This window comes from Phyllobates terribilis, unplaced genomic scaffold, assembly GCF_046119375.1.
Source record: "Phyllobates terribilis strain yellow unplaced genomic scaffold, ASM4611937v1 Scaffold_12__6_contigs__length_324123572, whole genome shotgun sequence".
In the NCBI taxonomy this organism is placed as follows: Eukaryota; Metazoa; Chordata; class Amphibia; order Anura; family Dendrobatidae; genus Phyllobates; species Phyllobates terribilis.
Genome location: NW_027362772.1, coordinates 66,473,897 through 66,618,075, shown reverse-complemented (window position 1 = coordinate 66,618,075; position 144,179 = coordinate 66,473,897). Strand labels below are relative to the sequence as shown.

At 45.5% G+C, this 144,179-nt stretch overlaps 1 protein-coding gene across 2 annotated transcripts; it reads right to left on the bottom strand.

Annotated features, from left to right (window-relative positions):
* Positions 1 to 38,496: 38,496 nt before the first annotated feature.
* On the bottom strand, positions 38,497 to 101,195 carry LOC141172082 (cell adhesion molecule CEACAM1-like). 2 transcript variants are annotated; one of them, XM_073655918.1, is made up of 13 exons: positions 101,023 to 101,190; positions 100,522 to 100,833; positions 86,931 to 87,212; positions 62,481 to 62,762; positions 61,363 to 61,656; positions 59,583 to 59,819; positions 58,222 to 58,554; positions 57,426 to 57,536; positions 51,573 to 51,597; positions 49,117 to 49,142; positions 46,954 to 47,001; positions 44,657 to 44,700; positions 38,497 to 43,370 (listed from the first exon to the last, which is right to left on the bottom strand). In XM_073655918.1, the coding sequence occupies exons 1-13, from the start codon at positions 101,063 to 101,065 to the stop codon at positions 43,254 to 43,256; spliced, it is 2,154 nt and encodes a 717-aa protein (XP_073512019.1). In that variant the 5' UTR covers positions 101,066 to 101,190; the 3' UTR covers positions 38,497 to 43,253. The 2 variants fall into 2 exon arrangements, 1 of the variants encoding a protein (XP_073512019.1); XR_012252411.1 differs by lacking the exons at positions 38,497 to 43,370; positions 51,573 to 51,597 and having other exon boundaries at positions 101,023 to 101,195.
* Positions 101,196 to 144,179: the final 42,984 nt, after the last annotated feature.

Here is a 144,179-nt window from a genome sequence, read left to right as displayed (position 1 = left end):
GCCAAACATGCAGGGCGGAGACCCGAGCTCCCGCCCGAGTAACCCGGAAATGCTCGGTGCTCGCAGAACATCCCGAGTAGCGTGATGCTCGGGCGAGTACCGAGCAGTGTCGAGCATGTTCGCTCAACACTAGTGATTATGAAAGGTGATGAAAATGTTCTGACGCGCCCCCGGGCCTTGGGACACCCGGAGCCGGACCCTTTTTGGTGGATGCTGGTGGTTGTAGTCTCCGTGGCGGCGACCCGGTTCCGTGGCTCAGGGCGGTTAAACCAGTGGCGGAACTATTTATGTGGTTTTGATGTTTAAATGTCCGACTACGCCACCCGTGGATTGCGGTCAGAGTGAACCGCCGCTGCAGGGCAGACCGCTGAGGCTGGTGTCGTGGGTGCAGCAGAGCGTAGCATAACTCCCCACGGGAGGAGTATAGCCTCAGGGCAGTGTATGCGGAGGATGGGGGTGATGGTGCAGGGCAGCAGCAGTAACGACACGGAGTCAGTGATGCAGTCCAGGGCCTTTACTCACAGTTCTTATTATCCAGACCACTTCTGCAGGTAACGGCTGCCCACGTCGTAGTGTGCTCACCAGGTGAGGGGCTCAGACAACTCCCAGATAACTTTGGAGCGCTTCACAGGACCCCCTTTGTGTGTCCTTTGTCTGGCCTTTCTTACCAACCCTTCTGTCCGGCTGCCTCGGGCCTCCTCTTGGTAAACTTGGCGCCAGTTTCCCTGACCCTATGTGGTGCCTTCCTAGCGGGTGTAGCGAGGGGCTGCGCCACATAAAATGTCACAGCCTCCGGTTTCTAGCTGAGGGTCGTTTCCCGCCTCCACTAGTTTCGGGGACCGGTCTCCCCCTTTGGCCTGACCCCTCCACGCAGGTGGATTCGGGCGTGCGGTGGCGACTCGCCCGTCCGCACCCCTGGGATCCCTTCATTCCTCGTTCCTGGAGCCTTCTCCGCTCCTCTTCCTTCTTTCTCCCTCTTCCAGGCCTGCGCCTCTGTTACTAGGCCCGCCTCCGGAGCAGAGCTCATGCAGAGCCCCTGCTCCCTGTCACTTCTGCTCAGACTTCTCTGCACTGAACTAAGATGGTGCCCACCTTTTATACTCCCTTCTCAATGCACCCAGGAACTGCTTCCTCCCTGCTCCTGCACTACAGGGTTCCCATTCCTCAGTGTTCCCTCCCCCCACTCCAGCCAGGGACAGGGACTGTCGTGCCCATCTCAGGGGCATATTGGTCGCCCTGCCCCACGGCAATGTGGTGTAATGCATGCAGGTGTCGGGTCCTGATCCACACTCCATCCTTACCTGAGAGTGAGATATCACACCTCTGGGTGAGGTGCAATACCTCTGTAGCAACCGAGCCCTCAGGGTGCTACAGTTCCATTTATCTTCAGCCTAGGTGATGTATTGCGATACAGGGCCGTGATTTTGGCTTTAAAAGGGTCCCCTAGACCCCTACCCCAAGCTTTTTAAGAGAATAATATATGGCGTGCCAGGAGACTCTATGGAATGCTTTCTCAGCATCCAACGAGAGTTTCTAATTACAAATTTTTAACTGCATCTAGCCCAGGAAATACTTTGTGCCTAGTAGCAGTGTCTGCTAGTCAGCGGATTATCCCGGCTGTTAAGCAAGCTACACCACCTGTAGTTTGGACACTTAATTTTTTCAAAGGAAATGCTTCGGGACCACGGGATACTCAGTGAAGAGCATCAGGAGGCACCCCAAGGCATAGGGGCTGGGACTGGCGGTACGATGCCTTGCGGTGTACAGCCGAGCGCGATCCTTATAAAAGCTTTTTAACTGCAGCAGCTTTAGTGGACGCTACTGGAGCTGGAATTACGCGGCTGCTGGCATGAGACTTGCCCTCCAATAGATCCTTGTAAAAGGATTTAAAGTGTATTCATTCAAATTAGAGAGACAATTTAAATTAAAAAGCTTAGAGCTGCCTCCACCACAGGGGGGCTCGCTCGACCCACCAGCGGACAGGCACCAGTATTGGGAGAGGGGGGCTGGCCGTCAGGGTCCACCGTGGCTCTGGCACAAACCCGGCGACACGGAGGTGGCACGGGCAGGAACGGACTGGCCGTGTCGGCTTCTCACTTTTTGGATTTTAGAAGGGCATGACATGCCTATATCTGTGTCTCCCCCTCCTTTTACTCCTCCACCTCTTTTCTTTTCGCATGACTATATGTACTTGTCACTTTTCCATGTGTTAGTTATGTCTTCTGAGCAGTTTGTCAGCTTTTGGACACCTTTGAAGGTGTTTTCTATGTGTTTCTATGTGTTTTTGTTTGCCTGCCATTGGTTTTAACGGTGTTCGAAGGTGTTCGACGAACAGTTCGACGAACAGTTCGGCGAACACACGGGTGTTCGACGAACCGAACCGAACTCGAACACTATGGGGGTGGCTCAACACTACTTATTTTACCTTTAAGGGTATGTGCACACGATGCAGAAATGAAGCAGAAAATTTCTGCATCATTTCTGCATCTCCCTGGCAGAAAAAACGCATGCAGATTGTGCATGCGTTTTTCCTGCAGAATACATGCGGATCCACATGCAGATTCACATGCGTTTCCGCATGCAGATTGACAAGCGCTTTCCAGGCGATGTTAGCATCACCTGGAAAGTGCTTGATAACTAGGTCACACTATATAAATCCATGCAAACAGCATGGATTTATACAGTGTGAACCGAGAGAGTGTATATACTTACCTCCGATGGCCCGCGCTGTCCTGCTCAATCTGTTCTCCCTCGCCGGCAACTTTGAATTGAAAGACCTGCCGACGTCAGCGTCACGTGACCCGTCACATGACTCTGACGTCACCGCAGGTCCTACAACTCACTGCAAGTGCCGGGAACCAAGCGGGAGCGCTGCGCGGGCCGACAGAAGGTACGAATACATTTATTTTTTATTTTATTCTTCTTTTTACAGCTTTTTTAATGGTACCTGGGTGTGGATGAGACTCTCCTCTCCTCCACACCCGGGTACCATCCGCACATTAGAACGCACCAATTACGCAAGTACAAATGCTGTCTTGCGGAATTGGCGCGTTCTAATGCAAGTCAATGGCGGCGAAATCGCCGCGTTTCCGCAAAATTAATTGACATGCTGCGGATTTTTGACCGCAGCGTTAACGCTGCGGAAAAATCCGCATCATGGGCACAGCACATGCGGATTTCCATTGGGGAACATTGCTTCCCTTCTACCATGCGTTTTTCATGCGTTTCTGCGGCGTTTACGCAACTGCAAAAACGCCGCGGAAACGCATGAAATACGCATCGTGTGAACACAGCCTAAAAGCGAGAGAAATTACAAAATTATAGGAGGCAGCATTGGAGGGGAAGTCACATTTGTCTCTGAATCAAGACAAATTTGTTCAATCACCAATTGGCCCCACAGTGACCTGCACCTGTGATTAAAAACAGCGCCACTCTTGTCTATGGGCTGTGTCTGGTATTACAGCTTAGTCATATTCAAGTGAGTATTGCATTACCAAACACAGTTCAAGGACAAAGGTGAAACTGGTTCTTTAAGAAATGACAATATTGATCATTTCCTCTTTAAAATTGTTTTAAAATAGGTTTAAAAAACCCCAAATCATTATTTTAAAGTTTCCCATCGCTTCAGTGCCGCAACTCACTGATGACGAGGGGGATTGACCAAATGAATACAGGATGCTTTTTATATTCCTCGCCTTAAGTATGATTTTAAAAGCTGGAAAACCCCATCAGTCTTACGCATGTTACTGTGAAGAATTCTTTCTATTTTAAATTGTGTAGGGCTATAATTAATCAGATCCACAAACTTATTTTGTTATATTTTTGTATACAATAAATGGTCACCCTGATCAAGTCCCCTTTTTATATTTTCCTAACTGGTTGGGATCTAAGGGGTAACATTTCTCCTTGCGGAGAGTAACAAGCCATGCCTGGCATGTCAGAGTCATGAGACTTCTATACACCATGCATGCTTCTCTGGGAAATTAAATATGCAAATTACCTCTTCAGAGAGGAAGAGGGCTTGAAATCTAGGACCACCTATTGGAAGTAGCAAATTGCCTCTCTGAAGAGGCAATTTGCATATTTAATTTCCCAGAGGAGCATGCATGGAGTATACAAGTCTCCTCACTCTGACATGCCAGGCCTAGCTTTTCACGCTCCACAAGGAGAAACGTTTCCCCTTAGATCCCAGTCCAGACCCTCTCACCTAGCCAAGTCAGATCTCATACTTTGCAATGATGAGGGGGACAGACCCTGAAAAACTGTATCTGCAAATTGCAATTCTGGTTTAGCTTTTATTTTAAGTCATATGTCAAGGCTTGTTAAAGGGTCAATATTGACTTTTAGGATCGCTGTTTCCAATAGGTGGCACTAGAGTTCTAGTCCTCATCCTCTCTGAAGAGGCAATTTGCATACTAGTTGTCAGCCATGTAAGCCACTCTGGTTCTGCTATAGTGTGCCATATGCAGTCTTGTAGTAGAACTAAGTTCCCATCTATTTTCTCACGTTTATTTGACTGCTGGAGGCCCCCATCACGGCCATCTTTGTGCTCTTGTGAAGCACAGTCACAAGAAATCATGATAATGCTAACGGATTGCAGTATATAGTACAAACAATAATCTAATGCAGGTTCAGGTCCCTTAGGGGGACTATAAAATAAGATCAAAATGGAAAAAAATATACAAAATAAATAAAATAAAAATCTAAAAGAATCTACCCCTTTTCCCAATTTAAAAATAAGGAAATTAAAAGAATAAAAATACGTATAAAATCACTAAATTGAAAGGGGTTTTCCATAGTGATCAGCGAGCACTAAATTGCTCGGGTACTCGTTGCTCGGGTCGAGCAAATTGGAATACTCGGGTGCTCGACCCGAGCAATGAGCCCAATGTAAGTCTATGGGAAACGCGAGCATTTTTCAGGCGGCTCCCCCTGGAGGTCTGCAGAGGGCCTAAAAATTGCCCAAATCGATGGGAACAGTGCTCAAATGACATGGGAACAGCATGGGGAAGACCCCTGGAAGCATTTCTGACTCCCAGGTCACTGCTGTCAACAACGTTGTCAGAGTATTATGCCACTTTTACGGACTCACAATAAAACATACAAAAACAAAACCAAAATGGATTTTCCTGGGAAATATATTAAGGAACATCCTTTCCAGGGTAATGACTTGTATATAAGGCAAAATAAATAACCAAAATCAAAAATACTCCTCCACACCTTGGGCTATGTTCACACGTAGTGTTTTTGATGCGTTTTTTCACTTTTGCATTGCTTTCAACCGTGACAAATGCATTCACTGGGAAATGTCATTTTAACATTTTACAACCTTATCTGGCCATGTGGTGTGTGACTCATGCATACAGTGCTGAAAAGACATGGGAACAGCATGGGGAAGACCTCTGGAAGCATCTCTGACTCCCAGGTCACTGCCTAAAAGTGTGCCCATCAAAAGTGATCCTTGGCGCATGCGAAGATGCCTCTCGCCATGCACCTATCATTGCAGACTTGCAACAATCACCGTCCACGTCCTTGTCCCAGTGCAGCATTCAGTTGTCCCTACCCCATTCCTTGGAATGCAAGCACAAGTATGCAGCCAGCCAACCACCCACCCACAGGCTGCAATACTATACTGCCAATTTTTTGACAGCTGCTTGCACTTCAAATGTGGCCTTTTAGGCTCGTGGAGGCGGAAGCTTTTCATAACCTCATGCCGGGGGCGGCCGGGTGTCCATACTCGGTCCCCAGCCGCCACTGTTTCTCCCGGTGTCGTCTCCACCTTCCACAAGCAAGGGTCCCACAACATTACCCGTGCCCTCCCCAGTGCACTTACTGGGAAGGACCACCTAACCACAACACGTGGACAGGTGAATGTGGCCAAGGACAGTACGGAGCCAGTCCACAGCTTTTTTTGTTGTATTTCACCACAGCCATATTTTTTAGCTTGGTGAAAGGACTTGAGAAACCATATCTATCCAGCTGTCATTTCTCCCAGGAAGTCCTCTAAAGCTGCTTTCACTTGAAAAGTGGCCTTTTAGGCTCGTGGAGGCGGAAGCTTTTCATAACCTCATGTCACCAGGTTCCGCCCATTGTCACACACAACCATGCCTGGCTGTATGTTCAGCGGTGAGAGCCACAGATCAGGCTGCTGTGTTACAGCTTTCAACAACTCTGCAGCGCTGGGCGGTTTGTCAATTAAGCATTAAGCATGTTATCTTCAGCACAGCCTGTTGCCGCTTGGCCAAGGCAGTGCTGCAGTGCTGTCAGCTTGTGACTGATGTGGTCATTTCGGAGATGGAGGAGGAGGTGCAGGAGCTGAACAATGTGATTACATTGAGGTTAAATTGGTGACACTGTTTTTTATACTAAAAAAAGATCCTATTGTTTTGTTTTTTTTACATTATTTTTTAAGACAAATGCATTCACCGGGAAATGTCATTTTAACATTTTACAACCTTATCTGGCAATGTCGTGTGTGACACATCATCAGACACATCTTGTTTTATTTATGATGGAGGGACTCTGAAAGTCATAAAGCCTATTTTTATATGGCCATCAGACGGCCCTTACTATTCTTAAAAGGCCAGCAGTCGGCCCTCGCTATTGTTAGAGAGCCATCAGCCGGCTATGCTTTGTTGTTCCCATTATTAACAAGTGGGTCTCCAATACTGTTATTGCGTATCCAGTGACTGCAAGGGCTGCCAAAAATTTGGACGCAACCCAATACCCCTTTGAAGAGACAAAGAGGAGGGTCTCAGTAAAAAAAAATGTTCCCATTATGAAGGAGCGGGTCTCCTATAGTGGTAATGCCCATGCTGTGACTGCAAGGGCTGCCAAAATTTTGGAAAAACGACAAATTCCCATTAGAAAGGAGAGAGTCTGCTGTACAATCATAGGGTATGCAGTGAGTCCAACGGCTGACCAATTTTAGGAAAAACCCCACTAAGAATTTAAAGACACATAGAGCAGGGCCACAGTAACGACAAATTCCCTTTAGAAAGGAGAGAGTCTGCTATACAGTTATAGGGTATGCAGTGAGTCCAACGGCTGACCAATTTTAGGAAAAAACCCACTAAGAATTTAAAGACACATAGAGCAGGGCCACAGTAACAACAAATTCCCATTAGAAAGGAGAGAGTCTGCTATACAGTTATAGGGTATGCAGTGAGTCCAACGGCTGACCAATTTTAGGAAAAACCCCACTAAGAATTTAAAGACACATAGAGCAGGGCCACAGTAACAAGTACGACATGTTCCCATTAGAAAGGAGAGGGTCTGCTATACAGTTATAGGATATGCAGTGAGTCCAAAGGCTGACCAATTTTAGGAAAAACCTCACTAAGAATTTAATGACACATAGAGCAGTGCCACAATAACGACAAATTCCCATTAGAAAGGAGAGAGTCTCCCATAGTGTTGGCCTATGCAGTGAATGCAAGGGCTGCCAAAAATTTGGAGGAACTTCAATGCCCCTTGGAAGAGACGTGGAGGAGGGCCTCATAAAAAAATGTTCCCATTAGAAAGGAGCGGGCCTCCTTTACTTGTAATGCCCATGCACTAAGTGTATGGGCTGACAAACATTTACCCTTGTGGGGTATACATGAACATACTGTATAAAATTTTTTTTTACGGGTATCATAAACACCCTTTAAAAAAATTATGTGGGTGTTGCATCACAGACCATGGTCACCCTGGTGATATGCTGGTGGAGGATGAGGAGATAGAGGAGGACAAGAGCAAATAGCCAAAATCAGGAAGCGTATACCCATGTCTGGATGTGAAAAGGTGCATGGGAATACACCTCCCAAGAAAAGACACTGGATTTGAGTTTATGTTATGCTGCTATCATTCGGTGGTGTTGAGAAGTCTGGCCCAATCCAGCCCTTGTTCATTTTTATAAAAGTCAGCCTGTCAGCATTTTCAGTTGACAGGCGGATGCGCTTATCAGTTATAATTCCACCAGCGGCACGAAAAACCCGCTCTGATAAAACGCTGGTGGCTGGGCAGGCCAGGACCTCCAAGGCATAGAGAGCCAGTTCATTCCACGTATCCAGCTTGGATACCCAATAATTATAAGGCATAGAGGAATCACGGAGGACACTGGTACGGTCGGCAAGGTACTCCCTCTGCATCTTCCAAAACTTTACACTCCTTGTGAGAGTACCCCGCGCCTCAGGGCCTGTGCGATGGGAGGGTCTGGGAAAATTCTCCCAGAACTTTGACAGTGTTTCCCTGCCTCTGCTGGATTGGACTTGTGTCTCTCTCGCCTGTACTCCTTGGTTGTCCAACGAAATGTGCCCTCTGCCGCCAGCGTTTTCAGATGGGAATTTTTTTAATAGTTCCGCAACAAGGGCCTTCTGGTACAGCCCCATTTTTGTAGACCTGTCAGCCTCAGGAATAAGAGATATAAAGTTCTCCTTGTAGCGTGGGTCTAGAAGTGTCACCAACCAGTAATGACTGTCACCCAAAATTTTGAGAATGCGAGGGTCATGGGAAAGGCAGCGTAACATAAACTTAGCAATGCTTGCCAGACTACTAACAGGCAAGATTTCCGTGTCCTCACCAAGATGATGACTGACCATGCTCTCCTCCTCCTCCTCCTCTCTGTCCTCTGGCCATCCAGCTGAACAGACGGTATGACAGCTGTGCAGGTAGTACCGTCTATAGTGCATGAAACTAGCTCCTGTTCTTCCTCCTCCTCCTCTTCCTCATTGTCACCCAATCCACATTGGGATGAGATGAGGCTTGGCTGTGTGTAATCACCCTGTATGGTTCCTTGCTCCATCTCATCGTGCGCCGCCTGCAATGCATCCTCTTTGATTGTGAGCAGAGAGCATTTCAGAAGACAGAGAAGCAGGATGGTGACACTAATTATGGCTTTATCGCTGCTCACCATCTTGGTGGAGTCCTCAAAGTTTTGGAGGATGGTACATATGCCTGACATCCATGTCCACTCCTGAGGTCTTATGTGTGGAGTCTGAACTGAATACCGACGGCCTTGTTGATGCTGGTGATGCGCCCAGGGGATGGGGATGACTCGGTACCCGGGCCTTTACCTGGTTTGGGGATGTTGCGGTGGTCGGCTCCCGGGCCTGTACCCTGGGGTCACTCTTGAAAAAGGGGATTGGAACTTGGATAAAATAAATAAACAGTTCGTGACACCACCTGTGGTACCTGGTAATGATTACCAGCGCTGCTTCAGACCTCCGGGGATGTTGGGATGGCAGCTGAGGTGTTTCTGCTCCCCACAGGTGGAGCGGACCCCCGGGGTAGGGATGGTGTGAAGGGATGCAGGAGAGGAGGGGACCCAGCCGGGTCAGAGGAAGAACAGACACGCACACAGGGGTTCGCTTCAGTACCTTTACTGATGATGGTAGTCAGGTACGGTCCAGGGTACTTGTAGGTGGTGTGCACTTCTGGACTTGCTCCCCAGTGAGCGGGTGTAAGGCCTCCTTGCCTGTACCTTCCTGTCTCACTCCCTGGAGCTTCTGACCTGCCTGGAACAGGGTCTAGTTTCCTTGATTATTCTCTCACCCGTCTGCTTGGCAGCGAGGGCTTTCCCCTGGTTACCACTATCCCTGGATGCTGGGGTCTTCATGGTACCTAGTCCTCTGAATGTGCGGTATTCACGGGTGGACCGAGGGCTATAAAATCCTCCTTGGTTTGCCGGATTCCCTACTGGGCATAGAGATCCCAATAGGCACAGGCCCGGTGCCCGGCTTGCGTCTGGGACGAACCTTCCATGGTCCCTCTGTCCCAGTTGCATCTTCTCCTTTCCTCTGCCTTCTGGCCCACTCTAGGCCCTACTGGCCAGACTAGCCCGCAGCCTGGGCCTAGCCTGGCTTTCAGCTACACAGACTTCAGCTTGTCTGGTGCTGCAGCATCGTGTCACACTCACTGCTTCCCACTGACTGACTTCCTGAACTCCACCCCCCAGTATATATATACCTGACAGGGCTCCATCTAGTGGACTTGGGTGGAGGAGTCTGCATGTATTGAGGCCACTGGGGAGAATCCGTCTGTGCCATACCCAGGAGTTCTGTGACAGCCTGCAGCCGCAGGGCGTCAAACTGGTACTCAACAACTGCCCTCTTCTGCTCACAAATCCTTCCCTACATCTGCAGTGAAGAGTTCCAATGCGTGGGGACATCACACACCAGTCTGTTAGCCGGAAGCTGCAAACGCTGCTGAAACACGGCAAGGGTGGCGGAAGCTGTAGCTGACTTTCTAAAATGGGCACACAGGCGGCGTACTTTAACAAGCAGATCCAGCAGCTCCGGGTAGGATTTGAGAAACCGCTAAACCACGAGGTTAAGCACATGGGCCAGGCATGGTATGTGTGTGAGCTCGCCTCGCCTCAGAGCCGCCACTGGGTTCCGGCCATTGTCACACACGACCATGCCTGGCTGTAGGTTCAGTGGTGTGAGCCACAGATCTGCCTGCTCTTTCAGAGCTGTCCACGACTCTTCAGCATTGTGCGGTTTGTCACCTAAGCATATTAGCTTCAGCACAGCCTGTTGCCGCTTGGCCGAGTGCTGCAGTGCTTCCAGCTTGTGACTAATGTGGTCATTTTGGAGATGGAGGCTGAAGAGGAGGAGGAGGCTGAGGAGGATGAGGTACAGGAGCTGTAGACCGTGGGGGCAACCCTGATTGACCTAGGGCCCGCAATCCTTGGCGTCGGGAGGACATGTTTCGTCCCAAGGTCCGACTGGGTCCCGGCTTCCACTTTGTTAACCCAGTGTGCCGTCAGCGAGATGTACCGTCCCTGCCCACAAACACTTGTCCACGTGTCGGTGGTTAGGTGGACTTTCCTGGTAACTGCATTGTTGAGGGCACGGCTAATGTTTTTGGACACGTGCTTGTGTAATGCGGGGACGGCACACCGGGATAAATAGTGGCGGCTGGGGACCGAGTACCGAGGGACGGCCGCCGCCATCAGGTTGCAGAATGTTTCCATCTCCACGAGCCTAAAAGGCAACATTTCAAGCGCAAGCAGTCGTGAAATATGAGAATTTAGTAGTGTGGCCTGTGGGGCATTGGCTGCATATTTGCGCTTGCGTTCCAAGGACTGGGGTATGGACAACTGAACGCTGCGCTGGGACAAGGACATGGACGTGCTTCTTGATGATGCTACATGAGAGTGCGCAACGACAGTTGCAGGGCAGGAGGCATCTTCGCATTCACCATGGACAGGGGATTGGCTTGCATGCACAACAGCGGAAGAAGCAATGGTGCCACCTGCAGACACTGTTCCTGGACCCTGGGGTTCGGCCCACAAAGTCGGGTGCTTTGCTGTCATATGCCTGATCATGCTGGTGGTGGTCAGGCTGGTCGTTTTGCCACCCCTGCTGATGCTGGCTTGGCAGGTGGTGCAAATGGCCTTTTTCGGGCTATCGGCAGAGTCTTTAAAAAACAACCAGACTCGGGAAGACCTAACAGTTGTACTGGCAACTTCCTTCGTGCAGGTGTTACAGGGAATGGTTGCCTGCCTTCTGTCTGCGGCCACCACACTGCTTCTTCCTGCCTGTTGGGGTGCTCTGCCTCCCTCCCCCTGTGTGCTGCTGTCCTCGCCCTGCATGTCCTCCTGTCAGGTTGGGTCAGTTACTATATCATCCACCACCTCATCTTCCACTTCCGAACACTGGTCCTCCTCCTGACTTTCTGGCAATTGTGTCTCATCATCGTCCACCTCTTGTGACACTTTCCCACCGTCGCCTTCGTGTGACCGTGGCTGCTCAAATATTTGGGCATTGCTACACGCGATCTCCTCTTGCCCCGCTTCAAGTGGACCGGGCGAGTGGCCCAAATCTATAAATGGAAAAGTGAACAGCTCTTCAGAGTGTCCAAGTGTGGGATCAGTTGTCTCTGGGCACTCGGCATGGTGGGAGGAAGGAGGATCAGGGTGAGGAATATGCGGTCCAGACTCACGACTACTGAGACTTGACCGTGTGGAAGACAGGGTGGTGGTGGCTAAGTGACTGGAAGCATTATCCGCTATCCAACCAACAACCTTTTGACACTGCTCTGGGTTCAATAGTGGTGTGCTGCGGTCCCCTAGAAATTGGGACAGGAAGGTCAGGCGAGAAGATGTGGGTGTTTGTTGTGGCACAATTTCAGCTTGCCCACGGCCTTGTCCTTTGCCTCTGCATGCACCATTAGCATCATGTCCAGTTCCCCGTCCCTTGCCACGTGCCTTGCCCATTTTAAATGGAGGACATTATCTTCCACACTCACTACAAATGACTGAGTTTGGAGCTAACTTATATGTGATCCGTGTGACGGAGAAAACAGAATTTTAAATTCCTGGCCTGTAGGTAAGTAGTTTGAACAGCAAACTGCTGTGAATTGCTTCACTGACACACTGAAAGAAATTTTTAATGGAGGCCAGAAATGGCAGTATTTTCTGACAACGTATATGTGATCCGTGTGACAGAGAAAATGGAGTTTTAAATACCTGGCCTGTAGGTAAGTAGTTTGAACAACAAACTGCTGTGAATTGCTTCACTGACACACTGAAAGAAATTTTTAATGGAGGCCAGAAATGGCAGTATTTTCTAACATTGTATATGTGATCCGTGTGACGGAGAAAACAGAGTTTTAAATACCTGGCCTGTAGGTAAGTAGTTTGAACAGCAAACTGCTGTGAATTGCTTCACTGACACACTGAAAGAAATTTTTAATGGAGGCCAGAAATGGCAGTATTTTCTGACAATGTATATGTGATCCGTGCGACGGAGAAAAACAGTTTTAAATAGCTGGATTTCTAGCGCTGTAATATGGAAAGGACCTGGCTGTATTCTGCAGTGCCAACAAGCAAATGGCGCAGAAAAACTGTGTTCTCTGGATTGCTTTTTAAGCAAATAATGAGGATTAAGATCCAAAAAAAAGTATTCCTGGCCCCTGAGACCTGGGCCTTTGTATAGAAATATCTAACAGCAGCAGAAGGCAGAATTGGAATGGAGCCTCTTGTGCTATGTACACTGCAGTCTGCTATATACACTGACTGCCTATATACACTGCCTGCCTGATATCTCTGCAGATGGATTAGTTAGTCCTCAAAAGGACTGTTTGTTAAGATGGATATGTGTAATGTACCGTTTTTCTCCCTACACTACCTAATACACAAGCAAATCTCTCCCTGACACAGCAGCACCTCTCCCTACACTGTCTAATTCCAGAGTGACTGTGACGAACATGGCGGCGCCAGGTCTGATCTAGACCTGATGACACTGTGCAGCCAGCCAATCACTATAATGCCACAACCAACATGGGTACGGCATTACAGTGAGTGACAGGCAATCCCTGCATGTTGATTGGCTCTCTAAAGAATGCCAAACATGCAGGGAGGGGACCCGAGCTCCCGCCGAGCAACCCCGGAAATACTCGGCGAGCGCCGAGCATCTCGATTAGTGAGATGCTCGGGTGAACACCGAGCAGTAGCGAGCATGCTCGCTCATCACTAGTTTTCCAGGACTATTTTATCTTTTTAACTATGGGACAGGTAGTTGCTGTTCTACCGGCACTGGCTTAGAGTAGTCACTGACCACTTCTGCCAGCGATTCAGCTGCTCCACATCAGCAGAGCAGCTCTTCCTCTTTCAGGCTGCTCTGTTGACGGAGTGTGACTGCTAACTAGAGATGAGCGAATCCAAATTGTAAAGTTCGGTGTTCATACAGGACACCTAGTGCCCGCTGCTGAACGCTAAACACAGACTTCTCCTGGAAGTCCGTTTTACAGTTCGGGGAGGAGAGAGAGAGATAGATAGATAGATAGATAGATAGATAGATAGATAGATAGATGATAGATAGATAGATAGATAGATAGATAGATAGATAGATAGTGAGAGACTCCAAAGTTTGGGTCCCCATTGATTTCTATGAGGTTCTGGTTCAAGTTCAGGTACAGTTCTGGTACCCGAACCGAACTTTGGATTAAAGTTTGGTCAAACCCAAACTTCCATGAGTCTGCTCATTCCTACTGCTGATGTCATCTGATTAACAGCTGGCTCCCCGCAGTTAGGCAGCAGGGAGCCAGCTGTCCATCAGCATGACATCGACAGTCACACCCCTTCAACAGAGCAGAGTGGATGAGAAGCCGCTGCTTTGCCAATATGACATCAGTGCAAGCCACTAAATCGCTGGCAAGAGCACTTTATGCCGGCAGAGATCAACGCTGGGCACATCAGCCAGGTGGTTAGCAACTACCTGCCTGTTGATTCTTATGCCCGTAAATAAAAAATATTATATAGTCCTGGATAACCCCTTTAAATTATTTAATCCATAAGGTAAAAATAATCAACATACCACAATTGTTATTTTTCTGCCACCAAACTTCCCAACCACCCTAAAAAAAATGCTACAAAAAGTGATCAAATATACAAAAATGATATCAATAAAAACAACAACTGCAAAAAAACAATAAAAAAAAAATAAAATAGCTAACGCTATAAGTCTATGGGACAAATCAAAAACAAAAAGTGACGGCTTTTGGAAGAAGGCGAGGAAAAAGCGAAAGCTTGAATAAGTTCCCTCTGCTTTTTGTCATCATTAATTCAGTGTTTCTTGACTTAGGGTTGATTGTTATCTATGTTTCGTGGAGCTCCTAGGCAGCATATCTCGATATTTGTGCTTTTCACGTCTGGCCCGTCACCGGAGAGGAAAAATGTACTTATTTCCTTATACCTGTCTTCACACACAAAACATTGTTTTACTCTGAATTCCCCTTTGCAGATACTTTTCACCCGTACAGTGTAACCTGCAAATTTATTACTTCCTCATTCCAAGTAGTTTAAATATTTTCTATCGTTAATCGCATGTAATTTCTCTTCATTCCCCTGGTTACTGAGAACAAGAGATCACCCCATAATAACTAGGAATATATCATTTCATTCCCATTTATGGGTATAAAGTTGACACCGAGCGTAGATTTGGGTGTTACCGGGGGGGTCATACATACAGATAACACAGTACTATGAGTTATAGAGAAGGAGCGCCCAGGAAAAGCGTAAGAATGAAAATGCTGCCAACTCAGATAAAGAAACTGGAACTTAAAGCAATAGCAAATATTAATTAATCCCACACATTAGTCATATTGTGTTACAAATCCCAATGCAGCAGATGATATCCAGAGCACACAGAAATGTATCATAGATATATTGTAGCCAGTATTTCTCATGAACTATCTAAAATGTTGACCGAGCTATATGCTAAAATGATGGGTTTATTTTATCTTTATGTGGTTAGACCTTTGGTTTTTTTTCAATACTAAGCTCCAAACAGGGACTTTGCAGTGATGTACAATAGTGATGAGCGAATATGTTTTGTTAACCCTTTTGCCGAGCATGCTCGAGTGAGTACCTATTATCGTCAGCGTGCTCGGGCTTTAATTTTTTGTCGCGTCGTGAACATGATTTGCGACTGTTTGACAGCTTTAATACATGTGAGGAATGCTGGAAAAACAGGCATTCCTCACATGTATTAAAGCTGTCAAACAGATGCAAATCATGTTCACGGAGCGACAAAAACTTAAAGCCTAAGCACGCTGTAAATACTCGGCGCTCGCCCGAGTATACTTGGCGAAAGGGATAATAAAGCATACTCGCTCATCGCTAATGTACAATTGGAGTTCTGATGATGACGGGGAAAAAAGACTTCCAGTTTCTACATAGATCTGTAGAAGGATTCAGAGAGTCAGTTTTTAACCATGTGATGTTATAGACCTAATGGTAAAGAGAAGAATTAGCTGGGTAGAAGGCCAAAATGAGAAATGTTAAGTACACAGTGCTATATAATATGATGATTGCATGATCATGAGGATGATCCCATAAGAACTTTGATGGGAGTGCTTCTTTAAACAAAGGTCCATCCATGAAGGTACATCGATCATACAGTTATAGCGATTTAATTTATTTTTTTGCATTTATTATACAGTTTCTTGCAATTTCCATTACTTATTACTGTAATTCCTCCACTATATACCTAAAGCATACAGGAAAACTAAAGAAATTGACCAGCAAACATGTTGGTATAAGTGCAATGTGTAGGTGCACATTCACACTGTGGCCATTTAACAGACAAAAGCCAAGATAAAAAAGCAAATGAGAAAATACCCTGTAGTAAGTAAATAAATAGTAATAGTACATGTAAATAACATTAGTTACTTAGCTGACACTATTTTGATCAAACGAGCGTAAAACCATCCCACCGCGACAAGGTGACCCAATCAGGATGTTCCCTAACTTGTGAAGTTCATCGTGCTATGTGCCAGCAAGTCTCAAAATAAATGTGGGCAGAACAGGACCAAGGATCGACTGCTTCAAAACCTATCTGTGGAAAGCTATATGGACAAAATGCACAGACCAAAAAAGGGTATGGATAAAGTGCAAAAAAAAAAAAGGAAAACCAAATAAATGAATCGTCAGACATGTTATTTGCATGTACTATTACTAGTGTTGAGCGAGCATGCTCGACACTGCTCGTTACTCGCCCGAGCATCTCACTACTCGGGATGTTCGGCGAGCACCGAGCATTTCCGGGTTACTCGGGCGGGAGTTCGGGTCTCCGCCCTGCACGTTTGGCGCTCTTTACAGAGCCAATGAACATGCAGGGATTGCCAGCCAGTCACTGTAATGCCGCAGCCATGTTGTTTGTGGGCATTACAGTGATTGGCTGGCCGCACAGTGTCACCTCGAGTATTTAAAACCGGGCGCCGCCATCTTGGACACAGTCGCCCAGGATCAGACAGTGTAGGGAGAGTGCTGCTGAGTTAGGGAGAGATATATAGTGCGAAATAGGTAGTGTGGGGTCTCTAAGCCTGCCAAATCAAACAAACAGTCCTTCTCAGGACTAATATCCATCCCAGATATCAGGCTGGCAGGCTCTATAGGAGACGCAGTGGTTATACCAGCAAACGCTGCATTACAGTCCTGTGTGCTGCTCCTGTTGGTCAAATTGCTAGACTTATCACCCCGGTCTCAGGGGCCAGGAAAAATTCTTTTTTTTTGCTCATCTAAATCATGTATTTTTTTTTTTCCTCAGTCAGACTGTACAAATACGCCTCTTATTAATCTTTTGGTATTTTTTTCCCCCTCAAAAAAAAATTGAGTGTGTCTGTGACTGTTGTTCAGACACCAATATATCTGTTTAAAAGAGTCTGGTGTAGGCCAGAGAAATAGAACTGTGATTTTGCAGTTCCACGGGTCAAATTTCTGTATTATCCTGCTTTTGGCATTTTTTGCGTAAAAAAAACAGTAATAGTGTCTCCCTGACTGGTCAGACACCAATATATCTGTTTAAAAGAGTCTGGTGTAGGCCATAGAAATAGAACTGTGGTTTTGCAGTTCCACAGATCAAATCTCTGTATTATCCTGCTTTTGGCATTTTTTGCCGTAAAAAAAAAACCTGTAATAGTGTCTCCCTGACTGGTCAGACACCAATGTATCTGTTTAAAAGAGTCTGGTGTAGGCTAGAGAAATAGAAATGTGGTTTTGCAGTTCCACGGGTCAAATCTCTGTATTATACTGCTTTTGGCATTTTTTGCCGTAAAAAAAAACAGTAATAGTGTCTCCCTGACTGGTCAGACACCAATATATCTGTTTAAAAGAGTCTGGTGTAGGCCAGAGAAATAGAACTGTGGTTTTGCAGTTCCACGAGTCAAATTTCTGTATTATCCTGTTTTTGGCATTTTTTGCGTAAAAAAAAACTGTAATAGTGTCTCCCTGACTGGTCAGACACCAATATATCTGTTTAAAAGAGTCTGGTGTAGGCCATAGAAAAAGAACTGCGGTTTTGCAGTTCCACAGATCAAATCTCTGTATTATCCTGCTTTTGGCATTTTTTGCCGTAAAAAAAAAAACTGTAATAGTGTCTCCCTGACTGGTCAGATACCAATGTATCTGTTTAAAAAAGTCTGGTGTAGGCCAGAGAAATAGAAATGTGGTTTTGCAGTTCCACAGATCAAATCTCTGTATTATCCTGATTTGGGCATTTTTTGGCGTAAAAAAAACTGTAATAGTGTCTCCCTGACTGGTCAGACACCAATATATCTGTTTAAAAGAGTCTGGTGTAGGCCAGAGAAATAGAACTGTGGTTTTGCAGTTCCACGAGTCAAATTTCTGTATTATCCTGCTTTTGGCATTTTTTGCGTAAAAAAAAACTGTAATAGTGTCTCCCTGACTGGTCAGACACCAATATATCTGTTTAAAAGAGTCTGGTGTAGGCCATAGAAATAGAACTGTGGTTTTGCAGTTCCACAGATCAAATCTCTGTATTATCCTGCTTTTGGCATTTTTTGCCGTAAAAAAAAAAATTGTAATAGTGTCTCCCTGACTGGTCAGATACCAATGTATCTGTTTAAAAGAGTCTGGTGTAGGCCAGAGAAATAGAAATGTGGTTTTGCAGTTCCACGGGTCAAATCTCTGTATTATCCTGATTTGGGCATTTTTTGCCGTAAAAAAAACTGTAATAGTGTCTCCCTGACTGGTCAGACACCAATATATCTGTTTAAAAGAGTCTGGTGTAGGCCAGAGAAATAGAACTGTGGTTTTGCAGTTCCACGAGTCAAATCTCTGTATTATCCTGCTTTTGGCATTTTTTGCCGTAAAAAAAAACAGTAATAGTGTCTCCCTGACTGGTCAGACACCAATATATCTGTTTAAAAGAGTCTGGTGTAGGCCATAGAAATAGAACTGTGGTTTTGCAGTTCCACGGATCAAATCTCTGTATTATCCTGCTTTTGGCATTTTTTGCTGTAAAAAAAAACTGTAATAGTGTCTCCCTGACTGGTCAGACACCAATGTATCTGTTTAAAAGAGTCTGGTGTAGGCTAGAGAAATAGAAATGTGGTTTTGCAGTTCCACGGGTCAAATCTCTGTATTAGGCTGTGTGCCCACGTAGCGTTTTTCAAGCGTATATGCTGCGGAATTTCCGCAGCGTAAACGCTTGAAAAACGCATGTAGATCCGCACCCCATGGTCCCCAATGGCATTCCGCAATGTCAATGCCCATGCTGCGGATTTTTCCGCAGCGTATATGCTGCAGTCAAAAATCCGCAGCATGTTCATTAATTTTGCGGAAGCGCCGCGGAATCAATGTGCGGATGGTACCCAAGTCTGGATGAGAGGAGACTCTCATCCAGACCTGGGTACCAAAGAACCTGTAAAAAAAAGAATAAAATAAAGTTTATACTTATCTTCTGATGTTTTCCCTCCGTCGCGCTGTTGTCTGAAGGACCTGCCACGTCATTGAGTCATGTGACCCACCACATGACTCAATGACGTCACCGCAGGTCCTGCACACAGCAGCGTGAGCCGCTCAAGCCTCCGGACGGGGCAGAGAATGCATCAGAAGGTGAGTATAAAGTTTATTTTTTTATTTTTTACCATTCTGAACAAGTTGTCAAGCACTTTTCCAAGTGATGCTTGGAGAAGTGCTTGATAACCCGCATGCGGAAATGCATGCAAAGACGCCTCACAAACGCTTCTACCTGGCGGGAAAACCGCATGTAATATCCGCATGCGATTTTCCCGCCAGGGAGAAGCGTAAAAAATATGCTTCAGGTCCGCAACGTGGGCACATAGCCTTATACTGCTTTTGGCATTTTTTGCCGTAAAAAAACAGTAATATTGTCTCCCTGAGTGGTCAGACAACAATATATCTGTTTAAAAGAGTCTGGTGTAGGCCAGAGAACTAGAAATGTGGTTTTCCTCTTCCACGTTTCTAATCTCCGTTTTATTACCCTTTTTCCATTGATAGTGCGAGTGTAAGCTATTTTACTTCATTTACAATTGGCAAGGCGCGTGGCAAGGGACGTGGAACTGGACGTTCTGGTGATGGTGCCTGTAGAGGACGGGGCCGTGGCCAAGGTGAAAATGTGCCACAACCAACAGCCACATGTTCTCGCTCCCACTTCTTGACCGAATTACTAGGGAAGCACACTACAACACCAGTATTGCGAACTGATCAGTGTGAACAGGTTATTATTTGGATAGCAGATAATACTTCCAGTTACCTGGGCACCACCACCTCCGGTCTGTCTTCCACACGGTCAAGTTTTAGAAGCCGTGAGTCTCGACCGCATACTCCTCCTCACTCTGATGCTCCTTCCTCCCACCATGCCCAGTGTCATCAGACAGCAACTGATCCCACACTTGGACACTCTAAAGAGCTGTTCACGGGTCCATTTCCATATTTGTGCCCCTCGCCTGCTCCGCTTGAAGTGGTGGAAGAGGAGATCCTATGTAGCGATGCCCAAATATTTGAACAGCCACGACCACAGGAAGGCGACGCTGGCAATTTGTCACAAGAGGTGGACGATGCCGAGACACAATTGCCACGTAGGGAGGAGGAGGATCGTGGTGCGCAAGTGGAAGAGGAGGATGTGGTGGATGATCTAGTAACTGACCCAATGTGGCAGGAGGACATGCAGAGCGAGGCCAGCAGAACACAGGGGGGGGAGGCAGAGTACCCCAACAGGCAGGAAGAAGCAGTGTGGTGGCCGCACACAGAAGGCGGGCAGCTGTTCCCCGTAACACCAACACGAGGGGCGTTGCCAGTACAACCGGTAGGTCTTCAAGAGTCTGAAATTTTTTAAAGACTGCTGATAACCCCAAAAAGGCCATTTGTACCACCTGCCATGCCAGCATCAGCCTGACCACCACCAGCATGATCAGGCACATGGCAGCAAAGCACCTGACTTTGTGGGGCGAACCCCAGGGTCCACGACCAGTGTCAGCGGGTGTCACCACTGCTTCTTCCACTGTTGTGCGTGTAATAGAACCCCCTGTTGTGCGTGCAAGGCAATCCCCTGTCCATACTGCATGCAAAGATGCCCCCTCCTCTCAGTCTTCACTTGTTATGGCAGTTTCTCAAGAAACAGCATCATCGTCCACGTCCCACCGCAGCGTTCAATTGTCCATATCCCAGAGGTTTGAACGAAAGCGTAAATTCGCAGCCAACGCCCCACAGGCCACAGTCCTAAATTCACACATTTCTTGACTGCTTGCATTGGAAATGCTGTCTTTTAGACTGGTGGAGACGGAATCCTTCCGCAACCTTATGGCGGTGGCTGTCCCTCGGTACTCGGTCCCCAGCCGACACTGCTTTGCCCGGTGTGCCATCCCCGCACTACACAAGCACGTGTCCCAAAACATCTGCCGTGCCCTCAACAACGCAGTTACTGGGAGAGTCCACCTGACAACGGACACGTGGACAAGTGCTTGTTCCCAGGGATGGTACATCTCCCTGACGGCACACTGGATAAACATAGTGGAAGCCGGGACCCAGTCGGACCTTGGGACGGAACACATCCTCCCCACACCGAGGATTGCGGGCCCTATGTCAGTCAGAGTTTCCCCCACAGTGTACAGCTCCTGCGCTTCATCCTCCTCCTCCTCCTCATGTTCAGCCTCCATCTCAGATATCACCACATCAGTTACAAGCTGGAAGCACTGCAGTACTGCCTCAGCCAAGCAACAACAGGCTGTGCAGAAACTCATAAGCTTAGGTGATAAACCTCACACTGCTTGTGAGTTGTGGACAGCTGTGAAAGAGCAGGCAGATCTGTGGCTGAGACCGCTGAACCTACATCCAGGCATGGTCGTGTGTGACAATGGCCGTAACCTGGTGGCGGCTGAGGCGAGGCGAGATCACACACGTACCATGCCTGGCTCATGTGCTTAACCTCGTGGTTCAGCGGTTCTTAAATCGTACCCCGAGATGCCAGATCTGCTCGTCAAAGTACGCCGCCTGTCAGCTCATTTTCGGTAGTCGGCTACAGCTTCCGCTGCCCTTGCTGTGTTGCAGCAGCGTTTCCAGCTTCCGACACACCGACTGGTGTGTGATGTCCCCACACGTTGGAACTCTACCCTCCACATGTTGCAAAGGATTTGTGAGCAGAAGAGAGCAGTTGTGGAGTACCAGCTGCAACAAGGCCATCTATATTCAGGTCAGACTCCACACATAAGACTTCAGGAGTGGACCTGGATGTCTGACATATGTACCATCCTGACAAACTTTGAGGAGTCCACCAAGATGGTGAGTGGAGATGATGCCGTCATTAGCGTCAGCATCCCACTTGTCTGTCTTTTGCAACGCTCTCTGCAGAGAATTAAAGATGAGGCATTGCAGCCAGAGTATGATGAGATGGATCAAGAAGCCGTAATGGGCGATTACACACAGCCCAGTCTCATCTCATCCCAACGTGCATTGGGGACAATGAGTGAGAGGAGGAGGAGGAGGAAGAACAGGAGCTGGTATCATGCGCTGTAGACGGTAGTACCTGTACAACTGTCATACAGTCGGTTCAGCGTGGGTGGCCTGAGGACAGGGCGGAGGAGGAGGAGAGCATGGTCAGTCGTCATCTTGGTGAGGACACGGATGTCTTGCCCGTTACCAGTCTGGCACGCATGGCTGACTTTATGTTACGCTGCCTTAACCGTGACCCTCGCGTTGTCAAAATGTTGGGTGACAGTCATTACTGGTTGGTGACACTTTTAGACCCCCGCTACAAGGAGAACTTTCACTCTCTTATTCCTGAGGTGGAGAGGTCTACAAAAATGTGGCAGTACCAGAAGGCCCTTGCTGCAGAACTGTTAAAAAAATTCCCATCTGAACACACTAGCGGCAGAGGTCACAGTTCATTGACCAACCAAGGCGTACAGGCGAGAGAGACGCAACTCCAATCCAGCAGAGGCAGGGGAACACTGTCAACATTCTGGGACAGTTTTCTGAGACCCGCCCAGCTTACAGGCCCTGAGGCGCTGGGTACTCTCACAAGGAGTGGAAAGTTTCAAAAGATGGTGAGGGAGTACCTTGCCGACCGTACCAGCGTCCTCCGTGATTCCTCTGTGCCTTTTAATTATTGGGTATCCAAGCTGTACACTTGGAATGAACTCGCTCTGTACGCCTTGGAGGTCCTGGCCTGCCCTGCCGCTAGCTTGTTATTGGAGCGTGCCACTGGGGGAATTATAACTGATAAGCGCCCTCGCCTGTCAACTAACAATGCTGACAAGCTGACCCTTATCAAAATGAACAAGGGCTGGATTGGGCCAGACTTCGCATCATCATCAAATGACAGCAGAGTAACATAAAGTCAAATCCACTGTGTTATTTCGGGAGGTGTATTCCCATGCACCGCTTCACACCCACACATGGGTAAACGCTTTCTCATTTCGGCTGTATTTTGCTCTTCTCCTTATCCTCAGCCCTTCACCACCACTATACCACCACTATGCCTTCCAAGCAAAAGCTGCCAAAAATTAGGACGGAGGAACGTGCAATGCTGGCAACATGGACCACGGCGGTCCATGTTGCCAGCATTGCACGTTCCTCCGTCCTAATTTTTGGCAGCTTTTGCTTGGAAGGCATAGGCAAAGACTATGGGAGACCCACTCCCCAATAATGGGAATAATGTTTTTAATATGCTGTACTGCATGGCTCTTGTAAGGGGCATGAAAACCGTATTGTTAAGCTACTCTGAACTCCACGTCTCTTCCAAGGGGCATTAAAACCGTCTTGTTAAGCTCCTGCTACCTCCACCACTTTTCCAAGGGGCATTGATATTTTCTTTTTACTCCACTGCGACCTCCACCATTCTTCCAAGGGGCATTAAAACCGTCTTGTTAAGCTACTGCGACCTCCACGTCTCTTCCAAGGGGCATTAAAACCGTCTTGTTAAGCTACTGCGACCTCTACCACTTTTCCAAGGGGCATTGATATTGTCTTTTTATTCCACTGCGACCTCCACCATTCTTCCAAGTGGCATTAAAACCGTCTTGTTAAGCTACTGCGACCTCCATGTCTCTTCCAAGGGGCATTAAAACCGTCTTGTTAAACTACTGCGACCTCCACGTCTCTTCCAAGGGGCATTAAAACCGTCTTGTTAAGCTACTGCGACCTCCACCACTTTTCCAAGGGGCATTAAAACTGTCTTGTTTAGCTACTGTGACCTCCACGTCTATTCCAAGGGGCATTAAAACCATCTTGTTAAGCTACTGCGACCTCCACCACTTTTCCAAGGGGCATTGATATTGTCTTTTTATTCCACTGCGACTTCCACCATTCTTCCAACGGGCTTTGCATTTCCTCCTAATTTTAGTCAGCTATTGCCTTTCAATGCATAGGCGAACACTAAGGGAGACCCACTCCCCAATAATGGGTAGAAGGTTTTTAGTATGCTGTAATACACGTCTGTTTCAAGGGGCATTGCAGTTCCTCATAATTTTTGGAAAGCCTTCCATTCACTGCTTAGGCCAATAGTGCACAGGAGACCCAGTTGCTATAAATGGAAAAAACGGTTTAGTTAAGGCCCTCTGACCTCCATGTCAATTCCAAGTACCGCTCCTTTTGGTACAGAAACATATCCTACAAGACATGTGTGGTTGACTGGCCTGATATTGATGTGAATGGTCCCTGTTCCTCCTGCCCTTTCACCTTTGCCACCACCTCATCCATCATTCATCACCTGAAGCTTTGTTTTAACGGGAGTCATAGAACTGGGATAGTAGCAGGAAAACATCCAGCAATCCTCGAAGGAGGTAGGATATGCGCCAAAACGCTGACCATCTCAGGCCTAGCCGCTACTACATACATGCACATGCATTCCAAGAAAACAAAGCAGACGCTAACGTCTGTCATCATCATCATGCTCCTCACCTTGGCACTCTCAACTCCCCTAATGGAGAAGCCAGGGCCCACCGGAGGAGTCTGGTTCTCTGGTGGGCTCGTCCAATGCTGCCCTAAAGCAGGCCAGGTTAAGAAAAGTGTGGGAGAAGTTCCCAGGAGAAATCGGGGCGGCTGGGGACCGTTTATGGACACCTGGCCGCCCCCAGGGGGCTGGGGACCGTGTGTGGACACCCGACCGCCCCCTGTCAGCTGGGGACCGAGCGTGGACACCTGGCCGCCGGGCGGCTGGGGACTGAGTATGGATACCTCGCTGCCGAAGCAGCCATGAGGTAGTGGCCAGCTTCGGCCTCCTCCAAACTAAAAGGCCCCATTTCAAGTGCAAGCTAGCAGTATGGTATTGTAGCCTGGGGGTGGGTGGGTGGCAGGTTGCACACTTACGCTTGCATTCCAAGAAAACAAAGCAGATGCTAACTTCTATCATCATCATCATGCTCCTCACCTTGGCACTCTCAACTCCCCTGATGGAGAAGCCAGGGCCCACTGGAGGAGTCTGGTTCTCTGGTGGGCTCTTTCAATGCTGCCCTAAAGCAGGCCAGGCTAAGAAAAGTGTGGGGGAAGTTCCCAGGAGAAATAGGGGCGGCTGGGGACCGTTTATTGCCACCCGGCCGCCCCCAGGCGGCTGGGGACCATGTGTGGGCACCCGGCCGCGGGGCGGCTGGGGACCGAGTATGGACACCCGGCCGCCCCCTGGTGGCTGGGGACCAAGCGTGGACACCCGTCCGCCAGGTGGCTGGGGAATGAGTATGGATACCAGGCCGCCGACGCAGCCATGACTTGGTGGCCAGATTCCGCCTCCACATGCTTAAAAGGCCCAATTTCAAGTGCAAGCAAGCAGTATGGTATTGCAGCCTGGGGGTGGGTGGGTAGCAGGCTGCATACTTGCGCTTGTATTGCAAGGAATGGGGGAGGTACAATTGAACACAGCCCTGGGACAAGGAGTTGCAAGTCTTATGCGGCAAGAATCACTTATGATGGGCACACTTTTAGGCAGTGACCTGGGTGTCAGAGATGCTTCCAGGGGTCTTCCCCATGCTGTTCCCATGTCTTTTCTGCACTGTATGCATGTGTCACACAGCACATGGGCAGATAAGGTTGTAAAATGTTAAAATTACATTTCCCGGTGAATGCATTTGTCACAGTTGAAAGCAATACAAAAGTGCAAAAACGCATAAAAAATGCTACTTGTGAACATAGCCAAAGGTGTGGAGGAGTATTTTTGTTTTTGGTTATTTATTTTACCTTATACACAAGTCTTTACCCTGGAAAGGAACTTCCTTAACATATTTCACAGCAAAACAGTTTCAGTTTAGTTTTTGAACATTATATTGTGAGCCCTTAAAAGTGGCTTAATACCTCTGACCACGTTGTTGACAGCAGTGACCTGGGGGTCAGAAATGCTTCCTGGGACGATGCCCATGCTGTCCCCATGTCTTTTGAACACTGTCACTATCGTTTTGGGCACTTTTTAGGCTTTCTACAGACTGCCGGGGGTGCCGCCGCAAAAATGCTCGGGTCTCCCATAGACTAACATTGGGCTCGTTGCTCGGGTCGAGCACCCGAGTATCACGGTGAGCTCGGCCCGAGCTTCGAGCACCCGAGCAATTTAGTGCTTGCTCAACACTAACTATTACTAATTATTTATTTACTCACTACAGGGTATTTGTTCAATTTGTTTTAGTCTAGGTTCTGGCAAAAGCATACAGCAGCATACTATGTTACTCAACGAGTATTTTCCCCTCGCCCTCCTCCTCCTTTACCTCTCTGGTTTTCATTATAAAGATAAGAGAAAAAGACATATATTCCAATTGTCCACATTCTAAAATAAAAATCTTAAATAAACAGAAACTATTGTTTTTTGGCCGATGTTATAAATGAGTCATCCTTCCTTATCTCTCGTGTGCGCTGGAAATGGAATATCTAGAGATGCCTGACAAGCTGCAATGTAGTAATATATGTTATATATTTTCATCTGTCTTTCCTCATTTAAGTGCTTCTTTCCTGACCTGGCCATACACATTAAAAATTTGGGCTAACCTTCCAATTTTTGTTGGATTGGCTGACAATTGAAAGTGTATGGGATCCTTCAAAACCTAGAGGACCAGCAAGTTTCACAAAAGGTAAAGAACAGAGGGTTAATTGTGAACTCCGTACCTTAATTAAAAAAACATTAATACAATTAAGGCCTCGGTGGCTATAGAAGGGACCTTCAGCCAAGAAATTACAAGTTTGAGCATTGATTGACAACTGGAAGACCACTTTGATCTTCTGTCTGCTCAACAGTTGTCATCTATAGACTAGGATTCATAATCTGAGCATCTAAATTGGTGCATCTACAACTCCTTACAAAGCTTAAGAGTTTTTGTGAATTCTATACCCATAATCAATGCAGTAATAGTCCTCATGGCCTCTATTAGTGGCCTCTATCGTCAAAAACTGGAAAAGTTGAAGAGTTGGTTTGGTCCCAACTTAAAAACATGTATTGTATATTCAATACTGTTTCATCATAGTCAACCCCTTTCAGATCTGGCTCATAGAATAAGGTCCCGAGTATGGAAGTCCACTCTATCACATTCATATACCCTAAAAGACTATAGGGCTGTCTTCATAAGCATGAGGTAATCAGCAAACAAAATTTAAGGCAAGCAACACATTGAAAACTATTTACAGGGCACAGATAACATGTTCTTTCCTGTATGACCTCATCTAAGTTTCTCCTTGGTGACCTTATCTTGTTCTCGAAAAGATTTGTTTCTATTTAACAAAGCCTCGTAACTTTGTGATACTCAGTTCCACCTTGAAAGTCCACATCTTTAACTTCCCTTAGGATATTTGATGTCTGAAGTGTTTCTCAGAATTAGGCATTTAAGAGTCCTTGTAACTGGAAATGAAAATCTTCACGCGCCTTAACTAAATATTGAGCTAAATAATTTATAACACGTCATACACTCTTGCTCACTGGGTTGGGCTGATTCACTAGAAAACCAGAAGATCTTCTGAAGAGCCCAAGCTATGGTATGATAACCAGGATCATGAGGTCATACATGGGCCACACCCTTAGGTTAAAAGTACAGCAGGTATGGTTTCTTGACCAAAGGCCCATTATATATTGGATGCCAACTATCAAATGCTTTTTGGGTCTTATGAATTGCCTCCAACAGAAGATGTCTTGAGAAATAACCATCAGTCTTGTTGAATTACAATTCTTAATTCTTTTATTTCCCAGAAAATGATGAACCTTCAAGATGTGCTGCCAATGATATATTTCATGCACACAGAACCATGGTATTAGTGATTGATCTATGTACGTACAATGTTCATCAACCTGTCTGTACAGGGCAGTAGACAACCACCGATTGACTTGTATATAGCTGAGCAGTGGTCATTCGGAATGGCTCATGTAAAAGCACCATTACTTTTTTCTGCCCATTGACCTATCGGCCAGTCGCAATGCAAACCTTTAATATATTTATTTTGGTTCTATCCAAAACTATTTGTCCTTGGGGTTTCCAGGCTTGGGGCTCAAATTTGCAGTCACTCTATGTCAGGATTTTCTGGTGCCGACGCTAATGTGACCTGGACAATCCCTTTCATGGTGATAAGAATTGACATGCACTGTAAAAATAAAGTCATGATGCTCTGAATTAAAGGCTTCAAGAAAACATCCTCCTTTAAAGCTGCCTATAATTATATTTTTTACGTATCAATTCTTTCATCTGTATAGATTGGTTGGGCTCTTCCTGATATTAAAGAGGTTGTCCACCACTTTTTCACTGATGACCTATCCTTAGGATAGCTCATCAAAGTCTGATTGGCCAGGGTTCGACATCAGGCACCCCCACTGAACAGCTGTTATCGGTGGCGGTGGCGACCGCCAGCCGGAAGTACTCACTTGTGGACCTGGCCGTCTTTTGGTAATGGCCGAGGCTGAGTACTGCACATCCGCCTCATATTCAAAACAATAGGACATGGTTGTGTAGTACCCTACAGCGGCCATTATCAGAAAATAGCCAGTTCCGCAAGTGACTACCTCTGGGTGGTGGCTGCCGCCGACATCGATAGCAGCTGATTGGCAGGGGTACCGAGTGTCGGATCCTGGCCTATCAGACATTGATAACCTATCCTAAGGATAGGTCATCAATGATTAAGTAGTGGACAACCTCTTTAAGTCCGAACCATGCGGATCTTATTTATTGCCTGCCCCTTTTCCTTTCACACACATGGACTAAATCAGCGAGATTGCAGTTGCATCCCCCTCCTCCCTGACTTTTATTTGCCGTCACGCTCAATGGATTTTGCTGGTAACTAAAAAAGGTTTATGAAAAATTAAACTCTGTAGGTATAGAATGTAAAAATAAGGGCCGTTGAAAGTTAAAGAAGAGGCCACATCCCTGTAATAATAATATTACATAGTTTCATGTATTTACATGTACTCCTGACCTAAGGAAAAATAAAGTTGTGGCACCATAAATCACATTCAGGTCCGTTCTTCTACAATATTTTACAAAATGGGCAAAGATTTTTTCTTTTTAATCCCAGTTTCAACTCGAAAGAAATTGAAGCAGCATTATAAAAAAAAAGCAAATAAAGGCAAAGCGAGAACGGCTCTGTTATTTTAGCTAAGTTACAAAACAAGAAATACTAGTTCCAGCCAGGACTATTGCCAGGCATCTGAGCTTGGATAACAGAACCAGCAGGAAGTCCCCAGGCAGATGGTTTATGACCCATCACAAAATATTAAAAAGGATAAAAGAACAATTAGGTAAAGCAAAAACAAATATAGGCAACTGCAACAATTCGGATCACGGTAACCAGGCGAAGAAGACCGAAACATCGCTCTATTATCTGATACATACTCCGCAGATCATCATTACAATATTGGATGATTGTTCTTTGTTGTGTCTTCCATTAAATAAAAATCTATTTGGTTTGTGCAAAAAAAAAAAAAAAAACAAAGCAAAAAGAAAAGCATACAAATAGAATAATTATGTATTTGTATAGTTTAGGAATTTCTTCGGGTGGCACCTGTGGTTCTTGTGGGCTGTCGTGTGGACAACATTCCTAACTCACTTTTCATGTTGAGTAATCCATGGAGCTCCATAAGAAAATATGACTAATATTAACACGAAAGAGAGAAAATGCCTCTTCTGTATGTATGTCCCGTCCAGATTTATGGAATGAAGATCAGCTCTTGAGCACATACTTCTGCTCAATAACCGATGTGTTTTATTATTCCACTGCCTTTTAATTCTCAGATTTCTGTTATATAAACAGTCAAACAGTATCTAAATTTCCTCATACCTATGTGAAGGTCATTGAATGACTTTATTGTTTTGCTTTTAGTTTGCCTCATGTTTTACATACACCACATGGAGACCAAAGAGAATATTTACATTTTGTAATATGTCGAGTGAGGTTATGTGTCATCTTTATACCAGGCGCTGTACAATAATCTGATATCGGAAAAAAAATTGTGTGGGTACAGGTCCATTTAGATGAGCTGACAATTAGCTAAAAACGCTGTTTCCCGATTTCCGCAACTGACCAAACCGTTTTTTGCCGGCATAAAAATCATTGTTACGGGCAGATCATCACCCATTTGAGGACAGATTGATCACAATAACCATCATGGTGCTCAGTATTCGACATGTATATAGGTAATAGGTGCTCATTAATGGGCCAAAATTGACCAATGTAAATGGGCCATCATTAGTCATGGGAGATCAGCGAAACTGTAAGAAGAGTGTCTGACCACAACAAGGTGCTCCATTCTTTCCTATACCATCCAGTAGAATTGTGATTGTATCTCTAGAGTAGACTTCAGGCTCTGCACAAATCATTGAAAAAGTGTATTTATTGACTAACTCAACCTTTTCAGTTGCATAATTCTATGTAACAGTTTTCAAAGATGGACAATCCTTTAAAACTGATCACATGTTCTTTAGTAGAGATGAGCGAACATGTTCGAAAAACGTTTGGTTTTTCAAAAATCGGCACGAACATTGCACACTCGGATTTGTGATCAGACACCAGAGTGTTTTTAATGAAAATTGGTCCAAATTGGCAAAAGTGTGGGAAATTATCGTGTTTCCACTACCGTATTTATTAGGACTTTGGCTAGGGTAGTGGTGCTGTATGATGAGCGGGGGGGACATGTTTGATGAGAGGAGCGGGTGGGAGCATTCAGAATAGAGGCACGCTGTTAATCTCTTTTTTTCTTAACTTAATGTGTGCAGATTCCGGCAAGCCAATCAGGGCACAGGAACCATCCACAACATCTAGACACAAGGGTTTATGCCATTGGATGCTAAAGTCACATGTCCTCTCCTTATAAAGAATGGACATGTTGTTTAACGCCATTTTGTCAGTGTAACAGCGCAGAGAGGCCGCTCCTGACGCTGGTCCTGGGTACTGAGAAATTTTAGATAGTTAGCTAGGCGGTTGCTTCTAAGTCAGATAGTTTAGATAGATAGGATCCTGTGTGGCTGTGAAAATGACCTTCCAGCAGATGAATCGTTTTTGCTATTAGTGTGGTCCAGACTGAGACAGCAGGCCAAATTTCAGCATAGAACTCTATTGTCCACTGCTGATTTTGTGCTGCATGCAGGGGTACACCTTCTTCTGTTACTAGCGTGATACAGCAAGCCACATCTCAGCTTGTAATTTTCTGGCGGTGAAATTCAGCTGTATCCAGAGCTCATCCACAGTAAAAAATAATCAAATTTCTTATGTTACTAACGTGATACAGCAGGCCACATCTCAGCTAGTAATTTTTGGGCGCATATATTCTACTGTAACCAGGCCTCATCCACAGTAAAAAATCTAATTTGTTCTTTTACTACCGTGATACATACAGCAGGCCAAATCTCAGCTTGTAATTTTGGGCGCATATATTCTGCGGTATACAGGGCTCCACAGTAAAAAAAAATCAATTTTTTTCTGTTACAACTGTGCTACATAAAGCAGGCCACATTTGATATTTTAATTCTTTGGTGCTGATATTGTTCTCCATACAGGGGTTCCCATGATAAAATCTAACTTTGTTGTCCTACTACCATGCTACTTAAAGCAGGCCACATTTTAGCTTTTAATTTTTTGGTGCTGATATTGTTCTCCATACAGGGGTTCACATGATAAAATCTAACTTTGTTGTCTTACTACCATGCTACTTAAAGCAGGCCACATTTCAGCTTTTAATTCTTTGGTGCTGATATTCAGCTCCATCCAGGGGTTGACATTTTAAAATCTAATTTTTTGCTGCTATTACAATGCTACATAAACCAGGCCACATCTGAGCTTGTAAATGAATTACGCTGAGATTCTGCTCTATGCCAGGCTCCACATTAGAAAATCTATTTTTTCTGGAACTATCATGCTACAGAAATCATGCCATATTTCAGGTTTTAATTATTTTGTGCTATTATTGTGCTCCAGCCAGGAGTCCACATTTTACAATCTAAATTCTTTGTGGTAATAGCGTGGTCCAGAAACCAGGCCACTTTTCATCATATAAATATTTTGTGCTAATACTCTGCTCCATCCAGGAGTCCAAATTTCAGAATCTAAATTGCTTGTGCTAATAGTGTGGTGCTGAAACCAGGCCACATTTCAGCATTGGACAGGACTTGGAGCAGCATTTCTAGCTTAAACTTTGATCAGCAACTGGTGGATGAGTGACAGGTGTAGGCCTGGTGCTCTGAGAGCTTGGCCAAATTCAGGCAACACACATGAAGGAGATCAAACATTTCCAAGAATTATGGGCCGATACCACTAAAGTGGGATAAATTTTTATTTATTTATTTTACTCACTTATATAGCACCATTAATTCCACAGCGCTTTACAAACATTATCAATTTCCCCAGAGTAGAAATAGTATAAAGGGGCTCTGACACCCCTTCCACTACAGGCAACCCACTAGATGGAGATCCAACTTGGAGTCTCCACATTTAGAAAAATTTTTAGTAACATCAGCACCACTAGCAACAACAGGCACAGAAGCCATGACAAAGGTGTCTCCAATAACGCGAGATCAATGCAGCACACTAAAAACTACACCATTGCCTAGTCTGCCCAGTCTGTGACTGGGGTGAAAAACTCTGCTGGTGCATGGACTTGTCTAAAAAATGTGTGAAATGACTCACAGAAATTGCTTCTGTCATTTACACTGCTGCTGGTGCTAATGTTTTTGCATTGACGACTCGATGTTTCAGGAGTTGGATGTCTATAACTGCGATGCACACTGTGTGCCTCACTGCTGTTTTGGGTAAAAACCACTGTCAAGATTGTCTTCAAGCATGTTTTGATACTCCAGAATGGGCACTTCCCTTTCCAGGGGGAAAGCATGTGGCAAAATTTACTCTTGTAAAGTGGTAACCCAGTAGTCAGCATTATTTTGAATCCTAACAATATGGGCAAAAATCATGTTGCAGATAGTGCAGAAAGAAGGCGATCATGGGTCGGTCTCTTCCATGAGGTCCAAGTCCATAGTTCTTTGGTGGCAGGATAACACTCAAGCATGCTCCTTCGACTACTCCCGCCAACCACGGACAATAAAGAGGGGATCATTATCCTCTTCATCTCCTAACTGTTTGGTTGCCCATCACCTCTTCCTCCTCATCCTCCTCCATTTATTCCTCGGCTCTTGCACCTTCACTAACAGTTTATCTGGTACCGTAAGCCCCCTTATCACTGCAATCCACCCTCCTATATCAACCGCCTGTTCAACGACAGTCCGGAACTTAGAGATATTGTTATCCTTCCGCATCCTCCTCTGCTTCCTCCTCTTCCCCTGAGAACAACACCTTCTCCCGCAGACTATTGAAAGTGTGTGCCAGCATCTAGATGACCAGAATAGTGATGCTGATGATGGCATCATCAGCGCTAATGTGACGCCTCTACTCAGAAAGCCCGTGTTTTACCCTGGGTGTTGGGGGACTCGGTGTTGAAGAGATGGGATGCAGCCGTGGCCTGGGCCCGACCCGTGCTCAGGGCCGTCACATTAGAAAGAGATGGTGTGGGCTATTCCGCTGAGGCCCGGTGTAATGGCGGCTAAAGTTCTCGCTGCTCCCCACAGGTGGAGCAGGGCCTCAGGGCAGACAAGCCAGGAAGAAGGGGGGTAGCAGTAGCGCGGGAGAGTACGGGCACCGCGTCACGTGGTATGGCGCTTAATGAACAGTCCAGAGGTTATAGGGGTGAACTTCCAAGGCTTTACTCACTCAGATGTATTAGCGGGAAGGCGACTCCCTGCTCCTCGCGGAGTCCTGCGGCCACCAGGGACGGGGGGTCCGGCTACCTCCAAGGAAGTCCAGTGTTCGGTAGCGACCCTACACCAGAGTATTCCTGCACTACAGACTTCACCCTTTCCCGTCTGTGCGTGTGTAGATAGGCCGGGTCTCCCTCTGAGCTCCTCTCAGGTGTAGGGCTCGGGTGGCAATTCCTTTCCATCCGAAGCCCGGCGGGATCCTCAGGGCCTAACCGGGCTTTCCCGTCCTGAACGTAGAGTACGAGGTCGGGTGTCGGGGGCTGGTACCCCTCTCGCAGCCGGAATCCCTCTGAATAGATCAGGTAGGCGAGGGCAGGTGGCATGCTCCGCTCCGTCTGCATCCTCCCCGGGACCCATTTGCTAGGGAGCCACACTCTAAAGCTCCCGGGCCTTCTTGATCCTGATCCTCGGCCGGGTTGAGACATTCCTTGTCTGCAACCTACCTCTCGTCCCAAAGATCGGGGTACGAGGGCTGTGTCCCATGCCGGTGCAGGCCCACACAGGATCTGCGCTCCCGGAGGGAAGTCACATTACACACAGTATTTTGGACAGCACAGTGACAGCCGACAGACTAGCAAAGGCTAGACCAAAAAGAACCAGCAAAAGACCAAGATCAAAGATGGCATTCTATTAAATATGAAATTTGAAGTGTCACTAACTAGTGTTCCTCCACCCACACCCACTAACTGGTTCCTACCACTTTGTGTTCCCCAGTCTCCCTGTAACCAGGGGAGCAGCACCTAGTGCATACTAGCTCCCTCTGGTGGAAATGTGGTGTTGGATGCAAAAGGCTAGGTCACTACCATCACACCGGCCTTACCTCAGAGGAGGAACACCACACTCCATTAAAGAAGTGCAGCATTCCTGTGGTGGCCGAACCCTCAGGGGCGCCACACTAACCATCTTAGTAGCCATTTCGAAAATGTGCAGAAGGGTGCAGAGGTCTTTCATCTGTGTCCCCTATGCAAGTGTGATTGCACCACGTCCATACTGCATTGGCCCCGGCTATGTTAAATGACTTACTGCGTCAGAGCTTGTCGCTGCTGCCACAACAAATGGCAGAAGTGAGCACACAGCGACCCTGGTTTTTACAGCAGCGCATCCTGGCCGGGACAGTGGCGGATAAATTGTTGTACCACCAGGTTGAGGATGTGAGCCATACAAGGCACATGTGTGAGGTTGTCCTGGTGTTCGCACCATTATCGTACATGGCCTTCCATGGCTCCAGGTTCAGTAGAGACAGCCATTGCCCAAACTCTGCCTGGATAGTTGTCCACATCTCTTGAGGTATATGACTGCAATCTCCAAGGCATATTAATTTAAACATTGCATGATTGCGGTGAGCCCTGGCTGAGCAATACGGAGGTGGGGGAGATTCTCTCTGCACTGTTGGAATGCGTGTCTCATTAAGGCACAGGTTGAGGGCGCAGGTGGAGGCCCTAGAGGAGGTGGAGGCAGAAGCACTGGTGGAAGTGTTAGATACAGAGGTTTTTCCCACAAGTCTTGTGGATTCAAAGACTTGATGTCTAGTGGTTTAGTTCTCCATCACCTGGTGTTTAGTAGTTTAATTCTCCAACCCCTGTTGTCTATTAGTTTAGTTCTCCATCTTCTGGTGTGTAGTGCTTTAGTTCTCGACCATAGCTGTTTAGTAGTTTAGTTCTCCAACCCCTGTTGTCTAGGAGTTTAGTTCTCCATCTTCTGCAAGCCTTCGGAATTCCAAGACTTGTGGAGCAGCCCATTCCCCGCCTGACCCCAGTATTGCGGTTGATGGGGCGGATGGTGGTTGGCTAGGCCCGTTAGTCTGCATTTTAGAGCAGTGAGATTCCCAGTCTAACGAATGTTGATACCGCATATGCCAGTTCATGCATGTAGTTATCAAATTATTGCAATTTTTGCCTCTACTCAGTCGTTTTTTACAAAGTTGGCAGATAACCTGAGTTGTGTCATCCTTTGGGGTCTCCAGAAAGACCCAGGCTAGGTAACCCTTGCGGCCCCTGCAATCTGCAGACTCATGACCACTGCTGGTGACTGCCATAGTTGTGGCTGTGGATGCAGAGGTTGTCGTGGTTGCATCACTCAGTGTCTATGCGGGAAGCCGCAACGTAACCTCCTCTTCTTCCTCCTCCACCTCCTCTGATGAACTACTCAGCTGCGTGCCTCTGGGTTCATACCAAGTAGAATCTACAACCTCATCATCATGTTATCTGTTCTCCCACTCCTCGCCGTGAGAGTCACCCTCCTCCTCTTCCTGACCTGACAGCACAGTACAGTCCGCGTGCACCTCAGGTATCTGAGTCTCATCAGTATCATCCAATTCATCATCTTTCCACCATCTCAATCAATTCCCCCAACTGAGCTATCCATCAAAATCAATGGCTGCCCGCTTTCCCCACTCCCGCAAGCTTGATTCTGATCTCTCTTTCAAACCTGAGTTCTAAGCCCTTGACACTTCCTGCCGACTCCAACTCCAAAATATCTCCCAGATCCACACATTCCTCAACCATGAATCTGCAAAAACACTAGTGCACACCCTCATCATCTCCCGCCTTGACTACTGCAACCTCCTGCTCTGTGGCCTCCCTTCTAACACTCTCGCACCCCTCCAATCTATACTAAACTCTGCTGGCCGACTAATCCACTTGTCACCCAGCTATTCTCCAGCTTCTCCCCTCTTTCAATCCCTGCACTAGCTCCCTATCACCAAGAGACTCCAGTTCAAAACACTAACTTTGGCATACAAAGCCATCCAAAACCTCCAAAAAGCCATCCAAAAATCTCCTCCATATATCTGTGACCTAGTCTCCCAGTACTTACCTGACCCAACCGATACTCTTCCCACAATAGCATACAAGATCTGTCCCGTGCATCTCCTCTATTCTGGAACTCTCTACCCCAACACCTCAGACTCTTGCTTACCCTGGAAACCTTCAAAAGGAACCTGAAGACCCACCTCTTCTGACAAGCATACAACCTGCAGTAACCCTCGCTCTACCATACTGCTGCACGACCAGCTGTACCGTCACCTACTGTATACTCAATCGTTCCTTGTAGATTGCTTCTGAGCCCTTGCAGGCAGGGTCCTCTCTCCTTTTGTACCAGTCGGTGACCCCTTTTCACATGTAGAGCGACAGGGAATAAATGTCGCTATAATAATATATAATAATAATAATTATACTATTTGTACTGTGGGTCAGTTGATGCCACTCTTCCTGGTGTCCGCAATTAATTTGAGCTGTTTTGGCAGCTTTTGGGCCCCTTTGATTGTGTATTGTGTGTTGTGTATGCATTTGGTTTTGCCTCCCATTGAATGCAATGGGATTTGGATATGTTCGACGAACTGTTCGACAAATTGTTCGGAGAACATAGAGAAGTTTGCCAATCTGAAACTAATCGAACCTTGAGAGGTTCACTCATCTCTATTCATGAGAACCACAATATTACAAAACCACATTTCGGCAATCCAATGCAAGTGAATTCCCTACATGCATGACCACCACAATTCCAATAGGTGTGATAAAGAGTCAATGGAAATAACCCAACCCGACATTTGGACTTAAATGTTACTTAAATGTATGTATGTTGGTCATATGTACCCAATAGCTATATTTTATAGAGGTTCATTCCTTGGATCTTGGTTTAAGATTATTGGGAAACCTGGAACTAGGATTTATATTGCTTGCAACCACCTCGGTCTTAAAAATAATGATGTTGGCGTAGGAACTGGTGAGATTCTCTGGTGACCACCTTGTAGCCTCCATGTTATTTCTTCAGTGCATGAGCACCCCATACATCAGATTCCTGAAAGCTAGCTAACCTGTCTCTTCCTATTCTTGGTTCAAGTGATCACACATATGCTACGAATGGGGAAAGGAGAGCAAGCTGCTGTCAGACACTGCTTAGGGTGGGTAGACATGTTCATAGAAATCATACGACCCCATAGCAAAGTCCAAATTGGCTTCGCATCCAGTTGGAGTGAGGCAGCATCTTGAAGCATAGGTATTTTTGACCACAAACATCAGTAGACTTGGCTTGGTATGATGCAGAGCTTCTCTTCGCTTATTTGTCAACTGAATCTGCTGACATTTCTGATCAAAAATTATGCTGGGACCCAGGAATCAAGAACAAGCTTACAGAAGTAGGCAGATGACAGGCAGGCAACTGGACCCCCCAACTCATGGCAGCTGCTTGGTCCGCCTCCATTGAAGGTACTCCAATGGTGGTGGCTGGTCTCCATCAAGAACCTAAGATTGGGGTTGTTTATTTCCAACAAACCCAATTTTAATGTCCCCCAACCTCTGCTGATAGTACAAGTCAGAACACCTTCATATACATTAGAGGATTGGCCAGATCACCAAAATTGGTAGGCTCAGCCAAAATAGATCTATTCAATAAAACCAGCTCAAGCAAAATCATAAATATCAAAGATTTGTACCAAATTTTTTCTACTAAAGACAAACTAAAATGAATGTACGTTCAAAGGGATTTTTACATTTTTTTTGTCTTTTAATATATGAATAAAAATCATAAAACAAAAAAAAGAAAGAAAAACGATCAGAGTTAAAGGGACAAGATAACAACATTTTATTGAGCAATTAAAAATTATTTACATCTCTTAATATCAAAAATATGAATTTGACGGATTATAGTACAGCACATATATTACCCATCTGTAATTACATGTCATCATCCCCCGGTAATACAAATTCTCACACGTCTAATAATAAATATATCACAAGAAAAATCTGTGACATTGCTGGCGGAAAGAAAATATGCCGAGGAGAACGGGAGAAAGAAAGCTTATGTTAGGCCCAATCTCCACATCCTGCAAAGCGAGCCTAGTAAGTGTGCACACGGAGCATAGTATGGGTACAGCAGAGCAGAATTTATCATTCCAGATAGTACACCCCCTCCGTAACTCTGCTCCATCTGTATACCCTCACATAGTAATGTTATACTGCGATGGTTTGCATTTTATGGGAACCTCCCTGAGTCAATACTTAATCGCGCCCATTGTCCTGCTCAATAAATAACTCATCCTTGTGCTCTGATATTAAGACAATCGAAACGCGTTGGAATTATTTTTGACCTCCTTTCTTATCTCTGATTAATAGGAGAATTCAGATTGCAAAGAGTCGTTTGTAGGAGTGTGGACTGATACTATTTTCTTGTCAATGAAATTGATTGCTGCGGAAAAGGGAGTCAGAAAGTAAATGGGACCATAGGTAAAAATAGATTTGGTCATTATTGCATTAATTATTGAGTAGCAGTTTTAGGGAGGGAGTTTATAGCTGTGATGATGAAGTTTTCGTTTCCAGTAAAACAAAGCTACTTAAGAATAATAGGTTAAAAACTTTTAGGCACCCTATTGGGAGAAGAACCCTAAAAGTTTTGACTAGTTATATTCTGTGTGCTCCAGTTGAATATTTCTTAAAAAATATTATTTTCTCTGTTCCTTTTTCGAACTCAATCTTAATTAAAAAAAATCCTATAATTAGACTAGACTAGACTGGTGGAATTTCCAAAGCAGGAGAATTGGGTAAGCATATGGTAGCTTGGCATATTAGGTTGGTAGGCTTGCATTTTGGCACATTTTAAAGGACACTTGGTAATAGTGCATTATGGTGAAAAACTAGACAGTTGATTTTTAATGTTCTATACAGGATCCAAATTTACAGTTTAGTTGATCTATACATAATCTAAATCTACAATCTTAGCAATAAACAAAAAGTACTACTTTGGGTTTTTCCCATTTTAAGCCTGTTTTTTTTTTGGGTTGCTTAGCATTTTCAGACACATTAAGTATGAAGGTGCACTTTAAAGGAAATGTGTCAACAGAATTTTGCCCCCCCCCAAACTACTTATATGCGCATGTTGATCTTTCAATGACAACTCCAGAGATACCTTTACATGGCTAGTCTGTTCCTATGTTATTTAGATATCAGAGTTTGAATTGATATGCAAATGAAGCTGAAGAGCTATGATAGATCTGAAGCCTCAGTCACTCCAGCTCTATTCCCAACACCACCTTCTACTGCATGACTGACAACCTCTATGCTGTGAAAAAAAAATTTGGCAGGGGGGCAGTGGTGCGCTCTCCACCGAGTAAGGAAGTCACTTGTTCTAACCTGCTCGGAGAACCTAATGGGTAGTGTTTGGTGCCGCAGTGCTGCACAGAGGTGAGTGTAGACTACATACTCACTGCTACTTCCATATGTATCCTTACCTAGTGCCACCATAAGTCACTAACTGCAAACCTCTTTGCTGTGTAACTTCAGGCAAAGGAGCCATCAGTCAAGCAAAGAGAGCAGTGCTGGGCAAGGAATAGAGCTGGAGTGACAGAGGCTTCAGATTTACAAACAGTTCTTCAGCCTCGTTTGCAGATTAATTTAAACGCTGATTTCTCGATAATAAAGGAATGCACTAGCCATGTAAAGGTATTGATGAATGTGTCTTTGAAAGAGTTACACGTGAATATAAATAGTTTGGGGTGTGAAATCCTGCTGACAGATTCCCGTTAAGGGGTGTTACATGTGAAAGTCTATGAGCTAGGACCCACATCTCATGCCCACTCAACATTCAGCACAATGGGCATCAACTCTTCAATCTATTGCAATCAGTGTGATAATTGGAACCATGGTTCTGCAATGTGGCTTCAACAAGAACCCCTTTGAAGAAATCGAAGAAGACTACACTGGGTCACTTTTTTCTAGGATCAAATCCTAGCTCAATGACCATCATCAATCCCTTTTTCTCCAGAAACCATAGGTATTCTTATTGATAGACTATGTCTAGAATTTTAGGTCATTCACAGTCAGGTGAATGCTGCATTCAGTTGGTATCTAAACACCATGGGCAAAGCAATGTGGCTTGTTGGTGCCCACATCCCCTTCCATACTCTGGCACCTGCACCAACTTCCCCTTTAGATAAGCATTTCTGTAAAGTGGGGAGAAGAACAGTAGGGAATTTAATATCTATTTCCCAGATCCAGGATGCAGAAGGATCATCATGATGGCCACCACAGCTGAATACTATAAGGGCATATCTATCTATTCTATCAATTTAGCCACCTTTCTAACTTTTAGCTAAAAAATAGTGCTCAGAGAACAAAAAGTGCTATTGTTTTCTTTCCATTCGAGTATAAAAAAACATATTAATACAAAACAAACTAAAAAGATAAGAGCCAAGGAGCCAAGACTCAAGAGTAACTTTCGTACCAGATGAAGAGAAGCTGGAAAAATGGTGTTAGAGATGAGGACATGATAAAAGAAGAATTTTACAGGCATATATTCAGATGAAAAACCAAGCCTGTGTAGGATGTACATGGTATGAAGTGTTATGTTTTCGAATTGTAATAAGAAGAAGTAACGGAGACGCCAGAGGAAACATTCTGCCATCATGAGATGTTAAAAGGCAGGACCACAGGTTGGTTGTGGTGTGTATAATCCTACATGGAAGGTGTTGGGGTTATTCTGGAGGATTTCTATATACCACCAAGGTCATCTCAGGACATGCTGACCAATATAGAGATATAAGTCTGGAGGATATTGCTGATCATGTGCCACTTATAGGAGAAGATTAGATATGAGATATGAAATAACAAGATTTATTCCATCTAGAAGAGCTCTGATAGGGCAGAGAGGACTATCTGTTGGGTGATCCTGGAGATAATAGGAGGAAATCTAGATAGCCCTATATAAATCAAAATAAAAGTGGACCTATCACTTGTTTTGTATTGTTTGTACCTGGCATCAACGCTCTTATTGTCCTGAATCCAGGGATGTTTTTTTTTGTTCTTGTGCCTCTCCGTTCCTGAGATATGGACCCCTCTTCCCTGTACATGAATGGCCATGGACGTGGTCCTCAAGAAGACTCCCAAAGAGAAGAGTTGAGGACCAACTCTTAAGTTGAGTTGGTTAAAAAAAATAGATTTATTTAAAAGGAAGAGGAGACCATATCTCAGTAACGGAGAGGAACAGGAACAAAAGAAAAACAATGCCGTATTCAGGAATAGAGCAACATTTACACCAGGTTAAAAAATTACATATTTATGGAAAGTGACAAGTCCTCTTTAAAGTGTAGGAGAGAAAAACTGCAAACATGGAATAAGATGTTTTTACTGCTGCCTGGAAGAGGTGGTTTCAGCAATAAGAATCCTTCCTGGTGTGAAAGCTAAAGGGCCAAACGGCCTTCTGGTGGAGTTATACCAGATATATGGTGAGAGCTTTCTTCCTTTATTGATGGAGGCATTAAACACCTTCTACGTGATGAATGCGCTGCTAGATTCAAAGAACAAGGTGATGTGTGGGTGGAGGTTGGGAAATATTGGGGGAAAATAACTATTAGTCCACTGTGGTCAAATGGCACAATAATAATATTTTTTGGGGAAGTTTGGGTTAATAGCGAAAATAATCTGTCCCAAAAATCTGGTTCCACCAAACATAGTGTGGTCTAAGGGTTATATTTTCTCCAAGCTAGATCCCTGGGAAATAAAATTTGCAGATATCCTCATCACAGACCTAAGTTTCTAGTGCCATTTACAGGAGGATTGTGTCTTCCATTTAGAGGCAGTAGAGACCCTGTTGTCTTCCTCTGTGAAGAGGCTTTTTACATCTGTTAAACATAATAACACAACACAATATGATGACAGATACATATGCCGATGATTTTGAGGTTATAGATAAGAAAACACTCTTTTGACTGAGCCCTGAAGGGAATGGGGTTAAAATAAGGATTTTGGCAAAATATTTTTTTACATTTTTGATTTATTTTTTTTTTACAACCCTCACATATTCTTTTTTTGAGCAAGTCTAGTTAAAAATTAGAGCCCAGCTCTTGACAATGGAGGACCACAACTTCACCCAAGTTATGGACAAGCAATATTATTGAGTCCTGCTCTATAAACCTTGAGATGAAGGTACTGCCAGCAGCTGATCGCCTCATAATTTAAATTTATAGTATGAGATTGCTTCTGACTCGTGACTTTCCATCTCCCAGCATTTTGGAAATTGTGGTTTCCCAACCACTTGGGTTGAAGACCACTATGATTCGGTAACTTATGAGAACTATTCATGGTATATGAGCTGCAAAAAAAACAAACAAATTGAGATGATTCTTGCGTATTTTGCCTTAAAATAAAAGGCATTCATCTTGACATTGAAATGATCATATAGTGAAATACATACTGGATCAAATCCAGTCGGAATCTGGGGTTTTCTTCCTGTGCGCATCAATGTCAGGTTAACTTAGAGACTCTCATCGAGTCATTGCCATACAGCAAATATGTCCATATCAATTCTCTGATCTCCATTATTAATTATCTTTTGGTTGAAGTCTTCACATCACTGTATATAGTTTCTTCCTTTTTTTCTGGCGCCGGGGCTTTGGTAGAGGAATTGTTGGGGAGTTGGAGTGACACATATTTCACTTCATCCTAAAATAATGTAGAGAAGAAAAGAATGTAAGAAAAGTAGCAGAGAAAACAAACTTCTACATTTAAAGAAGGTCTCTCAATCTGGAAGACGATTGAATCATTGATTTTCACAGACTACATCTGATCTCTGGAATTTCAGTGGACCATCTTAAAGGAATCTTCTAACAGAAAAGAACTAACCAAAGAGGACCACGTAGTTTAATGAGCTTCCTACTGAAAAAATGGGATCCTACAGCTTCTGCTCATTACACCCAATATCTGAGATATCAGGTAACTCCCAATCTGTGGGATTTCAGTGGACACTCGATCTCTGGGATTTCAATGGACCTCCAATATCTTGACTCCCCAATCTCTGGGTTGGTTTTCCAGATAACTCCCGATCTTTGAAATTTCATTTGGCACCTAATCTCTGAGATTACACTTGATCTCTGGGATTCCAGTGGACACCCGATGTCTGGGATTTCAGTGGATCCTCAATCTCTGGGATTTTCGTGGACCCCCAACCTCTGGGTTGAGTTTTCAGATAACTCCAGATCTTTGGAATTTCATTTGGCACCAGATCTCTCGGCTAACACCCAATCTCTGGGATTTCAATGGACACCTGATTTCTGTGATTACAGTGGACTACCTTGAAGGAATCTTCAAACAGAAAAGAACTGGCCAAGGACCACCTTTTATAATAAGCTTCCTAATGAAAAAAGGGGATCCTATTGCCTATGCTTATTATACTTCTGGGATGTCGGGTAACTCCCGATATCTGGGATTTCAGTGGACACTCGATCTCTGGGATTACACCTGATCTTTGGGATTTCAGTGGACACCCAATCTCTGAGATTACACCTGATTTTTGTCATTCAATGAATTACCTTGAAGGAATCTTCTAACACAGTAGAACTAATTAAAGTGGAACACCTTGTTAAATAAACTTCCTACTGAAAATAGGGCATGCTAGCTTTTGCTTATTAATACTATTACCCTTTGGCTGTGAAAACAGCTACGAGCATTTTTACTACCCCCCCAACTCTTGTGAAAAAATAAAAAAAGACATGACTCTAAAGCTCTTTCACTTCTTTGGGTCATAATACAGGAATCCAAGCCCTTTGGCACTGCCCAACAATCTAGAAAATAAAGCCTGAAGTCCAACTGGAAAACCAATGAGAAAGGAAATATATTTCTTCGAAGTTGAACATTTTTGCCGATGCAACCAGAGATTGGCTGTTTAGAGCAACTCCACTTTTTCTTTGACTAAATTTAAAAAAATAATAAAATGATGCGAGGAAATTCACCTTTTCTTCTTGAGGGGGGTTTGTTATTTCGGTCTCCGCCATAGCTGGATAAAACAAAAATAATTATGTTTTATTTTCTTATTAAAAATATAAAAGCAAACAAAATATTATCAAATAAATATACAATATAAATAGCATAAAAATGATAATTATCTGGAATAATAGTATGATGAAATAATTTCATGATATAATATATATGTATATATATTTGGATAAAACGTGTTAAGTCTTAGGCTATGTTCACACATCATGTTTTTTCATTGTTTTTTTATACAGTTTTTTATGCAAATTTTCAGCTGCCTTTTGCAGTACCAGCAAAGTCTATGAGAAAACAGAATTCTCTGTTCACACATTTTTTTTGTGCCTTACATGTTATTTTTGTAAAATAGAGCATGTCACTTCTTTCAGCATTTTTTGAGCATTTTTTCACCCATAGGAAGTAATGGGTGGTGAAAGAAATGCTGAAAAAGCGCATCATAAACGCATCAAAATTTGTATCGGCGTTTTTTCAGCGTTTTTGATGTTAAAATAGAATTGGGTTCTTTTTTTCATAGAAATTTATGTAAAATGCATAAAAAGAGATAGAAGGACTGTAAAAAAAAATGCCGAAAAAATGCACCAAAAATGCAACAAAAAAGCACCAAAACTGCAAGAAAAATCCTGAACAAATTGCCATTGAAGATCAGGTTTTGCAGCAGATTTGTGACTCTAAAAAACCCATTATGTGTGAACATAGCCATAGAGTAAAAATAAATCGTGCTCTCATCCCGGAAACGATCAACATTACTGCTTTGAACCAGCTCGTACAGAAGAGGCACAAAGTCCATGAGCAGACACATTTCCACCACCATTATTCATACTCTGCATCAGGAAGTAATAATTCTACACCTTTATGTATGTCACGCTAGGTGTTCATTATTCAGTCATGGGCTAGTGTGGACTTGTTCGGTTTTGACCCAATCCAGAGACAAATTAGAGGAGGCTCTTGCTCTTGTCCCTTTGCTCTGCAGATAGGTAGTTAGATCCCCAATTTTTTTTCTTGGAAGCTAAATGACTTATTACTAAGGATTACCTTATTCATTTGGGTCCTAAGTGCAAAGTTAAAGGGGGTTGTCCACTTTCAGGAAAGTGGGACCCAAGCTTTGTAGAATACCTAAGATAACAAACTCAGCAGGAAATGAACCTTTGTGGGTCCCGGACGGTGTTCAGGGATTAGTGTTTGGGCTCTATCCAAGCACTTAGCTAGATAAAGACTTATAGACACTTCTCAGGAGCAAAGTAGCAGAAATTTTTTTAATAAAGGCTGTCACGATTCCGCGTATATTTGTTTCTGGAAGCCGTCCAATCAGGGCCAGGGCTTCCTCCATATGTCAGCTATTCAAGTAATTACCTGGCTATTTAGCTGGCCCTTTGCCTTGAGCTTTGCACAAATGGTGTGCTCTTGCTCGGTTCTCTGTGTTCTGGTATTTGATCTTTGCTGCCAGACCTTGGACCTTGCCTTGACTATCCATTTGCCTTGCCCTTTTGTCTTGATCCACTACCTTCCCGGAATTTTGACCTTAGACTATGCCTTTGTCTTATCCCTTTATTTATGGTATCTGAACCTGGACCTTTTGACTACCCAAGCCTCATGGCTTGTACGTGAGTAATGACTATCACAAAGACTATTTAGAAAGTCATTTAAGAAAGTGGGCCCCAAACTTTGTAACGTTCCTAAACTAACAAACTCAGCCTTACTAGGTCCATCGCCATCTCCCTTCTCGTGCACCTAGACACGCACTGTTCATGTGATATCACCACTACCTCCAACATACTGAGGAGCACCAGCAGGGAGATCACGCTGGACCTAGTTAGGGTGACTATCTGCTGAGTTTGTTATAACTTTGCAAAGTTTAGGGCCCACTTTCTTAAACAGCTTTCTAAATGGTCTTTGTTAAAAAAAAAAAATTCTAGCACTTTGCTGCCGAGGAGTGTCTGCAAGTCCTTATCTAGCTGAGTGCTTTGCAAAAATGATAAAAAAATCTATCAAAACTCTGGTTCTCTCTCCTTTCTCTCAGTGCTAGATATAGCGGGAGGGAGGGGGAGGAGTTGCACACAGATCTACAGTGGAGATAGAGGAAAGTATCTAAAGTCTTATGGAGGGTAGAGATTAAAGCACATACAGAGGAGATAAGTATGGAGGTACACTTTGAATATGTGATAGGTAATATAGTACCACTATATTGACAGAAAAAAAACTCATGAGGACCATTTGAAACAGCAAAATAATTAGCGCCCCCCTCTATCATTGACCTTACCTCCGTTTGGTTTGTTGTTCTTTTGGATTTTTGCATATTCTATAGTCCCTGTAGAAATAAAACTCTTGTATGAGACCAAATAGTATAGAAACAACTTTACTCCTGCCAAGTATCAAATGAATGCAGACTGACCAAGCCTTGGTTTCCCGATAAAAAATTGTCGTGCCACGGTTCACTACATATTCTTATGAAGTTTATAGAAATACAGTCATAATTATATACAACAATTACTTTTCTGTTTTTATTCTAAGGTCATGAACATTTTCCAATTGTTGTATATTCACAGATGCCCCAGGCAGTATGTGACACCAATACATCTCCACATTACTCTGGAGACCCAGCAGTGCCACCCGATATAATAAAGAAGACCTGGTGATGGCTACTGACAGGAACCATCAGCATTTTTACTATTGTCAGGAGCCAAAAAATAACTGAACAATGGCAAGAGTATCACCTGGAGACCAGCAACATGCAAGGAACATGTTTGATGGATATGGATATTATGGATGATCACATTGGTAGTATACACTCTGAATATATGTAAAATAGGTCAGCAGACTAGTTCGTTTTTGCAAAAAACGTAGCTTTAGCCCTCGTTGTGGTCAGCAACATGAACACACTGTTCCTATACTGGATTTTGGCTAGGAGAGAGTGCAAACCAAGGGATTTTTCAATCTTCACGCTCAAATGACCCTTTGGAGGTTTAGACTTTGTCCCATTCCCGGAGTATCTCCAATAGTAGAAAAGGTACAATAGAAAAACAGAAGCATGGTGGTGGCACTAATCCAAGGCCAGGACAGTCATCAATTAAAAGGCAGAACCAGGATTCTGTCCGGGCCATATCCAAAATACAAACTTTTCACTTATCCTGAATTTTCTGGATAGTCCTGTGACCATAATTACATAAGTGACAAGGTATTGTAAAAATACACCCAAGAGGGGATGTTCACAAATGTTTCTGGGATGGGTGTGGGTGACTATACTCATGGGTGTGGTGACCAGAATAAAAAAGGGACAGGGTTGTGTAAAAACACACCCAAAAGGAGGTGTTCACAAATGTTTCTGGGGTGGGTGTGGGTCACTATACTCATGGGTGTGGTGACCAGAATAAAAAAGGGACAGGGTTGTGTAAAAACACACCCAAAAGGAGATGTTCACAAATGTTTCTGGGGCGGGTGTGGTGACCAGAATCAAAAAAGGGATTGGGTATTGTAAAAATACACCCAAGAGGGGATGTTCACAAATGTTTCTGGGATGGGTGTGGGTGACTACACTTATGGGTGTGGTGACGAGAATAAAAAAGGGACAGTGTTGCGTAAAAACACACCCAAAAGGGGGTGTTCACAAATGTTTCTGGGGTGGGTGTGGGTCACTATACTCATGGGTGTGGTGGCCAGAATCAAAAAAGGGCCAGGATTTTGTAAAAACCCACCCAAAAGGGGATATTCACAAATGTTTCTGGGGTGGGTGTGGGTTACTATATTCATGGGTATGGTGACCAAAATCAAAAAAGGACCAAGGTTTTATAAAAACATGCCCAGGATGGGGTGGTCACAAATGTTTCTGGGGTGGGTGTGGGTCACTATACTCATGGGTGTGGTGACCAGAATCAAAAAAGGGTCAGGGTTTTGTAAAAACACACCCAAAAGGGGGAGTTCTCAAATGTTTCTTGGGTGGGTGTGGGTCACTATACTCATGGGTGTGGTGACCAGAATCAAAAAAGGGATGTTTCTGGGGTGGGAGTATACTCATGGGATTCAATGGGTATTGAGTTGTCAAATAACATAATTAAACACCTAACCTATTTACCAGATGGCAACATAAGTAATCCAAAAACTACAAAGTAATATATAAACATCTAATTATAAAAGCAGAAATATCAGCATCAGCTTGTTGATGGTTTCTATATAGTACAAACACATTTTATTCTTAGTTACATAGTTGGGGGCTTTTTGTTATCTCACTATGGTAATACTACTATAAGTAACTGATATCATGTGAAGGTCGAGCACGCCGAGAGCACAGATTGATCGACATCAGCTTGCTGACAGTTTCCATATGATTTATTTTCCCATGGCTACATAGTTGGGGGCTTCTTTATATCACACTAGCTTTATAAAGAGCACATGAAGATTACACGTAGGAAGCGAAAATATACATTACCTATCTGGTTGTCAAGTTCCTTTACTCTAGAGAGAAAAGAAATGGCGATTAGTTGAGGAGCACGGCACGATGCAACCTGTGTTTACATGAGTTTGCTGAATTTGACATGCAAAGCTTTCAGTGGGAATTCCTGCTGTGCATATAGGGTTACATAGTGCGGTGTATAATGGTGAGCAGCGGTATGTTTATATTAGTTTGCATGCGTTCATTGTACGCTGTCCACTGAGCCTTTTCTGATATGTCAGGTACCCTTTATACAAGGCAATATATATATCCTTAAACTAATAGTCAACTTCTATATTATAGATATGGTGAGTATAATATTCCTTCCTACAGATGTAGCAGAGTTGTTTTTTTAATTATTCCTTTACTTCCTAAATGCAACTTTCTAATTAGTCTTCATTAAAACTTTTCTACCATTTGCTGCTGCAGAGCTGCAGAGCTTCTGTAAGTCTTTTATCTAGCTGTGTGCTAAATAAATATTCGGCAGAGCTCCCGATACCCCCTCCCTTTTCTCAGTGTAGGAGATAGCAAGTGGGAGGTGGAGGAGATTGTGCACTGATCTGTAGTGGAGAGGGGGGAAAGTATCTAAGGTCTGATGGAGGGTAGAGAAGAGAGGCTAGAGACACGGAGGAAAGTTATTTTAGAGGGGTATTTTAGATTAAGCAGATTATCACCTTTCCATTATATGTGAGTCCAACAGTTGGTACCCCAAAATGATTTCCAGAACAAGGATCCTCACTCACCCTAGCCACAAATCCAAGCCAAGAGGAGTTATATGGAACACTAGTTGTGCCTGCTCCATGTAGTCTTTGTCTCTCATGACAATAGCAAAGGGCAGCCCTTAGTGAAAGTTTATGGCACTGTTGAAGAATCCTCAATTTAGATTTTAGCTATGGTCATCAGTACCATACACTTTAAAAAAAGGGCAATGCGCGAGTACTGCAAGTGTGACTTTAAAGGGTTATTGCCAACAAAACAAGCTATTACCTATCCATATGATAAGTTATAATTTGAAGATCAGTCAGTAAGACACCCAAAAATCCCAACAACAGGGCCCTGAAGTGACAGATCGGTGCAGTAGCTGTGCATGCGCACCGCCACTCTGCTTTTCTTCTATACCGATATACTAGATTATCTCCTGCAGTGCCATAGGCAATGAATGGAGGATAGGCATCAATGTGTGGCCACCACTTAATTTTAAGGCATGTCTTGGGATCGGGTTGGTTGCCAATGATTGGACCCTCATCGATGAGCAAGCTAACACCTATCCCGTGGAAGTATGATATGATCCTATACAACCTATTGGTGCCATACAATTTGGACCCACCCAATATTACTTTGTGCATAAGTCATAACTCTCCATGCATTGAGCTCTACCAATTGTAAAAAAGTCACTGGCAGAATACTGGAGGGGAGATATGTTTCACTGAGGCTATTAGCTTCAGTGATGTGAAACATGGAATTTTTCTCCTGCATGGTAGGTGCATCAGCCATGTTTAAAGGGCGTGTTTTATGAGAACAACCATAGAGCGGGCGGGAGGTTGTTCTCCATATCTCCACCCCAGGGTGTGGTCTGGGCTTTAAATAGCCAGCCTTTTCACTCAGGTGTTGGTCAGTATCTGGAGAGGCTTGCTCCAGAAAGGAGCTTGCATGTGGTGAGCTGAACCGTGTGTATTTAACCCTGAGTGGCCGGACCCCGGCCGATGTACGGACTGTGCTGCATCTTTGTATTTTGTTTTGCCATTATGCCGAATGGGCTGTGTTTACTTTACGAACTCTAGGTTGGTTTATGACATTTTAATAAACCAACCCGAAACTTAAAGAGACAGTGTTCTGTGTCTACCTCCGTGCACAGCCGAGCAAGCCGCTTTACCACACAATATAATAATGACTCATGCCATATGACAAACTAGCTCTGCTACATCTTAGTGAGAGGCTGATACATTACAAAACCGTATTTGGTGCAAGCGTTCAGACTTAACTAAACAATAAGAAGATCAGGTTGGGTCATATAGTTAACAGCTGCGTTCAGACGCATGATTTATGCATACCCTATACAATAGTACGGGTGCTGAAAACAGAGACGCCCAACACTAGATATGCAGTACTGTACTGGTTAATAATAAAGGAGCTCCGCTGCCTTTCTATTGCTACCATTTGATGTCCGCGGACGTAGACCCAAGTCTCTACAGCTCAGTTGCCAAATTCAGCTCTGCTACATGTGCACCGTTTATTTGCAAAGGAATGGTCAAAATTGAGTGATCAGGGATTATGCTTGAAAAAAAAATAAAAAAGGAAACAGTTTATGGATTAGCAATAAAAAAAAATAAATAAAAAAATACAAGAATGATTAGAATTAGTATCTGCGTCATTTACGTCCATCTATGTAACAAATAGACTCAGCAGTTTCTTCCCATTCTAGAAACTCGTCCATTTGTACATGAAGCTCTTACCTTCCGTCCTCACCGCTCCGTTTTTCTGCAGGATACAGAAATGTGTTATATCAGCAAAAGATAATAGAAAATGAGGAAATTGCAGAATAATAGACAAGAAACAACGATTATCATTGTTGCTAGCCCCGCCACTAGATAAAGCAGCCCACCAGAGATGAAGCAGGCGGCACAATGCTAACTGATGTGATTTTTTTTATCTTTTATTGCGATTAATAAAAGCCGAATATATACTGTATCGCCTATATGATGCCATGTCACTTTGATGGCAACAGGATAACCCAGCTGTACTGCTTGCAAGCAAATGTAGCCATTACAGCGGGTAGCAAAAGTGCATAGTACAAAATACAGGTAAGAATTAAAGGCTCGGCACACTTTTGCAACTTTCTTTTCTACTAAAATTTAAAGGGTTACTCCCATCATCTTTATAAATGGATATTGTCGGATAGAGCTTGTAAAAACAAGCACTTTTGCAATTTACTGCTTTCTAAAATTTGCAGCCGTTCTTGAGATATTAACACTTTTCTTGTGTTTACAGCTCGTTGCTAGGAGACCGACCTCCACTGTGGTCTAGCTTGTAAGCACTTGCTGATGCTCTGAAGCTGGCCTGGATTAAGAGATGATGGTGCGCTCCAGCAATTCTGGACAGCTTCAAAACTGCACTTACGAGATCAATAGAAAAAAGCTCGTAAGCACTGAGCGTGTTCTGCTGTCTAACAGCGGTGGTCGGTCTCCAAAGCAACGAGATGTAAAATAACAAGAAAAAAGTGTTAATATCTCAAGAACGGATGAAAATTTTAAAAAGCAGTAAATTGCAAAAGTGTTTTTACAAGCCCTATACGAAAAATACCCATTTATGAATATGGAAATATCCCTTTAAACAATGTAAATTGGCAAATAGGCTTAAAGGGAGTCTGTTTGTTCAAAATGACTGTTCAAACTAAGCACACCCCTGGTGTAACCAAACAGTCCAGTGCACCTTCCTAACTACAGTACTTGTTTTTCATCTATCTCCGCCCTTCTCGTTTCCTATAAAACCAGAGCTGTCAATGAAGACATAGGGAGGTGGAAATAGGTGCAAAACTAGTAGGTTGGAGGATCTATTGATGAACCTCGTGGCCACACCGAGGGTGCACCGAGTGCTTTTGCTTGGTTTGAACAGTCATTTTGTGCTGACAAACTCTCTTTAAAAATCCACTGTTTTGCATCCACAGCTCCTTTGCAAAGCTATGTGTGTCTGAATGGTTACAGATAGGACAGGATTACTTAAAAACAGTATGAATAGCAGTTTATAGTTTTTAGACATGGAAGTGCATAGGTCTGCATAGGAGCTGTAAACATGAAACGGTAGGGTACTTTAATTCAAGGATATTTGCAAAGTTATGCATTTTAGATGAGGTCTTGAAAAAAATTGTTGCAAAAGAAGACATAGGCTTTAATGTTAGATATTGGCTTAGGGATCAGTGGATTATTGGAGTCAACCCCAATCAATCGAAACACACAAAGCTAGCATAGAACCACATACAAAACTTCTCAGAGTAAAAGAAACCACACGGCCAGTGGAAAGATTTGTGATATCACTGCCTAAATATGCAAAGTCCATGGGTTATTTCCAGCATACAAGAATAAAGAGAGGTAAAAATGTTATACCCAAACTGTAAACCTTTGAGAGCACTTTTTTTTAACTTAAATACATTGATTTTTTGCTAAAAATAATTTTTGCTATTGGGTTTCAATAATTTTTTTGGACACTTTGGCTTCTACAGCCTCATCTTATCACAGTACATAGTGGACTGTACAACTGATAATCTATCAGTGTCATGGTTATCTCTAGTCTCCTGAACATCCTACTCACTGATTTATGACCACATCAAGGTTCAATTCAACTTAGATGTTGTCATATATCAGCTTAGAAGATGGTTCGGGGGAAGATTCGAGTTACAGTCAGATATTAGGCAAGATGATTTGTGACCATATCAAAGTTCAACTCAACTTAGATGTCATAAATCAGCTTAGAAGATGGTTTGGGAGGAAGAAAGATAAGAGTTACAGTCTGATATTAGGCAAGATGATGTATGACAACATCAAAGCTCAACTCAACTTAGATGTTGTCATAAAGAAGCTTAGAAGATGATTCAGGGGAAGAAAGATAAGCGTTGCAGACTGATATTAGGCAAGCTGATTTATGACTACATCAAAGTTCAACTCAACTTAGATGTCAGAAATCAGCTTAAAAGATAGTTTGGGAAGGAGAAAGATAAGAGTTACAGTCTGATATTAGGCAAGATGATTTATGACCACATCCAAGTTCAACTCAACTTAGATGTCAGAAATCAGCTTAGAACATGGTTTGGGAGACAGAAATATAAGATTTACAGTCTGATATTAGGCAAGATGATTTATGACCACATAAAAGCTCAACTCAACTTAGATGTTGTCATAAAGAAGCTTGAAAGATGATTCAGGGGAAGAAAGATAAGCATTGCAGACTGATATTAGACAAGATGATTTATGACTACATCAAAGTTCAACTCAACTTAGATGTCAGAAATCAGCTTAAAAAATGGTTTGGGAGGGAGAAAGATAAGAGTTACAGTCTGATATTAGGCAAGATGATTTATGACCACATCCAAGTTCAACTCAACTTAGATATTGTCGTAAAGAAGCTTAGAAGATTATTTGGGGGAAGAAAGATAAGTGTTATAGACTGATATTAGGCAAGCTGATTTATGATCACATCAAAGTTCAACTCAACTTAGATGTTGTCATAAAGAAGCTTAGAAGATGATTGGGGGGAAGAAACGTAAACATTACAGATTGATATTAGGCAAGCTGATTTATGACCACATCAAAGTTCAACTCTACTTAGATGTCATAAATCAGCTTAGAAGATGGTTCAGGCGAACAAAGATAAGAGTTACAGACTGATAATAGGCAAGCTAACTTTCAGATTTACAGTTAACTCAACCTGTAATCTGGTATGTACTGTGATGCACAGAGGCTGGAGAAGTCACATGGGCACAAACGTTTTAATGAAGATTAATTATTAAAATTATCTTTGGCCAGAAATGTATGCATCTAAGTAAAAAAAAATGTCCCCAAAGGTATCCATATGCTTTAAGGCAATCCCAAACAAAGCTGGTAACCAAGAAAAATAGATACCAAACGTAAAGCCAAATACAATAGACTTTATAGAACAGACTTAAGAGCCACCAGTGGAACAACAGAAATGGGGTTATTTCGGCAGCAGACATTTATGAAATATCCACAGAGGATTGCATAAATGCCCTGTTTGACTCACAGCCTCTATGCAGTGTGACTTCAGGCAAAGGAGCTGTCAGTCAAGCAGAAGGAGGCGAGGAGGCGAGGAGAATAGAGCTGGAGTGACAGAGGCTTCAGACCTACCATAGCACTTCAGCCTCATTTGCATATCAATTTAAAAGCTGATTTCTCAATAACCGAGTAAGACTGGCCATATAAAGGTATTGCAAGAGTTGTCTTTGAAAGAGCTACATGCACATATAAATAGTCTGGTGGATTTAATCCTGCTAACAGATTCCCTTTAAGACATTTCATATAGATATACCAGGGTATCTCTTATTGGAGTACCACTAATTCAACATCAGAATATAATAACATAACAAATCCTATAAGACAAAAAAAATCCAGTATGTTACAATTAGAGATGAGCAAATCAATTTATTGCTAATTATTAGGAATGGGATGAACATGCCAAGATTGAACTGACGCTTTATATCAGAAAAGTGTCACATGAACTCGGCATGGCCAGGGAGGCTTCCCCAAAATGATTTGCAGCTATACATTATATGGTATATACCAAAGCCAATCAGGAGGGATAATCATAGCAGAGGCAGGGAATGCAGAAGCTGTTTTGTGGTGGATCTGGATAGTGAGAAGACGTCATAAGCAATAGAGATATAGAGAGAAAGTCATACAACACTAAAGAAACTGTATAGATAGTGTGTGAGAAAGAAAAAGGGGATAATACAAAATGAATTGATAGGGAGACATAGGAGAGTCACTGTGTCTATGAAGAAGAAGAGTCACTGTGTCTGTGAAGCAGAAGAGTCACTGTGTCTGTGAAGTAGGAGAGTCAGTGTGTCTGTGAAGTAGGAGAGTCACTGTGTCTGTGAAGAAGGAGAGTCAGTGTGTCTGTGAAGTAGGAGAGTCAGTATGTCTGTGAAGTAGGAGAGTCACTGTGTCTGTGAAGTAGGAGAGTCGCTGTGCCTGTGAAGTAGGAGAGTCACTGTGCCTGTGAAGTAGGAGAGTCAGTATGTCTGTGAAGTAGGAGAGTCACTGTGTCTGTGAAGTAGGAGAGTCGCTGTGCCTGTGAAGTAGGAGAGTCACTGTGCCTGTGAAGTAGGAGAGTCAGTATGTCTGTGAAGTAGAAGTTTCACTGTGTCTGTGAAGTAGGAGAGTCGCTGTGCCTGTGAAGTAGGAGAGTCAGTATGTCTGTGAAGTAGAAGTTTCACTGTGTCTGTGAAGTAGGAGAGTCACTGTGCATGTGAAGTAGGAGAGTCACTGTGTCTGTGAAGTAGAATAGTCACTGTGTCTGTGAAGTAGGAGAGTCACTGTTTGTGAATTAGGAGAGTCACTATGTCTGTGAATTAGAAAAGAGTCACTGTGTCTGTGAATTAGGAGAGTCACTGTGTCAGTGAATTAGGAGTCACTGTGTCTGTGAATTAGGAGAGTCACTGTGTCTGTGAATTAGGAGAGTCACTATGTCTGGTAATTAGGTGAGTCACTATGTCTGCGAATTAGGAGAGTCACTGTGTCTGTGAATTAGGAGAGTCACTGTCTCTGTGGTCAAGTCCCAGGAGTGACAAGTAGCTTGCTTCCTTGAGAGCGTGTTGTAATTCACACACACATACACATCTTCTCAGGGTGTTTGGAGGCTTTGGATTACTTTCAATTTGTGGCAAATTGAATTTCCTGATAAAATTGGGCAAATTTTGGAATTTCAAAAGATTTGCTCATCTCTATTATATACGCTGATTCTTATTGGCAACAATCAGTGCTAATATATACACCTAAAAAGCAGAAAAATGACCCAAAGCCGAAATACTTAAACATGTAGTAAACAAATGTAAAAGCTAAAAACATAAATCCATACCTATACAGTATATCTATAGCATGATTAATATACAATGAAATGGTACAAGTAATAAAGTTAATATCGATACAAAACAGGACAGAACACACAAAGTCATCTCTCTTCCCATCACATTCGGGGCTTATGCTTCCTGTACCAAGATGAATGCTGCTTTATGCCAATATTTGCCCATTACTCCCAGCACAGAAAAAAATATAAATCTTGGATTGAGCTATGCTTCCGATACCATAAATAAAAATACTATACCAATCTATACCGGACAAATGAATGCCAAAAATGGCCGTCTTATGGCAAATTTGGCTAATGAGTTTATGGGCACATCAGAATTTATGTTCAAAGTGTTCAAATGTGAAGAGAGCCATATATCCAGAAATGTAAAGTAGAGCTATGACGTTTCTTATCCAGAAACTCTCTAATTTTTCATTTTTATATATTTCCAAAAAGTCTCTTTTTTATGCAGATTTGCATAAGCACCTCCCCAGCTAAAGGTCCGGTTCATAGGACAATCAAATTTTACGAGAGATGATAGGGAAGGGAATTTTTATATTATTGCATAACTCAACGAGTGGAATTGTCCCAGTGAGATGTTGTGTACATTCTGGAGACAATTCCTGGAAAATTTAGGTTGAAGGTTTCTGCATAAAAAATCTCACACCCAGACAACTATATATATAATTACATGTAGGCGCAAGAGAGCTATACACAAAGTAACGGATGCATACTTTTCTTTACTATGAAGAACACGATGATTCCTATAATGGCCACACCAGCGAGTACTCCTATAACGATACCGGCGATCGCTCCACCATCCAGTCCACCACTGGAGCCAGCATCTGGAAAATAAGAAGCATAAGACTCAACCATGGGTCTCATTAAAAAGGAAATAAAAGCATTTTCAGGAGCTATTTTCCATTTTAAGCCAATATTGCAGGTGTATGACAACGATGATACTCCGATAAATGGACTTCCAATCTGGGACTAGGGACTGGGTAGAGTATATCCATTGAGGACTTGGCAAATTAAGTCAGAAGAGATTTGGTAGAAAAATATAAATAGGTGGACAGCTTAAAGGTATGGACAGTGGATTTATATCATATAGAAGCCAAAAGGGCTGGTATAGAAAGCCCATTTTAAAATATCCTTCTATAGAGTTTTTTGGGGAAAGAAGAGAGTCCCCCTACAAAAAGCCTTAAAGAGTGTCTGTTCCGTAGACCTAGAATTAGCTTGTATGTATTGTACATTAAATGGTTATTCTTGTCTATTGGAGGGAGTGCACAGCCACTATGTCGTCTGGCTTTCTGATTGCCAGGGGACAGTGCACTCCTAAAGATTGACAGTTCCAAACAGCAGCATGGTATAACCACTGGTCCGAATTGGACACTCTTCAATTCTTCTAGCAGTGGCAGCTTTAAATACTTCTTTACAACTGATTGCTGGGGATTTCTGGCAGCAATACTAATCAGGGGGCAGCATTTTTAGTTAAAATGTAACATTATGGATTCATAGCACATGGCTTACCTCTTTGGGACACTTTAACATTGAAAAGGAAAGTCGTGTTTCCAATAAAGTTTTCAGCGACACATTTATAATTTCCAGATTCAGCTTCTGTCAACTTATCAATGTTGAGAGTGGATGCATAGGGAGTGGAGTCCACCCTGAATTTACCACCCACCGGAATAGTAGTAGAACTATTGCCTTGGTACCAAGAAAACGTAGCTGGAAGGACCTGAGCAGATACGGCAGTGGCCCGTGACTTGACTCCAGCTAGTAGATTCACTGTTAGGTTGACTGCACCTCCGACTTCAGCTGCATTAACTGTTTCGTTCTTGTGGTCAGGAGAGCTTGGAGGCTCTGATGGAAGAAGGAGAAGAACACATAGAATATTTATCCCCCTATGCATCATTTTTCTTCTCCATGCAGAGACCAGGCAAGAATGGTTTAAATGTTGAGTTATGCACATGAGAAGCCAAAATTCACGCCATTCTGGATGGTAAAATGCTTACATGGAAAAGGAACAGTACATCAGTCAATAGAAACTTAGCTGTAGCAACCAATGCCAGGTAGCTGCTGTCAAGTCAAGTAAGATAAAGGCGGAATGCAAAAAGTCTGGCAACTGTGTACATGATGGGAAAATTGATGTATATATTTACTAACCAGACAAGATATTCAATATTTGGGCACTAGTATATATAGAAAGACGTATCTGAGCTTCAATAGGTGGGCTTACTTGGCCCCTAGATGTTGTGATGGTTAATTTGTCTCAATGGGGCCTGGATGTCTTCATTGGATGGGTCTTCATCTAAGGATGGGTGGTTGATTCAGGAATTTATTCTCATTAAACAGATTTGGAGTTGGGAATTAATTTTTCGGCTGAAGTGAGCAAACACTGACTTCTGCCTCAAGAGGTTTATTTTGCCTTTTGCGCAATACTTTATATTCCCTAATAATTCTGCCCTAATGTTGTGATAAAAATGAGCTCTCTATGCGTTGACTTCCTGGTGAGCATGTGCTTATACACAGCAGCCAATCAGAAAAGGCAGAACTGTAGAGAGGAGGGATGAAGCAGCAGGCTGGACCAATGGTGAGGCAGTGGGCGTGTCTCAGACTAAATCAAAGTACTTATAGACAGTGTAGCTAAACTGTAGTCACAGATCACAGTCCTAATAGAGCTGATTTAAAAAGCAGTCAAATAGCAAGATCCAAAGTACATGTCTGGTAGGCATTACTGACTTATATATCATTGATAAGCTCACTACTGGAAACTCACTTTAAACAACAGTTTGTGGCTAAGTCATATCTACAAATCACAGTTACTACCTAAAAACAGTGCAGCATATAGTATTATAAATACAGCTAAAGTGACTGTGCAGACTTCTTACCAAATGGTACCACGCAGCTTGAGTTTCTTCTCTGATATCCATTACAGGTGAGGCTGCTCCCGTGGATATTACTGGAAGAACTCACATTTCTGAACACTTGATTAATGCTTGTATTTTGCACATTACCAAATGTCATGGTGACATTAGCTGCCGGATTTCCTCCGGGCCAGGAACAGCCGAGCTGTACTAGCTGTCCTATGGGTTGTGCAGTACAGACAATGTTCCCATCGGGAGACCCTGGGATGTAAGAAAGTGATAGATGCAATAATCACATATTACTAATGTACGAGGTTCAAGAATGTATATATATTACTTTTATAAATATTATATGTTCTATTTTCTTTATTTCTATCTATCTATCATTTATCTATCTATTTTCTATCTTCTATAAACTGTTGTTTAATCTTCTATATTCTATTTAAAGTGAAAACCCAGTTTCCCTATAATTTTACTGTTAATATTCAATGTTCTTTGCTGACTTACAGTAAACTAAAGCCTCGGAGAATGCTTTTGAAGTAGAAGAACCTGGAGAACCCAGAGTCAAACATAAGAACGCACAATCTCCATGCAGATACTGCCCTTGCCTGGGTTATACCCTCTGGGCCCGCAGTCCTCCAGTTGTATTTACAAAAGGCGGTGGGATATTATAAAGATCTGGAGTGTGCGGATAGGTATCATGTGCACCAGGTGAGGGCAACGAATAACGTGGGAGAAGGTCAAGTTCCAACTTTATTCACTGTACTGTACTGTATGTTACTGCACTTTACTTTACTGCACGTCACTGCACTGTACTGTGCTTTCGATCACTGTCAGTCCTATTGACTAAGAATTAAATCGTAATATAAATATGGACTTTATATACAGTATTCCTCGATATAGAACCACTGAGCTCTCAATAAAACCTACAGACTCAGAAATGAGTGGTGTAATTTACAGTCATGATTATGGATATTTTACAGATCTACAAGGCTGAAATGTACTGTATATTCATTAAATTCAAAGAAAACCTGTCACTTGTCATAACTATATAATATTTTGTCTGGTATAAATGCCGCTGTTTTCCTGAATCCGGAGATGTTTTTTTTTTTTCCTGCTCCTCTCTGTTCCAGAGATATGGCCCTCTTTTCCCTGTATATAACTCTACTCTTGTTAGTCAATTGGGCGTGGTCCTAAAGAAGACGCCCACAAAGAAAGTAAGTGATGATGAATACTCCCCTTTGGATAACAAGTCTAGAATTGCATACAGGGAAGAAGAGGCCATATCTCAGGATCGGAGAGGCTCAGGAACAAAAGAAATACATCGCCGGATTCAGGAGAACAGTGGTATTTACAACAGGTTCAAGCATTACATATGTATTGTAAGTTGCAGGTAATCTTTAAAGTGGAAATACACGCAACAGAGATCCACTAGATGCTCCTGAATATTGCTAAAATGCAACATGGCAAGGCATAAACATATGGCATCATTATTTATAGTGATAGGTAGGTAGATAGATAAATAGATGGACAGATGCATAGCTGGATAGATAATAGACAGATAGATAGATAGATGATAGATAGATGATAGATAGATAGATAGATAGATAGATAGATAGAAGCGATAGATGATAGATATATAGATAGATAATAGATAGATAGATGATAGATAGATGATAGATAGATGATAGATAGATAATAGATAGATATATAGATAGATAATAGATAGATAATAGATAGATAGATAGATAGATAGATAGATAGATAGATAGATAGATAGCTAAATAGATGAATTGCTACTCACACTTGACATTGAGGTTGATTGCACTACTGGTCTCATTATTAGCTCTGTTGGTGGCTTTGCAGGTGACTGGTCCGGTGTCGATCTTGGAGACGGGGCTGATGGTGAGATTGGAGTTTGGAGGAGAATCACTCTGAGTAATGTAATATGGAGGGTTTGAAGACACTTGACTTCCATTCAGACTCCAGGAGAAGGTGATGGCCGAACCAAGAGCTGAGCAATGGAGAGACGCCGAGTCCTCTTCTGCCCATAGGACCGCTGATGTGTTACTGGTCAATGTCACTGCCGAGACCGGAGCTGTGAACAAAACCATAGATGAAGCATTAAGTAAAAAAATAAATTTCCCATTACTAACTTGTATCTTAGAAAATGTTAAGTATTTTCATCCAACATAATAATAATTTGTGTCCTGGACGTTTATATTACTGATCTATTCTTAAAGTAGATTGTCAATATTAGATTGGGTTGTGTTCATACAAATGACACCTTATACCAATCAGCGGTTTGGGAGAGCCAGCAATTCAAAGGTGGTGTTGGATGTCTGACCCCACAGAACAACCTATATCAAAACCGAAAAAACCCTATTTCATAACTGCCCTTTGTATAATGAACAGTAAGACATTATTTTTGGACTTTCAAAGGGTTATATCATGAAGACAGCCCCTTGTTATAAAGTCACAAAAGATGAATAAAAAAGTAAAATAGCCCGTGTTCTCTTAGTTCCTATGCTCTTTTTTTGTGACATTGTGTTTTCTTTTTACATTTAAATTATTGAAATGTCTGATTTATGGAAATCTTGGAAAGAAATGTTTAAATCAACTGGTTCTCCAGCAAACAAGTGTTCAATTTCCTTGCAGTGCCTCCGCAGGGGAAATGAAGCATTACAGAGATCCAATTAAAATTATTGAAGTCTCCATGTAATGCGTGGATCTGAAAGGTCCTCCAGAGCAAGAGATGGTCTTTGTAGCCACCTTCTGCTCCGCGTAATAGAAGGTGGCCCTAAACAATGCATTCTGAATTTCTTCAAATAAAGTATTTGAAAAAAAAAAGCCTGCCTCCCATTCCTTTCTGAAAAGATTACTAATAAGAATGACTACTCACAAAGATGATGTGTTACTTACAAGCCAAGATGAACTTCACGTCGCTGCTGGTTTGGCTGTTTTCTAGATTTTTAGCCGTACACACGAAGGATCCGTTGTCATTAGTGGAGACAGCACTGATAATGAGCGTGGAGTTATTATCGGTGAGGGTATATCGGCCTCCTCCAGATATCGGTGCCCCTTGTAGACTCCACGAGTAACTGACATTTGTACCACGAGCTGAACATTTTAGAGTCACTGAATCTAATCCAGGCCAGACAAGTCCTGATACATTACTGGTCACCGTGACATTAGAGACCGGAACTAAGACACAAAATACAAAGAAATGTAAAAATTTGGATTTAAAAGCTTAATACGATCACATTATAATATAGTATTTCTGTACATTCTCAGAATTTAGTCTCTTAACTCTAGGGACAAGGATATCCCCCACGTCATGTACATATTAAAGTGCTGTGTTGCCAATCGTTTAACATGTAACCCACCAACGACCAAGCAATATTGGTAAAAAATACTCCTACCAGGAACTTTATATGCCAATATAGTAGATGCCAGATGGATTTAAGTTGGTGAGAACTGTCTGGATATAGTCCTATCAAGTACAAGTTGAGTTGCATAAGCGTAATGTAATTCAATGTTGAGTTGGCTTCTCCATCGAGAGACTCCCCTTTCTTCTCCTAAGAACCTCAACTACCTCTATACCAGGGTTCCCCAACTCCAGTCCTCAAGGCCCACCAACAGGTCATGTTTTCAGGATTTCCTTAGTATTACACAGGTGATAATTGCATCACCTGCACAGGCAATAATTCCATCACCTGTGCAATACTAAGGAAATCCTGAAAACATGACCTGTTGGTGGGCCTTGAGGACTGGAGTTGGGGAACCCTGCTCTATACTGTACCTGTGATGTTCGAAATTGGAACAGCTCTTTCAAAAGGATTTTCTATAATCAAGTAATACAGTATACTCTGCAGAATCTAGATGTCTGTCATTTTTTATATACTGACAGTTTTTTTTCATCTTGTTAAATGGAAAAAATTGCACAGTGCTCCTAAAAACAAGTAACTTTCCAATGCATTTCGTATTACAAATCTTTATTCTTAAGAACAAAGGGATTTTTAATTCTATAGTTTACTACTCATTGACCAGGTTTCTGGCCACCATTGTAGTCTATCATAGTTGGCTGGTTTTCTTTTCAAAGAAGCACACAATTGTAAGCTCTTTTTGCTCTAGAGCAGGGAACCTTATCCTGTGGCTTGAAAGGCAAATGTGGCTTGCAGACTTATAATGTGGGATTGTGGCTGTCTGCCAGCTTGACTCATTAGCACCAGGTCTAGCAAACAGTATTGAAGAGAAGGTCTTCAGATATTGACTTTTCTGAGTAGACCCATACAGAAGAGCAGATCTGGATGGGCAGATAGTGGTCTTGGGGTTGGAGAGATAAATTAAGTAAGTTCTAAGCTGGACATAGAGCTCTAAGAGAGTTCTAAGCTGGAGAGTTCTAAGCTAAAGTGTTCTAAGCTAGAGAGTTCTAAGCTAGAGAGTTCTAAGCTGGAGAGTTCTAAGCTAAAGTGTTCTAAGCTAGAGAGTTCTAAGCTAGAGAGTTCTAAGCTGGAGAGTTATAAGCTAGAGAGTTCTAAGCTGGAGAGTTCTAAGCTAGAGAGTTCTAAGTTAGAGAGTAGTGTTGAGCCACCCCCGTAGTGTTCGAGTTCGGTTCGGTTCGTCGAACACCCGTGTGTTCGCCGAACTGTTCGTCGAACTGTTCGTCGAACACCTTCGAACACCGTTAAAACCAATGGCAGGCAAACAAAAACACATAGAAACACATAGAAAACACCTTCAAAGGTGTCCAAAAGCTGACAAACTGCTCAGAAGACACAACTAACACATGGAAAAGTGACAAGTACATATAGTCATGCGAAAAGAAAAGAGGTGGAGGAGTAAAAGGAGGGGGAGACACAGATATAGGCATGTCATGCCCTTCTAAAATCCAAAAAGTGAGAAGCCGACACGTTCAGTCCTCTCCTGCCCGTGCCACCTCCGCGTCGCCGGGTTTGTGCCAGAGCCGCGGTGAACCCTGACGGCCAGCCCCCCTCTCCCAATACTGGTGCCTGTCCGCTGGTGGGTCGAGCGAGCCCCCCTGTGGGGGAGGCAGCTCTAAGCTTTTTAATTTAAATTGTCTCTCTAATTTGAATGAATACACTTTAAATCCATTTACAAGGATCTATTGGAGGGCAAGTCTCATGCCAGCAGCCGCGTAATTCCAGCTCCAGTAGCGTCCACTAAAGCTGCTGCAGTTAAAAAGCTTTTATAAGGATCGAGCTCGGCTGTCCACCGCAAGGCATCCTACTGCCAGTCCCAGCCCCTATGCCTTGGGGTGCCTCCTGATGCTCTTCACTGAGTATCCCGTGGTCCCGAAGCATTTCCTTTGAAAAAATTAAGTGTCCAAACTACAGGTGGTGTAGCTTGCTTAACAGCCGGGATAATCTGCTGACTAGCAGACACTGCTACTAGGCACAAAGTATTTCCTGGGCTAGATGCAGTTAAAAATTTGTAATTAGATACTCTCGTTGGATGCTGAGAAAGCATTCCATAGAGTCTCCTGGCACGCCATATATGATTCTCTTAAAAAGCTTGGGGTAGGGGTCTAGGGGACCCTTTTATAGCCAAAATCACGGCCCTGTATCGCAATACGTCACCTAGGCTGAAGATAAATGGAACTGTAGCACCCTGAGGGCTTGGTTGCTACAGAGGTATTGCACCTCACACAGAGGTGTGATATCTCACTTTCAGGTAAGGATGTAGTGTGGATCAGGACCCGACACCTGCATGCATTACACCACATTGCCGTGTGGCAGGGCGACCAATATGCCCCTGAGATGGGCACGACAGTCCCTGTCCCTGGCTGGAGTGGGGGGAGGGAACACTGAGGAAGGGGAACCTTGTAGTGCAGGAGCAGGGAGGAAGCAGTTCCTGGGTGCATTGAGAAGGGAGTATAAAAGGTGGGCACCATCTTAGTTCAGTGCAGAGAAGTCTGAGCAGAAGTGGCAGGGAGCAGGGGCTCTGCATGAGCTCTGCTCCGGAGGCGGGCCTAGTAACAGAGGCCCAGGCCTGGAAGAGGGAGAAGGAAGGAAGAGGAGCGGAGAAGGCTCCAGGAACGAGGAACAAAGGGATCCCAGGGGTGCGGACGGGCGAGTCGCCACCGCACGCCCGAATCCACCTGCGTGGAGGGGTCAGGCTAAAGGGGGAGACCGGTCCCCGAAACTAGTGGAGGCAGGAAACGACCCTCAGCTAGAAACAGGAGGCTGTGACATTTTATGTGGCGCAGCCCCTCGCTACACCCGCTAGGAAGGCACCACATAGGGTCAGGGAAACTGGCGCCAAGTTTACCAAGAGGAGGCCCGAGGCAGCCGGACAGAACGGTTGGTAAGAAAGGCCACACAAAGGACACACAAAGGGGGTCCTGTGAAGCGCTCCAAAGTTATCTGGGAGTTGTCTGAGCCCCTCACCTGGTGAGCACAGTACGACGTGGGCAGCCGTTACCTGCAGACGTGGTCTGGATAATAAGAACTGTGAGTAAAGGCCCTGGACTGCATCACTGACTCTGTGTCGTTACTGCTGCTGCCCTGCACCATCACCCCCATCCTCCGCATACACTGCCCTGAGGCTATACTCCTCCCGTGGGGAGTTATGCTACGCTCTGCTGCACCCACAACACCAGCCTCAGCGGTCTGCCCTGGAGCGTCGGTTCACTCTGACCGCAATCCACGGGTGGCGTAGTCGGACATTTAAACATCAAAACCACATAAATAGTTCCGCCACTGGTTTGACCGCCCTGAGCCACGGAACCGGGTCGCCGCCACGGAGACTACAACCACCAGCATCCACCAAAAAGGGTCCGGCTCCGGGTGTCCCAAGGCCCAGGGGGCGCGTCAGAACATTTTCATCACCTTTCACAATCACCAATGGGACAAGGCAGGGATGTTCTCTGTCCCCTCTCTTATACATCCTAGTGACGGAGCACCCGCTCTCATCAATTCGCCATAACCCCAATATTAGGTGGATTGAGGTGGGAGGCACCGAGTACAAGTGCTCTCTATTTGCTGATGATGTCCTAGTATATATCACTCAATCACATATATCCATCCATGCTGTTATGGCTGAAATAGATCACTTTGTTACATGGTCAAATTTTAAAATCAATGCAGCGAAGTCTGAGGCCCTCGATGTCTCCCTCCCCAAATCCATATAGGATTCCATCCAGTCCAACTTTCCCTTTGCCTGGCCCTCACAGGGTATCAAATACTTAGGAATTCCTATTCATAGAGACCTCTCCCATCTATGTTATCTTAATTTTGGGCCCTTTATTGAACAACTCCATACAGACCACGGTTGGCAAGTTAGAACTGTAAGATTCACTACGTGAACCACTGGTGTTTTGTGGAAAAGCACATGTACACTGTGTTCCAAATTATTATGCAAAAAGTGTTTAGGAGTGATAAGGGAAGAATTTGTTTGTTTGTCAGTTAAACTCATTGATGGTGATGTGTGTCAGGGCTCTTTATATCACTGTAAGCAATTGCAGACACCTGTGCTAATTAGTTTGGCAGGTGTGTCCAATGAAAGGCAAGACTACTTAAGAAGGCTGTCTCACATTATTAAGCAGCCTACATTTTCTGCCAAAATGGGAAAGAAAAAGGATGTGTCGGCTGCTGAGAAGCAACAAATTGTGGAGTGTTTAGGTCAAGGCATGACTACAATCAACATTGTGCGATGATCAGGATGAAGTGTCTTGGCAATCAAGAAGTATGTAGCTGATTCACAGTACACACGTGTGCGTGCTGATAAGGGCAAATTGAGGACTCTTTCCTACAGGCAATTACGTCAGGTTGAAAGAGCAGCGGCAAAAAAGCCTTGTCATAGCAGCAGCAAGTTTTTGAAGCTGCTGGTGCCTCCAACATCCCCCGAACAACAAGATGCAGGGTCCTTCAGAGGTTTGCAGCTGTGCATACGCCATCCTGTCGACCTCCTCTATCCACTTCACACAAGCAGAAACGGCTCCAGTGGGCCAAACATTACATGAAGACTGATTTCAAAACTGTTTTGTTCACGGATGAGTGCCGTGCAGCGCTCGATGGTCCAGATGGATGGAGTGGAGGATGGCTGGTTGATGAACACCCCACGCAAACACGGCTACAGCGCCAACAAGGAGGAGGTGGAGTAATGTTTTGGGCTGGAATCATGGGGAGAGAGATTGTCGGCCCCTTTAGGATCCCTGAAGGCGCTAAAGATGAACTCCATAATGTATGTGGATTTTCTCAAACAGCACTTCCTGCCATGGTTCAAGAAGAAGAACCGTGTATTTCACAGCAAGATCATTTTTTTGCATGATAATGCACCATCTCATGCTGCACATAAAACATCTGCATCTCTGGCTGATATGGGCATAAAAGGGGACAAACTTATGGTGTGAACCCCATGCTCCCCTGACCTCTACCCCATTCAGAACCTTTGGAGCATCATTAAAAGGAGTGTCTATGATGGCGGGAGGCAGTTCACATCTAAGCAACAGCTCTGGGAGGGTATTCTGTCCTCATGCAAAACAATTGAAGCAGAAACCATCCAAAACCTGACAAATTCAATGGACGAGAGAGTTCAGAAGCTCCTTTCGAACAAGGGGTCCTATGTGAAAATGTAACATCACCTAGAATAAAGTTTTGAGTTGAAAACTGTTTGATTTCAGTTTCTAACAACCTGCTAATGCTTATAATTTCAAAAATGACCATTTTTTTGGTCTTTATTAAAATGAAAAGGTTGATCAAAAAGTTTGGGGGATCTAAGAGTGTGGCAACCCAGTAGTCATGATTACTTAGAATTCTGACAATATGAGGGTCATGCTGCAGGTAGTGCAGCAAGAAGGCACTTATGTGTCTTGCGCATCTCGGAGCCCCAAAATTATTTTCCGGGCTAGATGCAGCTAAAAATTATTATTAATTTTAAATCTGGTGAAGCTTTAGTATAGATGGCCTAATAGGATCAGTGCTGCACACTGCTACAAAGCCCAAATTATTTTCCAGTCAAGATACAGATAAACATGATTAGTAATTTTAAATCTGGTGGAGCTTATTATAGATGGCCTAATAGAATCAGTGCTGCACACTGCTACAAAGCCCAAATTATTTTCCAGCCAAGATACAGATAAACATGATTAGTAATTTGAAAGCTTAAAACGGTTGGTAGGGTGATTTTAACCAATCATCAAGCTTTTACTCTCCCCAGGATGACACAGGGGTAGAAAAGTCGTTTCGGATCCATGATTTGTTCATCTTTATGAACGTGAGTCTGTCTACATTATCAGTGGAGAGCCGCGTGCGCTTATCTGTCAGCACTAGTGTTGAGCCACCCCCGTAGTGTTCGAGTTCGGTTCGGTTCGTCGAACACCCGTGTGTTCGCCGAACTGTTCGTCGAACTGTTCGTCGAACACCTTCGAACACCGTTAAAACCAATGGCAGGCAAACAAAAACACATAGAAACACATAGAAAACACCTTCAAAGGTGTCCAAAAGCTGACAAACTGCTCAGAAGACATAACTAACACATGGAAAAGTGACAAGTACATATAGTCATGCGAAAATAAAAGAGGTGGAGGAGTAAAAGGAGGGGGAGACACAGATATAGGCATGTCATGCCCTTCTAAAATCCAAAAAGTGAGAAGCCGACACGGCCAGTCCGCTCCTGCCCGTGCCACCTCCGTGTCGCCGGGTTTGTGCCAGAGCCGCGGTGAACCCTGACGGCCAGCCCCCCTCTCCCAATACTGGTGCCTGTCCGCTGGTGGGTCGAGCGAGCCCCCCTGTGGTGGAGGCAGCTCTAAGCTTTTTAATTTAAATTGTCTCTCTAATTTGAATGAATACACTTTAAATCCATTTACAAGGATCTATTGGAGGGCAAGTCTCATGCCAGCAGCCGCGGTAATTCCAGCTCCAGTAGCGTCCACTAAAGCTGCTGCAGTTAAAAAGCTTTTATAAGGATCGAGCTCGGCTGTCCACCGCAAGGCATCCTACTGCCAGTCCCAGCCCCTATGCCTTGGGGTGCCTCCTGATGCTCTTCACTAAGTATCCCATGGTCCCGAAGCATTTCCTTTGAAAAAATTAAGTGTCTAAACTACAGGTGGTGCAGCTTGCTTAACAGCCGGGATAATCCGCTTACTAGCAGACACTGCTACTAGGCACAAAGTATTTCCTGGGCTAGATGCAGTTAAAAATTTGTAATTAGATACTCTCGTTGGATGCTGAGAAAGCATTCCATAGAGTCTCCTGGCACGCCATATATGATTCTCTTAAAAAGCTTGGGGTAGGGGTCTAGGGGACCCTTTTATAGCCAAAATCACGGCCCTGTATCGCAATACGTCACCTAGGCTGAAGATAAATGGAACTGTAGCACCCTGAGGGCTCGGTTGCTAAAGACGTATTGCACCTCACCCAGAGGTGTGATATCTCACTCTCAGGTAAGGATGGAGTGTGGATCAGGACCCGACACCTGCATGCATTACACCACATTGCCGTGGGGCAGGGCGACCAATATGCCCCTGAGATGGGCACGACAGTCCCTGTCCCTGGCTGGAGTGGGGGGAGGGAACACTGAGGAAGGGGAACCCTGTAGTGCAGGAGCAGGGAGGAAGCAGTTCCTGGGTGCATTGAGAAGGGAGTATAAAAGGTGGGCACCATCTTAGTTCAGTGCAGAGAAGTCTGAGCAGAAGTGGCAGGGAGCAGGGGCTCTGCATGAGCTCTGCTCCGGAGGCGGGCCTAGTAACAGAGGCCCAGGCCTGGAAGAGGGAGAAGGAAGGAAGAGGAGCGGAGAAGGCTCCAGGAACGAGGAATGAAGGGATCCCAGGGGTGCGGACGGGCGAGTCGCCACCGCACGCCCGAATCCACCTGCGTGGAGGGGTCAGGCCAAAGGGGGAGACCGGTCCCCGAACTAGTGGAGGCAGGAAACGACCCTCAGCTAGAAACCGGAGGCTCTGACATTTTATGTGGCGCAGCCCCTCGCTACACCCGCTAGGAAGGCACCACATAGGGTCAGGGAAACTGGCGCCAAGTTTACCAAGAGGAGGCCCGAGGCAGCCGGATAGAAGTGTTGGTAAGAAAGGCCAGACAAAGGACACACAAAGGGGGTCCTGTGAAGTGCTCCAAAGTTATCTGGGAGTTGTCTGAGCCCCTCACCTGGTGAGCACAGTATGACGTGGGCAGCCGTTACCTGCAGACGTGGTCTGGATAATAAGAACTGTGAGTAAAGGCCCTGAACTGCATCACTGACTCCGTGTCGTTACTGCTGCTGCCCTGCACCATCACCCCCATCCTCCGCATACACTGCCCTGAGGCTATACTCCTCCCGTGGGGAGTTATGCTACGCTCTGCTGCACCCACAACACCAGCCTCAGTGGTCTGCCCTGTAGCGGCGGTTCACTCTGACCGCAATCCACGGGTGGCGTAGTCAGACATTTAAACATGAAAACCACATAAATAGTTCCGCCACTGGTTTGACCGCCCTGAGCCACGGAACTGGGTCGCCGCCACGAAGACTACAACCACCAGCATCCACCAAAAAGGGTCCGGCTCCGGGTGTCCCAAGGCCCAGGGGGTGCGTCAGAACATTTTCATCACCTTTCACAATCACCAATGGGACAAGGCAGTGATGTCCTCTGTCCCCTCTCTTATACATCCTAGTGACGGAGCACCTGCTCTCATCAATTCGCCATAACCCCAATATTAGGTGGATTGAGGTGGGAGGCACCGAGTACAAGTGCTCTCTATTTGCTGATGATGTCCTAGTATATATCACTCAATCACATATATCCATCCATGCTGTTATGGCTGAAATAGATCACTTTGTTACATGGTCAAATTTTAAAATCAATGCAGCGAAGTCTGAGGCCCTCGATGTCTCCCTCCCCAAATCCATATAGGATTCCATCCAGTCCAACTTTCCCTTTGCCTGGCCCTCACAGGGTATCAAATACTTAGGAATTCCTATTCATAGAGACCTCTCCCATCTATGTTATCTTAATTTTGGGCCCTTTATTGAACAACTCCATACAGACCACGGTTGGCAAGTTAGAACTGTAAGATTCACTACGTGAACCACTGGTGTTTTGTGGAAAAGCACATGTACACTGCGTTCCAAATTATTATACAAAAAGTGTTTAGGAGTGATAAGGGAAGAATTTGTTTGTTTGTCAGTTAAACTCATTGATGGTGATGTGTGTCAGGGCTCTTTATATCACTGTAAGCAATTGCAGACACCTGTGCTAATTAGTTTGGCAGGTGTGTCCAATGAAAGGCAAGACTACTTAAGAAGGCTCTCTCACATTATTAAGCAGCCTACATTTTCTGCCAAAATGGGAAAGAAAAAGGATGTGTCGGCTGCTGAGAAGCAACAAATTGTGGAGTGTTTAGGTCAAGGCATGACTACAATCAACATTGTGCGATGATCAGGATGAAGTGTCTTGGCAATCAAGAAGTATGTAGCTGATTCACAGTACACACGTGTGCGTGCTGATAAGGGCAAATTGAGGACTCTTTCCTACAGGCAATTACGTCAGGTTGAAAGAGCAGCGGCAAAAAAGCCTTGTCATAGCAGCAGCAAGTTTTTGAAGCTGCTGGTGCCTCCAACATCCCCCGAACAACAAGATGCAGGGTCCTTCAGAGGTTTGCAGCTGTGCATACGCCATCCTGTCGACCTCCTCTATCCACTTCACACAAGCAGAAACGGCTCCAGTGGGCCAAACATTACATGAAGACTGATTTCAAAACTGTTTTGTTCACGGATGAGTGCCGTGCAGCGCTCGATGGTCCAGATGGATGGAGTGGAGGATGGCTGGTTGATGAACACCCCACGCAAACACGGCTACAGCGCCAACAAGGAGGAGGTGGAGTAATGTTTTGGGCTGGAATCATGGGGAGAGAGATTGTCGGCCCCTTTAGGATCCCTGAAGGCGCTAAAGATGAACTCCATAATGTATGTGGATTTTCTCAAACAGCACTTCCTGCCATGGTTCAAGAAGAAGAACCGTGTATTTCACAGCAAGATCATTTTTTTGCATGATAATGCACCATCTCATGCTGCACATAAAACATCTGCATCTCTGGCTGATATGGGCATAAAAGGGGACAAACTTATGGTGTGAACCCCATGCTCCCCTGACCTCTACCCCATTCAGAACCTTTGGAGCATCATTAAAAGGAGTGTCTATGATGGCGGGAGGCAGTTCACATCTAAGCAACAGCTCTGGGAGGGTATTCTGTCCTCATGCAAAACAATTGAAGCAGAAACCATCCAAAACCTGACAAATTCAATGGACGAGAGAGTTCAGAAGCTCCTTTCGAACAAGGGGTCCTATGTGAAAATGTAACATCACCTAGAATAAAGTTTTGAGTTGAAAACTGTTTGATTTCAGTTTCTAACAACCTGCTAATGCTTATAATTTCAAAAATGACCATTTTTTTGGTCTTTATTAAAATGAAAAGGTTGATCAAAAAGTTTGGGGGATCTAAGAGTGTGGCAACCCAGTAGTCATGATTACTTAGAATTCTGACAATATGAGGGTCATGCTGCAGGTAGTGCAGCAAGAAGGCACTTATGTGTCTTGCGCATCTCGGAGCCCCAAAATTATTTTCCGGGCTAGATGCAGCTAAAAATTATTATTAATTTTAAATCTGGTGAAGCTTTAGTATAGATGGCCTAATAGGATCAGTGCTGCACACTGCTACAAAGCCCAAATTATTTTCCAGTCAAGATACAGATAAACATGATTAGTAATTTTAAATCTGGTGGAGCTTATTATAGATGGCCTAATAGAATCAGTGCTGCACACTGCTACAAAGCCCAAATTATTTTCCAGCCAAGATACAGATAAACATGATTAGTAATTTGAAAGCTTAAAACGGTTGGTAGGGTGATTTTAACCAATCATCAAGCTTTTACTCTCCCCAGGATGACACAGGGGTAGAAAAGTCGTTTCGGATCCATGATTTGTTCATCTTTATGAACGTGAGTCTGTCTACATTATCAGTGGAGAGCCGCGTGCGCTTATCTGTCAGCACTAGTGTTGAGCCACCCCCGTAGTGTTCGAGTTCGGTTCGGTTCGTCGAACACCCGTGTGTTCGCCGAACTGTTCGTCGAACTGTTCGTCGAACACCTTCGAACACCGTTAAAACCAATGGCAGGCAAACAAAAACACATAGAAACACATAGAAAACACCTTCAAAGGTGTCCAAAAGCTGACAAACTGCTCAGAAGACATAACTAACACATGGAAAAGTGACAAGTACATATAGTCATGCGAAAATAAAAGAGGTGGAGGAGTAAAAGGAGGGGGAGACACAGATATAGGCATGTCATGCCCTTCTAAAATCCAAAAAGTGAGAAGCCGACACGGCCAGTCCGCTCCTGCCCGTGCCACCTCCGTGTCGCCGGGTTTGTGCCAGAGCCGCGGTGAACCCTGACGGCCAGCCCCCCTCTCCCAATACTGGTGCCTGTCCGCTGGTGGGTCGAGCGAGCCCCCCTGTGGTGGAGGCAGCTCTAAGCTTTTTAATTTAAATTGTCTCTCTAATTTGAATGAATACACTTTAAATCCATTTACAAGGATCTATTGGAGGGCAAGTCTCATGCCAGCAGCCGCGGTAATTCCAGCTCCAGTAGCGTCCACTAAAGCTGCTGCAGTTAAAAAGCTTTTATAAGGATCGAGCTCGGCTGTCCACCGCAAGGCATCCTACTGCCAGTCCCAGCCCCTATGCCTTGGGGTGCCTCCTGATGCTCTTCACTAAGTATCCCATGGTCCCGAAGCATTTCCTTTGAAAAAATTAAGTGTCTAAACTACAGGTGGTGCAGCTTGCTTAACAGCCGGGATAATCCGCTTACTAGCAGACACTGCTACTAGGCACAAAGTATTTCCTGGGCTAGATGCAGTTAAAAATTTGTAATTAGATACTCTCGTTGGATGCTGAGAAAGCATTCCATAGAGTCTCCTGGCACGCCATATATGATTCTCTTAAAAAGCTTGGGGTAGGGGTCTAGGGGACCCTTTTATAGCCAAAATCACGGCCCTGTATCGCAATACGTCACCTAGGCTGAAGATAAATGGAACTGTAGCACCCTGAGGGCTCGGTTGCTAAAGACGTATTGCACCTCACCCAGAGGTGTGATATCTCACTCTCAGGTAAGGATGGAGTGTGGATCAGGACCCGACACCTGCATGCATTACACCACATTGCCGTGGGGCAGGGCGACCAATATGCCCCTGAGATGGGCACGACAGTCCCTGTCCCTGGCTGGAGTGGGGGGAGGGAACACTGAGGAAGGGGAACCCTGTAGTGCAGGAGCAGGGAGGAAGCAGTTCCTGGGTGCATTGAGAAGGGAGTATAAAAGGTGGGCACCATCTTAGTTCAGTGCAGAGAAGTCTGAGCAGAAGTGGCAGGGAGCAGGGGCTCTGCATGAGCTCTGCTCCGGAGGCGGGCCTAGTAACAGAGGCCCAGGCCTGGAAGAGGGAGAAGGAAGGAAGAGGAGCGGAGAAGGCTCCAGGAACGAGGAATGAAGGGATCCCAGGGGTGCGGACGGGCGAGTCGCCACCGCACGCCCGAATCCACCTGCGTGGAGGGGTCAGGCCAAAGGGGGAGACCGGTCCCCGAACTAGTGGAGGCAGGAAACGACCCTCAGCTAGAAACCGGAGGCTCTGACATTTTATGTGGCGCAGCCCCTCGCTACACCCGCTAGGAAGGCACCACATAGGGTCAGGGAAACTGGCGCCAAGTTTACCAAGAGGAGGCCCGAGGCAGCCGGATAGAAGTGTTGGTAAGAAAGGCCAGACAAAGGACACACAAAGGGGGTCCTGTGAAGTGCTCCAAAGTTATCTGGGAGTTGTCTGAGCCCCTCACCTGGTGAGCACAGTATGACGTGGGCAGCCGTTACCTGCAGACGTGGTCTGGATAATAAGAACTGTGAGTAAAGGCCCTGAACTGCATCACTGACTCCGTGTCGTTACTGCTGCTGCCCTGCACCATCACCCCCATCCTCCGCATACACTGCCCTGAGGCTATACTCCTCCCGTGGGGAGTTATGCTACGCTCTGCTGCACCCACAACACCAGCCTCAGTGGTCTGCCCTGTAGCGGCGGTTCACTCTGACCGCAATCCACGGGTGGCGTAGTCAGACATTTAAACATGAAAACCACATAAATAGTTCCGCCACTGGTTTGACCGCCCTGAGCCACGGAACTGGGTCGCCGCCACGAAGACTACAACCACCAGCATCCACCAAAAAGGGTCCGGCTCCGGGTGTCCCAAGGCCCAGGGGGTGCGTCAGAACATTTTCATCACCTTTCACAATCACCAATGGGACAAGGCAGTGATGTCCTCTGTCCCCTCTCTTATACATCCTAGTGACGGAGCACCTGCTCTCATCAATTCGCCATAACCCCAATATTAGGTGGATTGAGGTGGGAGGCACCGAGTACAAGTGCTCTCTATTTGCTGATGATGTCCTAGTATATATCACTCAATCACATATATCCATCCATGCTGTTATGGCTGAAATAGATCACTTTGTTACATGGTCAAATTTTAAAATCAATGCAGCGAAGTCTGAGGCCCTCGATGTCTCCCTCCCCAAATCCATATAGGATTCCATCCAGTCCAACTTTCCCTTTGCCTGGCCCTCACAGGGTATCAAATACTTAGGAATTCCTATTCATAGAGACCTCTCCCATCTATGTTATCTTAATTTTGGGCCCTTTATTGAACAACTCCATACAGACCACGGTTGGCAAGTTAGAACTGTAAGATTCACTACGTGAACCACTGGTGTTTTGTGGAAAAGCACATGTACACTGCGTTCCAAATTATTATACAAAAAGTGTTTAGGAGTGATAAGGGAAGAATTTGTTTGTTTGTCAGTTAAACTCATTGATGGTGATGTGTGTCAGGGCTCTTTATATCACTGTAAGCAATTGCAGACACCTGTGCTAATTAGTTTGGCAGGTGTGTCCAATGAAAGGCAAGACTACTTAAGAAGGCTCTCTCACATTATTAAGCAGCCTACATTTTCTGCCAAAATGGGAAAGAAAAAGGATGTGTCGGCTGCTGAGAAGCAACAAATTGTGGAGTGTTTAGGTCAAGGCATGACTACAATCAACATTGTGCGATGATCAGGATGAAGTGTCTTGGCAATCAAGAAGTATGTAGCTGATTCACAGTACACACGTGTGCGTGCTGATAAGGGCAAATTGAGGACTCTTTCCTACAGGCAATTACGTCAGGTTGAAAGAGCAGCGGCAAAAAAGCCTTGTCATAGCAGCAGACAAGTTTTTGAAGCTGCTTGTGCCTCCAACGTCCCCCGAACAACAAGATGCAGGGTCCTTCAGAGGTTTGCAGCTGTGCATGCGCCATCCTGTCGACCTCCTCTATCCACTTCACACAAGCAGAAACGGCTCCAGTGGGCCAAACATTACATGAAGACTGATTTCAAAACTGTTTTGTTCACGGATGAGTGCCGTGCAGCGCTCGATGGTCCAGATGGATGGAGTGGAGGATGGCTGGTTGATGGACACCCCACGCAAACACGGCTACAGCGCCAACAAGGAGGAGGTGGAGTAATGTTTTGGGCTGGAATCATGGGGAGAGAGATTGTCGGCCCCTTTAGGATCCCTGAAGGCGCTAAAGATGAACTCCATAATGTATGTGGATTTTCTCAAACAGCACTTCCTGCCATGGTTCAAGAAGAAGAACCGTGTATTTCACAGCAAGATCATTTTTCTGCATGATAATGCACCATCTCATGCTGCACATAAAACATCTGCATCTCTGGCTGATATGGGCATAAAAGGGGACAAACTTATGGTGTGACCCCCATGCTCCCCTGACCTCTACCCCATTCAGAACCTTTGGAGCATCATTAAAAGGAGTGTCTATGATGGCGGGAGGCAGTTCACATCTAAGCAACAGCTCTGGGAGGGTATTCTGTCCTCATGCAAAACAATTGAAGCAGAAACCATCCAAAACCTGACAAATTCAATGGACGAGAGAGTTCAGAAGCTCCTTTCGAACAAGGGGTCCTATGTGAAAATGTAACATCACCTAGAATAAAGTTTTGAGTTGAAAACTGTTTGATTTCAGTTTCTAACAACCTGCTAATGCTTATAATTTCAAAAATGACCATTTTTTTGGTCTTTATTAAAATGAAAAGGTTGATCGAAAAGTTTGGGGGATCTAAGAGTGTGGCAACCCAGTAGTCATGATTACTTCGAATTCTGACAATATGAGGGTCATGCTGCAGGTAGTGCAGCAAGAAGGCACTTATGTGCCTTGCGCATCTCGGAGCCCCAAAATTATTTTCCGGGCTAGATGCAGCTAAAAATTATTTTTAATTTTAAATCTGGTGAAGCTTTAGTATAGATGGCCGAATAGGATCAGTGCTGCACACTGCTACAAAGCCCAAATTATTTTCCAGTCAAGATACAGATAAACATGATTAGTAATTTGAAAGCTTAAAACGGTTGGTAGGGTGATTTTAACCAATCATCAAGCTTTTACTCTCCCCAGGATGACACAGGGGTAGAAAAGTCGTTTCGGATCCATGATTTGTTCATCTTTATGAACGTGAGTCTGTCTACATTATCAGTGGAGAGCCGCGTGCGCTTATCTGTCAGCACACCACCAGCAGCGCTGAACACACGTTCAGACAGAATGCTGGCTGCGGGGCATGACAAGATCTCCAAGGCGTAAGTGGCTAGCTCCGGCCATTTATCCAGATTGGAAGCCCAAAAAGAGCAAGGGTCCAGTGACACAGTCGTGGCTTCAATGTTTACTTGGAGATACTCCTGTACCATCGTCTCTAGGCGTTGACTATGTGTCAGACTTCTTGTCTCCTGTGGCCTTGCAAAGGATGGGCTAAAAAAGTGGTGAAATGATTCCGCAAAATTGATGTTACCAGCAGATACTGTGGTTCTGTCACGGTTTGAGTGCTGAACACTTGACGGTCCCACGGTTGGCAAGTTGGAACTGTGAGATTCACTACGTGCACCACTGGTATTTTGTGGAAAAGCACATGTAAGATTCTGCAACAGTCTCTGCTGATACTCCTGCATGCGTGCATCCCTTTCTATGGCAGGAATAATTTCTGCAAATTTACTTTTGTACCGGGGATCTAACAGTGTGGCAACCCAGTAGTCAGGATTATTTCTAATTCTCACAATTCGAGGGTCATGTTGCAGGTAGTGCAGCAAGAAGGCACTCATGTGTGTTGCGCATCCAGGAGCACCAAGTCCCTGTTGTGTTGGTGGCGAGGTAACAATCATGCTTCCTTCCTCTGTCCTCTCCCCCCAACCTCGCACAACAGAAATGTGATCAAGGTCTCCCTCATCTGATGAGTCTTCCATCAGTTCGTCCTCCACTTCTTCCTGGGCTCCTGCACCTTCCTCACTAGTTTGGCTGCTACCATGCGCCCTGGTAAAACCATCTCCCCCACCCTCACATGCCTGCCGCCTTGGTGCTGCCGACCGTCTGGACCTTGCAGATGTTAGCCCTTCCGCATACAACTCCTCCTCCTCTACTTCCTCCACCTCCTCTTGTGCCACCACCTGACTCCGAATTCTGTTTAACATGTGCTCCAGCATGTAAATCACCGGAATAGTCATGCTGATAATGGCATCGTCAGCACTAAACATCTTCGTCGCCATTTCAAAACTGTGCAGAAGGGTGCATAGGTCCCTGATCTGAGACCACTCCTCCAGCGTGATTTGCCCCACCTCTGGATCTCGTTGGCCCAGGCTATACATCAGAACGTATTGCACCAGGGCTTGTCGGTGCTGCCACAGTCGCTGCAACATGTGCAGAGTTGAATTCCACCGGGTAGGCACATCGCATTTTAGCCGGTGAAGTGGCAGGCCCAACGACTTCTGTAGAGATGTAAGTCGCTGAGCTGCGGGATGCGAACGGCGGAAGTGAGCACACAGCGACCGTGCCCTCTGCAGAAGGCCATCTAGTCTGGGATAGTGGGCTAAAAATTGCTGGACAACCAGGTTCAACACGTGAGCCATACAAGGCACGTGTGTGACATTGCCCCGGCGAAGGGCCGCACCCAGGTTTGCAGCATTGTCGCACACGGCCTTCCCTGGTTTCAGGTCCAGTGGAGACAACCATTCATGAAATTGGTTCTCCAGAGCTGACCACAAATCCTCAGCTGTGTGACTCACATTTCCCAGACATTTCAATGTAAAAACCGCCTGATGACGTTGAGCCCTACTGCCAGCATAGTAAGGAGGTGTGCAGGATCCCTTCTGCGCAGTTAGAAAGCTTGTGGCATGACCAGACAGGCTTTGGGTGCAGGTGGAAGACCGAGAGGAGGTTGAGGAGGCAGAAGCAGTGGAGGAACTTTGACATAAAGAGGATTGACGCACAACTAGTGGGGACGGCAAGACTTGGACAGCAGCCCCTTGTCCTGCTGTCACCATAGTTACCCAGTGCCCAGTCAGCGACATGTAACGCCCCTGTCCATGCCTACTCGTCCAAGTGTCTGTGGTGAAATGCACCCTGTCACACACAGAGTTTCTCAAAGAAGCGGTGATGTTGTGTGCGACATGCTGGTGGAGCGCAGGCACACCTTTCTTTGAGAAGTAGTGCCGACTGGGCATCTGGTACTGGGGCACTGCGACGGACATAAGGTCTCGAAAATCCTCTGTGTCCACCAGGCGGAAAGGCAGCATTTCTGTAGCCAAAAGCTTGCAGATGGTGAAATTCAACCTCTTAGCTTTCTCATGGCTAGGAGGAAATGGTCTTTTACTTGTCCACATCTGAGGGACCGAGGGCTGGCTATTGTGCTTAGACGGGGTTGATAAGGGTGTCCCCGGCAAACTGCCGGTCTGTGAGGAAGATGCAGGCGGACATGTTAGGTTGCCTTGATCCAAAGGTGGTGCTATCGATGTCGGACAGCGCTCAACACCAGCTGGTGTTACCACCTCCAAAGAAAATGATGACCTGCCAATCACGCTGGCTGTTGCGGGTAAAGAGGTGGCAGGTCTGCGCCCCAAAACAGGTGTGACTGCTGTCCCCCCAGTCACAGAGGATGAAGAGGCCGCGGATGCACAAGATATGGCAGACGGTGGTTGGCCCGGCCGGCTAGGCCGCATTGTAGCACACTGAGCTTCCCACTGCAACTTATGCTTCATGTCCATGTGCCGGTTCATGCAAGAAGTACTCAAACTATGTATTTTTTGGCCTCTACTTAGCTTTTGCTGACAAATGTTACAGATAACACGAGTTGGGTCATCTTTATCGATCTGAAAAAATGCCCAGGCTATGCAAGGCTTAGCACCCATGCGACCTGAAGAGCCACCACGACTTGTGGTGAGAGGCAGAGTTGTGTTTGAGGATGCAGTTGTTGACGTGCTTCCAGTACTACGTCTCTGTCCAGGAAGGCGCAACCTGACCTCGTCGTCACTAGCATCTTCCTCCACCTCCTCTGCTGACCTCATCTCTTGGCTGACTGTGGGTTGACAGTAAGTGGGATCTCCAACCTCATCATCATCACCCTGTGCGTTATCACACCCGTCGTCCTCAGAGCCAACCTGTTCCTGCCCTGACAAAAAACTAAAGTTGTCGCTCCAATCAGGTATTTGAGTCTTATCATCGTCTTCCTCATTGTCTCCACCAACAGGAGTTACAGTTTGGGAATGAGGGTCTACATTATGGTCAGAACCTTCCGCGTCTGGTCCTGGATCCGACTCATAAAGATTCTGGGCATCAATGCAGATCATTTCCTCGTCTGGATTCACAGAAGCGCTGGAGTCGACCTCTGATTCCCAGGCTATAGTATGAGTAAACAGCTCTGCAGACTCAACCATCTGTTCTACCTCATACTCAGACGGGCAGCTGGAGATTTGGGAGCTGTGAGGAAGCAAGTGCGATTGGGTGACACCTTTGAGGACTGGAGTATTTGTGATGTTGAAGTTGATGTGGAGGAGAGCCCACTTAAAGGAGCACTTGATATCCGTTGAAGCACCTGCTGTTTTTGTGCCTCATCTGGAATTTGTAGCGATTGGCGTGGCCGTAAGAAAGGGATCTTATCACATTGTCCGCTAAAAGAAGTAGACATTTTAGTTTGGCTGGAAGATGGTCTTTCTTCTGCAGATGTTACTGTTGCTTTAACACCTACCCCACGGACACAACCTTTTTTCCCCTTCCCAACACGCCTATTCCCCTTTCCAATAGCAGCAGGCCTTTTTCCACTCAATTTTGGTGGTTAACAAATTCACAACTCTGGAGTTGTTTGCACAAAAAAACAATGGATGGGAACCGAGCAGAGCTGAGTGGCCAAACTGTGGTATTAGGCCAAAACTATTGGCTGGGTTAGATGCAGAAAAAAATTATATTCAATTTGCAACTTGATGGAGGTCAGTATAGATGGACTAATAGAACAAGTCCCACACACAGCTAGAAGCCCAAATATTTTTTCAGAGGTAGATGCAGAAAATTTTTTTATTCAGTTTGCAACCTGATGGAGGTCTGTATAGATGGATTAATAGAACAAGTCCCACACACAGCTACAAGCCCAATATTTTTTCAGAGGTAGATGCAGAAAAAATATATATTCAGTTTGCAACCTGATGGAGGTCAGTATAGATGGACTAATAGAGAAAGTCCCACACACTGCTAGAAGGCCAAATATTTTTTCAGAGCTAGATGCAGACAAAAAAATATTTTGAATTTGCAACCTGATGGAGGTCAGTATAGGTGGACTAATAGAACAAGTCCCACACACTGCTAGAAGGCCAAATATTTTTTCAGAGCTAGATGCAGAAAAAAATTATATTCAGTTTGCAACCTGATGGAGGTCTGTATAGATGGATTAATAGAACAAGTCCCACACACAGCTAGAAGCCCAAATATTTTTTCAGAGGTAGATGCAGATAAAAATTATTTTTAATTTGCAACCTGATGGAGGTCAGTATAGATGGACTAATAGAGAAAGTCCCACACACTGCTAGAAGGCCAAATATTTTTTCAGAGCTAGATGCAGATAAAAATTATATTCAATTTGCAACCTGATGATGGTCAGTATAGATGGACTAATAGAACAAGTCCCACACACAGCTAGAAGCCCAAATATTTTTTCAGAGGTACTGTAGATGCAGATAAAAATTATTTTTAATTTGCAACCTGATGGAGGTCAGTATAGATGGACTAATAGAGAAAGTCCCACACACTGCTAGAAGGCCACATATTTTTTCAGAGGTAGATGCAGAAAAAAATATATTCAGTTTGCAACCTGATGGAGGTCTGTATAGATGGATTAATAGAACAAGTCCCACACACAGCTAGAAGCCCAATATTTTTTCAGAGGTAGATGCAGAAAAAAATATATTCAGTTTGCAACCTGATGGAGGTCAGTATAGATGGACTAATACAACAAGTCCCACACACAGCTAGAAGCCCAATATTTTTTCAGAGCTAGATGCAGAAAAAAATTATATTCAATTTGCAACCTGATGGAGGTCAGTATAGATGGACTAATAGAATGATGCTATGCCCAAAAGATTTTACTTCACTAGGTGCAGTAAAAAAATTGGTATTCTATATACAGGTGGTATATCTTGCAACACAGATAGGCTACTCCACTGACTAACACACTCTGCAATAGGCCAAAAAGGATTAGCTTTGCTAGATTCAGCCAAATGCTGTGAAAAAAACTTGCACAGCACTGGCACAGACCTGCCTGGCAAAAGCTGATAGGAACTGATGTAACCTAGTCCTGAAAAGGACTCCAATTACAATTAGTCTTTACTCCCACAATCTATCTATTTAAGAGCACAGACCTGCCTGATAAAAGTCGTAGGAAATGCTGTAACCTAGTCCTTAAAAGGACTGCAATCACAACTATTCCCTACTCCCAAGCTATCTGTAGATTTGTGCGAAAATTGGCTTGAAATTAACAAGGTATAGCGCACACAGCAACAGCGGTGCCGTCTAACACGCAGCTGCAGCAGTGAGAAAATGGTGGCGACGGGGAAAATGGCTTGGTCTTATAGGGCAAGTACATGTGACATACACTGCCAATGACACATGCCCTTGCTTGTGTGAAAAAAAGCACTTCGCTCCGTGTGTGCGCTGCTGATAGGCTGACAGATTGCACCTCCCCACTGTAAATGCGGGAAAGAGAAAAAAAAAATGGAGGTCTTCATTGTTCCTGCAGAGATCCATCCCCTGCGCCTCCCCCCACCCCGCTGTACACTCAAACTGCGTATTAACATTAATTTTCATCATTACTGAGAAAAAATCCAGTTATGATTTTGGTGCACGAACAGTTATCGAACATAACCTCGAACAGCCGAATTTTTCTCAAATTGTTCGTGTTCGCCGAACGGCTCGAACACCGCCCAAAACAGCTCGAATTTGAGATTGGCAAACAGTTCGAGTAGAACAACGCTCATCTCTACTAGAGAGTTCTAAGCTGGAGAGTTATAAGTTAGAGAGTTCTAAGCTGGAGAGTTCTAAGTTAGGGAGTTCTAAGCTAGATATATTGCCAGATATATGGGGTGCTCGAAGCTGGATGTGATAGCATGGTGGGAGTGCTTGATTCAAGAAAACCAACTGAGGTTAAGGTGGTAATACCTACAGTCATGGCCAAAAGTATTGAGAATGAGACAAATAGTAATTTTTCCAAAGTTTACTGCTTCATTTTTTGTAATGGCAATCTGCATATACTCCTGAATGTCAAAGAGTGACCAGCTTAACAGCAATTACTGTACTTGCAAAGTCAATATTTGCCCAGAAAATGAACTTTAACCCCCAAAACACATTTCAACATCATTGCAGTCCTGCCTTAAAAGGAGCAGCTAACATCGTTTTAGTGATTGATCCATTAACACAGGTGTGGGTGTTGATGAGGACAGGGCTGGCGATCAAGCAGTCATGATTAAGTAAGAATGACATCACTGGACACTTTAAAAGGAGGCTGGTTCTTGGTATCATTGTTTCTCTTCAGTTAACCATGGTTATCTCTAAAGAAACACGTGCAGCCATCATTGCACTGCACAAAAATGGCCTAACAGGGAAGAGTATCGCAGCTACAAAGATTGCACCTCAGTCAACAATCTATCGCATCATCAAGAACTTCAAGGAGAGAGCTTCCATTGCTGTCAAAAAGGCTCCAGGGCGCCCAAGAAAGACCAGCAAGCGCCAGGACCATATCTTAAAACTGTTTCAGCTGCAGGATCGGACTACCAGCAGTGCCGAGCTTGCTCAGGAATGGCAGCAGGCTGGTGTGAGTGCTTCTGCACGCACTGTGAGGCAGAGACTCTTTGAGCAAGGGCTGGATTCAAGGAGGGCAGCAAAGAAGCCACTTCTCTCCAGAAAAAACATCAGGGACCGACTGATATTCTGCAAAAGGTACAGGGAGTGGACTGCTGAGGACTGGGGCAAAGTCATTTTCTCTGATGAATCCCCTTTTCGATTGTTTGGGACATCTGGAAAACAGCTTATTCGGAGAAGAAGAGGTGAGCGCTACCACCAGTCTTGCTCATGCCAACTGTAAAGCATCCTGAAACCATTCATGTGTGGGGTTGCTTCTCAGCCTAGGGAATCGGCTCACTCACAGTCTTGCCTAAAAACACAGCCATGAATAAAGAATGGTACCAGAATGTCCTCCAAGAGCAACTTCTCCCAACCGTCCAAGAGCAGTTTGGCGCCCAACAATGCCTTTTCCAGCATGATGGAGCACCTTGCCATAAAGCAAAGGTGATAACTAAATGGCTCATGGAACAAAACATAGAGATTTTGGGTCCATGGCCTGGAAACTCCCCAGATCTTAATCCCATTGAGAACTTGTGGTCAATCATGAAGAGACGGGTGGACAAACAAAAACCAACAAATTCTGGCAAAATGCAAGCATTGATTATACAAGAATGGACTGCTATCAGTCAGGATTTGGTCCAAAAGTTGATTGAGAGCATGCCAGGGAGAATTACAGAGGTCTTGAAGAAGAAGGGGCAACACTGCAAATATTGACTTGCTGCATTAACTCATTCTAGCTGTCAATATAACCTATTGGTACTCATAATATGATTGCAATTATATTTCTGTATGTGATATAAACATCAGACAAACACTAATAAAAACCAGAGGCCAGCAGATCATGTGAAAATATAATTTTGGTGTCATTCTCAATACTTTTGGCCATGACTGTAGATGCAAGTATACTGCCTCGGTGTGATTTTTATGGGGAATCTTTGGCTGTCACTATGCCAATAATGGGGGCTCTAGATGTCACTATTTGGGGGAATTTGGATGAAGCTTGTGACCCTTTCTCAGAGCTGAATGTGGCTGTCAAGGTAAGAAAGGTTGTGGGTCAGTGCTTTAGAGCTTGCAAGAGCTGCTTTAAAGCTAGCTGGATCACTGAATCCAACAAGTTTCAGTGCAACAGAGCTCCTACAATGCTGTAGAGGCATCACTCTGGAGGTTGTTGACTTCTTAGTTTTGATAGGGTATATTCATTGTGGAGTCCTCTCCATAATTAATGACAATAATGGTCCTGAAATCCTATTTATTGACAGAGGCACCACTATGTAATCATTCCACTGGCCCAAACTGTCTATCATCAGGATGTCAGCACCCACTGGCAAACAGAAGACCAGGAGGCAGAGGAGCAATGTGCTCCTGAACAGAGTATACAATAAACCCCTTTAATGTGTCAATTCAACTCAATTTTCAAGATCTCTACTTGTATTGAATAGGGATCTTTATTGTTTATTTCCAGTAAATATAAATTTGTCTTGGTCATGCAAAGTATATTCGGATGACTGTTCTCTAACTGTAACAAGCCCTGCTCCTGTGTGTCCATCATATGCACATGACCAGGACAGAATCAACTTTTGGAAGGGAAAATTGGTCAGTTCCTATCCAATAATTACAGTCAGGCTCGGACTGGCCCACAGGAGAACAGGAGAATTCTCTGGTGGGCCCGTATGCAAGAGTAAGCCACTTTCCCCCAACATGAGCAGTAGTTGGCCAATACATTAATTCACTACGTACAGACAAAAGCAGAATCCCATCATTCATTCAACAAACTACCAACTTTATTTTTTATATAGAAGCAGAAGTAAATTTGTGAAAGAGGGTAATAAAATATTTGTATGAAGCTAAAGAGTGGGACCCCCAAGTCAATGTTACTGGTGGGCTCTTGCCACCCCAGTTCACCACTGATTACACAACAAGCAGAACAGACATAGAAGAAAATTGAAACAGCATTCAGCAAAGTGAGGAGGACAATCAGGAAACAGTAGGTGACTGACATACTGAACATGGCAAATTAGATGAAAATCGTACTCCTTGTACATTTTATGTGAAAAATAAGGTATGGATGAAATATAGAAAATCTGAATATGCCTCCTAGAGTATAAGTTATATTTCACATTGACAATGTACTTACAATATACAGACAGACTCAGGGAGTTGCTGGTGTTGGAGCTGACAGGGTTCTGGATGGTGCAGGTGTAGGTTCCACCGTCATTATCAGCTACTGGTGTGAAGTTCAGGAATGATCCACTGCAGATCAGACGCTCAGAGCAGATAATCTTCTGACCATCACGTTGGAAAATGTAAGAAATCACAGTTTGATTCCCAGCGTCACACTGGAGGCTCATATTGGTGCCATTAACAAAAGGATTGTTGGCTGTAACACTGGAGCGGAGAACAGGAGCACTGAGTGGAGCTTTAAAAGAACAGAAAAATAAGTTAATAAAGTAAAGCACATAAATAAATAATAATAAAAAAAAAATAGTTGTGAATTTTAGTGTGTGATAAAACAATAAAAACATTACAAATCTGAAATAAAATATATACATATATCTGTTTGGTCTTTCTGGAGCTTTTTGTAGAGGTCTGATGGCATTTTACCTGAGATGGTATCACATTCTACAGATCCTCTAATATATTGTTAATGGCAGTTTGTTAGAACACTGTTAAAGAGGACGTGTCACCAGGTTAAAATGGCAGCTTTTGTTGTCTTATTTTATTCCCTCTGCGGTATGCAGCGGACCCCCATGATAAAGGCGGGGGCAGCACAGGTGCAAAATACTGATGTAACTGCCACTCACTAACCTACCAATTCATGGAGGGAGAGGCTGTGTAGTATTATACATGTGTGTAGACATGAAAAAAACCTCTAAAACAATATTTTATTCAAATTTTTTCTTAAAAAACACCAAATAACCCTTGTGATACACGAGTAAGAAGCTCCATGGTTATATCAAGAACCATCCAATATCCTTTAAGGACTATTTAGTATTGAATCAAAAAAATGGAAGCAGATAACCACAAATGAGCCAGTAAAGTCTTAGGCATGATAAATATTCATATACAATATAGACTTAAAACTGCCCTATCTCAAAAAGCCTCAACTGATACTGCCTGTCATGGAGGTTGGCACCCTAATATACGAGTTTGGTGCCCCCATTCAACGGTGGCTGTCCTTCACTTTCCCTGCTATACCCTGATAATGTGAGTTAAACAGGTAATGAGTGACTGCTCTAATACAATTTTCATACTATACTAATCGATAAATAAAGAGAATGCAACATGATGGCAGACTTATCTCATATTCTGGAATTCACCCCAACGCGTTTCCCCTTCCTGTGGGTTCATCAGGAGGCCAAATGTACAGGACTCCAGAACGTCATGTAAACAGATGCAGCTCAATGGAGGATGTGGCAGGCTATGCTGGTATATGCCCCGGCTGTGTTTAAATATCGTGCTCAATCATAGCCTCGTGAATCTCATACACCTACTTCCAATAATGTCCTCCTCACCTTATGTTGTCTCCTGTCTAAAAATTAGGACTGTGCATGCCCAGTTCCCCGGACACTAGAGGTTGCGTCGTCAGCGAGCAGAGCGTATCCCTTTCTAAACCGGAAGTGACGTTTGCGTTCCATCGATGACCCGCAAGGAAATGGAGTCGGCTAAGCTCACGCCTGTATCCCATCGTCACTTCCGGAAATATCTCACTGCTTGCGTTCCAGGGTGAGGCGCAGAAGAAAATTGCTGCGTACACACCACCCTCTGCGTTCAACCTTGAGGCGATAAGAGAGGACTCCCCCGCCTATATTTTTTCTCTTAATAACTATGATAAGAAATAACTCCCCATAATCCAATTGTGGGGAAAATAGTATACTTATCAAGTATATTCATATATATAGAAACATAAATATCAAGCCCACTAAGGACCAGGGAAGTTCTTGTCCCTAAGGGGGACCACATATATAAAGGGGGGGAGGAGAGTAGGTTTTATAGATCCACACAAGGAGATAAAATTAATCGATATGTAAATTTAATATATAGATAGTCATCCCCCAATAGGGAACCTCCAGCTTGGAGGTATAGAGAAGACATCCTTTCAGCAATGTATCCTGTAACAGGACATGGGTGGAAGCAGGCCAAACTAAGACCCGGTCAGGCACTGACATGTGGACATATAGAGAACCATACCATAGCATGTATAGGAAAGCTGCTCATTTAGCCCCTTAGGGGCCACAGATTTTAATATAAAAATCAATTTGGTTTCTTTTCTGAGGATTATCTTATTCATGTCACCCTCCTCTTGTTTTTGGTCTTATGCGTTCAATCATAGTGAATGATATTTCTTTAAGTCGTCCACCATGTGTCCCATTTATATGACGTGCGATGGGGGTGCCACGCTTATTCCTAATGTCTCCTAAATGCTCACCCACCCATACTCATAACTCTCTAGTGGTTTTACCTACATAGTCCTTTGGACAAGTACATGTCGCTTTATACACAACCCCCGATGATCTGCAGTTGCCAAAATCCCTCAAGGAGAAATGCCTGCCAGTAGTTGAGCTAGTAAAGGTTTTGCAAACATCCATCCTACCACATCTGTAATACCCACAAGGCTTTCTATCTAGCCAAGTGCCTGGTTTGGTTGGTTTCTGATACAGGCTATGTACCAGGCGGTCACCAATAGATTTACCCCTCCTATATGTAATACTTGGGACAGAGGGGATTAGGTCCTTGACGTTTGGGTCTGCTAACAAAACCCCCCAATATTTTCTAAGAATTCCAGACACACTCTCTGATAGATTATCAAAGGTGCCTATTATTCTCAAAATGTCCTTCCCCTGGGGTTTATCTTTTTTAGAATTTACAAGAAGTGTCCCTCTGCTCCTGCCCAAGGCCTCTGAATAGGATCTATCCAGGACTTGGGACAGATATCCCCTTTCATGAAACCTGTTGTACAGATCTGTGGCCTGTTCTCTAAAAATGCCGATATTACTGCAATTTCTCCTCACACGTAAGAATTGGCTTTTTGGAATGCCACGCTTTAGAGCCTCAGGATGGTGGCTATCCCACTTAAGAAGGCTATTTGTTGCGGTCGGTTTATGATATGTACATGTACTGATCGATCCATCCTTCTCCTTCTTTAATCTCAAGTCAAGAAAGGCTATATTATCAATCTGGCATTCATATGTGAAGCTAAGTCCCAGTCCGTTGATATTAATGATACCAATGAACCGTTTAAACTCAGCCTCTGTTCCCAACCAGAATACCAAAATATCATCAATATATCTGGCCCAAAGGCCGATGTGTGGATGCCACCATTTGTCATCCTCTCCAAAAATTATCGTTTCCTCCCACCAGCCCAGGAACAGATTGGCATACGTGGGGGCACATGGACTCCCCATTGCCGTGCCTCTGAGCTGGTGGAAGTACTTGTCATTAAAGAGAAAGTAGTTGTGAGTGAGGGTAAAGCGCAGCAAGTCCTCTATCAATCTATTATGGTCATTACATTCTACTGCCCTTGTTTTTAGGAAGTGTCCCACTGCCTGAATTCCTGCTTCATGACGGATGCTACTGTAGAGGGCCTCCACATCAATTGAGGCTAGATAGGTAGTCTCCTCCACAGCAACACCCTTTAGTATTATACATGCACACAGATGGAGCTTGCATAGGACACCAGTCACACAAATATGTGTGATGCATAGTATCTGGCTTACAGCCTATTGACGACCCCCATACTATTAGATCAGGCCGGCTGCCCAGCACTATATATGTGCACCCCACAAAGACAGACATCCCAATTAACCCAACCAACACTAAAGGGCCTGGCTGCATTCTGTATAAAAATGTGTAAAAAAGATGAAAAATAGTGTATAAAATAAATACATCATATGAGGTATTGGTCGATTTTTTGGCCAAAATACGCAAGCTCGCAATCTGCGTCGTCTTCACAGTTGCGAGTCCCAACACTAAAATGAAAAATGTATAACATGGGCCAAAATTTCAAAAAACATGACAGAAAAAGATAAAGCCTTACCAATACCAGGTCAGATTACCAATGCTCCCCACAAGATTTCAGACAGAGTAATGAAAAGAATTATCAGAAGAGTTGTCCAAAAGCCAAGGACTACTTGTGAAGAGAAAGATCTGGAATCAGAAGGTACAATTGTTTCAAAGAAAACTATAAGTAATGTATGCAACCTCCATGGCCTGTATGCAAGCTCACCATGCAAGATTCCAACAAAAAGTATGTTCAAGTGAGTTTAAAGTTTTCTCAACAACATTTAGACAAGCCTGAGAAATACTGGGAGAATATAGTCTGGTCAGATGAGACCAAACTTGAACTTTTTGGATGATATAATACACATCATGTTTGGAGGCCAAAGGGCACCGAATATAACCCCAAAAACGCCATATCAATGGTGAAGTTTGGAGGTGGGAACATCATGGTGTGGGGCTGTATTTCATCATACAGCACTGGCAAACTTCATATACTGTAATTGAAGGAAGAAGGAATGGACAAATGTATCTAGACATTCTTGGTAAAAATCTGCTGCCATCTACCAGGATGATGAAGATGAAATGAGGGTGGACATTTCAGCAAGGTAATGATTACAAACACACAGCCAAGGAAACTCTCAATTGGTTTCAGCAAAAGATAATAAAGCTGCTAGAATGGCTGAGCCAATCACCTGACCTGAATCCAAAAGAAAATGTATGAAAGGAACTAAAGATCAGAGTTCATAGAAGGAACCCACGGGACCTTCAGGATGTGAAGAGTTGTTTGTGTGGAAGAAAGGGTCAAAATCAGACCTGAGCAATGCCTGCGACTAGTTTCTCCATACAGGAGGCATCTCGAAGCCGCTATCACCAACAAAGGCTTTTATACAAAGTATTAAATTTCAGTAAGCGCGTTCAATATTTTTTCTCTGTGTCATTTCTCATTATTACACATGATTTATGGACATCTATGGTGATTTCTTTGCCAGTGTAGATTGGATGGGTTGTTACCGACATTTGGTGAGAATTTCATGTCAATAGTACCTTTAGAAATACATTTACTTAGAAAATTGATGATGTCACATGTTCAATACTTATTTCACCTGCTGTATCTTCCCTAAAATGCTTCCAATAACATGATATTTGGAAAGGAAATAAATATGTGTAGTGGTGGTAGGGGGAGATAATAAAATAATAATATGAGTCTCTTTATGTCTCCAAGTATAATGGAAGCAAGTACAAGATGGGGGTCACTTGGGTAATAGTGATGACAAAATAATAAGTTTTCATGTAACCTTTAACCGGTTCCCGACCGCCCACTGTAGATAAACGTCGGCGCTTGCTGGGCTCTGTGCAGCGCCGACGTTTAAAAACGGTGGGTGGTCTCGCAGCGCTCAGGACCCCCAGGGTCCTGCAAGCGCTGCGATTCCGGTGCAGAGCGTTAGCTCTGACAGGGAACATCATCGGGACCTGATTAGATCAGGTCCCAGTGATGTTAACCCTTAGCTGTCTTCTATATGCTGTGATCTATAGTGATCGCGGCATATAGGAGACAGCAGGAGGAGAGGGGGTCGTCAACTTACCTCTCCGAAGACCTCCGAGTCCTTCCAGGACCTAGGGTTGCTATGGCAGCTGGAGGTCACATGACCGCCTCCAGCTCTGCCATATATGGTGTCCTGTCTGGCTCAGCTGCAGCTGTAGCCAGACAGGAGACTCTGACTGAAACAGTCAGGGAAGATCTCATGTAATGTAATATATGTCTATTACATTACATGAGATGAGAGATCAGAAAAATAAAAATTAATGTCCCATACAGGGACTAAGAAAAAATGTGAAAAAAAGTAAAAAAAAAGTTTTTAAACTATTAATAAAAAAATCACAAAATAAATAAAAATAAATAAATAAAATATTAAACCAATAAATCCGTATATTTTTACAAAACCAAAAAAAGTACACATATTTGGTATCGCCGCGTCCGAAACAACCCGAGCTATAAAACTGTCACACTAATTAACTCCTTCTGTGCACACCGTAATAAAAATAAATAAAAAACGGAGCAAAAAAATATGCTTTTTCATCATATTGCCAAACAAAAAGTGGAAAAAAATGCGATCAAAAAACAAAATAGAAATAAAAATGGTACCACTGAAAACATCATCTTGTTACGCAAAAAAAAAGCTGCCATACAGCTCCATTAGCCGAAAAATAAAAAAGTTATAGCGCTCAGAATAAAGCAATGCAAAAAAAATATTTTTTTCTATAAAATAGTTTTATTGTGTAAAAGCGCCAAAACATAAAAAAAATACAGTAAGTGTAGTATCGCTGGAAACGTACTGACCCCAAGAATAACGCTGCCTGATCACTTTTACCACACGCAGAACGGCATAAAAAAAAAACTCAAAAAACAATTCCTGAATTGTTTGTTTTTGTTAATTTTACCTCCCAAAAAACGGAATAGAAAGCGATCAAAAAATGTCACGTCCCCAAAAATGGTACCAATAAAAATGTCAACTCGTCCCGCAAAAAACAAGCCATCACATGACTCTGTCGGCCGAAATCTGGAAAAATTATAGCTCTCAAAATATGGTGATGCAAAAACTAGATTTTGCAAAAAAAGCGTCTTTTAGTGTGTGACAGCTGTCAGTCATAAAAACCCGATATCAATCTGGTATCTCTGTAATCACACCGACCCGAAGAATAAAGTAATCTAATCAGTTATATCACACTAGGAACGGCGTAAAAAATAAATAAAACCAATTCTTCACCTGCTACTGATTTGTTTATTATGTCCCCAAAGATCCCAGTAAGGCTCTGCCCACATTTATCCTGTGCTCTGCGCTGAGCACTTACACCAGAGTTTCCGTGTAAATCTCTGAAATACATGATTCAGCCGGAACCCATGACGGAAGATTCCCTGTAATGAGACAGATATAGGCCACTGTGGACGCCGTCTAGCCTGGGATCCCACGGTGTCATTTGTTTTAGGCGTGCATAAAAGTGTGGTTGGCCACAGTTTTGTGCACTTCTGAAAAAAAGGACACCGCTAAACAGAGGCCAGACGGAGTCCAGAGTAACTCTGCTGCCTCATTACAGTGAATGGATCCCGCAGGGGTTTCATCTGAATTACATCACTTGGAAATTTAGATGGAAACCCCGATGTAAGTGCTCAGCCTAGAGCGCCGGATAAATGTTACGTAAAATGTTCCCAATAAAAGCTTCAACTCAGTCCTCAAAAAAAGCTAGTCCCCACTCAGGTCCGTCATCTGTTAAAAATATAAGGGACTTCCAAGTTACTGGTAGCAGAAAGGCTCTGGAAAAGCAAAATGACCCTTGCCCCCCAAAAGAAATTCAGAAAATTTTGTGCTCCCAAATCCAAATGCCTATTCTACAATAATTTGTTCTCCAATTGTCAAATAGCACTCCGTCCCCCCCAGATCTCACTGTATGGCTAAGCGGTACGATACAGCCACATATGGGGTATTGACACTTTTAGAAGAAATTGTGTGACACATTTCGGCACCATTTTTACCCATTGCCCTGTGTGAAAATGTAAAATCTGAGGGTAAAACATTTTTTTGTGGTAAAAATATAATTATGATTTTTTCACTGCCCAATGGTATAAATTTAAAAATTAAAAAATACTCACTACTTCCCTAGATGAATTCCTTGAGAGGTGTAGTTTACAAAATGGGGTCATTTGTGGAGGTTTCTGCTGTTTTGGCATGTCAGCGACTCTTCAAATGTGACATGGTGTCTGCTGCCTATCCCAGCCAACATAGTGCTCCTTTCTCTTCCGAACCCTGCCGTACACCAAAGCAGTGGTTTTCCCCCACATATGGGATATCGGCGTACTCAGGAGAAATTGTACAACAAATTTCATGGTGCAATTTCTCCGGTTATCCTTATGATAATGCAAAATTAGGGGATGAAAAACATTTTTTATGGGAAAAATGTGAAAATTTTATTTTCACGGCTCAATATTATAAACTTCTGTGAAGCAGCTGGGGGTGCAAGGTGCTCACCACACATCTAGATAAGTTCCCTAAGGGGTCTAGTTTCCAAAATGGTGGCACTTGTGGGGGGTTTCCGCTGTTTAGACACATTAGGGGCTCCACAAATGTGACATGGAGTCCGCTAATTATTCAAACAAATTTTACATTCAAAAAGTCAAATGGCGCTCCTTCCCTTTCAAACCCTGCCGTGCGCCCAAACAGTGGTTTTCCCTCACATATGGGGTATCGGCGTGTTCAGGAGAAATTGCACAACAAACTTCATGGTGCAATTTATCCTGTTACCCTTATGATAATACAAAATTAGAGAATGAAAAAGATTTTTTGTGGGAAAAATGTGAAAATTTTATTTTTACGGCTCAATATTATAAACTTCTGTGAAGCAGCTGGGGGTGCGAGGTGCTCACCACACATCTAGATAAGTTCCCTAAGGGGTCTAGTTTCCAAAATGGTGGCACTTGTGGGGGGTTTCCACTGTTTAGTCACATTAGGGGCTCCCCAAATGCGACATGGCGTCTGCTAATTATTCAAACAAATTTTACATTCAAAAAGTCAAATGGCGCTCCTTCCCTTTCAAACCCTGCCATGCGCCCAAACAGTAATTTGCCTCCACATATGGGGTATCAGCGTGTTCAGGAGAAATTGCACAACAAATTTCATGGTGCAATTTATCCTATTACCCTTATGATAATGCAAAATTAAGGGATGAAAAACGGTTTTGTGGGAAAAATGTGAAAATTTTATTTTTACGGCTCAATATTATAAACTTCTGTGAAGCAGCTGGGGGTGCGAGGTGCTCACCACACATCTAGATAAGTTCCCTAAGGGGTCTAGTTTCCAAAATGGTGGCACTTGTGGGGGGTTTCCACTGTTTAGTCACATTAGGGGCTCCCCAAATGCGACATGGCGTCTGCTAATTATTCAAACAAATTTTACATTCAAAAAGTCAAATGGCGCTCCTTCACTTTCAAACCCTGCCATGCGCCCAAACAGTAATTTGCCTCCACATATGGGGTATCAGCGTGTTCAGGAGAAATTGCACAACAAATTTCATGGTGCAATTTATCCTATTACCCTTATGATAATGCAAAATTAAGGGATGAAAAACGGTTTTGTGGGAAAAATGTGAAAATTTTATTTTTACAGCTCAATATTATAAACTTCTGTGAAGCACCTTGGGGTTCAAGGTGCTCACCACACATCTAGATAAGTTCCCTAAGGGGTCTAGTTTCCAAAATGGTGTCACTTGTGGGGGGTTTCCACTGTTTAGGCACATCAGGAGCTCTCCAAACGCAACATGGCGTCTGCTAATTATTCAGACAAATTTTACATTCAAAAAGTCTAATGGCGCTCCTTCCCTTCCGAACCCTGCAGTGCGCCCAAACAGTGGTTTTCCCTCACATATGGGGTATCAGCACGCTCAAGAGAAATTGCACAAAAAAATTTGGGGTCCATTTTTTCCTGTTACCCCTGTGAAAATAAAAAAAATTGGGTCTAAAGTAACATTTTTGTGAAAAAAGTTAAATGTTAATTTTTTTTTTCCACATTCCAAAAATTCCTGTGAAGCACCTGAAGGGTTAATAAAGTTCTTGAATGTGGTTTTGAGAACCTTGAGGGGTGCAGTTTTTAGAATGGTGTCACTTTTGGGTATTTTCTGTCATAAAGACCCCTCAAAGTGACTTCAAATATGATGTGGTCCCTAAAAAAATGTTTTTGTAAATTTTGTTGGAAAAATGAGAAATCGCTGGTCAACTTTTAACCCTTATAGCTCCCTAACAAAAAAAAATTTTGGTTCCAAAATTGTGCTGATGTAAAGTAGACATGTGGGAAATGTTATTTATTAACTATTTTGTGTGACATATCTCTCTGATTTAAGGGCATGAAAATTCAAAGTTTGAAAATTGCAAAATTTTCTAAATTTTCGCCAAATTTCTGATTTTTTCACAAATAAACACAAGTTATATGGAAAAAATTTTACCACTATCATGAAGTACAATATGTCATAAAAAAACAGTCTCAGAATCAGGGGAATACGTTGAAGCGTTCCAGAGTAATTACCTCATAAAGTGACAGTGGTCAGAATTGAAAAAATTGGCCCGGTCACGAAGGCAAAAACAGGCTCTGGCGCGAAGTGGTTAATAAGATGTGTAGTAGAGGGGTTACAAGGACACTAAACTTCAGGAAGGTGAATTTCCAACAGCTGAAAAATGATCTTAGTGCCATAAACTGGGATGATGTCCTCAAAAATAAAAATACACAAAGCAAATGGGAAATGTATAAACATCCTGAATAGGACCTGTGCACAATAAATGACAAAAAGAAGGCATATACAGAATTAAAGCAAGAGGGGAGTGATGAGGTATTTGAAATTTATAGAGAAAAAAATAAATTGTGTAAAAAGGAAATCAAGGCAGCAAAGATTGAGACGGAGAGACTCATTGCCAAAGGAAGTCAAAATTATCCAACTACATCAACAGTAAGAAACTCAAAAATGATAGTGTTGGCCCCCTCAAAAATAATCTAGGAGAAATGGTAGAAGAGGATGAGGGAAAAGCCAATATGCTAAACGCCTTCTTCTCTACGGTATTTATACAAGAATATCCAATGACAGATGACATGATCAGGAATACCAGAAATTCTCCCCTAGATGGAAATAGATGGATCCTACTGACAGAGTCCCTTTAAGTGTTTCTTTTGCACTTTTTCAGGCCAGTTACAGAGTTGAAAAAAGTTATTGCTCCCATAGAGCCCTGCCAAAGGGTTTCATCCATGCATTAAAAATACACTGCAATACAGAAAAAAACACAAAATCTAAAAATCAATATTACCGCCCCATTTTTCTATTGGTTTATTCTAAAAAAAACCAGGGTAATAATTTGTACAATTAAAATTTTATGTTAATTATTCCGCAAAATGAATAATGAAAAAAAATAAAAAGTAGAACTGCTGTGTTATAATCACTTCACTTTCAAAATAAAAATGCAACAAAAAGTGATAAAAAAAAATCTCATACATATGGCGGGCATATTATTGGTGCAACCTGTGCAGTTGTACAAGGGTTAAGGTAAAGGGAGCCCATTGTCATGTTCAAAGCAGGTGGAATTGTGCATTATGGATGAGCTATTGGACTGGAAAGGGCCCATACATTGTTCTTGAACAGGGGCCCTCATCTGTCTGTGTCCGCCAGTGAGAACATATACCCATAAAGTTTGTCTGTAAAAAATCACAGAGACAAGTCTGTTTGTGATCAGCATCATACAGATCTTTGGCACGTGAAATCATGGACATCACACGGATGGTTTCAACCAGTGTGTTTTCCATGATCAACATTGAAAAGTTTAGGAGAAACTTTGCAATGTGATTATTTATTGTTTTATCAGTGAAAATTATTGAAGAAACACCGGTGATAAATCTGACACACGGACCAAACGCTGAGCGAATTGAATTAGACTCGAATATTGCAAAAATCTTCAAAATACAGATTTTTTGTAATTCACTTCCAATGCTGGACGACCATTTTAATGAACTGCATTAAACACTCATACATCACCGATCACCCATGCAGACCCTCTGGTCCTCACCGCCACTTGTCCCTTTTCTCGTCGCATCTTTTTATCACTCGAGCTGAATCCTTAGGCCTCCTCATGCTGTAATGATGATGCCCTGGGCAGTTCTGCGCATGCAAGGTCACGGCACATGTCGCGACCTTGCATGAGCTTTCCCAAAATTATCTTGGTCCTCATAAAACCTGGAAGTTTTAGCTAAGCGTGTAGATGTCTTAAAATTCAGCACGAGTGGGGTCGGAGAGGTGAGCAGCTACAATATGTGAGTATAAGTATTTTTTTTTATACAAATTACATTTATTGTGATACGGGGATTGGAGAAAACAGGTAGACTATAATTTTGAGTGATATGCTCATCTCTAGTGATCAATGCCAGGCAGCTGCTGCCAAGGTAAATAATATCATAGAATGCATTTAAAAAAGAATGTAATTTTGTCTTATTCAAGTCACTAGTCAAGTGGAATATTGGGACGGATTTATTAAAATTAAGCTAGAATTCTGGTTCTCTATTTGGCTGGTAGGTAGCATAGTTCTAAATGAGCCAACACACTCCAATATTTTTTACAAAAAAAAAATTATAAAAGCAAGCCAACAAAAAGGTAGTATAATTTTAGACATAAGTGTCTAAAAATTATCCAAATTTACCTTCCAGCATAAACTACTGTGTTAATTTTGGTGCATTTTCCGACTGACAAGTCTAAGCTTACACTTTAAAGGTATTGGACAGGATTGGTAAATCTGCCCCATTTTTGGTATTCGGTGTATAAAAATAACATAAGAGAACTAGGGAGGGTGCAGAGAAGAGCGACCAAGGTTATTACGGGAAGGGGAAGAATGCAGAAAGCATGTTTTTAAAGGGTGATCTTATTATAATGTACAAATATATGAGGGGTTAGTACAGAGATCTGTAGGCCTGCAATAGGGACAAGTGGCATCCTCTACGTCTGGAGGAAAGAAGGTTTAATCATAATCACAGATAGGACGAGGTTGATTCTAGGAATTTCTGTTTTTATTTTTTCACCTATCACACCCTACAACAATAATAAATGCTAACTAGCCCAAAAATGAACCAATAAAATACAACTCATCTCATAAGCCGTCAAACAGCTACATTAAAGGGAAAAAAAATTATGGCTCGTGAAGTGCAAGAAAGAAAACATGACTAATGTACAGAAACTTGGCCATTGAGATCAAACAGGTCTGGTCATTAAGTAGTTAATCCACTGTTGAACACAGACACAAGAGGCCCCTGTGTAAAAACATATGGACCCTTTGCAGCCCAATAACTCAACAAGATGCACAAGTCCCGTTGTTCTAGAGGTAGAAGTGGTCCCTTTACATCTTGGACCCAGGTTGCACCAATGATATGTCCTCCCCTATGTAAACCACTCCATGACCAGGGCATTTTATATAAACAGCTGTAGAGAATGTTCCCAGCACTGTCTCAATGTAACTTGGAAATGCACCTTCAGATTTTAAGGCAACTTTTTCAAGCCAAAGCCAAAAGTGGATCCAACAAGTAGTCAAAGTCTTAACTTTATATTTTCCATTCCTTTTGAAGCTACATCTTGTTTTTTTTTAATTGCACAAAAATACTGAATGTGTGAATTTTAACTAAAAAAGTAGGCATTGTTCACTTCTGGGACCATTTTGTTTTTTTTTTAAAAATAATTTTTGCAATTGGGTTACAATTAAAATGTTGCACCGTTTGGCTTTTACAATTTTTTGTTTTCCTGCATCTTCAACTTTGATGTGGTCATAAATCAGAAGAGAGGTCAAAAAAAGACTCAAGTGTTAGAATGAACTAACTGACCGACTCACAGTCAACCTGTTCTGCAGCCAGCAAGAGACAGTGGAACACAGAGGCTATAGAAGATAAATGGTGGCAAATTCTTAATGAGACCTAATTCCAAAAAAATATTTTTTACTTGGAAAATAAAAATATCATAAAAGGTGGACACCACTGTAGGTGTGATCACTGGTGTGTAGTTTGATTGCCCATTTTCATGTTCTGAGACCGATTCTTAAAACATTTGTGAATGTAACAAAAACAGATGAAATGTCTTTGTGTAAAACAAGTCTATATGTGAATTGACTACATCGTATTTCTCATAGATTGCTGTGTGGATAGGATGCAAGACTTGTTGATACTTACGGAAGACCCCGAGCTGATAGTCCACAACCTGATTTGTGAAATCAGCCTGGTTCTCTACTGTCACACCATATATTCTCTTGTCAGCGTCTGTGAGTTTATCCAGTCTCAGGGTCCCATTTGGAAACAGTAAAGTTCTACTCGTGTAGGATGTATTGTATGTTGGTGGATCATTATTAAGGATTCTTGCAATGTAGATTGAACCTTCTCCAGTTCTCCACGTTATTGCACGATTGGCAGGTAATGTGATATGCAGAATAAAATCCACAGATCCTCCCAGAGATCCATTTACTGACACCTGAGCAGATACAGCACCTATAAAAAGGAAAAATTAAATGTTTTATATACTTCAAAAGATCTAACAATTAAATTAAAGAAAAAAAAAATACAGTATATACAGCATAACACAAAAGCAAACTATCTCACCTGTGTATGTTTGAGGACAACAGTGCCATTTATAAGATATTAGTATAATAAAGGTACCTTAAATCCAGTATCACTCACCTGCAGCTGAAGCTAACAAGCACAAGAAGAGACGCCACTCCATGTTCCACCTGAAAGGTCTACTGAGACAATGTCACTGTTCTCTACTTCTGTGTTCTGCGTTGGGTTGTAACCCTTGTACTTTGCCTTGTCCACTCGTCACAGGGTGACACCTTACAGCTGCACTGCATCGAGCGTAAAAGGAAGTAAGAAAAGGATATTCACTTTTAATCATAACCATTAGGTGTCGTCCTAGGCTTCCCGGTCTGCTGTGGATTTCAGAACAAACTTGGAAAAGCAATGTCAGTCCCTGGTGGTGGTTTCCTGGTATTACCTAGCACTTCTAGAAAATCTCATGCACACTGTGCTTTTTTTTTTTCATTGTGTAAACTGAAAAAACAAAGATAGAAACAAAATGAGCACATACTCTGTGGTCAGAAAGTAAATAGTAATAGTACATATAAATAACATAGGGTACTTAGTAAACACTATTTTTTATTTAAAAAAACAGTGACAAGGTGACCCAAAAGGGATGGTCCTATTCTCTAATATTAAAACCTCACCTTGTGTCAGTCGACCTCAATGTAGATTGGGCAGAGCAGGACTGGGGTCCGACTGTTTCAGACATTTGCCTATGGAAGCTATATAAATAAAATGTCTAACTAAATAAAGGATGAGCCACACACCTGTTTGTACAAAGTAAAAGAAACTACAGCAAAACCAAAAAAATGAGCCGGAGCATAAGTTGGTATACATGCAACATGTAGGAGCACATTCACACTGTGGCCATGTAACAAAAACCTAAGATAAAAACAAAATGAGCAAATACTCCACATAAGAAAGTAAAAGTAATAGTGCATATAAATAGCATAAGGTACTTAGTAAACACTGTTTTTGATCAAAAAAGCGTAAAAGCCATCCCACCACGGCAAGGGGTACCCAATCACAAACTCAGCTGCGGTGCATTTTCAAAATCTGTCACATGTCATGTTAGTGCATTTCCACAGCAGAAATGCATAGAAACAATGCAAGCAATTCACACATAACTTTATCAATAAAGTTTTATCAAAGCCAAGTAACAGAAAGTATCCAAGACATGACATAAAAAAGGAGCCAAAAAACACGGAATAAAAATGCATGTGACGCGCCCCTGGGCCTGTGTCGCGCTGCGTTGCGCACGCGGGAGCTTACCCGGAGCCGGATTTGTTGAGGGTTGTAGTCTCGTGGCGGTGACCCGGTCCGTGCCCAGGGAGTCAAACTGAGCGGCGATGTATCAGCGGTAGATGTTGGACGACTACGCCACCCGTTGAGTACAGCTAAGGAGCTGCTGCTGCAGGGCAGACCGCTGAGGCCGGTGGTAGGATTGTGCAGCGTGATAGTATAACCCCCAATGGGAGGGGTATGGCCTCAGGGCAGCCGACGTGGATGATGGGGGTAGCAGGAACCACTCGGAGACGGTGCGGTGTAGTTCAGGGTCTTTACTGGTGACAAAGATAGACCCTCCCGGAGTACTGGCTAGCGATTGGGGCCTGGTCAGTCCTTGAGCAGATGGGATCTCCCCTGGCCAGGCGGAGTTGTAGGCCTCCCAAACTAACTGTACTCTTCTGGCTACCTTGCTAGAGGCGGGTATAAGTAGCCCACGTCCCTCAGTGTACCGTGTGGTGCTCACCCGTATGGCCGGTGACTCGGGGCCTTCTAGTAGCTTCCGCTCCACGACGGCGGTGCTGGTCCCATGCGTGTGACCGTGCCTTCGGGTTTCTTGGCCAGAGGACCTGGAATCCCCTGCCTGACGGATTCTGCTGCTGGGTAGGGGTTAGTCCCCACAGCCTCGGACTCCGGGTCTGGTAAGAAATCTTCTCAGTCAGGGCGAGCTCTGCAGCTGCCAGCCCCTGACTCCTTGTAACACTGCTCCCACAGAGCTCCTGATGTTCTGTTCCTATATTTGCTTCTTTTCTCTGTCTCTACTTCTTCTCTACTCACTAACCCTGCCTCAGCCCTAGGTTTATATAGGGGAAGTTCTTCCCCTCCCAGGACTGGGCAGGAGGTGTGGCATGCATAGGATCCCTGACCAAAAGACCTCCCACCTGCTCTCAGACGTAATATCTCTATCACTGTGGCAACCAGACCCCTGGGGTGTCACATTCCCCCCTAGTGAACTTTAGTACTCCGGGACTAAACATATTTTTAGAAAAAACATAACACGGTATAAACAATAATAATACAATAAGAAAAACACATAAAGATGGTTACGGCGTGTCCGCAACCGGGTGCAGTTTTGAAGAAAACAAAGGTGTCCATTTCACCAAAACAGGGAGACGTAACCAGGTAGGGGTCTGTCCTGCCCCGAGTCCTTATCAGTCTTTTAGTCCATCCTGGGTTACGCTCCAACTAATTGTACAAGGATTCCCGGTAAATCCACCAAGGACTCCTAAAAATAACTAGAAACACATAATTATTTACAAGCAACAAGAAAAACAGGTAACCATAAATAAAACAACTTATACACTTCAAATCCTCCATCGTGCGGGTAACTGGCCTCTAGTGGCCCTAGTGGACCTACGGAGCTGACTGTCTAGCCCCGAACTACAGGGTGTAGGAACTGTCAAGGGTAAACTGGGCAGCTGTCCACGGGCCCTTTGGCTCACTAGAGGCATGGCAGGTTCACTATAAGCAGAGGGTTGATCCTCCTGGTCTGCTGGTGTGGGGTCTTCTGCCTCCTGGACCGGCTGTTCTTCCAGCTCTAGCTGTTGCTCCGTAGGTGCTTGGGATGCTGGTTGGAGGAAGGTGAGTACGGGTACCACAACTGCGCCATTGACTTGAGTCCAAGACCGAGGGAAGTCTCCGAGCACAGTACTAACCATATCTTCCCTTTCCTCTACGGGTCGAGGGTCTTCTTGTTCCTCTTCAGGGTTCCGTAGCTGTTCGGGACACTTCTTCAGGTGATCCCGGGATACAATGGTTGTGGTTTCCCCTCCGTCTTTACTGATGGTACAGACCTTTGGGTTGTCGTGGCTTGAGGGCAGTACGATGTACGGGTCCTTCTCCCACTGGTCGTCCAACTTGTGGAGCCGCCTTTTCCTCTTCAAGACCTGCTCTCCGGGTACCAGGGGAACAGCGGGAGCACACTGGTTGTAAGTTTTCTCTTGTCTTTCCCTAGCTTGACAGAGACTTCGCTCCACGCTGTCCTGTACTTTCCGGTACTGCTGCTGCCTCTCTGTGTCCCAGTCTGCTTCTGGTGAAGTGTCCTCGGGTGTCAGGACTCCCATCTCCAGGTCAACAGGTAGCTTCCCAGGTCTTGCCCTCATCAGGTAAGCCGGGGTACAGTTGGTGGAACCTACCGGGATGTGGTTGTATAGGTCCACTAGGTCGGGCAGCCTCTCAGGCCACAGACTGCGTTCTTCCAGGGGCAATGTTTTCAGAAGATCTATCACCACCTGGTTCATTTTCTCACAAAGTCCATTAGTTTGCGGATGATAGGGTGTCGTCCTTATCTTCCGGCAGCCATACAGAGTGCAGAATTCTTGGAAGACCTCCGCTTCAAAGGCAGGTCCCTGGTCTGTCAACACTTGGTCCGGGTACCCGTGTGGACGGCAGAAATGCTGCTGGAAGGCTCTAGCTGCTGTTCGAGCTGTTAAGTCCTTGACGGGGACGACAACCAAGAACCGGGAGTAGTGATCCACGATGGTTAGTGCGTAGACGTAGCCACTTCTGCTTGGGGTCAGTTTTACATGATCCAAGGCTACCAGTTCCAACGGCTGCCGGGTGACGATGGACTGCAGGGGAGTCTTCTGGCTGGCACGGTCCTTCCTCCTCAGGTTGCACGGGCCACAGTCTCTGCACCACCTCTCGATGGTTCCCCTCATGCCTACCCAATGGAGCCGCCTGCGCAGCAGGAACTCCAGCTTCTTCCATCCGAAATGCCCAGCTCCATCGTGGTATGCCTCCATCACCATGGCTGCGTCTCGTCGTGGCACCACTACTTGCCAGATTAGTTCATGCGTCCGGGAGTTAACCATCCTGCGGCACAACTTCCCCTTGTAAAGGAACAGTCTACTCTTTTCTGCCCACAGTTGCTTGGCTTCCTCCGGAGCGTCTGGGTCAAGGCGAGCCTCTGGCCGAGTCAGCATCTCCTTCACCAGCCGGACGGCAGGGTCACTGTCTTGCGTTTCCGCCCAGTTGTAGTGAGGTAAGGGGTTAAGCGTAGCGCCTTGCTTACTCCTTACCCGATGGGAATACTGGATAGTCCCATGACGGTGAAACGCGGGGAGTTCGACTTCTTCCAGTCCCTCTGGATCTTCTCCTACGTCCGGTAGGTTTGGCATCCTGGACAGGGCGTCCGCGTTGGTATTGGAGCGTCCTGCCCGGTATTTGATGGTGAACTCGTACTTGGACAGGCGGGCCATCCATCTCTGCTCTAGGGCACCGAGTCTTGCCGTGTCCAGGTGTGTCAACGGGTTGTTATCCGTGTACACGACGAACCGGGAAGAAGCGAGGTAGTGCTTAAAGCGTTCGGTGACTGCCCACACCACTGCCAGGAACTCTAGCTTAAATGAGCTGTAATTCTCAGGGTTTCTTTCGGTGGGTCGCAGTTTTCGGCTGGCGTAAGCGATTACTCGCTCTTTCCCCTGCTGGATCTGGGACAGCACGGTTCCTAGCCCGATGTTACTTGCGTCGGTGTAGAGGATAAAGGGCTGGCTGTAATCCGGGTACGCCAGGATTTCATCCCCCGTGAGGGCCATCTTCAGCTGGCGGAAGGACTCTTCTTCCAACTTCTCCCATCTGAAGGGCGGCTTCTGGTTCTTGGCCTTCCGGGACTGGCCTATCAGGAGGTCCTGCATAGGAGCTGCCTTTTTGGTGAAACCGGGGATGAACCTGCGGTAGTAGCCTACCAACCCGAGGAACTGCCGCACTTCCTTTACACTGGAGGGACTTGGCCGTTCCTTAATTGCGGTGATCTTATCAGGGTCGGGAGCCACTCCGTCAGCGCTCACCACGTGTCCCAGGTACTGCACCTTTGGTTTCAGGAGGTGACACTTGGAGGGTTTCACCTTTAGGCCGTAGCTTGCCAGAGCTTCGAACACTTCCGCCAGGTGTTTCAGGTGGTCCTCATAAGTCTTAGAATATACGATGACATCGTCCAGGTACAACAGGACCGTCTCGAAGTTTCTGTGGCCCAGACAGCACTCCATTAATCGTTGGAAGGTTCCTGGTGCGTTGCAGAGTCCGAACGGCATACAGGTAAACTCGCTAAGTCCCATCGGGGTGGTGAATGCGGTCTTCTCCCGGTCCGCCTCTGCTACAGGAACCTGCCAGTACCCACTAGTGAGATCCAAGGTAGAGAAGAAGTTAGCAGATCTTAAAGCAGCCAAAGACTCCTCTATCCTTGGTAAGGGGTAAGCATCCTTGTGTGTGATACGGTTGATTGTCCGGTAATCTACACACATCCTCATGGTGTTGTCTTTCTTTTTGACTAAGACTAGTGGAGCTGCCCAGGGGCTACAGCTATCCCTGATCACCCCAGCCTCCTTCATGTCTCTAAGCATCCCCTTGGCGTGTTGGTAGTGTGCAGGGGGTACGGGTCGATACCTCTCTTTTATGGGAGGATGGTCTCCCGTGGGGATGTGGTGTTCTACCCCCTTGACTCGCCCGAAGTCTAACGGGTGTTTACTAAACACTCTCTCGTACTCTTGAACCACCCGATAGACTCCCTGTTTCTGGTGTGAGGGAGTGGAGTCAGTACCCAAATGTAGTTGCTGACACCAGTCCTCCATTGTTTTCTTAGAGCCGTTACCTTCCTCCGGGTGAGATGGAGGCAAGGGTTCCACAGATTGTATAGCATTTTGGTTAATGGTATATAATTTGGCTAGCGTGGCATACCGGGGCAGGTACACTTCCCTCTTCCCGATATTGATTATGCGAACGGGCACCCTCCCATGGCGTACATTAACCACCCCCCGTGCTGTCAAGATGGTGGGCCTACTGTCTGAGTAAACTGGTTCTACCATTGCCTGGTAATCTCTACCTCTCAGACCAATAGCTGCCCGGCACCAAATCATCATTTCACTTTTTGGGGGCATGGCAATAGGGAAAGGGTCACACATTCTCACGCTACCAATCTCACCGCCGGAGAGTTCCACCTGTTGCCGTCGCATCAGTGCCCGGATCTCTTTTTGGAGCACTCGCTGCTCGCCGGAGCTGGCGTTCTTGGCAACCTGCTGTAAAAGGAAAATCACCTCTGCAAGACAATTTTCAATTACATTAGTTCCTAGAGTTATCTTTGGGTGACTCTCGTGTTTGTCAATGTCTACAATGATCAGTCCCTGTGCTGCCAGTTCGACTCTACCGATTTTAATGGTCACCTCTTTAAATCCAATCTGTGGCACGGGCTGACCATTGCTGGCGATGATACTCAAGTCGTCGTCAGGGTAGCGGGTGATATCCGAGTCATTCCAGTACTGCTTGAAGAGCACGTACGGGATGGTGGTGACCTGTGACCCGGTGTCCAGTAGGGCACTCATAGAAATGACATCCAGTACCACGGGTAAGACTGGACGTCCTCCCACATATTTGTCGCGCCAGTTCGATGGGCCTGGTGATCTTTTTCCTGGGGGTTGGCCCTCTACCCCAGGTTGTGCCAGTTTAAAGGACAGTACCTTGCCATATGTCCGGGTTGATTGCAGCGGCGGCAGATGGGTCGTCCGTCCTCGTTGTATCGGTCGCTGGGTCTCCCTCTGGCCGGTGGGGTCCTCCTTGGTCGACGCCACGGGATGTCCTCCGGTCCGGATGCCAGCTGGATCTTCCCTGGAGTGGAAACCTGTAAAGACTGCACAGTTCGGGTTAGCGCAGCAACGCTTTTAGCTAGCTCTTGGACCTGATGGTGCAGGTCTGGAGCCGGGTCATTGTTCAAAGCCTGCGCATCAGCTCCCACAGGCCCTGCCGACAAGGGTGCCGCCTCCTGGTGGTAAGTGGTAGTGGGGCGTCTGTGGGTCACAACGCCACCTGGTGCCGGTTCTCGGAGCACCCGGATGGCTCTGTCCTTGAACTGTGCAAATCCCAGATGAGGGTCCTGTAAGGCCATTGCCCGCAACTGGGTTCGGTGGGCATTGCAATATAAACCCTCTATAAATTGTTCAGTCAACAGCCTGTCCTCGTCTCCCACGCCGTCAGGGTCGGTCTGCTTAATGGCTCTCAGGGCCTCTTGTAGGTTCAGGGCATAGTCCCTTATACTCTCGTATGCTCGCTGCTTGCACCCGTAGAATCTAAGCTTGATCTCGGCTGAGGTGCGGGTATCAAAGGTGTCCCTCAGCCGGGTTAGTATCCCTGCGACAGTCCTCCCCCCAGGTGGCCAGGACTTTACCTCCCTTCGGGCTGCCCCAGTTAATTGGGCCACCAGGATGTTCACTTTTTGCTCTTCTGTGAGGGGGTACACCTGGAAGAGGCTATCCAGCTTTTCTCTAAAGTCATGCAGGGTATGTGACTCCCCTGAGTACTGGGGTAGCCAGGCCGCTCCCGGGATATAGGGCATGGTGAAAGGCATGACTGCAGCATCGGTGGCGCTGGCGGGGGTTGAGGCAGTGAAGCTCTCCTCCGTATCCGACATCCTCCTCCCCCCTAGTGGACCGTGGCCTACCTTGCGATGATCCTCTTCCGTAGGCCGCGGCTCCGCAGTAGATCGTCAGGGTTGAGGACCTTCCGTCGCGCTCCTGTGACGTCGGCGTCTGCTGGGCTCCTTCCAGGACCTTACGCGACGTCCGGACGTGAGGCGGGGCTTCAGTTCTCGCGCGCTTTCGGAGTCCACGCCCCTCTTCTTCCCGCGCAACGTCTTCAAGATGGCGTCCAACGGCGGGAAAACTCCACGGAAGGCGGGAAGAAGGCTGAAAATGGCGCCGGATGGCGGGAATCTTCACCGATGGCGGGAAGAAGGCTGAAGATGGCGCCGGATGGCGGGAATCTTCACCACAGGTAAGTTTGAACAGTCTTTTTCAGGCACGCAGTACCCGGTGGTTGCGGGCACGAAATCCTGCCGACTACGCCAAAAGTTGACGCGCCCCTGGGCCTGTGTCGCGCTGCGTTGCGCACGCGGGAGCTTACCCGGAGCCGGATCTGTTGAGGGTTGTAGTCTCGTGGCGGTGACCCGGTCCGTGCCCAGGGAGTCAAACTGAGCGGCGATGTATCAGCGGTAGATGTTGGACGACTACGCCACCCGTTGAGTACAGCTAAGGAGCTGCTGCTGCAGGGCAGACCGCTGAGGCCGGTGGTAGGATTGTGCAGCGTGATAGTATAACCCCCAACGGGAGGGGTATGGCCTCAGGGCAGCCGACGTGGATGATGGGGGTAGCAGGAACCACTCGGAGACGGTACGGTGTAGTTCAGGGTCTTTACTGGTGACAAAGATAGACCCTCCCGGAGTACTGGCTAGCGATTGGGGCCTGGTCAGTCCTTGAGCAGATGGGATCTCCCCTGGCCAGGCGGAGTTGTAGGCCTCCCAAACTAACTGTACTCTTCTGGCTACCTTGCTAGAGGCGGGTATAAGTAGCCCACGTCCCTCAGTGTACCGTGTGGTGCTCACCCGTATGGCCGGTGACTCGGGGCCTTCTAGTAGCTTCCGCTCCACGACGGCGGTGCTGGTCCCATGCGTGTGACCGTGCCTTCGGGTTTCTTGGCCAGAGGACCTGGAATCCCCTGCCTGACGGATTCTGCTGCTGGGTAGGGGTTAGTCCCCACAGCCTCGGACTCCGGGTCCGGTAAGAAATCTTCTCAGTCAGGGCGAGCTCTGCAGCTGCCAGCCCCTGACTCCTTGTAACACTGCTCCCACAGAGCTCCTGATGTTCTGTTCCTATATTTGCTTCTTTTCTCTGTCTCTACTTCTTCTCTACTCACTAACCCTGCCTCAGCCCTAGGTTTATATAGGGGAAGTTCTTCCCCTCCCAGGACTGGGCAGGAGGTGTGGCATGCATAGGATCCCTGACCAAGAGACCTCCCACCTGCTCTCAGACGTAATATCTCTATCACTGTGGCAACCAGACCCCTATGGTGTCACACATGTAAATAAAATGAACTCCAAAACGCAACCTAATTTAGATAATTAATGAAGAAATGCTGCAGAAAATTTGCAACATCAAAGAGTTCCCAAGTACTCATCATGGCATTCTAACCTTAGGGCTCGTCAGTGTGTCCGGTACAGGTGGTGACAGTTTCCACACGTACCGCAGACACATACACACGTAGACTCATTCAAATCTATGGGTCTGTGCACATGTCAGTGTGTTTCCACAGACCGTGTCAGTGGGCAAAACACAATGACATGTCCATTTTTTACCGACAGCACGGAACAAAAAATGTCCCACTCTGATGACAAACGGATGGCATCCGTGTGTCATCAGTGTGACACGTACCGATGCCTGGGAATCAGTGGTACAGTTAGCGCTGTTCCCAAGTGCCGGCTGATGGAGACATCTGTCAGCATTGTCCCCTGCTTGCGTTGCATTCAGCACCAGCAGGGGACAATGTTAACAGTTGTATTCACCCTGTCCTATAAAGTGTAAAAATAAGAATAAAATAAAAATCCCTTATACTCACCTTCACACCTAATTCCCTGAAGCCATTGTCCCCTATAATAAAAAAATAAAATAAAAAACAACCATAATACTCACCTGTCTGATATGCCATCCCATGCTGTAATCCATCTGACCGACAATTCTTCATCAGCATCTGCGGTGGCTGGAAGCGTCCGCACATGCTGCGGAGCCGGGAAGAATGACTCGCTATAGCAAGTGGGCCACTGAACTTCGCGGAGCTCACTGAGTGACATGACACCGCTCAGTGAGCTCAGCACAAAGCAGAGGAAAGAATCTTTCTCCCCGGTTCCTCTGCATGGATTACAGCGGGGACATTTTCGGACAGGTGAGTATGAGGATTTTTTTATTTTATTCTTATTTTTACACCAGGACACACTGGGAACAGACTACTACTCTCAACATTGTCCCTTGCTTGCGATGATCGCAGCACAGGCAGGGGACGATAATAAGGGTAGCGTTCAGCACCCAGCTCTTGGGAACAGCGATAACTGTACCGCTTATTCCCAAGCAACGAGACATGTGATCCTGATGCGGTACACAGGCGGCACACAGTTGCCACATGTATGCCACACGCATCACACACACGGACATGGATATCTCCGGCACTGGTTTTTCCAGTACCGGAAATAACCGCCCTTAAGGTAATTTTTTTGTACAGTTTTTACAATATATCAAAGAGTCTGTTGAGAAAAAGACAATAAAAATGCACAAAAATTTTGCTAAAAAGAAAAATCATAGTGGAAAAAAATACTTAGCACATTTTTTCAGAGTTTTGGCTGCACTCGATTTTGGCTAAATATTGATGAAAAATACTTCCCATAATACAGCCATGTGAAAGTCGCAACATGCTATTTGCTTATACAGTTATACGAAAAAGTTTGGGCACCCCTATTAATCTTAAGCTTAATGTTTTATAAAAATTGGTGTTTTTGCAACAGCTATTTCAGTTTGATATATGTAATAACTGTTGGACACAGTAATGTTTCTGCCTTGAAATGAGGTTTATTGTACTAACAGAAAATGTGCAATCTGCATTCAAACAAAATTTGACAGGTGCATAAGTATGGGCACCTCACCAGAAAAGTGACATTAATATTTAGTAGATCCTCCTTTTGCAAAAATAGCAGCCTCTAGTCGCTTCCTGTAGCTTTTAATGATTTCCTGGATCCTGGATGAAGGTATTTTTGACCATTCCTCTTTACAAAAATATTCCAGTTCAGTTAAATTTGATGGTCGCCGAGCATGGACATCCCTCTTCAAATGATCCCACAGATGTTGAATGATATTCAGGTCTGGGGACTGGGATGGCCATTGCAGAACATTGTAATTGTTCCTCTGCATGAATGCCTGAGTAGATTTGGAGCGGTGTTTTGGATCATTGTCTTGCGGAAAGATCCATCCCCTGCGTAATTTCAACTGTGTCACTGATTCTTGAACATTATTGTCAAGAATCTGCTGATACTGAGTGGAATCCATGCGTCCCTCAACTTTAACAAGATTTCCGGTGCCGGCATTGGCCACACAGCCCCAAAGCATGATGGAACCTCCACCAAATTTTACTGTGGGTAGCAAGTGTTTTTCTTGGAATGCTGTGTTTTTTTGCCGCCATGCATAATGCCTTTTTGTATGACCAAACAACTCAATCTTGGTTTCATCAGTCCACAGGACCTTCTTCCAAAAAGAAATTGGCTTCTCCAAATGTGCTTTTGCGTACCTCAGCCGACTCTGTTTGTGGCGTGCTTACAGAAACGGCTTCTTTCGCATCACTCTCCCATACAGCTTCTCCTTGTGCAAAGTGCGTTGTATAGTTGACCGATGCACAGTGACACCATCTGCAGCAAGTTGATGCTGCAGCTCTCTGGAGGTAGTCTGAGGATTGTCCTTGACTGATCTCACCATTCTTCTTCTCTGCCTTTCTGATGTTTTTCTTGGCCTGACACTTCTGACCTTAACAAAAACTGTCCCTGTGTTCTTCCATTTCCTTACTATGTTCCTCACAGTGGAAACTGACAGGTAAAATCTCTGAGACAGCTTTTTGTATCCTTCCCCTGAACAACTATGTTGAATAATCTTTGTTTTCAGATCATTTGACAGTTGTTTTGAGGAGCCCATGATGCCACTCTTCAGAGGAGATTCAAACAGGAGAACAACTTGCAAGTGGCCACTTTAAGTAGTTTTTCTCATGATTGCATACACCTGGCTATGAAGTTCAAAGCTCAATGAGGTTACAAAACCAAAAAAAGTGCTTTAGTAAGTCAGTAAAAAGTAGGTAGGAGTATTTAAAACAAGAAAATGATAAGGGTGCCCATACTTATGCACCTGTCAAATTTTCTTTGAATGCAGATTGCACATTTTCTGTTAGTACAATAAACCTCATTTCAAGGCAGAAACATTACTGTGTCCAACAGTTATTACATATATCAAACAGAAATAGCTGTTGCAAAAACACCAATTTTTATAAAACATTAAGCTTAAGATTAATAGGGGTGCCCAAACTTTTTCATATGACTGTATGTGTATATACAGTATGTGTGCATGTCTGTCAAACTGCTCTTACAGATATATGATGTTGTTCTCTATATAGTATCTGCTTCCTCACTACATTATTACATACAAATTGGCCTCAATTCATTAAGAATGTCATTTTGTATAGCAGTCTTGACGAATTTGGTGCATCAAAGAGGAAGAAGACTGAAGTACATTTCTGTCATAATTTTCTCCACTCTTGTCTGAATTTGGTGCCGGGGTCAGGTATGACCCCACCTGGGTAAGCTCTGCTCACTTTTCTAAAGGGTGGCTGAGCTGGGCAAGACTAGGATATAAATGCGAAAATGTTGAAAAAATTTTTCGCAACATTTTAATCAGTTTTACACGATAATTCTGCCCAAAACTGTTTGACGAATGGGCCTCTTTTCATTTTATTGTATGAACCTCCACTGCACAGTACCTCCATGTGATGTCAAATTTGAATAGCGGCACCATGAGCTGTGATTTTACAGTATCCATGAGAATGAATAAGAATTGTATGGTGCATACTAGAGATGAGCGGATCTGGCAAAATTCGAAGTAGTGAAATCACGCGTATTTTGCCATGAATTGTATATTCCTTATCATGCTCTGAAGTCTGTCCAAATCCTGGAGCATAATAAATGTTATATGTAAAAAATTATAAAAATACGTATACTCACTGCACCATATGTAATAGTGAGGAAGGATGTAACCTTCCTTTGTCACTGAAGTAGTTAAAAAAATGTTCCCGTAGTTAGAACTGTTGTTAGGTCAAGCTAAGGGGTTAGCTGCCGTGATCCAGTCCATAGAGTAGAGGGGGAACTTGGTGCCATGGTCAGACATTGAGTATGTCTAGAACGTAGTTTAACATAATTCCTTGTGGGCTGCAGTACTTGTAACCAGCCACAAGATGCCACTGTCGGGTACAGCTGTTAGTAAGAGTCTGCTAGCAGGGTGATAGTGAGGAGTTAATTGAGTAAATGGACTGCCCATAGAGGGTGGGCACTCTAGGAAACCTGTGGTGAGTTTCCAGAACGAGTCAGTGAGAGTTTGGACAGAGAACTGTACGGGCAACCTAATTATATGGTGGCTGTTAGGGTAGACGGGAGCTCCGTACCCTCAGACAGTAGGATCACCAGTGTGAAGATCTCCCTATGCAAGAGTCCTGTTAGCTGGCCGAAGAAACTCAACGGAGGTATTGAGGACCCGGGGCACTTTCAGTCTGCAGGCAGCAGAGGAAGATAGGACTCCAGGCTAAGACGTGGGGGAGATATAGGATCTGGATATACTGTCGCTGTTGAGGAAGATTCTCTTGGGCTAGAGAATAGAGTCATAGAGATGCTTCACTTAAAGAGGGAACCAGGGCTGAAGATGTTTCCAGCGCCTTCGAGGGGGTTGACAACCTGTCGGGCCTTATCCATTATATCTGCCTGTAAATACTGTATATATTCCTCTTCCCCAAGTAAAGTCCCAGCTATGGTTAAGAACCTCGTGTCCTCTGAATTTATTGCTACCCTGGTCCCAGAAGAGAAATGTGTAACGGGTCTGGGAGGCGGAACCTCTGGGCTACAATACAAGGGGGCGGTCCTTGTAAGGGAGCGGGTGGCGACCAGGCAGGTAGTCACAGGAGGTGACCAGGACAGTCTCTGGGTGTACAGGCAGGAGGACACGGCAAGTGATCGGGGCAGTCTCTGGGTAAAGGGTAGGTACGACCTGTGATGGCTGAACCTCCAGGTAGGCTAGCAAGGCAGATGGAGAATGTGTGCTCCCAGGTGAGCAAGCGAGAGTCTCTGGAATAGCAGGTGGTCACAGCACGTGACGGCGGAGCCTCCAGGTAGGCAAGCAGGCAGGTAACGGAGAAGCGCTCCCAGGTGAGCGGGCAAGAGTCTCAGGAATAGCTGGTGGTCACAGCACGTGACAGCGGAGCCTCCGGGCAGGCAAGCAGGCAGGTAGCGGAGAAGCGCTCCCAGGTGAGCGGGCAAGAGTCTGGAGTAGCTGGTGGTCACAGCACGTGACAGCGGAGCCTCCGGGCAGGCAAGCAGGCAGGTAGCGGAGAAGCACTCCCAGATGAGCGGGCAAGAGTCTGGAGTAGCTGGTGGTCACAGCACGTGACAGCGGAGCCTCCGGGCTGGCAAGCAGGCAGGTAACGGAGAAGCGCTCCCAGGTGAGCGGGCAAGCTGGTCCATAGACAGACTGACCGGAGTTGTAAGGCAGACCGTCGGACCTCTGGCAAGCAGGCAGGTAGCTGAGGTGCGCTCCCAGGTGAGCGGGCAGGCTGGTCCTTAGACAGACTGACAGGAGTAGTAAGGCAGACCGTCGGACCTCAGACTAGCAGACAGGTAGCAAGTAATCAGGCAGGAATCTGACAGGTAACTGGCAGGTAACTGGCAACGGGACCTGAGGGCTGAAGCACAGGTGAGACACAGGTGCAAACAACATTGCTCGGGCACCTCCATTTTGGAGGAGGTGCCTTATATATGATGAAGTCCTCCGGCCATTGGCCGGGGACTCCTTAGGACGGCGCGCGCGGCCCCTTTAAGAGGAGGGGAGCGCGCGCGCGCGCGCCCTAAGCACAGGGGCCGGGAAGGAGCGCGCGCTGAGAGCAGAGCGGGAGGAGGACGCCGGGAAGGAGCGCGCGCTGACAGCAGAGCGGGAGAGGGACGCCGGGCACGGGGCAGAGCGGTGAGGGGAGCAGCGTCCCTGCCTAGCAGAGGGCAGGGACGCCGGCACTACAAAATGCCTGGAGACAGCCGTGATCGGATGGTCTGAAGTAAGTGGAGAACACCACATACACAGCCACACATCAGAGGGAGGACACGTATTGTCTGTAGGGTGCCAGAGCGAGCAGGGGCTACAGCTCGCCCACGACTACCTCGCTGAGGCACCTTACACATACACCTATCCGGCTGCCCTCACTGCTCTTGGCCCACTGTCTGGTCATCTGTCACACTGCATCTCTGGGGCTTCTGGCCAGAAGCAGGCCGGGGAGTTAATTAAACATGTGCAGAGAACTAGGGGGCCTAAAGAGAAAACCAGGCCAGAGATGTGGTGCGATGGCGGTGTGGAGGACCGGACAGCTGGCAGGGAACTGTGGGAAAAGCTGTAGCGGTAAGCAATTGGCAACAGCTTTAGAAAAAAAAAAAAACATACCTCACCTCTCCCTGCCCATTGTCTAGTCTTCTGTTCACTCTAGACTGGGACTTTTTTGGCTGTAAATAGGCCCCAGAGTATGGACAGTGAACCCCAGAACTGCTCGCAGCTGGAAGCCCCGGCCTAGACAAAACACCAGGCCAGAAATGTGGTGCAACAGACGACTGGACGGCGGGCAGGAAACAGCGGGGATGATCGGAGATTTGAGCAGTGAGGTGAGTATGTTTTATTTTCCTTTATATACATTTGCCAGCTCTGTACTGTTCAGCAAGATGGATTTTAAGTAGAATTAAATTCCATTTGAATAAATTCTCCCATCTCTAGAGCATGCAATAACATATGTACTGTAGCATTTTGTGGATGCGTTCTTCCTTGGAAGAAGCAGGATTAAAAGGTTTTTACAAGATTAAAGGCAAACAGTTTTTGCTCTCATTTTATTCCTGGTGCTCACTTGAGTATTCTTCTTTCTATTTTTTTTTTTAAAATCTGCCATACAGTTCCAGTGATATGAACATAATATACAAATTTTTGTGTTCTTTACCAAGTAGGTATTGCTTACTAGATTCTTTGGGGTTGTCTTTAGGCTGTGACCAACAACCCTTTGGTAAAGATTAATGATGAGCGAGCACTAATGTAGCGCCGGCGTCCCTGCCCTCTGCTAGGCAGGGACGCTGTTCCCCTCACCTCTCTGCTCCTAGCCCGGCGTAGTCCTCTCGCTCTGCTGGCAGCGCGCGCTCCTTCCCGGCCACTGTGCTTAGGGCGCGCAGGCGCTCCCTCCCTCTTAAAGGGGCCGCGCACGCCGTCCTAAGGAGTCCCCGGCCAATGGCCGGAGAACTTCACCATATATAAGGCACCTCCTTCAAAATGGAGGTGCCCGAGCAATGTTGTTGCACTGTTCACTACTCTGCTGCAGCCCTCAGGTCCCGTTGCCAGTTACCTGCCAGATTCCTGCCAGTTTGCTGTCTGATTCCTGCCTGATATTCTACTTACCTGCCTGCTAGCCTGAGGTCCGACGGTCTGCCTACCGACTCCTGTCAGTCTGTCTAAGGACCAGCTTGCCCGCTCACCTGGGAGCGCTCCTCTGCTACCTGCCTGCTAGCCTGAGGTCCGACGGTCTGCCCTCCAACTCCTGTCAGTCTGTCTATGGACCAGCTTGCCCGCTCACCTGGGAGCGCACATCAGCTACCTGCCTGCTAGCCTACCTGGAGGCTCCGCCGTCACGTGCTGTGACCACCTGCCATTCCAGAGACTCCTGCCCGCTCACCTGGGAGCGCACACCTGTTACCTGCCTGCTAGCCTACCTGGAGGCTCCGCCGTCACGTGCTGTGACCACCTGCCATTCCAGAGACTTCTGCCCGCTCACCTGGGAGCACACACCTGTTACCTGCCTGCTAGCCTACCTGGAGGCTCCCCCGTCACGTGCTGTGACCACCTACCATTCCAGAGACTCTCGCTTGCTCACCTGGGAGCACACATCAACCATCTGCCTGCTAGCCTACCTGGAGGCTCTGCCATCACAGGTCGTACCTACCCTTTACCCAGAGACTGCCCCGGTCACTTGCCGTGACCTCCTGCCCGTTCATCCAGAGACTGCCCCGGTCACTTGCCGTGACCTCCTGCCCGTTCATCCAGAGACTGCCCCGATCACTTGCCGTGACCTCCAGCGCATTCACTCAGAGACTGTCCCGGTCACCTGCTGTGACTGCCTGCCCGTCTTCCCTGGTCGCCACCCGCTCCCTTACAAGGACCGCCCCCTTGTATAGTAGCTCAGAGGTTCCGCCTCCCAGACCCGTTACAGTTTGCTCGGGCCATGGAACCCGGTGGCACCCAAGCTCCCTCGCTCTCGCACCTGTGTCATGAACTGTCCCGTCAGAGGTCCCAACAGGAGTCCATCCTGGGTCACCTGCGGAATGTCAATTCTCGCCTGGACACTCTGACTGCTCCGCCAGCAACCTCCGCCAGTGCCATGACTCGCAATCCGGCAGCTCCGCTGCCCACCAATACTATGGTATCCTACCCCAGACCCCGGCTTTCTGCACCTCCTCGCTTCGGAGGCGACTCCGCCCAGGCTCGGGGCTTCATAAATCAGTGCACCCTGCACTTTGAACTCCTGTCCCACCAGTTTAACTCCGACCGGGCCAAAATTGCCTTCATCATGTCCCATCTCACCGGGGAGGCCCTGGCCTGGCTAAATCCTCTATGGGAGAGAGGAGACCCCCTGGTGTCCGACTTGCCTGCCTTTCTCACGGCCTTCCGGAAAGTCTTCGACGAACCCGGACGGAAGATCTCATCCGCATCATCACTGCTACGCCTCCGTCAGGGAAGTCTCACCGTGGGCCAATATGCCATACGGTTCCGTACCCTTGCCTCGGAGCTGGCCTGGGATAACGACGCTCTGGTATCCGTCTTCTGGGAGGGTCTGTCCGGCCGTATTAAAGATGAACTTGCCGGTCGGGACATTCCTACCACCCTCGATGACCTAATAACTCTTGCCACCCGGATTGACCTACGGTTCCAGGAGCGTGCCAAAGAGGTCACCCGTGAGAGGAGGTTTCCACGTCTAGCTCCTACTTTTCAGAGACCCGTCACTCCCTCCGTCTCTTCCCAGGTACACTCTCCTGAGCCTATGCAGGTCAACCAGACCAAGATGGTCAAAACCCGTCAGGACTTACGCCGTGCCGAGGGGAGCTGCTTCTACTGTGGCAGTAAGGAGCACCGGATCCGTGCCTGCCCGGAGAGGTCGGGAAACGCCTGTGTCTAGGTTCGCTCAGAGAGGTCGACCTAGACAAGAATAAATCCTCTCCATCTCTGCTGTTGTCAGTCTCAATCGTCTGCGGGGAGAACCGTTATTTCGAACTAGCCCAACTTGACTCTGGAGCAGCTGGGAATCTTATTTCACAGTCCCTGGTAGAGAAATACCGCATCCCCACCAAACCTCTGGCTGTACCCTTGTCTGTTGCTTCCGTGGATGGGGGTCTCTTACCACGCCCCATCCAACTCATCACCGAATCCATTACTCTGCAGGTGGGAATGCTGCATTCTGAGAGTATCTCCTTTCATGTTCTGCCTGGACTCTCTCATGCCCTCTTGATAGGCCTACCTTGGCTCCAGAGACATGCACCCGTGCTTGACTGGCAGACCGGAGAAGTCCTTCGCTGGGGACAGGACTGCCATAAGACCTGTCTGGTTCCCGTCCATCCCGTCCGTCCTTCTCCTACCCCAGCTAATCTACCTGGACTTCCGATTCCTTATTGGTCTTATGCTGATGTCTTTAATAAAAAGGAGGCAGAGACACTACCCCCTCATAGACCATACGACTGCCCTATCGACCTGTTACCCGGTACTACTCCTCCCCGTGGGCGTATTTATCCATTATCCGCTGCTGAGACCCGGTCGATGTCCGAATATATTGAGGAGAATCTGGCCAGGGGATTCATCCGGAAATCTACCTCCCCGGCGGGAGCAGGCTTCTTTTTCGTCAAAAAGAAGGACGGCTCTCTCCGTCCCTGTATAGACTATAGAGGCCTTAACCAGATCACGGTGAAGAATAAGTACCCCCTTCCGCTCATTCCGAAGTTATTTGATCGTCTGAGGGGGGCTAGAATCTTCACCAAACTGGACCTCCGTGGGGCGTACAACCTGGTTCGTATCCGTCAGGGGGATGAATGGAAGACGGCATTCAACACCCGGGACGGCCACTATGAATATCTGGTAATGCCCTTTGGTCTCTGTAACGCTCCTGCGGTCTTTCAAGAGTTGGTCAATGACATCTTCCGGGACCTTCTCTACTCCTGCGTAGTGGTGTACCTGGACGACATCTTGGTCTTCTCTCCGGATCTCCAGACTCACCGGAGGGACGTTCGTCAGGTCCTGCTCAGGCTCAGGCAGAATCACCTCTTCGCTAAATACGAGAAGTGCATCTTTGAGCAGACCTCGCTTCCTTTTTTGGGCTACATTATTTCTCAGACCGGCCTACGAATGGATCCAGAGAAACTGTCTGCCATCGAGAAATGGCCTCGACCGGAGGGGTTGAAGGCCATTCAGCGATTCCTGGGCTTCGCCAACTACTACCGCCTCTTCATACCACACTTCTCTTCCCGGACTGCCCCAATTTCCGCGCTCACCCGTAAGGGTACTAATCCCAAAGAGTGGCCGCCCGAAGCAGAGGAGGCCTTTCTTTCCTTAAAACAGGCCTTCTCTTCCGCCCCGGTGCTGCATCGCCCGGACGGCAACAAGCAGTTCTTCCTGGAAGTTGACGCCTCCTCCTCTGGAGCCGGAGCGGTACTTACTCAAAAATCATCTTCCGGGAGGATGGTAACTTGCGGCTTCTTCTCTAAACTCTTCTCCTCCTCAGAGCGCAATTATTCCATAGGAGACCGAGAGTTATTGGCCATCAAACTGGCATTGGAGGAGTGGCGTTACCTGCTTGAGGGGGCTCTTCGCCCGGTAATAATTTACACTGACCACAAGAACTTGGTTTACCTCCAGCATGCCCAGAGACTTAACCCGCGCCAAGCCCGGTGGTCCTTGTTTTTTGCTCGCTTTGATTTTGTTCTTCATTTTCGCCCGGCTGACAAAAACGTCAAGGCGGACGCCTTGTCTCGATCCTTTCTGGTGTCTGATCTCGAGGAAGATCCGAAACACATCATCGATCCCGCCAGAGTAATGCAGGTGGCTCCCGTGAGTCTAAATCGTCTCCCTCCCGGAAAGACGTTCGTATCTGTACCTGATCGGGAGAAGATCCTTCACTGGGGTCACTCGTCTAAACTGGCTGGCCACGCCGGTCAGAAAAAGACCCTCCAGCTTATTACCCGGCACTACTGGTGGCCTACCCTGCACAAGGACGTAATAGACTTTGTTTCTGCCTGTGTGTCCTGCGCCCGCAACAAGGTTCCGAGACATCTGCCAGCCGGTCGCCTCCTTCCGCTTTCTGTACCTGCTGCCCCCTGGCAGCATATAGCAATGGACTTTATAACTGACCTCCCAGTCTCTGCCGGTTGTACGGTCATTTGGGTGGTCGCTGACCGCTTCTCCAAGATGGCTCATTTCGTTCCCCTGCCAGGCCTCCCGTCTGCACCCGAGCTAGCTAAAGACTTTATTCGTCACATCTTTCATCTTCATGGCCTGCCCCTCCACATCGTGTCGGATCGTGGGGTACAGTTCACCTCACGCTTCTGGAGAGCCACTTGTAAACTGCTAGACGTCACCCTGGACTTCTCTTCCGCTTACCACCCACAGTCCAATGGTCAAGTGGAGCGGATCAATCAGAACCTGACCAGTTACCTCCGGCACTTCGTTAATGCCCATCATTCAGACTGGGTGGATCTCCTACCATGGGCCGAGTTCTCTTACAACAATCACGAGAGCGAATCCTCCTCCAAATCCCCGTTTTTTGTAGTCTTCGGTCAGCATCCTCGGATTCCTTTTCCTGTCTCCACCTCTGTGGACAACCTGGCTGCGGAATCTCTCGTTAGCAAATTTTCCTCCATTTGGGAGAGTACCCGATCCGCACTCCTTCAGTCGTCCGAACGGATGAAAAGACACGCTGACAAAAAACGCCTGGATCCTCCACAATTTCGTCCTGGAGATAAAGTCTGGCTCTCATCTAAATATGTCCGACTCAAGATACCTTCTTACAAGTTAGGGCCTCGGTTCATCGGTCCTCTGGAGGTCATCAGTCAGATCAACCCGGTGGCCTATAAATTGAAACTCCCGGCCAACTTACGGATCCCTAACTCCTTCCATGTATCTCTCCTCAAACCTGTGGTACTTAACTCTTTTTCCAAGTCTACAGGTACACCTCCTGCTCCGGTTTCTCCTGAGGACGAGTTTGAGGTAGAGAACATTCTTGCCACCAAAAGGGTAAGAGGAAAGACCTTTTTTCTAGTAGATTGGAAGGGGTTTGGTCCTGAGGAGAGAACGTGGGAGCCCCGGGAGAACATCCATACCCCTCTCATCCTAGCTAAATTTCTGTCTGGCCTAAAAAAGGGGGGGCCTAAAGGGGGGGGTACTGTAGCGCCGGCGTCCCTGCCCTCTGCTAGGCAGGGACGCTGTTCCCCTCACCTCTCTGCTCCTAGCCCGGCGTCCTCCTCCCGCTCTGCTGGCAGCGCGCGCTCCTTCCCGGCCACTGTGCTTAGGGCGCGCGCACGCGCGCTCCCTCCCTCTTAAAGGGGCCGCGCGCATCGTCCTAAGGAGTCCCCGGCCAATGGCCGGAGGACTTCACCATATATAAGGCACCTCCTCCAAAATGGAGGTGCCCGAGCAATGTTGTTGCACTGTTCACTACTCTGCTTCAGCCCTCAGGTCCCGTTGCCAGTTACCTGCCAGATTCCTGCCAGTTTGCTGTCTGATTCCTGCCTGATATTCTACTTACCTGCCTGCTAGCCTGAGGTCCGATGGTCTGCCTACCGACTCCTGTCAGTCTGTCTAAGGACCAGCTTGCCCGCTCACCTGGGAGCGCTCCTCTGCTACCTGCCTGCTAGCCTGAGGTCCGACGGTCTGCCCTCCAACTCCTGTCAGTCTGTCTATGGACCAGCTTGCCCGCTCACCTGGGAGCGCATATCAGCTACCTGCCTGCTAGCCTACCTGGAGGCTCCGCCGTCACGTGCTGTGACCACCTGCCATTCCAGAGACTCCTGCCCGCTCACCTGGGAGCGCACACCTGTTACCTGCCTGCTAGCCTACCTGGAGGCTCCGCCGTCACGTGCTGTGACCACCTGCCATTCCAGAGACTCCTGCCCGCTCACCTGGGAGCACACACCTGTTACCTGCCTGCTAGCCTACCTGGAGGCTCCGCCGTCACGTGCTGTGACCACCTACTATTCCAGAGACTCTCGCTTGCTCACCTGGGAGCACACATCAACCATCTGCCTGCTAGCCTACCTGGAGGCTCTGCCATCACAGGTCGTACCTACCCTTTACCCAGAGACTGCCCCGGTCACTTGCCGTGACCTCCTGCCCATTCATCCAGAGACTGCCCCGGTCACTTGCCGTGACCTCCTGCCCGTTCATCCAGAGACCTCCCCGGTCACTTGCCATGATCTCCAGCCCGTTCACTCAGAGACTGTCCCGGTCACCTGCTGTGACTGCCTGCCCGTCTTCCCTGGTCGCCACCCGCTCCCTTACAAGGACCGCCCCCTTGTATAGTAGCTCAGAGGTTCCGCCTCCCAGACCCGTTACAACTAAAATGCTCGGGTACTCGTTGCTCGGGTCGAGCAAATTGGAATACTTGGGTGATTGACCCGAGCAACGAGCCCAATGTAAGTCTATGGGAAACTAGAGCATTTTTCAGGCGGCTCCCCCCGCGATCTGCAGAGGGCCTAAAAATTGCCCAAATCCATGGGAACAGTGCTCAAATGACATGGGAACAGCATGGGGAAGACCCCTGGAAGCATCTCTGACTCCAAGATCACTGCTGTCAGCAACGTGGTCAAAGTATTACACCACTTTTACGGACTCACAATAAAGCATACAAAAACGAAACCAAAATGGATTTTCCTGGAAAATATGTTAAGGAACATCCTTTCCAGGGTAATGACCTGTATACAAGGCAAAATAAATAACCAAAAACAAAAATGCTCCTCCACAACTTGGGCTATGTTCACACGTAGCGTTTTTGATGCATTTTTGCACTTTTGCATTGCTTTCAACCAAGACAAATGCATTCATCAGGAAATGTCATTTTAACATTTTACAACCTTATCTGGCTATGTGGTGTGTGACACATCATCAGACACATGCATACAGTGCTGAAAAGACATGGGAACAGCATGGGGAAGACCTCTAGAAGCATCTCTGACTCCCAGGTCACTGCCTAAAAGTGTGCCCATCATAAGTGATCCTTGGCGCATGCGAAGATGCCTCCCGCCATGCACCTGTCATTGCAGACTTGCAACAATCACCGTACACGTTCTTGTCTCACTGCAGCGTTCAGTTGTCCCTACCCCATTCCTTGGAATGCAAGCGCAAGTAGGCAGGCAGCCACCCACCCACCCAGAGGCTGCAATACTATACTGCCAAATTTTTGACAGCTACTTGCACTTGAAATGTGGCCTTTTAAGCTTGTGGAGGCAGAAGCTTTTCACAACCTCGTGCCGGCGGAGGCCGGGTGTCCATACTCGGTCCCCAGACGCCACTATATTTCCCGGTATCGCCTCCGCCTTCCACAAGCACGGGTCCCACAACATTACCCGTGCCCTCCCCAGTGCACTTACTGGGAAGGACCGCTTAACCACAAACACATGGACAGGTGAATGTGGCCAGAGATGGTACGGAGCCAGTCCACAACTTTTTTTGCTAAGAGTTGTATTTAGCTCGGTGAAAGGACTGGCATAGAGGGAAACCGTATGTACCCTGCGAGTCATTTCTCCCAGGAAGTCCTCTAAAGCTGCTTGCACTTGAAATGTGGCCTGAACATTACTGCTTGTACCTTTCTGTAGGAATTTGCCTGCCTCCTACCAGCCTGGAATATTTCCAGTAAACTATGGTACGATGCCATGGTACTAGCACTGCCCCCAGTACCAGTAGCGAAGCCATCCCCAATTTCCTTCTCAGGAATTTTATTTGGTAGACTGAGTGGCTGCCCAAATACATTTTCTCACAAAGGAGCTGAAGATAGAGTGGCAATAGGTGCAAGTTTCTCCAGCCAGTTAGATATTAGAGGGTGAACGCCAGCACATTGGATCAGTGGTTAGCACTGAAGCCTTGCAGCGCTGGGATCCTGGGTTCAAATCCCAGCAAGGACAACATCTGCAATGACTTTGTATGTTCTCCCCGTGTTTGCATGTGTTTCCTCCTCAGTAAAAAAGCAGCAGTAGAGTGTCCGGGAACCTTCCCACACACTTTTCTTTGCCAGGACTGCTTCTCGGCAGTGTTGGACGGTCCCACCAGAGAATCCTCTGGTGTGCCTTGGCTTCTACCTCAGGAGAGTTCATGATAGAACTAACTTTGCAGCTGCTATGGGGCACTTGAGCAGGTGAGAAAGGTTAGCCCTCAGAATCAAATCCTCTGGTGGGCACAATGTTTTTCAATCTGAAACAGCTTCTCAGTGGGAGTTGTATTTCACCACAGCCATATTCTTAAGCTCGGTGAAAGGATTGGCATAGAGGGAAACTGTATCTACCCTGGCTGTCATTAAGCATGTTATCTTCAGCACAGCCTGTTGCCACTTGGCCAAGGCAGTGCTGCAATGCTGTCAGCTTGTGACTGATGTGGTAATTTCGGAGATGGAGGAGGAGGTGCATTAGCTGAACAATGTGATTACATTGAGGTTAAATTGGTGACTCTGTTTTTTATACTAAAGAAAGATCCTATTGTTTTGTTTTTTTACGCTATTTTTTAAGACAAATGCATTCACCAGGAAATGTCATTTTAACATTTTACAACCTTATCTGGCAATGTGGTGTGTGACACATCATCAGACACATCCTTTTTTATTTATGATGGAGGGACTTTGAAAGTCATAAAGCTTATTTTTACAAGGACATCAGACGGCCCTTACTATTCTTAATAGGCCAGCAGTCGGCCCTAGCTATTGTTAGAGAGCCATCAGCCGGCTATGCTTTGTTGTTCCCATTATTAACAAGTGGGTCTCCTATACTGTTATTGCGTATCCAGTGACTGCAAGGGCTGCCAAAAATTTGGACACAACCCAATACCTCTTTGAAGAGACATAGAGGAGGGTCTCAGTAAAAAAAATGTTCTCATTATAAAGGAGCGGGTCTCCTATAGTGGTAATGCCCATCCTGTGACTGCAAGGGCTGCCAAAATTTGGGAAAAACCCCACTAAGAATTTAAAGACACATAGAGCAAGGCCACAGTAACAAGGTACAACATGTTCCCATTAGAAAGGAGAGGGTCTGCTATACAGTTATAGTGTATGCACTAAGTCCAACAGCTGACCAATTTTAGGAAAAATCCCACTAAGAATTTAAAGACACACGGAGCAGGGCCACAGTAACAAGGTACGACATGTTCCCATTAGAAAGGAGAGGGTCTGCTATACAGTTATACAGTATGCAGTGAGTACAATGGCTGACCAATTTTAGGAAAAACCCCACTAAGAATTTAAAGACACATAGAGCAGGGCCACAGTAACGACAAATTTCCATTACAAAGGAGAAAGTCTGCCATATTGTTGGCCTATGGAGTGAATGTAAGGGCTGCCAAAAATTTAGAGGTACTTCAATGCACCTTAGAAGAGACGTGGAGGAAGGCCTCATAAAAAAATGTTCCCATTAGAAAGGAGCGGGCCTCCTATACTTGTAATGCCCATGCACTAAGTGTATGGGCTGACAAACATTTACCCCTGGGGGGTATACATGAACATACTGTGTATGAAAAATTTTTCACGGGCATCATAAACACCCTTTAAAAAAATTATGTGGGTGTTGCATCACGGACCACGGTCACCCTGGTGATATGGTGGTGGAGGATGAGGAGAAGGAGGAGGACAAGAGCAAATAGCCAAAATCAGGAAGCGTATACCCATGTGTGGATGTGAAAAGGTGCATGGGAATACACCTCCCAAGAAAAGACACTGGATTGGAGTTTATGTTACGCTGCTATCATTCGGTGGTGTTGAGAAGTCTGGCCCAATCCAGCCCTTGTTCATTTTTATAAGAGTCAGCCTGTCTGTTATGTGGACGGTTGCAAACAACTTTATTAACAATGGAAAGCAACCGAACCCGGGGTCCGTGATGCAGCCTGGAAGACTGGGGTCGAACACCTTCCGGGTAGAAGGAAAAACAACCAACTAATATATCAATCCCTCCCGTGTTACTGCACACCGGGATGAGAATAGGAATTCGCACTATCTCTGTTAACAGCACGAGAGATGTGCGACAGATAATGTAGTCGTAGCCCTGTCAACTGCACAGAGGCTATGCAGTAGGCGCTAGGACGTGTGTGTGATTCACGCCGGCGTATACGTGCTCCCAGCCACAGTGCTACCGGACTGCGGAGTATCTCTCCACGTGGTTCACAGGCGGTGCCTGGAATAGGGAGTCTGCAGTCTGCTCGGGGTGTATAGCGACCCCCTTGTCGAGCCAGACTGTCAGACTAAGCTACCTGCCTCCCTCCAGCTAAGGCTGCCTATCCCCCGCTAAACCTGCCTTTCCGAAGCTATAACAGCAAGAGAGCACGTGGAGCCATAACAAACAAGCGTCCACATGGTAACACAATCTCAGCTCAATGATCAGAGTGCACCGCCATGTTTGTGGGCGGGCTACTTAAAGATTAAGCCTTGCCCACTGTCGCATTATTGGTGACGTTACCTGCGGCCAATCAGGCGGTGCCAGGTCACCGGATCAGCTGACTCCCAAACCACCAATCACGGTCCGCCATGTCACGGGCATGCTCAGTGCAGTGTATCCTGGACTTAGGCTGTAGTAGCCCTGTTTCCCTCCGCAACCTATGCTTCATGTTGCTAGGAACAAAGACCCGAGAGACAACTTGTACATCTCATGCACCAGCTAGGCGTTGGGACCGATGGTGATGCTGAGCAGCATTTGCCCTGGCTGGACCAGAATGGGAGACCACAGAATCCACTGATGATTCTGAACCCATTTCAGATCCAACAACCACCTGACACCTAACACTGTCAGCATTTTCAGTTGATAGGTGGATGCACTTATCAGTTATAATTCCACCAGTGGCACTAAAAACCCAGTCTGATAAAATGCTGTCAGCAGGGCAGACCAGGACCTCCAAGGCACAGAGAGCGAGTTCATTCCACATATCCAGCTTGGATACCCAATAATTATAAGGCAAAGAGGATTTATGGAGGACGTTGGTACAGTCAGCAAGGTACTCCCTCAGCATCTTCCCAAACTATGCACTCCTTGCGAGAGTACCCCACGCCTCAGGGCCTGTACGATGGGAGGGTCTGAGTAAACTCTCCCAGAACTTTGACAGTGTTCCCCTGCCTCTGCTGGATTGAAGTTGTGTCTCTCTCGCCTGTACTCCTTGGTTGTCCAATGAAGTGTGCCCTCTGCCGCCAGCATTTTCAGATGGGAATTTTTTTAATAGTTCCGCAACAAGGGCCTTCTGGTACTGCCCCATTTTTGTAGACCTGTCCGCCTCAGGAATAAGAGATATAAAGTTCTCCTTGTAGCGTGGGTCTAGAAGTGTCACCAACCAGTAATGACTGTCACCCAAAATTTTTAGAACGCGAGGGTCATGGGAAAGGCAGCGTAACATAAACTCAGCCATGCGTGCCAGACTACTAACAGACAAGACTTCCATGTCCTCACCAAGAGGATGACTGACCATGCTCTCCTCCTCCTCCTCTCTGTCCTCTGGCCATCCACGCTGAACAGATGGTATGACAGCTGTGCAGGTAGTACCATTTATAGTCCATGAAACTAGCTCCTGTCCTTCCTCCTCCTCCTCCTCTTCCTCATTGTAACCCAATCCACGTTGGGATGAGATGAGGCTTGGCTGTGTGTAATCACCCTGTATGGTTCCTTTAGTAGTGTGGCCTGTGGGGCCACTAGTGTGGCCTGTGTGGCATTGGCTGCATATTTGTGCTTGCGTTCCAAGGACTGGGGTATGGACAACTGAATGCTGCGCTGGGACAAGGATATGGACATGCTTCCTTATGCTGCTACTTGAGAGTGTTCAACGACAGGTGCAGGGTAGGAGGCGTCTTCGCATGCACCATGGACAAGGGAAGAAGCAATGGTGTCACCCGCAGACACTGTTCCTGGACCCTGGGGTTCGGCCCACAAAGTCGGGTGCTTTGCTGCCATGTGCCTGATCATGCTGGTGGTGGTCAGGCTGGTCGTTTTGCCACCCCTGCTGATGCTGGCCTGGCAGGTGGTGCAAATGGCCTTTTTGGGGTTATCGGCAGAGTCTTTAAAAACAACCAGACTCGGGAAGACCTAACAGTTGTACTGGCAACTTCCTTTGCGTTGGTGTTTCGGGGAACGGTTGCCTGCCTTCTGTCTGCGGCCACCACACTGCTTCTTCCTGCCTGTTGGAGTGCTTTGCCTCCCTCCCCCTGTGTGCTGCTGTCCTCGCTCTGCATGTCCTCCTGGGAGGTTGGGTCAGTTACTATATCATCCACCACCTCATCTTCCACTTCCGCACCCTGGTCCTCCTCCTGACTTTCTGGCAATTGTGTCTCATCATCGTCCACCTCTTGTGACACTTTCCACCATCGCCTTCGTGTGACCGTGGCTGTTCAAATATTTGGGCATCGCTACACACGATCTCCTCTTGCCCCGCTTCAAGTGGACCGAGCGAGAAGCCCAAATCTATAAATGGAAAAGTGAACAGCTCTTCAGAGTGTCCAAGTGTGGGATCAGTTGTCTCTGGGTACTCGGCATGGTGGGAGGAATATGCGGTTCAGACTCACGGCTACTGAGACCTGACCGTGTGGAAGACCGGATGGTGGTGGGGGTGGTGGCTAAGTGACTGGAAGCATTATCCGCTATCCAACCAACAACCTTTTGACACTGCTCTGGGTTCAATAGTGGTGTGCTGCGTTCCCTTAGAAATTGGGACAGGAAGGTCAGGCGAGAAGATGTGGGTGTTTGTTGTGGCACAATTTTGGCTTCCCCACGGCCTTGTCCTCAGCCTCTGCATGCACCATTATCATCACGTCCAGTTCCCCGTCCCTTGACACGTGCCTTGCCCATTTTAAATGGAGGACAGTATCTTGCATGCTCACTACAAATGACTGAGTTTGGAGCGAACTTATATGTGAGCTGTTTGATGGAGAAAACAGAGTTTTAAATACCTGGCCTGTAGGTAAGTAGTTTGAACAGCAAACTGCGGTGAATTGCTTCAATGACACACTAAAGGAAATTTTTAATGGAGGCCAGAAATGGCAATATTTTCTGACAACGTATATGTGATCCGTGTGACGGAGAAAACACAGTTTTAGATAGCTGGATTTCTAGCGCTCTAATATGGAAAGGACCTGGCAGTATTCTGCAGTGCCAACAAGCAAATGGCGCAGAAAAAATGGTGTTCTCTGGATTGCTTTTTAAGCAAATAATGAGGATTAAGATCCAAAGAAAAGTATTCCTGGCCCCTGAGACCTGGGCCGTTGTATAGAAGTATCTAACAGCAGCTGAAGGCAGAATTGGAATGGAGCCTCTTGTGCTATATGCACTGCAGTCTGCTATATACACCGCCTGCCTGCCTATGCACCCTGCCTGCCTGATATCTCTGCAGATGGATTAATCCTCAGAAGGACTGTTTGTTATGATGGATATGTGTTATGTACTTTTTTCTCCCTACACTACCTAATACGCAATCAAATCTCTCCCTGACAAAGCAGCAGCACCTCTCCCTACACTGTCTGATCCGGAGTGACTGTGACGAGCATGGCGGCGCCAGGTCTGATATAGACCTGATGACGCTGTGCGGCCAGCCAATCACTTTAATGCCCACAACCAACATGGCTACGGCATTACAGTGCATGGCAGGCAATCCCTGCATGTTCATTGGCTCTCTATAGAGCGCCAAACATGCAGGGAGGGGACCCGAGTTCCCGACCGAGCAACCCAGAAATACTTGTCGAGCGCCGAGCATCTCGAGCAGTGAGATGCTCGAGCGAGCACCGAGCAGTAGTGAGCATGCTCGCTCAACACTAGTAAAGATCATAAAAATTAGCCTGTTGGGTCCACTAAATAAAAAGTTCCACATCACTGGAACTGTTTGTTAAGGTTGTAGAGGTGGTAAGAGATAGAGAGGTAAGACATTTAGTGGCTAAGGACCATCCACATTAACAGGCCACCTTGACATGGTTGGATGGCTTTTGCGTTCTTTGATCAAAAACGCTGACTAAGTACCTTTATGTTTTTTAACATTTGAAGTTCTTGTATTCATTAGTCGCAGTGTGCTGACGCATCATTCATGTATATGTTATAGCCACCGCACTGTCTTCCCCTTATGAGTTATACCCGCCACACTGTACGCCCTTATTAGCTATAACTGCCACACTTTCTGCCCTTATGAGCTATAATCATCACATCATCCAACCTTACAAACCATGGCCTATACCATGAATGTCCGCTCTCCACTGCTTTTCAACCCGCAATACTAACCCCTCTCCATACTGTGTCCGTATTCCCCACCCATAAAGTATGGTGTCCACCATGGCCCCCTATAAATAATATGATGTCGACCTCAGCCTCCCCTTACACAATATGATGTCCACCCCAGCCCCTCCATATAATGTACATAATGTGCACCACAGCCCTCCATTTTAAGCATGGAGGCTATCAGAGCCCCCTATACAGTATGTCCACCTCAGTCCTCTATAGAGAGTATGATGTCCCCCACAGCCCTCCATATAATATGATTTCCCCCACAGCCCCCACACAGTAGGAAGTTCCCCACAGCCATTTATCCGTAGTACAATATCCCCCACAGTCCTTCCCCCATAAAGTAGGACAGCCCACATAGCCCCCCCATACTGTATGATATTCCCCACAGCCCATATGCAGAGGATAAAGTCCCCCACAGTTACCTATACAGTATGTTCAGTATTTCATAATATGAAGTAGTCAGTATGATTAACACACACCCCCATACAGTATAATGTCCCTCACAGCTCCCTATATGCAGTATAATGTCCCCCACAGCTCCCTATATGCAGTATAATGTCCCCTACAACCCTCTATACACAGCATAATGTTTCCCGCAGTCACCCATACAATATGATTTCCTCCACAGCCACTTATATAGAGTAATGTTCCCAAAGCCCCTCATACAGTATACTGTCACCCCAGCCCCTCATATACAGTATGATGTCCACCATAGAGAGAGGCAAATCTATATGTTCCTGCACCCGGGGCAAAATTCAGTTTAGTGCCCCATTGTCAGGATTCTGTTGTACTTCTGCAGATTTACCACTAGTGGCTGCTTTTATTCACTTTGCTAAATTGTGCTGCAATTCCACTCCTTATCACTAGAGGCTGTTATTGTGTTTCTGCAAATTAACTTTTCCACTGTGGCTGATAATGAACCTGTGAAAGCCATATTGTTTCCTGTTTGAGCCTATTTAAAGCCATATGGAACAGTCACTCATTGCATGAGTATTGTGTCTATCAGTAGTCTAGTTCCAGGCTCAAGCTCCTGAACTGTCTTACCCAGACTGTTCTTATTCTTCTCCGTATTGTGTCTGCAACTCCCATTGCTACGTCCATGAACTTCTATCACCGCTTTCACTACCCTGCTTGTGCTCATCCAGTCATTGGATTACAGCTGTACTACCCGCATTGTAACACCCATTCTATATACAGCTTAAGCAGTTTGAGTACAGGATCAGAACCAAGCACAGGAATACATCACCAAAACCACTAACAGTACAAAAATACATTACCATAACTACCAACAGTCCAGAAATACAGCATCACAAACACCAACAGTACAAAAATACATTACCAGAACAACCACGAATACAGAAATACATAATCAGAATCACTATCAGTACAGGAATACATCACGAGAAGCACTATCAGTACAGGAATACATTACCAGAACCATCAACAGAACAGAAGTACATCACCAAAACCACCAACAGTGCATGAATACATCACCAGAACCACCATCTGTACTTGAATCTATCCACGAGAATCACCATCAGTACAAGAATACATCACCAGAATCATTAACAGTACAGAAATTCTTCAGCACCAAAACCACCATCGGTATATGAATATTTCATCAGAACCACTATCAGTGCAGAGAGCCAGCAGGTTACAGTGGCTGTCAGATTGAGAACAGCCAAATCCCACTCCTGGGGGGCGTCAAAATGCTGCCATTTGGGAGACACCTTGGACCGCTGCATTAGGCAGCAGGGACATAAATACAATTAAATGCTGGGAGGTAATGCTGGCCAGGGTGCAGACAGAGGTAGCGGTGATCAGTTAGTGACTAATTAATAGGACTCATCTGTGTGCCTGTGCCCCAGTCATCACTGTGCTGAATATGGGCGGCAGCAAACACAATGCAGTTAGTATTTTTTTTTTTTTTAAATCATACTCTACCCTTGCCTACCTGTTGTCCCGGGCCTGCTCCTATGGTCATTTCTCTAGTTCAGCAGCCAGAACTGTGATACACTTCCTTGTCTGTTGGATGCTCTGACTCCTTATGCACAGTTATGGGCAGAAAAAGCAAAGATAACAGTCTCTCTGCTTTTCTATTAAGAGACTGCATTTCCTTTGTGAAAAATAAATATATTTTGCACACTCCTGCACAATGTTTTTTTCCCACTATAAAATTAGGAGTACACTTTCAGTATACATAGCAAATACCAGAGACATCTCCCCTAACCCAGGGCCCTCCTTGTACTAATAAATGTAACTTTTTCTCTACTGCACTCAGAAACCCTTCTAATTTCACTAACATTCACTTCATACCTTCTCTTGTTTCCCTTAACTGTGCCCTTTGGAACTTTTGGTTAGTGTAACAAACTCCCTTACATTCTCAATTTTTTCCTTTCAAATTCTCATAACCTTCTCTTCCTCACTGAAACCTGGCTACAGCAGTTGTACACCACCTCTATTGCTGCTCTTTCTTATGGTGGACTACATTTTTGTCATATTCTTTGACCCAAAGACAGACAAGGTGGAGGTGTTGATATGCTTCCTTAATCAAAATGTGCTTTCCAGGTCATCCCCTCAGTACCTTCTACTTATGTACTCATCTTTTGAGCTCCATACCATCAGACGTTTTCACCCCTATCCTTACGAGGGGCAGTTGTGTACCCCCCTCTGGACCAAGTGAACCACTTTGTAACCTGGCTTCCGCACTTTCTATCCTGTAACATTTCCACTTTCATCATGGTGGATTTCAACATTCTTATTGGTAATCCCCTTTCACCACCTGCCACTCATCTTCTATCTCTAACTTCCTCTCTAGGCCTTTTACAGCTTACTAACTGCTATAAATGAATATGTGAATACACTGGACCTTATCTTCTGACTTTGCTTAGCATTGGGGGTTATTAATATTCTAGTGATAGATAATGTGTATTTGATTGTGAAAGGTTGAATCTGAAGGACCTATGTCTTTTCTCTACCTACAGTCATGGCCAAAAGTTTGGAGACAGACACACATTTTGGTTTTCACAAAGTTTGTTGAGTCTGTGCTTTTATATACAATTATAAGGACTTCATAAGTTTCTAAGTTTGTATTGACAAATACATAAAGTTTATGTAAAATCTCAATACTTACAGTATTGATCCTTATATTTCAAGCCTTCTACAACTCACCCTGGCAGCTGGGTATCAGGTTCTGGGCCAAATCCTAACTGATGACAACCCTTTATTGTCTAATCGGTGCTTGGAGTTTATCAGAATTTCTGTATTTTTTTTTCTCTACTCGCTTTTTTGAGGATTGACCACAAGTTTGCAATGGGATTGAGATCCTGTGAATTTTCTTTCCAAAGATCTAAAATTTCAATGTTTTGTTAACCAAGCAACTTAGTTATCCCTTTTGCCTAGTGACATGGTCTTCATCATGCTGGAAAAACCATTGTTCATTGCCAATGAACAAACAAAAACACAAAAATTGTGATAAACTCCAAGCACTGATCAGACAGAACGGGTTGTCATCAGTCAGGATTTGGCCCAAAAGCTGATATCCAGCCAACAGGGTCGAAGTCCTGAAAAGTAAAGGTCAACCCTGTATACATTGAGTTTTTACATAAGGTTGGTGTATTTGTCAATAAAAGTTTAAAAATGTAAGAGATTCATAGAATTATATTTCAGTAACCCTAGAAACAACTGATGAAAAGTTCAAAAACCACTGAAGCAGCAAACTTTGTGAAAACCAAAATATGTATCAGTCTCAAAACTTTTAGCCACAGCTTTGTGTAATTGTGTAACTATGGGTATGTATAAAACTAGGAAAAACAGTATAATAACTAGAGAACTGTCCTTTTGTTGGAGTACATAACAGCTGCAGGCTTATGTAGTAATGGGACTGTTTGAGAAAACAGTAGATGACACTGTATTCATTGTTGGACTTTGTTGATGCTCTGTTGTATAACATTTCTAGTTTGTTTGTTCGTTCATGTTCTCTCTTTATATCTTTCATATTGTGATAATGCAGATAATAGTTGCTGTACATCCGGGATCGGTTTTAGATAAAGTGGGGCCCTAGGCAAAAGTTTAAAGTGGGGCCCCAAATGCTATCATATTGCACCATCACACAGAAACATTTAGGATACATTTACATGCACGAGTGCAATCGCCAGTAGTGGCCAAGTGTCTCCTAATCTGACACAAGCGAACACCAATGGGTAATTGGGAAGAGATAAATTGTCATCATTCTCTATCCTGCATCCAAATTAAACAAATGAGTAGTGAAGAGCGAGCACTAAAATGCTCGGCTGCTTGTTGCTCAGGTCGAGCAAATCGTAATGCTTTGGCGCCCGAGCAACGAGCCCCATGTGAGTCAATGGGAAACTCAAGTATTTTTCCGGCCACCTCCCCCGGATGTCTGCAGGGGGCCTAAAAATTGCCCAAATCAATGGGAATAGTGCTCAAATGAAATGGGAACAGCATGGGGAAGACCCCTGGAGGCATCTCTGAATCCCAGGTCACTGCTGTCAACAACATTGTCAGAGTATTACACCACTTTAACGAACTCACAATAACATACAAAAGCGAAGCTAAAATTATTTTATTGGAAAAAAATGTTAAGGAACATTCTTTCCAGGGTAATGACTTGCATATAAGGCAAAAAAAAAATGCTCCTCCACGCCTTGGGCTATGTTCACACGTAGCGTTTTTGATGCATTTTTGCACTTTTGCATTGCTTTCAACAGTGAAAAATACATTCACCAGTAAATGTAATTTTAACATTTTACTACCTTATCTGGTCATGTGGTGTGTGAAACATGATCAGATACATCTTGTTTCATTTATGAAGGAGGGACTCTCATTGTCACAAACCCTATTTTTGCAAGGCCATCAGGCGGCCCTTACTATTCTTAAAGGGCCAGCAGTCGGCCCTCACTTTTGTTATAGGGCCATCAGCTGGCTATGTATTGTTATTCCCATTATCTCCTACAGTGTTATTGCATATACAGTGACTGCAAGGGCTGCCAAAAATTTGGAAGCACCCCAATACCCCTTTGAAGAGACATAGAGGAGGGCCTCAGTAAACCATTTTTTTCCATTATAAAGGAATGGGTCTCCTTTACAGTTATTGCGCATGCAGTGACTGCAAGGGCTGCCAACAATTTGGACGCACCCCAATACCCCTATGAAGAGTCATAGAGGGGGACCTCGTTAAATTTTTTCTACCATTGTTAAGGAGTGGGTCTCCTCTACTGGTAATGCCCATGCACTAAGTGCATGGGCATGAAAACATTTATCCCTGAGGGGTATACATGAACATACTGTATAACATACAGAATGTTAGAGGAAGGCCTCTAGAAAATTTCCTACAGGCATCATAAACACCCTTAAAAATATTATGTGGGTGTTGCATCACGGTCTCCCTGATGATATAGTGGTAGAGGATGAGGAGAAGGAGGAGGACAACAGAAAATAGACAAAATCAGGTGTTGAGAAGTCTGGCCCAATCAAGCCCTTATTACTTTTTTATAAGAGTCAGCCTGTCAGAATTTTCAGTTGACAGGCGAATGCGCCTATCAGTTATAATGCCCCCCGACGGCACTAAGGCTATGTGCCCACGATGCAGAAATGAAGCAGAAAATTTCTGCAGCATTTCTGCATCTCCCTGGCAGAAAAAACGCATGCAGATTGTGCATGCGTTTATCCTGCAGAATACATGCAGATCCACATGCGGATTCACATGCGTTTCCACATGCAGATTGACAAGCGCTTTCCACGCGATAGCATCACTTGGAAAGTGCTTGACAACTAGGTCACACTGTATAAATCCATGCAAACAGCATGGATTTATACAGTGTGAACCGTAAAAATTAAAACAAATAAAGCTATACTCACCCTCGATGCCCGGCGTGGCTGCAGCGCTCGTTCCTGTCTGGTTCCTGGCTGCCGGCATATCGCGAGACAGAGCGGTGAAGGGCCTGCGGTCACATGACTGTGATGTCACCGCATGTCCTCAAGCGATGCCGGCATTCAGAGAGAAGCCTTCGGAAAGGTGAGTATAAACTTTATTTGTTATTTTATTCTTTTTTTTCACAGGTACAATGGTACCCAGGTCTGGATGAGAGTCTTCTCTCCTCCAGAACTGGGTACCATCCGCACATAGAGACGCATAGAAGTCGCTTGTACAAATGTACAGTCACGGTTTCTATGCGTCTCAATGCAAGTCAATGGCGGGAGTTCCGCTACGCTTCCGCAAAATTAAATGACATGCTGCGGATTTTTGTACGCAGCATAAACGCTGCGGAAAAATCCGCAGCATGTGCATAGAACATGCGGAATCCCCTTGGGGACCATGGGGTGTGGATTACCTAGCGTTTCACAAGCGTTTATGCTGCGGAAATTCCGCAGCATAAACGCTTGAAAAACGCTACGTGGGCACCCAGCCTAAAAGCCCGCTCTGACAAAATGCTAGCAGCAGGGCAGGCCAGGACCTCCAAGGCGTAGAAAGCCAGTTCTTGCCACATGTCAAGCTTGGATACTTAATAGATATAAGGCACAGTGGAATTACGGAGGACGTTGGTACGGTCGGCAAAGAACTCCTCCAGCATCTTACAAAATTTTTCCCTCCTTGTGAGAGTACCCCACGCATCAGGGCCTGGGTGCTGGGAGGGGCTGAGAAAACTGTCCCAGACCTTTGACAGTGTTCAATTTGCCTCTGCTGCATCGTATTTGTGTCTCCCTCACCTGTACTCCTTGGTTGTCCAAGGATCTGTGACCTCTGTCGCCAGCATTTTCAGATGGGAATTTTATTAATAATTCTACAACAAAGCCTTCCTTTACTGAAACATTTTTTAGACCTCCCCGCCACGAGAAGCAGGGATAGAAAGTTCTCCTTGTAGCGTGGATCTAGAAGTGTGACCAACCAGTAATTACTATCATCCAAAATGTTTACAACGAGAGGGTCACGGGAAAGGCAGCAGAAAATAAACTCAGCCATGATTGCCAACAGGCAAGACTTCCCTGACCTGACCAAGAGAACGACATGCTCTCCTCCTCTTCCTCATTCTCCCTCTCCTCAGGCCATCCATGCTGAACCAATGGTATGATAGTTGTGTGGGTAGTACCATCTGTAGCGCAGGAGACCATCTCCTGTTCCCCCTCCTCTTCTTCCTCCTCATTATCACCCAATCTGCATTGGGGTGAGATAAGGCTGGGCTGTGTGGCATCACCCTGCTTAGTTCCTTGCTCCTTCTCATCGTGATCCGTCTGCAATGCCTCCTCTTTAATTGTGAGCAGCGAGCGTTTCAGTAGACAGAGAAGCGGGATGGTGACGCTAATTATGGTGTCATCGCCGCTCACCATCTTGGTTGAGTCCTCAAAGTTTTGGAGGACGGCACAGATGTCTAATATCCATGCCCACTCATCAGCTTTAATGTGCGGAGGCTGACCTGAATACTGACAGGTGTGTTGAAGCTGGTACTCAACAACTCCCCACTGCTGCTCACAAATCCTTCCCAACATCTGCAACGTTGAGTTCCAACGTGTGATGAGATCACACTCCAGTCAGTGAGTTGAAGCTGCAAACGCTGCTGAAGCGCGGCGAGGGCGGCGGAAGCTGTAGATGACTTTCAAAAATGGGCACACATGTGGCGTACTTTGACAAGCAGCTCAGGCAGATCCGGGTAGGTTTTGAGAAACCGCTGAACCACTAGGTTGAGCACAATGGCCAGGCATGGTACGTGTGCGAGCTTGCCTAGCTTCAGAGCTGCCACCAGGTTCCGACTTTTGTCACACACGACCATGCCTGACTGTAGGTTCAGTGGTGACAGCCACAGATCTGCCTGCTCTTTTACAGCTGTCAAAAACTCTGCAGCAGTGTGCGGTTTGTCACCTAAGCATATTGGCTTCAGCACAGCCTGTTGCCACTTGGCCGAGGTAGTGCTGCAGTGCTTCCAGCTTCCGACTGATGTGGTCATTTCAAAGATGGAGGCTGAAGAAGAGAAGGAGGTGCAGGAGCTGTAGAATGTGGGGGCAACCCTGACTGACAGAGTCAGGGCCTGCAATCCTTGATGTCGGGAGGATGTATTCCGTTCCAGGGTCCGACTGGGTCCCGGCTTCCACTATAATAACCCAGTGTGCCGTCAGCAAGATGTACCGTCCCTGCCCACAATCACTTGTCCACATGTCCGTGGTTACGTGGACCTTCTCAGTAACTGCGTTGTTGAGGGCACAGGTAATGTTCTGAGACACGTGCTTGTGTAAGGCGGGGACGGCACACCAGGAGAAATATTGGCGGCTGTGAACTGAGTACCGAGGGATGGCTGCCGCCATCAGGTTGCGGAAAGATTCCATCTCCACGAGCCTAAAAGGCAACATTTCAAGTGCAAGCATTCAAGAAATATGGGAGTTTAGTATTATGGCCTGTGGGGTTTTGGCTGTGTATTTGCGCTTGCTTTAAAAAGACTGGGGTAGGGACAACTGAACGATGCGCTGGGACAAGGACATGAACGTGATTGCTGATGGTGATGGTTGCAAGTGTGCAAAGACAGGTGCAGGGTGAGAGGAATCTTCGCCTGCATCATGAACGGAGGCTTGGCATGCACGCACAACAGCGGAACAGGCAGTGGTATCACCCGCAGACACTGTTTCTGGACCCTGGCGTTCAGACCAACTAATCAGGTGCTATGCTGTCATGTGCCGGAGCATGCTGGTGGTGATCAGGCTGGTAGATTTTAAAAAGATCTACTGCGCTGGTATACTTAATTTAAAATGACACGAGAGGATTAGTGGTAAAAAGAGGAATTTATTTATACAAAGAATTTTAAAATTATGTGGTTAAAATGCAAGGTTAAAATTCATAGAGAGAGTAGGGGTTCCTTTGAGGAATGTGCTCGGGATTCCAGGTTCTCCTAATTGGTTATTCTCGGTTTGTCCAGGACGTGTGAGTACCTGTGAAGGGTATATATATGCTATGGTAAGCTTTAAAACCAGCTGACAAATTACGTTTTTAGTATGTGGAGGTTCTTAGTTACCTGGAAGGCAGTTAGGTGGTGAAGGAATAATCACAGGAGTATGGACGTCTCTGGCTAGCTCTGCTGAAACGGTCAGCTGTGAGTAAAGAAGGGGCTAATTATTAGGAGACAGAGTGTTGCCACGTATTGAGAATAGGTTGGATATTTACCGGTTATAGTGAAGATCTGAAATTGGTGATAAAACCTGTTTACACCTGTTTGAACTGGGGAGTCACTGTCCTGGGTCTGCCTGGAGGACTATATGGTAATGTTAAGTGGGAACTCAGAAAATAGAACGTACATAGATATATAGTACACAGTTTTTGCACAATTAAGTATCTTACCCGTAGGGAGGTGGTTGTATGGATTCTAGGTGATACTTGTTATTCAATGGTGGTGGATCGTAGTCACCATTTAGCCATCAAAGTTAATTTTTCAGACCTAGAGAAGCTATGTGTCAACAATAATTAGTATAAAGATCAGTGAACACAGGGTTAAAAGAGAGGGTAAGACTTTCTATTGTTATTATAGAGATTACACAATACTGGAATAGGGTGAGAGGTCTTACCACTGCTGGCTCTGTATGGTAGATCAGATTCTGCCTGGAAAAGGTCAGGTTATTGGTTTTGCAAATATCCTTATCTGTTGCAGGAGTTTAGAGATGCAAGAGCTTAATAGGGATTTGTGGTAGTTCCTTTAGGCAGTGATGGTAATAAGCATTTGTTACTGTAGGGAGCCCAGCTTCTTTGGGGAGAGAAAATAGATGGTAACAAATCGTATAGTCCAGGGAGTTGCGTGCTACTGTCGTTTTACCTTAGTCGACGTCCTATGATGGAAGACTTGCTTCGTGGAGTCGGGGTTGGTAGGTGTCGGGGCTGATGGATGTCGGAGTCCCGGGCCGGAGACTCCGGCACCCGCGTGCATCGCCCGGAAGTAGAGAGGCGGTTTACACACTAGGACCTGCGTAGCGTAAGGTCCTGGTTTGTCAAGTGACTTGGAGACGGAGAGCAGGAGAGGCCAAACTTCCTACGCGTTTCGGATACTACGGTAGATTTGCTGCCCCTGCTGATGCTGACATGGTAGATGTTGCAAATGCCCTTTTTGGGGTTAACTGGACAGTCTTTAAAAAAAAAAAAACAGACTCGGGAAGACCTAACAGTTCCAACTCCCCACGTGTTGGTGTTTCAGGAAACAGTTGGCCGCCTTGCTTGTTCCTGCCTGTTGTGGTGCTATGCTTCCCTCCCCCTCTGTGCTGCTGTAATCGCTATGCATGTTACCCTGCCAGGTTGGGTCAGTGACTTCAATGTCCACCACCTCGTCTTCCACATATGCACCCTGGGCCTCTTTATTACTTGGTGGCTAATGTAGAGAAAGACGATATACGGCACTCTAGCAGCTAATAGGCCTGGTGCACAAAGAGGGTAACCAACCCATACATCATGTAGAACAGAAAACTTGGCACTGAATATGGTATAAAGTTCCTTTTTATTTCCATTCACTTAAGGTTAGACGTTTTCGGTTTTGACTCAGACTTTCATCAAAACTAGAAAAAGAGGGGAAAGGGGAAGGGGGTATACAAAAAGAAAGCAATCAAAATACTGCATAGATAAATAGATTACATCCACTTAGACAAAACATTATACAAATGCATTCTGAGAAAAATTATGATCATTAACTTCATAAACTTCTCCAGTGATTTAACCAGTGTATACAAAGATGACCAGATACACAGTATGCAACACAGTGTAGAAAAATTAAAAAAGGTATAGGCTGTAACATACCTGGCGGCGTCCTTGCATAGTGGTCCATCTCCCACTGTGCAAGAGCGCACACTTGATTTCCAGTCCAGACTATCACTTTGGCTTCTTTCCATATGGTCTGCTTTGCTCTGCTCTGTCTGCTTAGGGCGACGCCCTCTGAACTTCCTGTTTCTTGTAGCTGCTGCAGACACACCCCTAATGCATCCTCAGCCTATTGCTGTCTGTCACCTGGTATTTAACCAAGCTCCTCCCTGGAATCCTTGCCTGAGCATCTTGTTCTGTCAGTTGGCTTCTTGTCACTGATGTGCCAGGTCCTGTCTATGTTTCCTGCCTTGCGGTATCAGTTCCCGTGTCTGAACTGTGTCCTGTCTGTGTACTCTAGCCAGCTGCCTTTCCTGGAGGCTGTAATTCCAGGCCCGTGTGAACACGCTCTTAGCCTGTTCCTTCTGCCCTCTAGGGGCCGCATACCTAGATCTGTTGTCTGTGTCTTTTCCCAGTGTCTGTTCCTGCCCTAACTATCTTCCAGCCTGTTTCCCATTTCTCTCTACACCCATATCTTCCCTTTTTCTGCAGAGTCTGAACTCGTACCTAACTCCTGCTCGTTGTCACTCTACTTCCGTTTGTGAGTTTGTGGTCCACTCGCTACTTCACTGCAAGTACCCTGTGGGTATCTGGTTCTGCCTTTCCCTTCCTGTCTGTTCTGTGTGAACAGAGCCCTGTCCCTTCTGCCCTGCCTTGCTCACCGCTCCAGCAGTTTCTGCCTGCTCTGCCTTGCTCACCGCTCCAGCGGTTCTTGCCTGCTCTGCCTTGCTCACCGCTCCGGTGGTTCTTGCCTGCTCTGCCTTTGCTCACTGCTCCAGGTGGTCTCGCTCTGCTCGCTGCTCCGGCAGTCTCGCTCTGCTCTGACCCTTTGCTCGCTGCTCCGGCGGTCTCGCTCTGCTCTGACCCTTTGCTCGCTGCTCCGGCAGTCTTGCTCTGCTCTGACCCTTTGCTCGCTGCTCCGGCGGTCTCGCTCTGCTCTGACCCTTTGCTCGCTGCTCCGGCGGTCTCGCTCTGCTCTGACCCTTTGCTCGCTGCTTCGGCAGTCTCGCTCTGCTCTGACCCTTTGCTCGCTGCTCTGGCAGTCTCGCTCTGCTCTGACCCTTTGCTCACTGCTCCGGCAGTCTTGCTCTGCTCTGACCCTTTGCTCGCTGCTCCGGCAGTTTTGCTCTGCTCTGACCCTTTGCTCGCTGCTCTGGCAGTCTCGCTCTGCTCTGACCCTTTGCTCGCTGCTCCGGCAGTCTCGCTCTGCTCTGACCCTTTGCTTGCTGCTCCGGCAGTCTCACTCTGCTCTGACCCTTTGCTCGCTGCTCCGGCAGTCTCGCTCTGCTCTGACCCTTTGCTCGCTGCCCTTGCAGTCTCGCTCTGCTCTGACCCTTTGCTCGCTGCTCCGTTAGTCTCGCTCTGCTCTGACCCTTTGCTCGCTGCTCCGGCAGTCTCGCTCTGCTCTGACCCTTTGCTCGCTGCTCCGGCAGTCTCGCTCTGCTCTGACCCTTTGCTCGCTGCTCCGGCAGTCTCCCTCTGCTCTGACCCTTTGCTCACTGTTCCAGACGGCCTCGTCCTGCTCTACTCTCGCTCACCGCTCCAGGCGGTCTCGTCTTGCTCTGCTCTTGCTCGCCGCTCCGGGCGGCCTCACTCTGCTGTGTTTGTCCACCGCATCTGCGGTTCTGTTCCTGAGTCCCAGTCTGTACTGGGTACTATCCACTCTGTGCTCCAACCTGTCATACCTGCCAGTACCTCCCTGCCTGCATACCAGTCGTGCTTACCAACATCCACCTGCCTGCATACCGGCCGTACCTGCCAGTACCTCCCTGTTTGCATACCAGTCGTGCTTGCCAGCATCCACCCGTCTGCATACCAGCCGTGTCTGCCTGTACCCACCAGTCTGTGTGCCAGCATAACCTGCCTGTTCTTGTATTCCCCGGTGTGGGTCAACAGCCGTGTCCGTGGTCTGACCTGGAGTAGACCCTGGTCCCTCTGCTCGGTTCCTCCCTGGTGCACTAGCGTCGTATGCTGTCGTGCGACCTTGGTCGGATCGAGCAGATACTTAGTTACGCCCCTCCAGGCACTCTCCTGTTCATGGCACAG

Excerpts from the sequence above, each read along its gene's own strand:
- LOC141172082 (XM_073655918.1), bottom strand. The coding sequence starts at position 101,065 with ATGGAGTGGCGTCTCTTCTTGTGCTTGTTAGCTTCAGCTGCAG. Across the intron at positions 59,820-61,362 it reads AATCAACCTCAATGTCAAGT|GGTCTCCCGATGGGAACATT; the intron begins GTGAGTAGCAAT and ends CTTACATCCCAG. Across the intron at positions 58,555-59,582 it reads AAGCTGCGTGGTACCATTTG|AGCCTCCAAGCTCTCCTGAC; the intron begins GTAAGAAGTCTG and ends TTCTTCCATCAG.